The 119,107-nt window shown below is 38.2% G+C and overlaps 3 protein-coding genes across 3 annotated transcripts in view; all 3 read right to left on the bottom strand.

Annotated features, from left to right (window-relative positions):
* Nucleotides 1-22,015: 22,015 nt before the first annotated feature.
* Nucleotides 22,016-48,809, bottom strand: LOC148113684 (vomeronasal type-2 receptor 26-like). The gene is made up of 6 exons (XM_087893272.1): nucleotides 48,730-48,809; nucleotides 45,808-45,907; nucleotides 44,535-45,398; nucleotides 25,254-25,393; nucleotides 23,089-23,279; nucleotides 22,016-22,978 (listed from the first exon to the last, which is right to left on the bottom strand). Exons 1-6 carry the CDS (start codon nucleotides 48,807-48,809, stop codon nucleotides 22,080-22,082), a joined length of 2,274 nt encoding a protein of 757 aa, XP_087749398.1. The 3' UTR covers nucleotides 22,016-22,079.
* Nucleotides 48,810-56,277: 7,468 nt separating this feature from the next.
* On the bottom strand, nucleotides 56,278-97,293 carry LOC117657204 (vomeronasal type-2 receptor 26-like). Its single transcript, XM_087893271.1, has 3 exons — nucleotides 97,111-97,293; nucleotides 57,312-57,438; nucleotides 56,278-57,176 (listed from the first exon to the last, which is right to left on the bottom strand). The coding sequence occupies exons 1-3, from the start codon at nucleotides 97,291-97,293 to the stop codon at nucleotides 56,278-56,280; spliced, it is 1,209 nt and encodes a 402-aa protein (XP_087749397.1).
* Nucleotides 97,294-111,713: 14,420 nt separating this feature from the next.
* The window catches only part of LOC148113683 (vomeronasal type-2 receptor 26-like), a 9,045-nt gene continuing 1,651 nt past the window's right edge, over nucleotides 111,714-119,107 (bottom strand). The window contains exons 2-5 of the mRNA XM_087893270.1: nucleotides 118,364-118,479; nucleotides 117,310-117,400; nucleotides 112,749-112,875; nucleotides 111,714-112,612 (exon numbers count right to left, since the gene is read on the bottom strand). Of these exons, the coding sequence (XP_087749396.1) occupies nucleotides 111,714-112,612; nucleotides 112,749-112,875; nucleotides 117,310-117,400; nucleotides 118,364-118,479 (1,233 nt within the window). The remainder of the gene's footprint in view (nucleotides 112,613-112,748; nucleotides 112,876-117,309; nucleotides 117,401-118,363; nucleotides 118,480-119,107) is intronic.

Below are 119,107 nucleotides of genomic sequence, written 5' to 3'. Positions count from 1 at the left end.
CTTGAAATCCAGATAATATAAAATCAATCTGTGCAGTCATGATCCACACCTTTCTAAACAATGCAGTTTCCTTGCTTTCAGGATCTACCATAAATGTGACAGCTCTTAGGCCTGTAATTGCCCAGGATTCTCCATAGACGAGAAATGCACTGACTTTGCTATTCATCATATTAATGTAAATAACTGAAATTGTTTGATAAAGTCCTGAGATGTCTTCCATGTGTATTAGTTGTGGAAGCATTTGTATGAACGCTGAGCAGATTCCATTCTCTGAAAGTAAGGGCTGCATTTTCCGTAAGAAATTTTCTCCATTGTTGTTATCAACAGCAAAAATCCCAATCCATGTCCACTTGAAATGGTGAAGAAGTTTGATAATCCCAATGTACTGATGGTCCTCTTTTGGGACCATGGAATAAAGTGAAGAGAGCTTACTGGTCTCAAATGCATCTTGGGTTAATGAGCCATATGTCAGCTATAAGACATAAGTGGAATAGTATTCTGTTGAGATATTAAATCAAATCTATTTCGTTCTTATCTAGTTTTCTTATGAAATACATCCAAGGAACATTGTCTCTAGAATTCTTCTAAATATTACTGTAGAAAGGAATTTCTTGGAATTACTTCAAAGACATATCAGAGAACAATTGCTTTAATAGGAGCAAACTGCAAAGAGTGCTACAATCCATTCTTCCCTTAGGTATGGAATGTCTTTGGATACTCACAGTATTTGGTATTATTGTTTCAGAAAAGTAGAACTAATTAGTAGACCTTTAGCCATGCAGAACATTTTAACACAAACCTAAGCCTAATCTTTGATGCTCATGAAATATTCCATAACAACATTAACAACAACAGCATATAGAATTTCCCTCCTCAATCTCATCACAGCTTACTTGTGGCATCTTGAAGAAACCTGTAAGTTCACCTATATAAGACGATGTTTCAAAATCCAATCCTCCAATGATAGCCATGAGATTCTTTTGGCTATCACATTTGTAGTTAGGGACAAATTCCTGGGATTTGAAAAGGAGGTCCAGAGTGGTGCGATAGGTCATCCTTGCAGTCAGGTAACTGTCATAGATGTGGAACCCAAGAGTGATATTAGGTAAGATCTGGGTGTCTTCATTGATTTCCTTCACAGCAAAGGCCAAGGCAAGGGCATGTTGATGAAATTTGGTGGTTACACTGCAAATGTTTTAAATACCTCAGTTGAAAAAGTAAATTGACAATTCTCATCATTTCTTTGTGTATAACAAACAATTCTTTCTCTGACAGAAGTAAAAAGATCATCACCTTTTCTCTAATTCTTAATAATTTCTACAGAGGGTGCTCGCTGAGCTTGGTGGTTTTCTTGCAAACATTTCATTATCCAAAGTATGTAACATCATCACTGGATACCACTGATAGTTTGGATGATGAAATCTCAACAAGAAAAGAACCGATCTCAGAGAGCACGAAAGACTCCTCATTTCAACCCTGAGCTACAAATATTCTCCTTTATTGGTAATTTCTACAGAGTTCAAATTTACTTTTTACATATTATTTCCATGACTTGCAACAAATATTTTAAAATTACCTTAACCTCAGTAGATGTTCAACAACATGTGTGAATGTTTTAAAAAAAATGCAAAGAAAATTATTTCTTCTGCCAGAACCAGATACATTTGAAAGAGACAGAAAGCATAAATTACATAGAGAGAGGAAAAAAAAAAGATTTGCATACAAACAGCTTTTACTAATACAAGGGGATTTTGGAGATTGACTAAAATTTGATAGCAAAAAATATTCTTACATTGGTGACCCGTAAGGTATTCTAGCAGGATGTTCTCTAAAGTTCATTTCATAAAAGTGGTAACCAATGTGAGACACCATCCCACCAATGATGAAATCTCCAGGCTGGTACCACTCATGTGGAACAAGGAAAGCATCACTTGCAGGGCAGCTCAAAGTAACTACTCTGTGCACCAAAAACATCAGAAGAAACATCTTCATGCTTTTGTTATTGTGGGGATGCTTTCTCTTCTATTCTACCCATAGGAAAGTATATATATTCCAATAGTTCATCTAAGGATTAATCCAAAGATTACTTTTGAGAAAGCATCTAATGAAAAAAATCTTTCATTTTCTGCTTGAAGATCCATCTGAGTACAAATTTGTACCTTGAATACCACAAGGATTTGAATAGATACTTTGGCAGGAGAGAACAGAGCACAGAAACTTGAAGCAATGAATCTGACAGAGCTCTTAGTACCCCTAGTGCCAATCTCCCAGTGGTTCAAGACTTACTTTAGAGCCAAACAAAGGCCTTGATTCTTGTTGAATTTTAATACCCTTTTGTGCAGCCTTTGATGCACAGCCATATGAAGAAAATAAGGTGATTCCTCTAGGAGATAATTATTTTGTTTTGATCAGATAGTAAGTGGCTGATGCTGCAGCTATTTTTTTTATTTATTTATTTTAAATGAGCAAAGACCAATGGAAGTAGCATCAGGAAGATTTGCAATAGAATATATATCTAATTGTATCATATTTAATACAATTGAAGAAATAAAAATTATAATTGTAGAAATAAAAATAGGACTGTTTTTCAATATACCACATTTATTTTCTACCAATTTTTTTCACAAAATAGAATATGAACAGATCCAGCAGATATCAGTCATTTATTGTATATATTTATTGTGAGAATTAACAATGCAGAACCATTTAAATGAATTACCTTAAATTCACTAAAAAAATCTTCAAAGAAGGGAACAGGGAAACATTTACCATATACTTTGGGCATGAAAACCTGAGCTCCAGCTTTGCTTCTTCTGTAACCATTTGACTTTAGTAAAGTATCTCTTTGGCTAGCCATGGGCCTAAGAGTCAGTTAGGCACCCCCTTGGGGAAGCGGGGCTGCACTGCGCTGGGCTGGGCTGTGGGATCCCGATTCCCTGGAAGCTGGGTGCTTGCCCTCTACTGCTTAGGTCTCTGGACAGCCTGCAGCACCATGCCCACCTTTTGACCACTCCAAGGTCAAAACCAACCCTAATGTGACCGTCAATGAAACCCTGTTTGAAACCATTGTCTTATAGTTTGATTTAAATTGCAATTCATAAAAGTGATAAGCTATGCAGGACACCATGCCACTAATTCATAAATCACCAGTTGACCTGGAACTCTACATGGGACTGTAGTTGGAAAGTATCCAGAACTCCAATTGGTTCAAAATGCAGCCATTTTTTCAAGGTGCTAGTTGTCACCTTTAAACCCTACATGGCTTGGGACCAGGTTATTTGAAGAAACATCTCTTCCTGATCCCATCCATGTCATCTGGTAGAACAGAGAGGTAGGGAATGTTGTGTGTCCTGTCTCTTAATTAAGGACATCTGGTGGGACCCAGAAGAAATGTCTTTTTTGTGATGGCTTCTTCTCTCTCAAACATCATCTGGATGGAGGAAATATTTGCTCCTACTTTGACACTCTTTTGTAAAGCCCCAGGCATCCAGTTTTGCCAATAGATCTGTGGAACCAAGAGTGGGTTGGAGCCCATCAAGTAGCTCAACTGACTGATTGCTATCTCTAGAGGTGTATTTTTAGTGTTTGTATATTGGGTTTTTGTTTTTATTTTTTTTAAGCAACTGAGAGACACTGAGAGTGAATTGGTGGCCATATAAATTCTCTTAAATAAACAAACTCCTTACAATGGTATGTCATAAGTTTTTATTCAAGAATGTTCTTTGAATTTTAGTTTATAAAACTGGTAAACTGTGTGGGACATTATGTCACCAATGATGAGAGCAAAGAAAGTATCACTTGCAGAGAAGCTCAGAGTAACTAGTTTCTAACTGAATTAGGGTTGCACTTTTATTATTACTTGGGTGACATGCCTTGTCTCTATCATCTATCTATCTATCTATCTATCTATCTATCTAGCTAGCTAGCTAGCTAGCTAGCTTTTGTCTACCTACCTTTCTATCATCTCCTACCTATCTACCTACCTTTCTATCATCTATCTATCTATCTACTTACTATCGAGAGTCAAGCCATCTCGATATAGCATGGGGAGGGGAATCACGACAGATCCGTCGCTGATATGGGGGATTCCTACCAAACGAAGAAGTCCCTCGCTGACTGCTGCGGCACTTTCTGGTGGTGGGGGTTGCTACTGCTGACATTAGCCGTGCACTGTGGTGGAGGGAAGGTGGTAGTCCCGTGTCCGGAGGCAGCCGGTCAGCCCACGGCTGGAGCAGAGTAGGGAGGCATCCTCTACTGCTGTAACAGGAGAGAGCGGCACCCAGAAGCAACGCCGATTGGCTATTAATGCTGCCGGCTTATTTTGAGTTTGTTTAAAGGGCGCTGGGAGGCAGCCGTTCCCAACGCCGACTTTATGTTTACCATTAACGTTCATGTGTGACTACTCCAAGAAATGAAAAGTAAACCCGTTTACAACCTCGTTCTTTGCCTGCGAGTTGTGTTTTCAATGGTGCGATTTAACTTGGTGAGCAGAATACGACACCTACCTACCTACCTACCTATCAAGTATCTATCTATCTATCTATCTATCTATCTATCTATCTATCTATCTATCATATATCTATCTATCTATCTATCTATCTATCTATCTATCTATCTACCTACCTACCTACCAACCTACCTACCTCCTACCTACCCACCCACCCACTCACCCACCCACATACATACAAACATACATACATACATACATACATACATACATAATGTATATATATATTGCTGATAAAGAAATAAAGGGAGACTAGTATAGAACTTTCCCTGGCTTAAGCTGATGAAGGGAGGAGAACTTGTCGCTCAGAAGGTTAATTCAGCTGCCTAACATGCAGGAAGCCCAAGTTTGAATCCAAGTAAGGGTATGGCTAGCTGATGAAAGCTAAAAAGCTTGAAATAGATCTATACTAGTCTCCCTTTATTTCTTTATCAGCAAAATATAAATTTGGTATAAAATGGTTTGTCATGAATGTGACTGCTTGAGGGCTCCTGGATTGGAGCTGAAAGGTGAAAGGGAGCAGAATGCCCCCTCCCACATCTTGGGGTAGACCAGGTGTCTCAGTAAACACTATTGCTCAAAAAAATAAAGGGAACACAAGCAGAAGATATCCGAGATCTGAATGAATGAAATAGCCTTATTAAATACTTTGTTCTTTACATACAGTAGTTTATACACTGCTCAAACACCTATATATATATATATAGGCTATATCATATATATATATATGATGATGGCAGATGGGATTCTGCCGAAACGTCGCTTCTACCCTTTTAGGGATATATCCACAATTACACGGGAAGAAACCCGAAATATTAACTATACACACATACATACCCGTGAAAACTTACATAAACATATATATATATATATATATATATATATATATATATATATATATATATATATATATATATATATATTTCTTTTTTTTTCATAGGTCTATATGTGCATTACTGTTCTAGCCAGGGTTTTTCCTATGTAAATCAAGATGTTTGTATAGCCATAGTTAAGTGACATCCCAAATCACTATTTTCTAGGCTTTATCAAACATTTAAGCAGCATTATGCTGATCTATCTTAGTCTCACTTAAGACTTGCAGCAGACAGCATAATGCATAATATCATCTATCTATCTATCCATCTACCTACATAGCTCTATGGCTAACTATCCTCTCCATCTTGTGAACACTCAAAATGTTCATCAAAGTTTCTTCATCTTTGTAGTACTGTTCTCTATCAGAGAGTGGTGTACACTTTTTCTAGGATTTGAGGGGAATTTCAGCTGACTTTCTTGAAAAATGCCAGACTTTTTATTGTAAACTAATTCAAATCACTCTTTCTAATGATCAGCATACACTTTGAGTAAAAAGCATGAAACAGAAGGAAGAATACATTTCATTTCACTAAATTTCCCCTATTATTAATATCTGATAACAGGTTGCTCAGGACATAGATTTATAGATAGAGAGTGAATGGTTATGATCCAATATGAAACCCTTTTTCTAAATACATGTCAATGTACAGGATTAACAAACTCAATAAATTTGACTTTTCAAAGGACCCTAACAAGTCCATATTCTATTGTGTTTAATACCTATTCATAAAATGATAATGAGCTTTTCATTAATTTTATGTAGTGTTTTATGAATTGGAAATAGAGAAGCCATAAAAATGTCTCAGCAGACATTGGACATCTCACTCCCTCACCTCCTCCATCTCTCCATAACTTCTTACTTGGGTGTCAAACTCAAGTCTGCAGGCCAGATCCGGAACACAGGGTGCTTAGATTTGGCCCAAGGGGTCGCCCTGGGAACAGGAAAGAACTGTTGTTTTTGAACATCTACTGAGGTTAAGGTCATTTCCTGCAGCCCTCTGCCAGAAAAAAACGTGCTCCTGACATGAGTGATGTCAAGCTGACCACGTCCACCAGGCCCTCCAAGGTCAAACACAACCTTGATGTGGCCCTTAATGAAATCAAGTTTGACACCCCTGATCTAGGGGAATACTCACATTTTTTTCCCTCAGATATTTTCATTTTTGTAATCACTCCCTCTATCAGAGACAAGTGTACATTTTTTTCTAGGATTTGCCCTGGATTTCACCTTTGCTTTTATTGAAAAATGCCTTCTAATTCCATACTGATTGAAATCACTCTTTATTATGGTCTTTGTTCAGTACAACTTTGAATAAAGAATCAAACAGAGGAAAAATACATTTAATTCCATTTCACCAAATTTCCCGTATTATTGAAATCTGGTAACAGGTTGCAATGAAAATAGATTTATGGATAGAGTGAATGGTTATGACCCAGCATATCACTCTGCTAAAAAACTAATTCCCACAACACTGTCAAACTCTTTACTAAGATTGTATTAGTGTTATTCTTCTCATCCTTCCTATTATGTACCTCCTCCCACTTATGACTATAACCATGTTGCTTCTATCTTTACAATTTATATTGTTTTATTTCTTTCCTAGTATGATTTGATTGCTTATTAGTAACCTACGACTATCACTAAGTGCTGTATCTTATGATTCTTGATGAATGTATTTTTTAAATGTATTTTTTTCTTTTTATGTACACTGGGAGCATATACACCAAAGACAAATTCGTCCAATCACACTTGGCCAATAAATAATTCTACTCTATTCTGTTCTGTTCTGTTCTGTTCCGTTCCGTTCCCTTCCCTTCCCTTCCCTTCCCTTCCCTTCCCTTCCATTCCATTCCATTCCATTCCATTCTATCACATGAAGTGTTAATACCCTGGTAGCGCAGCAGACTAAAGCACTGTTATTAACATCAGCTGCCTGCAATTACTGCAAGTTCAAATCTCACCAGGCTCAAGGTTGACTCAGCCTTCCATCCTTTCTAAGGTAGGTAAAATGAAGACCCAGATTGTGAGGGCAATAAGATGACTTTGTATAAAATATACAAAAGTATGAAGGCTATTGCTTAATGCATTGTAAGCCGCCCTGAGCCTTCGGAGAAGGGCGGCATATAAATCAAATAAAAAAAATAAAAATAAAAAAAATACCACTTTATAATGCCTTGGTAAGGCCACACTTGGAATATTGCATTCAGAAATCTACAATGGAACTCCTACAGTTGAAATAATAATAATTTAAATGCTGGCACAGGAATAGAAGAAGGATTAAGCGCAGTCTCAAAAGAAAAAGATTTGATATATCATATCCGGAATAAAAATAAGAAAAAAGAATTAACTTGATTTCTGGAAAACAAAATTAAAAACTTGGAAAATGGAAGGAAATATATGTTTGCAGGCGAGGAAATGAAGATGATGTGATTAAAAATAAAATAAAGTAAAGATGGACTGTAATTATGAAAGGGAGGTTTTCATAGAAATCAAGAATGTTAAAAGAAATTAATTAATACATGTAAAGATATGCTTGATGCAAGAACTATGTTTTAATGTCAAAATGTTAAGGAAAAGAATAAGGATAAATATGATTAATTGAAAATGTTAAAAGGAATCTATAAATACAATTAAAGATATGTTTTAAGCTAGAACCATGTCTCAATGTTGAAGTATTATGAATGTCATGAAAAAGGATACAACACTGGAAATTTTTAAGATGTTTGATAACTGTTTGTTTGAAGTGGTGTAGGGTTTCCTGCCTGGGCAGGGGTTTGGACTCCAAGGTCCCTTCCAACTCTGTTATTCTATTCTATTCCTTTCCATTCCATTCTAAATGTATGGGATTTACAAACTCAATAAATTTTCATTTCAAAGAAGCCTAAAAAATCCAAAACTGATGTCCTATAATACTATGTTAAATATATATTCATAAAATGGTAATTAGCTTTTTACTATATTTATATAGTGCTTTAGGAATTGAAAGTATAAAAGCCATGAGAATGTAACTGCAAACATTGAACATTGTTTGAATCAATATCTGAAATATCTTAACAGGAACCAAAAAACCTAGATTATCGAAGTCAAGTTCAATAGGAGTGTTGAAATGGGAAAGGATTAGGTTAAAGAATCTTGGAAAATGATGGAAATTTATTTTATTTTATTTATTATTCATTTGTCAAACATGTACAAGATAACAGGTATATCTATAACCATGGATAGGATAGGAAATGAGTACAAATAAATGGGGACAGTACGACATGGACGAGTATTATTGAGGTTGAAATGTAGCAACATGAGAACTTATTTTGGAAAGGCCAACCATAATAAAACTTAATAATCACAAATATCCTATATAAATCATGATTTAATAGAAATAAAAATGTCTATGTTTCTAATCTTGTATATAATTTTCCTGTAGGCAGCAGTCTTTCTATTCCTTTTTTGAAAAGTTCTGCTAAGTCAGAAAGATCACAGGATGTACTAATTTCTCTTTGTGAGTTGTTCCCTGTGGTTGAGGTCAGGACGCAAAACAATGATGTAACATTTTGGCAAGAATATGCATCCCAGTAGTGCAGCACTGGAGGCCAAGATGGAGAAGACCTCCACAGCTACCATGGCTTTTCCTTTTGTGCTCAGATAGGCTGGAAAGAAGGAGATCCAAACACTGCAAAAGGCCAACATGCTGAAGGTGATGAACTTGGCTTCGTTAAAGCTGTTGGGTAATTTACGGGCAAGAAAAGCCACAATAAAGCTGGCAATGGCCAAGATACCCATGTAGCCCAAGACACAGTAGAAGAAGAAAGCTGACCCCTCATTGCATTGTAAAATCATTTCTTGGAGCTCTGAGTGCATGTCCAACTCAGGGAATGGGGGAAATGTTGACAACCAAAGAATACAAATAAATACTTGTAAGAGAGAGCATGAGAGGACAATAGAAAAAGCCAATCTTTTCCCCACCCATCTCCTCATCTGAGATCCTGGTTTAGTGGCCATGAAAGCCACAACTACGATGATGGTTTTGGCCAGTACACTAGAAATGGCCACAGAGAAAGTGACACCAAACATTGATTGTCGGAGAAGGCAGGTCATTTTGCCAGGTTGGCTGAGGAAGAAGAAAGAGGAGAGAAAACAGAGCAGAAGAGAGACAAGCAGGGTGTAGGTGAGGAACCTGTTGTTGGCTTTGACAATAGGAGTATCCCGATACTTAATAAAAGTTCCAAGTATCCAAGATGTCAGGATGAAGAAACCAAGAGCTGCTGAAGCTAAACCAATTCCTAAGGTTTCTTCAAAGGTTAGAAACACCACCGGTTTCAGGATACAGCCTTTATTTTCTTTATTTGGATAATGATCTTCTCGACATTCAAAACAGTCATCCATTTCTGGAAGCAAAATCAAGGAATTTGTCATCTAGGCATTCCAAATTATTAAAAAGGTAAAGGTAAAGGTTCCCTTCGCACATATGTCTAGTCATTCCCAACTCTAGGGGGCGGTGCTCATCTCCGTTTCAAAGCCAAAGAGGCAGCACTGTCTGAAGATGTCTCCATGGTCATGTGGCTGGCATGATTAAATGCCAAAGGCACACGGAATGCTGATACCTTCCATACTTTTCTACTTGCATTATTTACATGCTTTCGAACTGCTAGATTGGCAGAAGCTGGGACAAGTAATGGGAGCTCACCCTGTTATGTGGCACTAGCGAGTCAAACCGCTGAACTGCCGACCTTTCAATCGAGAAGCTCAGCATCTTAACCACTGAGCCACCACATCCCCTCACTGAGCCACCGCGTCCCTTCCAAATTATTAAAAGCACTTTATTAATTTTTTGAATCCCAAACTAGTAAAGTGTAATGAAAAATGGTAGAATTCCTAACCTACCATTCTGATCTGAAATCTTCCCTTCTGGGCATGGAACAGAGTCATAGCAGCAGAACTGTTCCCCTTCAATCCCTTTCTTCCAGGATCCAGAGAAACAAGGGTCATTGCATCGAGAAAGTGGAAGGACCTGGTTTTGTAATTGGAGATATTGAAAACAGTTTGTAATTGTTTTCAACTTCCCAAAAAGATATTGAATTTTTCAACTTCATCGACTTAAAAAGATGTGGAAATTGCAATGATGTAGGAAAGATCATGTTTGAAGGGCTGGGCGTGTAAATAATTGCACATAATAAATAATAATAAACTTTTTGTCATTGTATGTGTATACACAGTATACACATACAATGAAATTTACTTGACACCTAAAGACCAGGTCCCACACAAATAATCCCCAAACACACTCCCACCCACCATAATGACAATCTCATGGAAAAGTGGCAATTCTCGTGATTTTAGATTCAAATCCAAAACAAAAATGCAAACGTGCCTTTTACATTGTAATATCATATTGTCAATTTCAGGAATGCCTGATCATCACAAGGTTTGAAAAGAATATGCCATTGTTTATTTTAAAAAAGACAGAAATCAGATTTGTAAACAGACTGCATTCAATATGGGATCATAATGGATTAATTATAGGCAATTCAGTAGTTCAATACCTGGTTAAAAGCTGGGTTCCAGACAATCACATCTTCATCAATGAATAATTCTTTTCCTTTTGGAGCCTGGAGATCCATCTTTCCAATTCTAAGTCTCCGAAAGGATCTGTTTGGAAAAGTGATCAAGTTGGTAATGTCAAATCCACCTGTTGCTTCCCCTTTCTCATTCAGGAACACTTTTTCCCCAGCTGAATTGTTAAAAGAAATGCCATGAAGAAATGAATGGAGCTACTTGAAAAAGAATGAAAGTGTAAGGGAGTTGAATACAATGTCGTAGAGAGGAGAACACCATATTCAAGTTTAATTGACTTGTTCTTCCCAGTCCTATAACAATTATTAAATGTGTGCAGTTGCAAATTTAAGAATTGATATTTCATAGAAATATACATTACATAGCTACTCTATTATTAATTTGATATTATTTTAAGGAAAAAGAAGAATGAACTAAAGCAGAATGAAAAAAGGTTATTGGGATTACTCAAATTTCTTCAATTATGATTCAGGTTCATTTCTTAAATAATAATGAAACCAGGACCATAGCTAATCTTCCCTCAATGGCATAATGATATTTGATAGTCTGAAATACGACAAATTTCCTTTAGCCAGATTGGAAAATTTGAGACTTATTTGAGACTTCCATAGTTATATGGAATTATGGAGTTATTGGAGGGCAGGGCTGAGGATTTTGTGCAGTATCTGCATGACAAAATCGCTCAAATTCGGGAAGGCTTGTACTCTGACTGGGTCGGGGTGATGGAGGCAGGTCTTGAGAGTGTTATCTGGGAGGAGTTTGACCCAGTGACCCCCCCAAGACGTGGACAGGATTCTGGGTAGACTTAGCACAGCCACATGTTTATTGGACCCATGTCCCTCCTGGCTAGTGCTGGCTTCCCGGGAGGTAACATGAGGCTAGCTCCAGAGGATTGTCAACGCTTCTTTGAGAGAGGATTACTTTCCTGCTGCCTTGAACGAGGCGGTGGTGAAGCCCCTCCTCAAGAAGCCCTCCTTGGACCGAGCTGTTTTAGCAAATTACCATCCAGTCTCCAACCTCCGCTTTGTGGCGAAGGTTGTTGAGAGTGTGGTGGTGCGACAGTTTCCCCAGTACCTGGATGAAGCTGTCTATCTCGATCCATTCCAGTTGGGCTTCAGACCTAGGTACAGCACAGAAATGGCATTGGTCGCATTGGTCGATGATCTCGGGAGGGCTCGGGACAGGGGTTGCTCCTCGGTCCTGGTCCTATTAGATCTCTCAGCGGCTTTTGATACCATTGACCATGGTATCATGCTGCGCCGGTTGGAGGGTATTAGGGGTGGGGAGGACCATGTTGCAGTGGTTCTCCTCCTTCCTCTCTGACCGGTCACAGTTTGTGTTGACAGGGGGCCAGAGGTCGACCCCGAGGCGCCTTGTATGTGGGGTGCCACAGGGGTCAGTCCTTTCGCCCCTTCTGTTCAACATTTATGTGAAGCCACTGGGTGAGATCATCCGTGGTTTCGGGGTGAAGTTCCATCAGTACGCTGATGACACTCAGCTGTACATCTCCACCCTGGACCATCCAATGATGCCCTTGATGTGATGTCCCAGTTTCTGGAGGCCGTGAGGATCTGGATGGGGAGAAACAGGCTCAACTCAACCCATCCAAGATCGAGTGGCTGTGGCTCCCGGTGCCCCGAAATAGTCAGTTGGTGCCATCTCTGATTATTGGGGGCGAGTCGTTGGCCCCCATGGAGAGGGCTCACAACTTGGGTATCCTCCTGGAATCACGGCTGTCCTTAGAAGAACATGTGACGGCTGTGGCCACGGGGGCTTTCTATCGGCCTGATTCATCAGTTGCCTCCCTTTCTGAATCGGGACTCCTTGCTCATGGTCACTCATGCCCTTGTCACCTCCCGCCTGGACTACTGTAACGCTCTCTACATGGGGCTCCCCTTGAAGAGCACCCGGAGGCTCCAACTGGTCCAGAATGCATCCACGTGGGTGATTATGGGAGCGTCATGGTGCTCCCATGTAACACCTCTCCTGTGCGAGCTGCACTGGCTCCCGGGGGTCCTCTGGGTGCGATTCAAGGTGTTGGTGACCACCTTTAGAGTGCTCCATGGTTTAGGACCTGGATATTTATGAGACCACCTTCTGCCATTGATAGCCTCCCATCGGCCAGTATGCTCCCACAGAGAGGGGCTCCTCAGGGTGCCGTCAGCGGCGGCACCCAGGGGGAGAGCTTTTTCTGTGGGAGCACCTGCCCTCTCCCCCCAGAGATACGGACGATTCCGGATTTACTTACTTTCCGCCGGGCCCTCAAAACTTTTTTATTTCAACAAGGTGTGCTGGCCTAACTCTCCAATTGTTTAATATTAATTTGAATTTTAAATGGGGTATTTTAATTGTTGGGCCAAATTGTTTAATATATTTTTAAATTGTTTTTAAACTTTGTATTCTATGTTTTTTACTTTTGGCTGTTCACCACCCTAAGTCCTTTGGGAGAAGGGCGGTATATAAATTTAAATAAATAAATAAATAAATAAATAAATAAATAAATAAATAAAATGTGAGATAGAGATAGTTGCAAACATAAAGTTGTTCCAAAGCATGGATGCCACTTCTGAAAACAACCGTCTTTTAATTCATTCCCCTTGAATTCTGATAAGGACAGAAAGCTCACCTTCTCAATCTGAAAAATTCATCAGCCAGGAAGAAGTATTTGGAGAATTGATTGTTTTTGAAGGAAACAATGAAAAGTAACCTCAGTTATCATTTTAAATATCTCGCTATAATGATTTCCTACATAATTCCTATTGATACCTGATAAAAGGTAGAGACAGGAAGTAGAGGGTCAGCCATGCTGGATTTATTGTAATTCTCACTAACAAAGATAAAATGAAAGAAGGTATTGAAGTTACAGGAATGTTCAGTGTGAGAGACCATGCAATAACTGGAATTTAATATTACTCAAGCAGAAGCAACAGAAAATAATCTGATTGGAGTCTTGGACTTCAAGAGGGCTCATTTCAATATAATTAGAGAGAGATTATGAAGGATTCTCTAATCCATGGAATCCTTGGAAAAGAACCGAAGAAACTTGGGGAAATTTGAAAGGTGAGATTATAAAAGCCCAGTCTAGCTTTATTGGAATTGATCTTCCAATGAAGAAGAAAAACAAGAGATCTCAAGCATAGCTGAAGAAAGAACTCTCTAATAAACTGAAAGACACAAATTACAAGTATAAGAGGGGCAAATAACTAAGGCAGAATATCAGCAAATAGCTTGAACCTGCAAAAATGAAGTCAAAAAGCTAAGGTTCAAAATATAGTAAGGCTTGTGACTAAAGTAAAAAAAAAAACAATTAAAAAGCATCTTTCAACATGTAAAAATCAAGAAAAGGGTCAAGGAAACAATTGGTTCATTAATGGGAGAAAACTGGGTTTTTTACATCTGTCTTTACATAAAACAGTCCAACCTATCTACACACACACACAAACACAAACACGTAAAATTCAGATGAGGAATGCAAGTCAAAATAAGCAAGGAAAAAATGGTAGGAGAACACCTATGTGCTCTAGACAAGTTCAAATTACCAGGACTAGATGGATTACACCCAAAGGTTCAGAAGGAAGTGGAAGATATGATTTCACAGCCACTGAACTATATCAAAGAATGGTTGTAGGAATGTCTAGTTTAATGAAAAGAAGGACTAGAGGTGACATGACAACAGTCTTCAAATACCTAAGGAAGTGCCACAAAGAAAAGAGGGTCAACATGTTCTCCAAAGAACCTGAAGGCAGGACAAGAAGAAATTGATGGAAACTAATGAAGAAGAGAACCAAGCTACAACTAAGGAGAAATTTCCTGACGGAACAATTAATGAGTGGTTTACCTCAAGAAGTTGTGGATGCTCAACTCAACATTAAGAAAAATAAGGTCATGGCATCTGGCCCTCTCAATTCCTGGCAAATAGATGGGGAAGAAATTGAAATAGTGACAGATTTTATTCTCCCGGGCTCCCAGGTCTCCGCAGATGGGGACTACAGCTAAGAAATTAAAAGACGCTTGCTCCTGGGGAGGAAAGCTATGGCAAATCTAGACAGCATACTAAAAAGCAGAAACATCACCCTGCCAACAAAAGTTTGTATAGTCAATCCTATGTTTTTCCCACTTGCAATATATGGCTGTGAAAGTTGGACCATAAGGAAGATTGCAAGGCCAACAAACCAGTCAGTCCTAGAGGAGATCAACTTTGACTGCTCTTTAGAAAGCTAGATCCTGAAGATGAAACTCAAATACTTTGGCCAGGAAGGAAGGACTCACTGGAGAAGAACCTAATGCTGGGAACGATTGAGGGCAAAAGAAGAAGGGGACTCAATGATCAGAATATGGACAATGGAATATGGAAAAAAGAAACTAGTTTTTCTGAATCTATTTCATACAGTAGAAGAAAAACATAGTTGGAAGGGTCCTTGGGAGTCTTCAAGTCCAATACATTGCTCAAGGAGGAGACTTGAAACCATTTCAGACAAATCACAGCCTAATCATTTCCTAATTGTCAGGAAATTATTCCTTATTTATAGGTTGTTTCTCATACTTAACATGTAGAAAATATTAAGACTTTCCACAGTGGGTTCAAAAGATAATTCTACATCAAACTGCTCATTGAAATAAAAGAAGTGTCCAATTCAGAGAGAATACCTGACAAGCCTGGAGATCTAGATGGCCGATTTGTTTACCCATTATAGCTTTTTTTCTATTGAAACGTAATGTGTACAGAGCCTGCAAAGCATGAGCCACAGTATAAACAGCATTGTAGACACTGTAGCTTTGACCAGTCGTTTCTATTTCAAACAAAGGGGCAGGAAGATCTTCCAGCTTCTTCTGCCCAGTGCACGGATTACTAGGCATTTCTTCTAATTCTGGTTTTAGAAATGAACAATCAAATGATTGTTCCCAAACGTCCTGCAGAAACCCATCTCTGTAGACTGAAACAGGATTGATGGTCTGAAGAAATTCCTTGAAACCTGCAACATCTGTTGAATGAACATTAAAGGAAATAGCCCCATGGAACATCTGGAGATCCCAACTGACTTGAAATCCAGATAATATGAAATCAATCTGTGCAGTCATGATCCACACCTTTCTAAACAGTGCAGTTTCCTTGCTTCCAGGATCTACCATAAATATGACAGCTCTTAGCCCTGTAATTGCCCAGGATTCTCCATAGACGAGAAATGCATTGGCTTTGCTATTCATCATATTAATGTAGATAGCTGAGACCATTTGATAAAGTCCTGAGAGTTGTTCCACATGGACTAGTTGTTGAAGCATTTGTATGAACGCTGAGCAGATTCCATTCTCTGAAAGTAAGGGCTGCATTTTCTGTAAGAAATTTGCTCCATTGTTGTTATCAACAGCAAAAATCCCAATCCATATCCACTTGAAATGGTGAAGCAGTTGAATAATCCCAATGTACTGATGGTCCTCTTTTGGGACCATGAAATAAAGTGAAGAGAGCTTACTGGTCTCAAATGTATCTTGGGCTAATGAGCCATATGTCAGCTATAAGACATAAGTGGAATAGTATTCTGTTGAAATATTCAATCAAATCTATTTTGCTCTTATCTAGTTTTCTTATGAGAAACATCAAAGGAACATTGTCCCTAGAATTCTTCTAAACATTACTGTACAAAGGAATTTTTTGGAATTACTTCAAAGACATATCAGAGAACAATTATTTTAATAGGTGTAAACTGCAAATAATTCTACAATCCCATCCTTCCCTTAGGTATGGAATGTCTTTGGCTACTCACTTCCTGTATTTGGTATTATTGTTTTTATTGTTTCAGAAAAGTAGAACTAATTAGTAGACCTTTAGTCATGCAGAACATTTTAACACAAACCTAAGCCTAATCTTTGATACTCAGGAAATATTCCATAACAACCACATTAACAACAGCAACATGTAGAATTTCCCTCCTCAACCTCATCACAGCTTACTTGTGGCATCTTGAAGAAACCTGTAAGTTCAGCTATATAAGATGATGTTTCAAAATCCAATCCTCCAATGATAGCTATGAGATTCTTCTGGTTGTCACATTTGTAGTTAGGGACAAATTCCTGGGATTTGAAAAGGAGATCCAGAGTGGTGCGATAGGTCATCCTCGCATTCAGGTAACTGTCATAGATGTGGAACCCGAGAGTGATGTTAGGTAAGGTCTGGGAGTCCTCATTGATCTCCTTCACAGCAAAGGCCAAGGCTAGGACGTATTGATGAAATTTGGTGATTACACTGCAAATGTTTTAAATACCCCAGTTGAAAAATTTCTGTATGAATAACGAACAATTCTTTCTCTGACAGTAATAAAGAGATCATCACTTTTTCTCTAATTCTTAATAATTTCTACAGAGGGATCCTTGGTTTTCTCTGAGCTGGGTGGCTTTCTTGCAAACATTTCATTATCCAAAGTATGTAACATCATCACTGACTACCACTGATAGTTTGGATAATGAAATGTCTGCAAGAAAAGAACCAATCTCAGAGAGCACCATTTCAATGCTGAGCTACAAATATTCTCCTTTACTGGTAATTTCTACAGAGTTCAAATGTACTTCTTACATAATATTTCCATGACTTGCAACAAATATTTTAAAATTACCTTAACCTCTGTAGATGTTCAACAACATGTGAACGTTTTAAAAAAAATGCAAAGAAAATTATTTCTTCTGCCAGAACCAGATACATTTGAAAGAGACAGAAAGTATCGATTACATAGAGGAAAAAAAAAAGATTTGCGTAGCAACAGCTTTTACAAATATAAGGGGATTTTGGAGATTGACTAAGATTTGATAGCAAAAAGTATTCTTACATTGGTGGCTCGTAAGGTGTTCTAGCAGGATGTTCCCTAAATTTCATCTTATAAAAGTGATAAATGATGTGAGACACCATCCCACCAATGATGAAATCTCCAGGCTGGTACCACTCATGTGGAACAAGGAAAGCATCACTTGCAGGGCAGCTCAGAGAAACTACTCTGTGCAGCAAAAACATCAGAAGAAACATCTTCGTGCTTTTGTTATTGTGGGGATGCTTTCTCTTCTATTCTACCCATAGGAAAGTATATATATTCCAATAGTTCATCTAAGGATTAATCCAAGGATGCATTCTCAATAATTTGAGAATGCATCTCAAATTATTCTCAATAATTTGAGAATGCATCTAATGAGAAAATCTATCATTTTCTGCTTAAAGATCCATCTGAGTACAAATTTGTATCTCGAATACCACAAGGATTTGAATAGACATTTTGGCAGGAGAGAACAGAGCATAGAAACTTGAAGCAATGAATCTGACAGAGCTCTTAGTACCCCTTGTGCCAAGACTTACTTTATAGCCAAACAAACACCTTGATTGTTGTTGAATTTTAATACCCTTCTGTGCAGCCTTTGATGCTTAGGCCATATGAAGAAAATATGGTGATTCCTCTAGGAGATAATTATTTTGTTTTGATCAGGTAGTAAGTGGCTGATGCTTTGGCTATTTTTTAAAATTTATTTCTTTATTTTAAATGAGCAAAGACCAATGAAAGTAGCATCAGGAAGATTTGTAATAGAATATATTTTTAATTATTGAAATTGTAGAAATAAAAATAGTGCTGTTTTTCAAGATTACACATTTATTTTCTACCAATATTTTCACAACATAGAATATGAACCGATCCAGCAGATATCAGTTATTTATTGTCTATATTTTTTGTGAGGAGTTACAATGCAGAACCTTTTAAAAGAATTACCTTAAGTTCACTTATAAATCTTCAAAAGATTTCTTGCACCAAAGTTTCATACATTCTATTGAATGCTCCAACACTGGAAACTTTTAAGAAGATGTTAGATAACAATTTGTCTTAAGTGGTGTAGGGTTTCCTGCCTGGGCAGAGGGTTGGACTAGAAGACCTCCAAGGTCCCTTCCAATTCTATTATTCTATTCTATTCTATTCTATTCTGTTCTGTTCTGTTCTGTTCCGTTCCGTTCCGTTCCGTTCCGTTCCATTCCATTCCATTCCACGAAACTCAACTTCATACCATCCTGTGGAAATTGCTGGCCATTCCAAGATCAAGCAAAGGAATGCAGCCAGCTGAGTAGACAGTGACTGTTACCCAAACAATTTGTTAGCACGTAGTTGGGCACTTCTTCATAATCAGGGGGTGGAAGGGAACAGGGAAAGGTTTACCATATACTTTGGACATGAAAACCTCAGATCCAGCTTTGCTTCTTCTGTAACCATTTGCCTTTAGTAAAGTATACCTTTGGCTAACAATGGGCCTAAGAGTCTTTCTTTTCTGACTGACCAGGTTGGGACAGCTGACATTTATTTCTTCTTCCAAAACTATAAACATTTGAAAGACAGAGAAAGCCTAGATCAGCAGCAGAAATAGCGATAGCAATGCCACTTACTTATTGTGCTTTGCAGCCCTCTCTACAAGGATGTTCTTTAAATTTCAATTCACAAAAGTGATCAACTATGTGGGACACCATGCACATAGTTGCATGCTTTTATACATGTTGAAAGAAGATTTTCTTTTGGCTATTATTTTTGACTTTTGTTGCAAACCTTAGTTCATTTTGAGCCTTAGATTTTCAGATTTCATTTTTGACCATAGAAGTTAGCCTGCAAAGTGCAATATTCTCACCACTGCATCACTGCATCAACTCTGCAATGAGAGTTGCACTTTCTTTATAATTTGGGCCTTTTAACCTGCCCATAGAATATCTCCCCCCCCTCTTATCTATCTATCTATCTATCTATCTATCTATCTATCTATCTATCTATCTATCTATCTATCTATCTATTTGTCTATCACCTATCATCTACCGTATCTATCTATCTATCTATCTATCTATCTATCTATCTATCTATCTATCTATCTATCTATCTAAGGATAAGTACAAAACACTTGTGGACAGAGAAGAAAGGGATAAATTTTCAAGGCAGGGAGTAGCCAGCATGTGTTTGTTAAAAACAGTTCATGCCAAACCAATCTTATTTCATTCTTTGACAAAATGACTAAACTAGTAGATTAGTGAAATGCTGTGAACATAGTATACTTAACTTTGCAAGGCATTTGACAAAGTAGATCACAATCTACTTCTTGATAAACTAGAAAAATAGACAGCATCACCACCAGATGAATTTGTAACTGGCTGACAAGCTGTACTCAATTAGTAGTCCTTAATGGTACTACTTCTACATCAAGGGAAGTAAGCAGTGGGGTACCACAAGGTTCTGTCTTAGGCCCAGTACTCTTCAATATCTTGCTAAATGCCTTAGATGAGGAAATAGAAGGGGATCTCATCAAATTTGCAGATAATACTAAACTGGCAGGAATAGCCAACACCCCAGAAGACAAAATCAAGACCCAAAGTGGACAATCACTTAAACCTGAGCAGCAATGTGCACCAAAAACCTAGTACAATCCTTGGTTGTATAAACAGAGTGAAAATCATGTGAAGTATTAGTACTGGGTTTATAAATCCTTAGTAAGACCACCCCCGGAATACTGCATCCAATTTTTGGTCACCGCATTACAAAAAAGATGTTGGACTTTGGAAAAAGTACAAAGAAGAACAACTAAGATGATTAAGGGCCTAAAGACCAAAACATGAAGAACGAATGCTGGAATTAGGTATGGCCAGTCTAGAAAAAAGGACTAGGGGTGACATGAGAGCAGTATTTGAGGGGCTGACATAAAGAAGAAGGGATCAACTTATTTTCCAAAGCACAAGAAGGCAAGAGAAGAAATAGTGGATGGAAACTAATCAGGGAGAGAAGCAACCTGGAATTAAGGAGAAACTTCCTAACACTGAAGACAATAAACCAGTGGAACGGCTTGCCTTCAGAAGTTGTGGGTGCTTCATCCTTGGAGGTTTTTAAGAAAAGATTGGACAAGCAACTATCTGAAATTGTATAGGATCTTCTACTTGAGCAGTGGATTGGACTAGAAGACCTCTAAAGTCCCTTCCAGCTCTATTCTGATTGATTAAAATATTGCAAAAGTTCTATCATGTCACCTTCTCTTCATTAGACTAGACATACCCTATTCCTGTAATTGTTATGAGCCTCAGTGGTGCGGCAGTTAGAGTGCCAAACTGCAGCTTACTTCAGCTGCCTGCTGGCTGCCTGCAATTTGCAGTTCAAATCGCACCAGGCTCAAGGTTGACTCAGCCTTCCACCCTTCTGAAGTGGGTAAAATGAGGACCCAAACTGTTGGGGGCCATAGGCTGACTCTGTAAACTGCTTAGAGAGGGCTGTAAAGCACTATAAAGTTGTATATATGTCTAAGTTCTATTACTATTAATATGTTTTAGCCTTCAGCCACATAATCACTCTTTCTACACTCTTTCCAGAATTTCAATATGTTTGTTCTTGGGGTGACTGGATGAAGGTTTCTGAGTGTTGTTTTACTAAGGCTTTGTAAAGTGGTAGTAGAATGTCAAGTGATCTTGCTTCTATCTCTTTATTAATGCAGCCTAGGAATGCATTGGCTTATTTGGTTGCTACCAAAATTTCACTTTGGTTCAATGAATTTCCCATATTATTAATACCTGATAACAGTTTATAGATTTATATGTAGAGAGTGAATGGTTATGACCCAGTATGAAAGCCTTTTTTCTTAAATGCAATTAAATATACAGGATATTTTAAATTTCAAAGAACCCTAACAAATCCAAACAAATATCTTATAATGCTGTGTTAAATATATATTCATACAATGGTAATCATCTTTTTACTATATATATATAGTGCTTTGTGAGTTGAAAGTATAAAAACCATGAAAATGTCTCTGCAAACATTCAATGTTGGTTGAGTTAATATCTGAAATATCCTAATAGAAACCAAGACAGCTAGATCAAAGTCAATTTCAACAGGAGCGCTGAAATCGGGAAAGGATTAGGTTAAAGAATCTTGGAAAACAATGGAAATGCAGCAACATGAGAACTTACTTTGGAATGGCCAACCATAATAAAACTTAATAATCACAAATATCTTATATAAATAATTATTTAACAGAAATAAAAATGTCTATGTTTCTAAACTTGTATGTAACTTTCCTGTAGGCAGCAGTCTTTCTATTCCTTTTTTGAAAAGTTTTGCTAAGTCAGAAAGATCACATGGGGTATTAGTTCCTCTTTATGAGTTGCTCCCTGTGGTTTAGCTCAGGCCGTACAACAATGATGTAGCATTTTGGGAGGAATATACATCCCAGTAATGCAGCGCTGGAGGACAAGATGGAGAAGACCTCCACAGCTACCATGGCTTTGCCTTTTGTGCTCAGATAGGATGGAAAAAAGGAGATCCACACACTGCAAAAGGCCAACATGCTGAAGGTGATGAATTTGGCTTCATTAAAGCTGTCGGGTAATTTACGGGCAAGAAAAGCCACAATAAAGCTGGCAATGGCCAAGATACCCATGTAGCCCAAGACACAGTAGAAGAAGAAAGCTGACCCCTCATTGCATTGTAAAATCATTTCTTGGAGCTCTGAGTGCATGTTCAACTCAGGGAACGGGGGAAATGTTGACAACCAAAGAATACAAATACATACTTGTAAGAGAGAGCATGAAAGGACAATAGAAAAGGCCAATCTTTTCCCCACCCATTTCCTCATCTGAGATCCAGGTTTAGTGGCCATGAAAGCTACAACCACCGTGATGGTTTTGGCCAGGACACTAGAAATGGCCACTGAGAATGTGATGCCAAAAGTTGGTTGTCGGAGAAGGCAGGTTACTTTGCCAGGTTGGCTGAGGAAGAAGAAAGAGGAGAGAAAACAGAGCAGAAGAGAGACAAGGAGGGTGTAGGTTAAGGATCGGTTGTTGGCTTTGACAATAGGAGTATCCTTGTGCTTAATAAAAGTTCCAAGTACCCAAGAGGTCAAGAAGAAGAAACAAAGAGCTGCTGAGGCTAAACAAATTCCTAAAGTTTCTTCAAAGATTAGAAACACAACCGGTTTCAGGATACATCCTTTCTTTTCTTCATTTGGATAATGATCTTCTGGACATTCAAAACAGTCATCCATATCTGGAAGAAAAGTCAAGGAATTTGTCATCTAGGCATTCCATATTATTGAAACCCACTTTATTAATCTAATGCATCCAAAAGTAGTATATTAAAGTTTGCTAAAATCTTACCATTTTGATTTGAAATCTTCCCTTCTGGGCATGGAACACAGTCATAGCAGCAGAACTGATCCCCCTCGATCCCTTTCTTCCAGGATCCAGGGAAACAAGGGTCGTTGCACCGAGACAATGGAAGATCCTGGTGATAAGCAGAAAAGGTTTTGAAAAGGAGGGTTTTAAAAACAGTTTCTGATTTTTCTCCTTAATGGAGTGAAATTATTATTACCTTTCAAAATGGATGTTGAATTAACTGGGATTTATAATGTACATTAAAAAGATGTAACAATTAAAATAATACCCAAAAGGTCCTGTATGAAGGGCAAGGTGAGTAAATCATTGAATGTGTTGACAATGTGGTGGAAGAATTGCCATTCTTGTGATTTCTAATGGAAATGCAACCGAAGTTTGCAAATGTGGTTTTTACACAATAATGTAATTTTGTCAATCTGATGAATGCTTGACCACTAACAGCACTGGTTAAAAAAAATATGCCATTTTTATATTAAAAATAGAAATTAGATTTGTAAAGTGACTATGCTCAATATGAGTTCATAGTTGCTTAAAGTATGGTTGATTAATGTCATCTCTTTTCAATTGTTGTCTAATTAAATACAACAGATTCAGTCTCCAGAATAAGTCTATCTTCCCATCAAAGTCCAGATAGAACTGGTTTCTGGTTAGGTATAATAAATCCATCCATCTCCCACAATCTTCATAGGAAGAGAGAATTTCTCACTTCCCCATTCAAACAGAATCCTAATAGTGTAGGGTTCTTGTTGTTAGTTGTGAGGTTGTGTCTGACCCACCACAACCTCATGGACAATGTTCATTTAACCTCATGCCTCCTGCTTCAGTGACTCCATCCAGCCACCTCACTCTCTGTTGTCGCCTCCTTCTTTTGCCCTCAATCTTTCCCAGAATTAGGCTCTTCTCCAGTGAGTCCTTTCTTCTCATTAGGTGGCCAAAGTATTTGAATTTCATTTTCAGGATCTGGCCTTCTAAAGAGCAGTCAGGGTTGATCTCCTCTAGGACTGACCGGTTTGATCGCCTTGCAGTCCAAGGGACTCACAGGAGTCTTCTCCAGCACCATAGTTTAAAGGCCTCAATTCTTTGGCGCTCAGCTTTCTTATGGTCCAACTTTCAGAACCATACATTGCAACTGGGAACACCATAGCCTTGACTATACACACTTTTCTTGGCAGGGTGATGTCTCTGCTTTTTAGTATGCTGTCTAGATTTGCCATAGCTTTCCTCCCCAGGAGCAAGCATCTTTTAATTTCTTGGCTGCAGTACCTATCTGCAGTGATCTTGGAGCCCAGGAAAATAAAATCTGTCACTACGTCCATTTCTTCCCCATCTATTTGCCAGGAATTGAGGGGGCTGAATGTCATGATCTTAGTTTTCTTAATGTTGAGTTTCAAGCCAACTTTTGCACTTTCCTTCTTCACCCACATCAAGAGGCTCTTTAGTTCCTTTTCACTTTCTGTGTAGGGTTATTCACTCTTAAACCTCAGAGAAACAGATTAAATCAACTCAGTTATTTGTCCAGCTGTGAGAATATCTTTTTGGTCTGGAACTGGATTGAAGTTGTATATTTTTATCGTATCTTTTTGCACAATCATTATCATTTCATCAAACTTTTTAGAGAGACTTTCAGCTAGAAGCTGCATACTACTCGAACATATTTTCTGAAGTTTCGGCCATTCTTTAGTCTGTTAAACTTTATGAGGGAGCAAAGAACGCAGAAGCAGAAGGAAACCAAAGGGAGGATTTCTAAATGTTTCTGTATATTTCAATCCAAGATAAAAAGAAAAAGATTTTAAAAAATGAATTTGCAAATATTTTGAAAATTCCAAAAATACAGAAATCCTAGGGTGAAATTCTAATATTAAAACAAGTCAAGTGAAAATTCTTCACCATGCAAAGGCATGCTGTGCTTGCTTACAGTGGGAGTTAACCAAAACAACATATATCAAAAGGAGAAAAAAAAAAGAGAGAAAAAAACAGGGTCCAGCAAGGGATTGAAATAAATCAGCATTCAACCACTGATCAACTTTTAAACCAAAATAATAATAATAAATAAATAAATTGAAAAGTGAAAGTTAAGATCCCAGGCATGCTTAAGAAAATGAAACTGCCGACAGGAAGATGTATATGCCGAGTGATTTTTTTATTACTTCCTGATTTCTTCAAGACTCAACTTCCCAACTGGGTCCATGGTTGTCCAAAAGTCCTCTTGGGTCATTCCTAAGTACTCCCGTTCACATCCAGGGAGCAGCATTGCCAGAAAACCAGATTTGGCAGTAAAATAAGCAAACTGTTGGTAAGAGGAAAAGAAAGCTCTTACTATGCAGCAGCCATTTTGGGGAGGAGTCTCCCATCAAATGTGGATATTTGATCCAGGACAAACTATTTCTAATTTTTGGGATGATTTGGGATAGATGTGATGCTGTGGCAAACTTTCTACAATAACAGTTTGTTAAAAGAGACTTTTGAAACGTTAATTTTGTTTTGTTTTAGTATTGTTATTCTTACTATTAACTATTTTGTCACTAAAATAGTTCTTCTATATAATATATAGAAGAAAGGTCAATAACTTGTAAATAGATGTATCAGTTTAAAAATTGTGGGGCGGGGGCTGTTTCTCAAAGGGTGGGAATCAATGATGTAGTAATGTATTAATCAGGGGGGAATTATATGTGTATATGTGTTGGGCTTTTTGGATGCACCTTTTTCTTTTTTAATGTTTTGGTTGTTTTGTGTTGTTTTTTTCTTGTTGAATGGTTTTTTTTATTTTTCTGAGTTTCATATTTTAAGTTTGCCTTGAATAAAATAAACAGATGCAAAAAAAAAAAAAGCATGGTTGATTAAATGCCTCCATACCTGGTTAAAAGTTGGGTGCCAGACAATCCCATCTTCATCAATGAATAATTCCTTCCCTTTTGTAGCACTGGGATCCAACTTTCCCACTCTAATTCTCTGAAAGGATCTGTTTGGAAAAGTGATCAAGTTGATGATGTCGAATCCACCTGTTGCTTCCCCTTTCTCATTCAGGGACACTCTCTCCCCAGCTGAATTATTGAAAGAAATGCCTTGAAGAAATGAATGGAGCTACTTGAAAAAAAATGAAAGACAGAAGGAGTCGAAAGCATGATGATAGAGAGGAGTTTCATTCACTCATTTTTTCCATTCCTATATTAATTACTAAATATGTACCCTTATAAATTTGATGCTTGATATTGCATTCAGATGTAAATATGAACTCTATTATTCATTTGGCATTGTTAAGGAAAGATTAAAAGAACAACAATGAACCAAACCAAAATGAATATTGAAATTATACCAATTCCTATGATTTAGGTCCTAAATCATATTAATTAAATAAGTTGGACCATAGAGTTGGACCATAAGGAAGGCTGAGCAACTTTTGAGAGTGTGGTGGTGCGGCAGCTTCCACAGTACCTGGATGAATCTGTCTATCTAGATCTGCTTCAGGCCTGGCACAGCACAGAAACGGCATTGGTCGCGTTGGGGGATGATCTCTGGAGGGCTCGGGATAGGGGTTGTTCCTCTATCCTGGTCCTGTTAGATCTCTCAGCGGCTTTTGATACCATCGACCATGGTATCATGTTGCACTGGTTGGAGGGGGTGGGGGTGGGGGGCACCATTTTGCAGTGGTTCTCCTTCTATCTCTCTGACCGGTCGCAATCTGTGTTGGCAGGGGGGCAGCGGTTGACCCCGAGGTGCCTTGTTTGTGGGGTGCCGCAAGGGTCGGTCCTTTCACCCCTTCTGTTCAACATTTATGTAAAGCCGCTGGGTGAGATCATCCGTGGCTTTGGGATGGAGTTCCATCAGTACGCTGATGACACTCAGCTGTACATCTCCACCCCAGGCCACCCCAATGATGCCCTTGAAGTGATGTCCTGGTGCCTGGAGGCCGTGCGGGCCTGGATGGGGAGAAACAAGCTCCGACTCAACCCTTCCAAGACCAAGTGGCTGTTGCTTCCAGTGTCCCGATATAGCCAGCTGGTGCCATCGCTGGTTATTGGGGGCGAATCACTGGCCCCCACAGAGAGGGCTCGCAACTTGGGCAACCTCCTGGATGCACGGCTGTCTTAGAAGAGCATATGACGGCCGTGGTCAGGGGGGCTTTTTATCAGGTCCGCCTGATATGCCAGTTGCGTCCCTTTCTGGATCGGGACTCCCTACGCACGGTCACTCAGGCATTCGTCACTTCCTGCCTGGACTACTGCAATGATCTCTACATGGGGCTCCCCTTGGGGTGCACCCGGAGGCTCCAGTTGGTCCAGAATGCGGCCGTGTGGGGGATTATGGGAGCGATGGGGCCGTGTGACACCTCTCCTGGGTGAGCTGCACTGGCTTCCGGTGGTCTTCCGGGTGCGCTTCAAGGTGTTGGTGACCACCTTTAAAGCACTCCATGGCTTAGGGCCGGGGTATCTACAAGACCGCCTTCTGCCGCCAATAGCCTCCCACCAGCCAGTTTGCTCACACAGAGAGGGCCTCCTCAGGATGCCGTCGGCCAGACAATGTTGGCTGGTGACCCCCAAGGGGAGAGCCTTCTCTGTGGCGGCACCTGCCCTCTGGAATGACCTACCCCCAGAGATATGCATGATACCAGACCTCCGGACTTTTCGTTGGGCCCTGAAAACTCATTTATTTCATCTAGCTGGGCTGGCTTGATCCCATCCTTTTCAGTTTTAATTTGAATTGGTTTTAACTGGGTTGTTTTAAATTGAGGGCCGAAATTATTTAATGTCTTTTAAACTGTTTTTTAAATTTTATATGTTATGTTTTATCTCGGCTGTTCACCGCCCTGAGTCCTGTTGGAGAAGGGTGGTATAAAAATAAAATAAAATAAATAAATAAATAAAATAAAAACTGAGGCCTTTGAGCTATGGTGCTGGAGAAGACTCCTTTGAGTCCTTTGGACTGCAAGGTGATCAAACCAGTCAGTCCTGGTTTGAGGAATCAACCCTGACTGCTTTTTAGAAGGCCAGATCCTGAAGGTGAAACTCAAATACTTTGGCCAATTAATGAGAAGGAAGGACTCACTGGAGACGAGCCTAATGCTAGGAACAATTGAGGGTAAAAGGGCACAACAGAGAATGAGGTGGCTGGATGGAGTCACTGAAGCAGTCGGCATAAGCTTAAATGGACTCTGGGGATGGTTGAGGACAGGAAGGCCTGGAGGAACATTGTCCATGGGGTCACGATGGGTCGGACACAACTTTGTGACTAACAACAACAACAATTAAATAAGTAATTATATCTAGAGCATATTTAACCCTTCCTCATTTGAACGAAGCTATTTGATAGTGTGAAATCCCTTAGTCAGAACTTTAAAATCTGAGATTCAAGAACTCTTCAATAGATATATGAGAGATAGTGATCATTGAAAACATTGTTTCATACTATTTATGCCACCTATAAGAAAGACCACCACTTCATTCTTCTAAATATCTGATAGAGACAGAAGACTCACTTTGGAACATATTAAAAGTTCATGAGCCACACAGAAGTATCTTGAAAAATAGATTATTTTTGAACCAGACAATGAAAAGTAAATTAAATTATCATTCTTATTGGGTAAACTAAGATGATTTCCTAAATAATTCCTACAGAGACCTAAACCATGATTTATATAGTACCTCCTCAATGATCAAAATAACAGAAACCTGTTTTCTGTATCTGTACTATAAGAAAAGAATAACAGAGTTGGAAAGGACTTTGGAGGTCTTCTAGTTCAACTTCCTACTTAAGGATGAGACCCTATACCATTTCTGTTTTAGCATACATGGTGGTTGTGCCCTGAAATGAAAAAATACTGGAAGAAAATACACAGGTGGTTACAGGAATTAACAGGACTTCAGATAGAATATACCCCGGAACTATTTTTCCTAGTACTAGTTAAAGGGAAATATGACAAAAGAATAATATATCTCATTTTACATATAATAACCGCAGCAAGGATAGCTTTCGCGCAATGTTGGAGAAATACAACCATACCTTCCGAAGGCTTAGTAATTTAAAAAAATATTTGTTTGTGCAGAAATGGATAGATTGACAATTGAACTGAAAGGACAATTAGATTCAGAATACTACGCAATATGGGAGAAGTGGTATGACTAGATTGAGGACAGAAAAATGGAAAAGAAATAGACAAAATAGAAGTAGAATTAAAATGTATAGTAAAAATGTATAGAATGTATTTGAATTGGAAAGCTATAATATATAAATGGTCGCAGTTATGCATAAGATGTGAGTAAGATTTGTTTAATTGTAAAAATGCAAAAAATAAAATTATAGAGGCCATCTCCCCAAAAGAAACCTGTTTTTCTGTATGTATTCTATAAGAAAAGAATAACAGAGTTGGAAGGAACTTTGGAGGTCTTCTAATTCAATTCCCTGCTTAAAGATGAGACCCTATACCATTTCTGACAAATGGTTGTGCAAGCACTTCATAAAAATATTCAGTGATGAAATACCCAGAACTTCTGAATGCAAGCTGTTCAACAAATTAATTTTTTCTCACTGACAGGAAATCCCTCCTTATTTCGAGATTCTTTTTCATACTTAACTTGATTCCACATGCAGAAAATATTAAGACTTTCCACAATCATTTCAAAACACATTTCCACACAAAGCTACTCATTGAAATAAAAGAAGTGGCCAATGCAGAGAGAATACCTGCCAAGCCTGGAAATCTAGATGGTCGGTTTTTTTACTCATCATCTTTTTTTTAATACCGTATCTCAGCATGAGTACTGCTCGCAAAGCATGAGCCACAGCATAAACAGCATTGTAGATACTGTAGCTTTGACCGGTCATTTCTGTTTCAAACACAGGCCCAGGAAGATCCTCTAGCTTCATCTCCCCAGTGCATTTCCTACTGTGCATTTCTTTTAACTCTGATTTTGGAAATGAACACTCAAAAGATTGTTCCCAAACATCCTGCAAAAAACCATCTCTGGAAATTGAAAGAGGATTTATGATCTGAAGAAATTTCTTGAAACCTGCAACATCTGTTGAATGGACATTGAAGGAAATAGCCCCATGGAACATCTGGAGATCCCAACGGATTTGAAATCCTGATAGTACAAAATCAATCTGCGCAGTCATGATCCACACCTTTCCAAATAATGCAGTTTCCTTGCTTTCAGGATCTACTATAAAAATGGCAATCCTTAGCCACATTATTGTCAATGATTCTCCATAGACAAGAAATACATTTGCTTTGCTGTTCATCATATTGACGGCAATAATTTGAATTGTTTGAAAAGATTCTTGACAATATTCCAAGTGGACTAGTTGGGAAAGCCTTTGTACGAATGATGAACATATTCCATTCTCTGAAAACAAGGGCTGAATTTTCTGTAAGAAATTTTCTCCACTGTTGTTATCAACAGCAAAAATCCCAATCCATGTCCACTTGAAATGATGAAGCAGTTGGATAATCCCAATGTACTGATGGTCCTCTTTGGGGACCATGAAATAAAGTGAAGAGAGTCTACTGGTCTGGAATTCCTCTTGAGCCAATGAGCCATATGTCAGCTAAAAGAAAATGCAGTAGGATTCTGTTCAATTATTAAATCAAATATAATTTTTAGTGTAGTTTTTTTAATGAAATATATCCAAGGAACTTTTTCCCCCTAGGAATCTTATAAATATAGAAAGGAATTTTTGGCATTCCCTCCAAACACATAGAAGAGATAGTTTTTTTTAATAATGGCAAAGAGTACTACATTCAAATCTTCCCTCAGGTATGGAATGTCTCTGAATACTCACTTCCAGTAATTTGTATTGTAGTTTCAAGGAAGAGTGCTAAGTAATAGATTTTAAGCCATGCAAAACATATTCACACAAACCTAGGCCTAATCTCTAAGCTCATTAATTATTCCATCACAACCACAACAATATATAGAATTTTTCTTCTTAACCCCATCACAGCTTATTTGTGGAATCTTGAAGAATTCTATAAGTTCAGCTACATAAAATGATGTATCAAAATCCAGTCCTCCAATGATAGTCAGGAGATTCTTCTGGCGATCGCATTTGTAGTTAGAGACAAATTCCTGGGATTTGAAAAGCAGGTCCAAAGAGTATACTACATTCAAATCTTCACTCAAGTATGGAATGATTCTGGATACTTATTTCCTGTATTTTGCATTTTAGTTTCAGAAAAGAATAATAATTTCTACAACCCCATCACAGCTTACTTGTGGAATCTTGAAGAATCCTGTAATTTCAGCTACGTAAAATGATGTGTCAAAATCCAATCCTCCAATGATAGCCATGAGATTCTTCTGGCTATCACATCTGTAGTTAGGGACAAATTCCTGGGATTTGAAAAGCAGGTCCAAAGTGGTGCGATAGGTCATCCTTGGATTGTAGTAACTGTCATAGATGTGGAACCCAAGAGTGACATTAGGTAAGATATGGGAGTCCTCATTGATCTCCTTCACAGCAAAGGCCAAGGCAAGGATGTGCTGGTAGAACTTCATTATTACACTGCAAATGATTTAATTACTCCACTTGAAAAAGGAAATTGACCATTCTCATAAGGTGGCATCGTTTCTGTACGAATAACAAACATTTCTTTCTCTGATAGTAATAAAAAGATAATTGTCTTTCTACAATTCTTAATAATTTCTACAGGGGCGTCCTTGGTGGTCTCTGAACTTGGCTGTTTTTTTGCAGATGTTTCATTATCCAAAGTAGGTAACATCATCAATGGGTAGCACTGATTATGTTATATAGTTTGGATAATGAAAGGTCTGCAGGAAAAGAACCAATCTCAGAGAGCACAAAGGACCCCCTCATTTCAACCCTGAGCTACAAATATTCTCTTTTATTGGTAATTTCTACAGAGTTCAAATTTACTTTTTACACAGTATTTCCATGACCTTCAACTAATATATATTGCAACCAATATAAGCAGTGACTTTTTCAAAGTACTATATTTATTGTCTATGAGATTTTCAGAAAACGTTTAAAATTGTGTAAAGAGGATTATTTTTTTTCTGCTAGAACCAGATGCCATTGAAAGACACAGAAAGCATTAAAAGATTACATTAAAAGCATGCTACATTTATGCACAAACAGCTTTTACTCATATAAGGGGTTTTTGGAGTTATGGCTAAGATTAGATAGCAAAGAAAATTCTTACATTGGCATGTCATAAGGTATTATAGCAGAGTTTTCATAAAATTTACTTTCAAGAAAGTGGTAAACGAGATGAGACATCATCCCACCAATGATGAAGTCTCCAGGCTGGTACCATTCATGTGGAACAAGGAAAGCATCACTTGCAGGGCAGCTCAGAGTAACTACTCTGTGCATCAAAAGCATCAGAAGGAACATCTTGATGCTTTTGTTATTCTGAAAATGTTTTGTCTTTCATCCTACCCATAGGGAAGCATATATAATCCAAGACTTCATCTAAAGATTGATCTAAGGATTATATTTGAGGATGCTTCTAACGAGAAGATCAATCATTTTCTTTTTAAAGGTCCATGAGAGTACACATTTTTATCTTGAATATCACAAGGATTTGAATAGTCTGGCAGAAGAGAACAGAAGCAATAAATATGACAGAGAGATTATTACTCCTTGTACCAAACTCCTTGTGATTCAAGAGTTACTTTACAGACAAACAGATACCTTACATTATTGTTGAATTTAAATGTCCTTTTGTGCAGCCTTTGATGTTTTGGTCTAGCTGAGAAAACACAATGATTCCTCTAGAAGATAATTATTTTGTTTTGATGAGATGATAATTGGCTAATGGTTCAACTATTTGTTAAAATGAACAAATGCCCACAGAAATTGCATAAGGCAGATTTGCAATATAATGTCTATTTAATTTCAATTGGAGAAATAAAAATAGTGCTTTTTTTCAAGGTACCATACGTCAATTTCTACCAATTTTTCACAAAGTAGAATATGAACATATTCCATAACAACAACATCAGAATATCATTTTTTTCCCTCTTTAACCCTTTTACACATTATTTATGGAATCTTGAAGAAACCTACAATTTCAGCAATACAAGAATGATGTAACAAAACCAGTCAGAAATGGGATTCTACTAGTTCGGACCAGGTTGGGCAAACCGGTTGTTAAATTTTTGTGGAGTTTGGAGAACTGGCTAATTGCACCACTAGCTGGCCCTGCCCACCCTACAAGCCCCGCCCCTCCCAGTAACTTCTTATCACATCTTGCCCACCTTGGCTGCACTATAGAAGCTGCTGCTCTCTGTCTCACTTGCCTCAACCACATGGCCCCCACGGCCCAGCCCACTTCCTGTCTTCACCCCCACCTCCCACGAACCAAGGCAGCAGAGGCTGTAGGCCATTCACACCAGTAAAGAGGTAGCGGCGGTGGCCGGCCAATGTCTCAGGGTGGAGTAGTGCTTCAAGAAAGGCCAGAAGTAGTATGCCATGTTTGACATCAAGATGGCCATGCCCACTCAGTCACATAACACCTGCCCAGCCATGCCCACCAAGTCATTAGGAACAACCGGTTGTTAAATTAGTTGAATCCCAGCACTGAAACCAAGGATTTGGAAGGATTTGATAAAATTATGGAATAAATGGAAATACTGGCTAATGCCAGGATTTTCTCTTTTAACTCCGGTGGTGGAAATGGAGAAATTCCCTAAGATTGAAATTGAAAGAATGGATTAGTAAACTAAAAGAAAATCAGATATGTAAATGGGAAGACTGGAAGAACAAGATAAAGATTATAACACAACTAAAGAATGTTTTATCAGATATTAAATTAAATTGGATGAATTTAATACAGTTAGAGAAATGGATAAAAATGGAAGAAAGATTCGAGGAGAAAGATAGTTAACAAAATTTGAAATGATTATAAAAGAATGTGAGGTGAATGAAGAATATATAGGTAAAGGAAGAATTGGGAAAATATATAGAATATTAACTGAATTAGAAGACCAGGCATAAGGTTTAAAATTAATTTGGGAATCAGATTTAGGAGAAATAAATGATAATGATAGGAAAAATATTTGGAATAGAAGAGTATATAAGAATATGTCAGTTAGAGTTAAGGAAAATGGATATAAAGTAATATGGAGGTGGTACCTAAAACCACGTAAATTAAATCCAATAGATGTTAAATTTACAAATATTTATTGGAGGCATGAGAAAGAGGTTGGAATATATCAATATATGTGGTGGGATTGTGATAATGCACAAAAAATATGGGACATGGTGTTTAGACCCTGTTGTTCCGCCAGGCCGGGCTATCAATGTAATGATTTTTAAATTGGGTGTTTTAAATTTTTGGGGTTTTAAATTTGAGCCAAAATTATTTAATAATTTTAATTATTTTTAACTGATGTCTGTCTTTGTGCTTTTAATAGGCCTTACACCACCCTGAGTCCTTCGGGAGAAGGGCGGCATAGAAATTTATTTATTTATTTATTTATTTATTTATTTATTTATTTATTTATTTATTTATTTATTCATTCATTCATTCATTCATTCATTTATTTATTTATTTATTTATATTAGAGCACTTTTGAATGTAAATTTAGATATGTCAACAAGGATTGCATAACTGTTGCTGGTGGAAAAACAGGACATAAATGAAACAAAAAAGGAACTGATTGTAAATTTGATAATGGCAGCTAGATTAGTGATGACTAAATACTGGGGATGAAATTGGGATAGTCAAAGAAATGAGTGGTATAATGAAATTTGGAGTATGGCAACAAATGATAAATTAACAACAGAAATTAAATTTTAAAAAAAGAGATGATTAAAGTAAACAATTATAATGAAATATGGGGGGATTTTATAAAAACAGTGTTGGTGGAAGGCAAAGGGAATAAACCTACTCAAGAATATATGTTGTTTTGGAGGGGATAAGGGCACAATTGGGATATATTGTATATCTTTTAATTGTTACAGAAGGAGAAATATAAGTAATAAAAATGGTCTCCAGGGTGTGTGTGCACGGTAAGATTTGTATTTTTTCCTGTTTTATTTTATTTTTATTTTTTTTGGTATTTATTTATTTATTTATTTATTTATTTATTTATTTATTTATTTATTATTTATTTATTTATTAGTTCAATTTATATGCCGCCCTTCTCCGGAGACTCAGGGCGGCTTACAATGCGTTAACCAATAGCCTTCATACTTTTGTATATACCTGCTTAGTAGGGCTTTCGGGCCCCCTCAAGCAGTGTTCCTTTTTATACAAAGTCATCTTATTGCCCCCACAATCCGGCTCCTCATTTTACCTACCTCAAAAGGATGGAAAGCTGAGTCAACCTTGAGCCTGGTGAGATTCGAACTTGCAGTAATTGCACGCAGTTGGTGCTAGTTAACAGCACTTTAGTCTGCTGCTCCACCAAGATTTATATGTATTATGTTTGTATTATTTGTATTCTAAATAAAAAATATTTTTAAAAATCCCATATGGGTGACTGAATTTTGAACCAATTAGAGCTTTTGGATATTTTTCAAGGGAAGCCCCATGGAGAGCCCCATGTAAACTGTGATCTCTTAATTGATGGCATGGTTTATTACATTTGAATTGAAATTAAGGAACATCCTATGTAGACACACACACACACACACACACGTTTCAGCATGAGTATAGGCCCGTGATGGTGAACCTGTGGCCCGTGATGGTGAACCTGTGGCACGTGTGCCAGAGGTGGCACACAGCGCCCTCTCTAGTCACCCTAGTTCAACTCCACCACACATGTGTGTGTGCCTCCCGCCAGCCAGCTGGTTTTCAGGTCTCTGGCGCACATGCACAGTGGCAGGGTGCATGTGGGGGCCTGCAAGCATGTGGGGGTGGGGGACGCATGCATGTGTGGGGTGGGTGCATGCGGGGGCCCCCGCTGATGCACAGAGGAGCAGGGTGCATACAGGGGGGCATGCACATATGCTCAGGGGGCAGGGCACTGCAGGGGAAATGTGTGCATGCACGGGGGTGGGGCACCTGCGGGAGGCCACATGTACATTGCATTTTGGGGTTTGGGGCACTCGGCCCGGAAAAGGTTAGCTATCACTGGTATAGGTTTTATATCTATATTCTTTATATCTAATATAAGTCACTCTTTCTTTCAAATGTTTCTAATTCAGGGAGGAGAAATCATAGCCTTTAGTGTGTGTTAAACTATTAGCAGTAGAATATTAGAGACTTTGATGCAAGAAATCTTTTGAAGATTTTAAGTGAGATTCAGGTAATTGTTTTAAAAGGTTCTGCATTGTCACTCCTCACAAAACATACATACATTAAATGATTGACACCTGCTGGATACGATCATATTCTATTTGTGAAAAATTGGTAGAAAATAAAGGTGGTAGCTTCAAAAAACACTTTCAACAATTTTAATACTAAGCATATATTTTCAAAGAACCCTCATTGATCTCCTTCACAGCAAAAGCCAAGGCAAGGATGTGCTGGTAGAACTTAGTTATTACACTGCAAATGATTTAAATACCCCAGTTAAAAAAGGAAATTGACCAATCTCATAAGGTGGCATCCTTTCTATATGAATAACAAACATTTCTTTTTTAAATGAAGGAAGCAAGAAAATAAGTCTTCTAAAATGCTGAATAATTTGTACTAATATGTTTTCTAAAATGCTGAATAATTTGAACAAAGTTCAGATTTGCTTTTTCTACAATATTTGCATGATTTGCAACAAATACCTGCTACAAGAAATAAACTAGTGCTTTTTTCATGGAACCCCATTTATTTACTAACGTTTTTTCCACAAAATGGAATGTGAACAATTGCAGCATGTATCAGTCATTTATTGTATGTATGTTTTGTTAAGATTGACTATACTGAATTTTTTTAAAAAAAATCCAGCTTAAGTTACTTTAAGCTTATTAATTGTTCTTCAAAAGATGTTTTGCCCAAAGTTTCATACATTATACGATGAACACTTTACCATAAAGTAAAGAAAATTGTTTATTCTGCCACAGCTAGAAACAATTGAAAGACTGAGACACTTAGATTAGATATAAAGTCTACATTTATATTGAAAACCTTTTACTCTCATAAGCAATTTTGGGGAAACTGATTAAGATGAGGGGGAAAATAATCTTACTTTGGTATGTCATAAGACGTTATATAAGGATGCTCCTTAAAATTAATTTCATGAAGGTTGTAATAGATGAGGGACACTATCCCACCAACGACGAGGTCACCACGTTGGTACCACTCATGTGGAACAAGGAAAGCATCACTTGCTGGGCAGCTTAGAGTCACTATTTTCTTCACCAAGAACACTAGAAGGAGCAACATCTTCAATATTGAAAATGTCTCCATCTTTCATCCTATCCTACAATAAAGGTTGTATTATTCCATTAGTTAAACCAGTGATTAATTCAAGGTTTATATTTGAGAGTACACCTAATCAGAAAATCCATCATTGGGTATTTGGAGATCTATGAGTTACGACTCCACCCCAGCGGCGCTGTTGTCGACCGACGCGGATTGGTTAAAACGTGAGCAGCTAAATTCGCGGGAGATCCCTGCTCGCGCATTGGTTCCCCCGTCTGACAGCTTCCTATTTAAGGAGCTGTCAGACGGCAACCAGGGTTGTTGTTGCTTTCTTGTTCGCTACGCGAACTTATTCTGTTAACATTACAATAAAGTTGGTATTGAATAGCCAAGGCTCAGATTCTCCCTGCCGCATTCTACAAATAGAACAATGAGAATGCAACTTTATGTTTTGAGTATCATCAGGGTTTGAACAGATATTCTGGCAGAGGAGAATAGAGGGAGGAAACTTGTAGCAATGATTCTGACACACAGCCATTATTATCCTTGTACCAATCCCTTTGGGTTCAAGATACGCTGATTGTTGTTGAATTGAAATAGACTTCTGTGAAGTTTTGATGTTTTTACCTAGTTGAGAAAATATGGTGATTTCTGTAGAGGATGATTACTTTGTTTTTGATGAGAGAATAAGTGTCTGATGTTTAAATGCTTTTTGAAATGCACAATTGATTATAAAATGTAGAGGGGAATTTGGTGTACAAACTACACTTGATTTTTAAAATTTGCTTTACTTGTTTGACAATGAATGATAAATGCAGTTCACTTTCATTTGCATAGCATTAAGATGCATAGATATTTTGGCATTCCCTCATTTTAAGAAGTTTTGTATGATTTCTGTCCATATCCCTCTAGAAGGGAGGGGGTCACCTCTATTGTTTCCACAATGTATAGGTTGGGTGACATTTTTACTTAACTTAGGTATGAGCTGGAAATAGATTTTTAATTCTATTTGGAAATGTCTTCAGCCTTAGATCTTCCTGTGGGTTTCAAATGAATGAAATGAATGAATTTCAAATGAATGACTAAATAATGAAAGATTAAATTCAACAAAAATATGTGTACTATTACCAGAATTATATAAGCTTGTCAAACGTAGTAAATATGATGAATATTATTTTATTTGAACTAAAATGTAAGACATTCAGGTGCCACATGTTCATGCATTGATATGTATATAAAAAAATAAAAGAAAAAAGAAAAAACTTGGGGGGAAAAAAACAGACTTCTAATTCCAAACCAATTCAAATCATTCTTTATTATGGTCTTTGGTCACCAGAACTTTGAAGAAAGGATGAAGCAGAAGGAAAAATACATTTCATTTCATTTCATAAGTTTTGCATATTATTGAAATCTGAAAACAGGTTGCAATGGATAGATTTATGGATAGAGAGCAAATGGTTATCACCCAGCATGAAAGTCTATTGTAAAATGCAGTTAAATGTATGGGATTCACAAACTCAATAGGGTTTCATTTTACAGAAGCCTAACAAATCCAAAACTGATATCCTATAATACTGTGTTTAAGTAGTGCTTTATGAAAGATGTAAAAATGTAGCAACTTAGACTTGGAATATCTTTATTGTCATTTTAAATGTACACTAATCATTATACATCATACAAGGAGCTGCAGTGACACAGTGGTTAGAGTGCAGTCCTGCAGGCTACTTCTACTGACAGCCAGCTTTCTGCAATTTGGCAGTTCAAATCTCACTGGCTCAAGGTTGACTCAGCCTTCCATCCTTCTGAGGTGGGTTAAATGAGGATGAAAACTGTTGGGGGCGATAGGCTGACACTGTAAACTGCTTAGAGAGGGCTATAAAGCACTGTAAAGCAGTATATTAGTCTAAGTGCTATTGCTATTGCTACATTAACATGAAATTTTGCTGCATACAGCTCTCAAAGGGCCACCACCTCCAATATACACTACATAAACATGACAAAAATAAATGAATGAACGAATGAACAAACAAATGAATAAATAAATAAATAAATAAATAAATAAATAATGAATGAATAAATTAAATGAATAAATAAATAAATAAATAAATAAATAAATACAAAATAATCTGATACTCCCATAATCACATATATATTAAAGGAAACAGAGAAGCAACACAGTGCAATTTGGATGTATACATATACACTTGGGGTACTAATTCCTCTTTATGAGTTGCTCTCTGTGATTTAGGTCAGGTCTGAAAACAATGATATAGCATTTTGGCAGAAATATGCATCCCAGTAATGCAGCACTGGAGGACAGGATGGAGAAGACCTCCACAGCTACCATGGCCTTTCCTTTTGTGCTCAGATAGGCTGGAAAGAAAGAGATCCACACACTGCAAAAGGCCAACATGCTGAAGGTGATGAACTTGGCTTCATTAAAGGTGTCAGGTAATTTACGGGCAAGGAAAGCCACAATAAAGCTGGCAATGGCCAAGATTCCCATGTAACCCAAGAGACAATAGAAGAAGAGAGTTGAGCCCTCATTGCATTGTAAAATCATTTCTTGGAGCTCTGAGTGCATGTCCAACTCAGGGAATGGGGGAGAGGTTGACAACCAAAGAATGGAAATACATACTTGGAATAGACAACAGGAAAGAATAGTCCAAAAAGCCAATCTTTTCCCCACCCATTTTCTCATCTGAGATCCTGGTTTTGTGGCCATGAAAGCCAAAACCACTGTGATGGTCTTGGCCAGTACACTAGAAATGGCCACTGAGAAGGTGATGCCAAACATTGATTGTCGGAGAAGACAGGTTATTTTGCCAGGTTGGCTGAGGAAGAACAAAGAGGAGAGAAAACAGAGCTGAAGAGAGACAAGGAGGGTGTAGGTGAGGGACCGGTTGTTGGCTTTGACAATGGGAGTATCCCTGTGCTTAATAAAAGTTCCAAGTACCCAAGATGTCAAGAAGAAGAAACAAAGAGCTGCTGAGGATAAACCAGTACCTAAAGTTTCTTCAAAGGTTAGAAAGACCAGTAGTTTCAGGATACATCCTTTCTTTTCTTTATTTGGATAACGATCTTCTGAACATTCAAAACAGTCATCCATATCTGGAAGGAAAATCAAGGAATTTGTCACCTAGACATTCCAAATTATTGAAAATCACCTTACTATTTGTATGCATCAAAGTAGTTTATTAAAGTTCGCTTAAGTCTAATGAAAATTGGTAGGTGAGGTAGAATGCCTAGCCTACCATTTTGATTTGAAATCTTCCCTTCTGGGCATGGAACACAGTCATAGCAGCAAAACTGATCCCCCTCAATCCCTTTCTTCCAGGATCCAGGGAAACAAGGGTCATTACATCGAGAAAGTGGAGGAACCTGATGAGAAGCATAAAAGGATTTTAAATTGGAGATACTTAAAACAGTTTGTAATTTTTTTTTTACCAACAACATAGGACATTAGGAGAACATAACTCAAGAATTGCAGAAATAGATACATGAGATGAGCCGTAGGATTGTATAAATAAATGGTTAATATGATTGTAGAAAGATACTGCTGAACTTCAATGAATGTATTAAGGTATAAGCAAGTAAATTTGTACATAGTATGATTAAGGAAAATTGGTTAAATGGACATTAATCACCGATGCGAAGGTTTTCTAGAAGTTAGTCGATTGACTCTTTGTTAATGTATAAGTGTTTACATGTATTTGTGTTTTACGTTTGTTTATGTTAATAAAATTTAATTAAAAAAAAACAGTTTGTAATTTTTGACCAACGTTTGATCATCAACATTTGAAAAGAATATTCCATTGTTTGTTTAAAAACAAACAAACCAGAAATCAGATTTGTAAACAGACTGCATTCAATATGGTATCATAATGGATTAATCATAGTCAATTCAGTAATTTGATACCTGGTTAAAAACTTGGTTCCAAGCAATTACATCTTCATCAATGTATAATTCTTTCCCCTTTGGAGCCTGGAGATCCATCTTTCCAACTCTAACTCTCTGAAAGGATCTATTAGGAAAAGTGATCAAGTTGGTGATGTCGAATCCACCTGTTGCTTCCCCTTTCTCATTCAGGAACACTCTCTCCCCAGCTGAATTGTTGAAAGAAATGCCTTGAAGAAATAAATGGAGCTACTCAAAACAGAATGAAAGAGAAAGGGAGTTGAATTCAATGTAATAGAAAGGAGAACATGGTATTCAAGTTTCATTGATGCATTCCTTCCATTCCTATAACAATTATTGAATATGTACACTTAGAAATTTGATAATTGATATTTCATAGAAATGTACATGGCTACTCTATCATTAAATTGATATTATTTGAAGGAACGATAAGAATGAACCAAAGCGAAATGAAAATAGGTAAATAATTGGATTAATCAAATTCCTTCAATTATTTAAACAACTATGAAACCTAGAACATAGTTAATCTTTCCTCAGTGGTATAAATATATTAGAAATATATTTCTATATATGGTGAATCTCCTTTAGCCAGATTTGAAAATTTGAGACTAATTCTTCACTAGATAGATATGAGATGGAGATTATTGCAAAGTTAGGATTATTGTTAGTTAGCTAACTAGCTAGTTAAATGATGATAGATAGATAGATAGATAGATAGATAGATAGATAGATAGATAGATGATATTATTGTTCCAAAGCACAGATGCCACTTCTGAAAGGAAACATCTTCTAATTCATGTGATGAGAACATGATGCCATGAGTCTGACACCCCTGCTGTAGATATAATTTACTTGAACTTCAGTAAGGCATTTAATAAAGTAGACCATAACCTACTATTCAATAAAGTAGGAATATGTGGGTTATACTCAGGGGTGGGCTTCAAAAATTTGAGCAAGGGGTTCTCTGCCGGGTGCTGGGTGGGCATGGCCATGGTGGGTGTGGCCTAGGCAGCCTTCTGCACCATGGTTATAGAAGGTGTTTTTGCCCTCCCTGGGCTCCGGAGGCTTTCCTCGCACCTCTGGGAGGGTGAAAACAGCCTCCACAGGCTCCGGAGGCCCTCCCAGTAGGCTCATTTTTTATCCTCCCCAAGCCTCCGCATGAGCTCTGCACTTACTGCATCCAAAACGGGCCATGCTAGAATGAGAGGGGGTTTTGGCCTACTTAATTATCAAGTGACAAGTTTGATGTGGATTAAAGAATGGATAACATTAAGAAATACTAGAATATTGAACTTAGAAGGTCATGATTTGCTGATGGGGTGGCATGCTTTTTTATGGTATAAGGGAACAAAAATACAGGGGTATTTTAGAAGACACCGTATATGTGAGGCTTTGTTATTAAATTGGGAGAGGATTAAAAAACAACACTATTTGAAAATCCCAGTCTGGGTATCAACAATTGAAGCATTTTCCTATTCAATAATATTTAGAAGAGAACAAACTGTTAGATATAGTGAATTAATGGATGGAAAGGGTGAACTTAAATCGAAGCAAGAACTGGAAGAACAAGGTTTTAAGATGGATTGGTTTTCTTATTTGAAAATATGTTCTAGATATGAAAAAGATTCTAAACAAGAAGGTTTTTATAATGTCTTGACTAATTTAGATAAGATTTTAATGGGGTCTGATGATTATATAATTAAAAAATTGTATGGTTATTTATTAGAGGTAAAATTGGAAGAGGAACAAGTTAAAGAAACAATGATAGCATGGGGGAAAAATTTTGGTCATGGGATTGATCTAGAGAAATGGCAAAAATTGTGGTTGCAAAATTATAAAATGACAATGTCTACAGCATATAAGGAGAATTTGTATAAGATGTTTTACAGGTGGCATTTACCCCCGACGAGAATAGCCAGAATGTTCAAGAACAAATCAGAGAAATGTTGGAAATGTCATCAGACTCCAGGATCATATTACCATATGTGGTGGACATGTGCAGAAGCTAAAAGATATTGGACTAAAATCCACACATGGTTGGAAAAAATAACAAAGAAACACATAGACTTTAAACCAGAGATATTTTTATTAGGGATTTTACCAGAAATGTATAACAAAGAACTGAGATATTTAATTGTGAATGTTTTAACAGTGGCTAGAATTGTTTTTGCTAAAAATTGGAAAGGCGAGAATATACCTACTGATGATGAAGTTATCAAGAAAATTATGGATTGTGCTGAAATGAGTAAACTGACATTTGAAATTAGAGAACAGGAAGATAAACAATATTATTTGATTTGGGATTTGTTTTACCAATGGCTAGACAATAAAGCATGGAGATGAAATATGAAATATGAAATTAATGTAATGATAAAATATATGAAGTGTTTTCTTATGTTAAATAAGGGTTAAATGAGTATAACAATATAAAGGGATATATAAAACTGTTAAATAAGAGAAATTAAATAATTGGTAATTTTGGATATGGGATTGTGCACAAAAGAATTTTAACTGATCGACACACTGTCTGTGATTGTATTTGAATGATGGTGGTTTTATATTTTGTTTTTGTTTTAAATAAAAAAAAATCAAAAAAAAAATCTTGCTTTGTAAGAGTTAGTTTATATCTCACTGGCCTCATGCAAATCACATCATGAAATGTTCCCCTTTAAAAACAGGCTCCTAATTTTGGATCTTTACATTTTCTTCAAATTTCTTCAACAAAACAATGTGAATTTCTTGGTGTTTTTTTCTTTTCTCTGATAGCCATACCAAGGTGCGAGTACACAATTTTAGACAAATGATTATGAGACATTTTTTTCTGATGTATGTGAATCCTGATTCTCTTTTTTTGTTTCCCTCCGGGAAAGCTAAGGCTCAAAATAAACTGCTTTTTCTGCCTCTATTTCATACAGAACAGAATAACAGAGATGAAAGGGATTTTGGAAGTGGTCTAGCTCAATACGCTGCTCTAGGAGAAGACCTTATACCATTCTAAACAAATCACTATCCAATCACTTTGTAAAAATCTCCAGCATTGGAGCATCCATAACTTCTGAAGGCAAGCTTTTCCACTGATTGATTCTTCTCACTGTCAGGAAATTTCTCCTCATTTCTTATGCTTAACTAACTTCTTATGCTCCACACTTAGAAAATATTAAGACTTTCTACAGTGGGTTCAAAAGAGAATTCTACATAAACTGCTCATTGAAATAAAAGAAGTATCTGATGCAAAGGGAATACCTGCCAAGCCTGCAGAGATGGATAGTCAGTTTTTTTACCAATCATAGTTTTTTTTCTATTGAAATATAATGTGTAGAGAGCTTGCAAAGCATAAGCCACAGAATAAGCAGCATTGTAGACACTGTAACTGTGGCCAGTCATTTCTATTTCAAACAAAGGGGAAGGAAGATCTTCTCGCTTCTCCTGTCCAGTGCATGGCTTACTAGGCATTTCTTGTAATTCTGGTTTTGGAAATGAACAATCAAACAATTGTTCCCAAAGATCCTGCAGAAATCCATCTCTGTAGTCTGAAAGAGGATTGACAGTCTGAAGAAATTCCTTGAAACCTTCAACTGCTGTTGAGTAAATGGTGAAGGAAAGAGCCCCATGGAACATCTGGAGATCCCAACTGACTTGAAATCCTGATAATATGAAATCAATCTGTGCAGTCATGATCCACACCCTTCTAAATAATGCAATTTCCTTGCTTTCAGGATCTACTAGAAATGGAACCAATCTTAGCCATATAATTGCCCAGGATTCTCCATAGACAAGAAATGCATTGGCTTTGCTATTCATCATATTAATGGAAATCATCGAAATTATTTGATAAACTTCTGGGAATCCTTCCAAGTGGACTAGTTGTGGAAGCCTGTCTATGAACGCTGAGCAGATTCCGTTCTGTGAAAGTAAGGGTTGCATTTTCTGTAAGAAATTTTCTCCATTGTGGTTATCAACAGAAAAAATCCCAATCCATGTCCAGCTGAAATGATGAAGCAGCTGGATAATCCCAATATACTGATGGTCCTCTTTTGGGACCATGAAATAAAGTGAAGAGAACTTATTGGTCTGAAATTCCGTTTGGGTTAATGAGCTGTATGTCAGCTATAAGAAAGTGGAGTAGCATTCTGTTCAAATGTTAAATCAAAACTATTTTTTTCTTATCTAGATTTCTTATAAAATACAATCAAGGAACATTTTTCTTAGAATTCTTCTAAATATTAATAGAGAAAGGAATTACATGGAATTACTACAAAGACAGATAATAGATCCATTGTTTTAATACATCTAAAGAGTATACTACATTCAAATCTTCACTCAAGTATGGAATGATTCTGGATACTTATTTCCTGTATTTTGCATTTTAGTTTCAGAAAAGAATAATAAGTAATAGACTTGAAGCTATACACAGCACCGTAACACAAACCTAACCCTAATCTTGGATGCTCATTAAATATTTCACAATAACAAAATATATATACAGTATTTTTTCCACAACCCCATCACAGCTTACTTGTGGAATCTTGAAGAATCCTGTAATTTCAGCTACGTAAAATGATGTGTCAAAATCCAATCCTCCAATGATAGCCATGAGATTCTTCTGGCTGTCACATCTGTAGTTAGGGACAAATTCCTGGGATTTGAAAAGCAGGTCCAGAGTGGTGCGATAGGTCATCCTTGGATTGAGGTAACTGTCATAGATGTGGAACCCAAGAGTGATGTTAGGTAAAATCTGGGAGTCCTCATTGATCTCCTTCACAGCAAAGGCCAAGGCAAGGACATGTTGATGAAATTTGGTGAATACACTGCAAATAATTTAATTATTCTGATTGAAAATATAAGTTGACAATTCTTATAAGGAGGTATCTTTTCTGTATAAATAACAAACTAAAAAAAAAAAACCAGCATGGCTGCATAAAGAACTCTGACAAGTTGAATGACAGGAAGAACAAGTATAAAAAGTGGAAATAGGGGCACATAACTAAAGCAGAATATTGGCAAATAGCCCGAGCCTATAAAGATGAAGTGAGGAAAGCTAAGGCTCACAATGAACAAAGGCTTGTGACTAAAGTAAAAAATAACAAAAAAAGTTTCTTCCAACATATTAAAAACAAGAAAAAAGTCAAGGAAACAATTGGCCCATTGCTGGGAGAAAGTGGCAAGAAGGTGACAATCAACATGGAGAAAGCAGAACTACTTAACTCATTTTTTGCATCTGTCTTTACACAAAAGGAAAAAACAGTCCAACCTCTCAAAAACAGCACCACAAAAAACAGATTAGGAACACAAGTTAAAATAGGAAAGAAAATGGTAAGTGAACACCTGTCTACCCTGGACGAGTTCAAATCACCAGGACCAGATGGATTACACCCCAAGGTTCTGAAGGAACTGGCCGACGAAATCTCAGAACCACTGAACTATATCTTTCAGAGATCCTGGAGCACAGGGGAACTGCCAGAGGACTGGAAAAGAGCTGATGTAGTTCCCATCTTCAAAAAAGGAAAGAAAAAAAAATAGATCCAGGAAACTACAGACCTGTCAGCCTGGCCTCAATACCAGGGAAGATTCTGGAAAATATAATCAAACAACGAATCACCAAACACCTAGAAGCAAACCAAGTAATAACCAAAAGCCAACATGGGTTTGTCAAAAACAGATCATGCCAGACTAATCTTATTGCATTCTTTGACAAAGTGACAAAATTAGTGGACCAGAGGAATGCTGTTGATATAATTTACTTGGACTTCAGTAAAGCATTTGATAAAGTAGACCATAACTCACTACTAGATAAAGTAGAAAAATGTTGGTTAGACAGCATCACCACCAGATGGATTCGTAACTGGCTGACCAACTGGACTCAACGTGTAGTCCTCAATGGAACTGCATCTACATGGATGGAAGTATGCAGTGGAGTACCTCAGGGCTCTGTTTTAGCTCCAGTGCTCTTCAACATCTTCATCAATGACTTGGATGAGGGGATAGATGGGGAACTCATCAAATGTGCAGATGACACCAAGCTGGCAGGAATAGCCAACACTCCAGAAGATAGGCTCAAGATACAGAAGGATCTTGACAGACTTGAATATTGGGCACTAGCTAACAAAATGAAATTCAACAGTGAAAAAAGCAAAGTTCTACATTTAGGGAAGAAAAACAAAATGCACAGGTACCATATATGTGGTACCTTACTCAATAGTAGTTGATCTTGGAGTCCTAGTGGACAACCGTTTAGATATGAGCCAGCAGTGTGCAGCAGCTGCTAAAAAAGCCAACACAATTCTGGGCTGCATAAACAGAGAGAGAGAATCAAGATCATGTGAAGTGTTAATACCACTTTATAAGGCCTTGGTAAGGCTACACTTGGAATATTGCATTCAGTTTTGGTCGCCATGATGTAAAAAAGATGTTGAGACTCTAGAAAGAGTGCAGAGAAGAGCAACAAAGATGATTAGGGGACTGGAGGCTAAAACATATGAAGAACGGTTGCAGGAACTGGGTATGTCTAGTTTAATGAAAAGGACTAGGGGAGACATGATAGCAGTGTTCCAATATTTCAGGGGTTGCCACAAAGAAGAGGGAATCAAACTATTCTTCAAAGCACCTGAAGGCAGGACAAGAAGCAATGGGTGGAAACTAATCAAGGAAAGAAGCAATTTAGAATAACTCTGTTATTCTATTCTATTCTATTCTATTCTATTCTATTCTATTCTATTCTATTCTATTCTATTCTATTCTATTCTATTCTATTCTATTCTATTCTATTCTATTATTTCTTTCTCTGATGGTAATAGAAAGGTAACAACCTTTCTAAAATTCTTAATAATTTCTATAGAGGTGTCCTTGATATTCTCTGAGCTTGGTTTTTTTCTTGCAGACATTTCATTACCCAAAGTGGATAACATCATCACAACTTAGCACTGAGGATGGTATCTAGTTTGGATAATGAAATATTGTTCTTTATTGGTAATTGGTATAGAGTTCAAATCTACTTTTTACCCAATATTTGTGTAAACAAAGATATACTGCAATAAATACAAGTAGTGACTTTTTTCAAAATACTATCTTTATTTTGTATGTGATTTTTCACAAAATTTTATATAAATACTTTCAGAATGTATATTGACTATATGTATGTTTTGTGAAGACAGATAATGCCAAACCTTTTTAAAAATTATCTTATCCTTGGTATATGTTCAAAAAGAGACTTCTTGTTCTGAAATTTTGTACATTTCATGCGAAAGCCTTTAAAATAACGTAAAGAAGATTATTTCTTCTGCCAGAACCAGATGCATTTGAAAGACACAGAAATCACAGATTACATTAACATTATATTGATGCACAAATACTGTAGCTTTTACCCCTATAAGGCTTTTTTTTTTTTTTTTTTTTTTTTGGGAAATCTGGTTAGCTTTAGACAGCAAAGAAAAATTCTTACATTGGTACTTCATAAGGTGTTCTAGCAGGATGTTCACTAAATTTTATTTCATAAAAGTGATAAACGATTTGAGTTGCCATCCCACCAATGATGAAGTCTCCAGGCTGGTACCACTCATGTGGAACAAGGAAAGCATCACTTGCAGGGCAGCTCAGAGTAACTACTTTGTGCACCAAAAACATCAGAAGAAACATCTTGATGCTTTTGTTATTGTGCAGATGTTTGTTGTCTTCCATCCTACCCATTGGAAAGTATAGATAATCCAATACTTCATCTAAGGATTATATTTGACAATGCAGTTAATTACAAAATCTATCATGTTCTATTTGAAAATCCACCTGAGCACAAATTTGTATCTTGTATACTGCCAGGATTTGAACAGATATTCTGGCAGAAGAGAACAGAAGGTAGAAACTTGAAGCAATGAGTCTGACAAAGCTCTAATTACCCCTTGTGCCAATCTCCCAGTGGTTCAAGACTAACGTTATCACCAAACAAATAGCTAGATGGTTGTTGAATTTAAATACCCTTCTGTACAGCCTTCTATTTATATTTAAGCTTAGCTAAGAAAATATGGTGATTCCTCTAGGAGTTAATTTTTTTGTGTGTGGTTGTTTTAATCAGACAATAAGTGATGGATGGTTCAGCTATTTTTTTTTTTAAATGAGCAATGCCAATGAAAGTAGCCAAGGGAACACTTGCAATAGAACACTCATTTAATTGTTCAAATTGTAGAAATAAAAAAAATAATGCTTTTTTCAAGGTACCACATTTATTTCCTACCAATTTTTTTTTACAAAGTAAAATATGAATAGATCCAGCAGTTATCGGTCATTTATTGTAGGTATTTTTTTCAAGAAGTAAAAATGCAGAACTTTAAAAAAAAACTTAAACTCACTAAAAATCTTCAAAGGATTCCTTGTACTGAAGTTTTTGTATGGTACAGTATATACAAAAACTTGTCTTCTATTGCAAACACTTTAACATAAGCGAAAGCAGGGGTCCCCAACTAGGCTGCACAAAGAAGCCAAGACCCATCCATAGGATGCAGGCAGCATGTGAGACAACGCCCCTCTGGTCTGCAGACAAAACCTTCCCTCCCTCCCCCCTCCCACCAGGTATTTTCATGTTTGTGATCTCTCCCTCTATCAGATTTGATTTTCTTGAAAAATGCTGGACTTGCAATTGCAAGCCAAATCAAGTTACTCTTTATTATGTTGATTAGTCAGCATACATTTTGAAGAAAGGATGAGACAGAAGGGAGAATAAAAAGAACATAAAATAACTTGGAGGTCTTCTGGTCCACACACCCCCTCCCACTGAGGAGGAGATACTATACCATTTCAAACAATTGGTTGTCCAGTCTCTTTTTCAAAGCTTCCAGTGATGAAGCACCTCCCAACTTCTGAAGGCAAGCTATTCCATTAATTGATTGCACTCATCGATAGGAAATTTCTCCTTAGTTCTAGGTTGCTTCCCTCCTTGCTAATTTCCATTCATTGTTTTTTGTCTTGCCTTTTGGTGTTCTTAAAAATAGTTTGACCCCCCCTTGTTTTTGTAGGAGTACCTCAAATGTTGGAAAAGTGCTATCATGTCATCCCGCTTCTTTTCTCTAGACTAGTCATAGCCAGTTCTTCTAAGTGTTGTTCATATGTTTTAGCCTCCAGCTCCTAATCGTTCTGGATACAATTTTCCGAGTGTGGTTTTACACAGCAGGAGATCCTATACCCGTGATGGCAAACCTATGGCACACGTGCCACAGGTGGCACGTGGAGCCATATTGGTGGGCACACGAGCGTTGCCCTAGCTCAGCTCCAGCACTCATGCATGCGCTTGCCAGCTGATTTTTGGCCCTTCTGGGCCCAACGGAAGTCAGCAAATGGCCCATTTCCGGGCTCTGGAGGGCCTCTGGGGAGGTGGGGAAGGCTGTTTTTGCCCTCCCCAGGCTCCTACAAAGCCTCTGGAGCCTGGGGAGGGCAAAAAACAGACCTATCAGGCCCACCAGGCCATCACATGCCAAAAGCAGGGGGAGCATGGGGGGTCACACACACATGCATGTGGGGGGCAGGATGCATAGAATTATGGGTGTGGGCATGCACATGTGCAACCCACAGGGCACAGGATGAGGGATTGGGAATATCATCAGCATGGTGGATGGGAGGGGCAGATATGGCGGGAGCAGAGGACCTTATCTTGTGCCGGGGGTGCGCACTCGCTACTTGAGAGCGATTGCGCGCCCCGGTCCTCAAGGCGCCCCTCGGATACTAGGTGGCTCAGATACTCAGGACCTGGGCCTCTGGCTGATGCTGTGCAATGCCAGGTCCGTGGTAAATAAGGCCCCCCTCATTTGCGATCTTATCCAAGAGGGGGGAGCGGACCTGGCGGGTATTACGGAGACCTGGTTGGGCCCGGAGGGAGGGGTTCCTCTGGTTGAGATGTGCCCACCAGGCTTCAGAGCATTCCATCAGCCAAGGGCCCAGGGGAGGGGCGGGGGGTGGCGGTTATTATTAACGAAGGTCTTGGTCCGAGGGAGACCACTGTGCCACAGATTGCCGGATGTGAGTCCCTCTTTGTGAGATGGGGTCATGGGGTTCAGATGGGCTTGCTGCTTACGTACTTGGCTCCCTGCCGCGTGGCAACGGCCCTGCCCGAGCTACTCAACGTGATAGCCATGGTGGCAGTTGATACACCCAGGCTTATGGTCATGGGTGATTTCAACCTGCCGTCCATTGGTGAAGCATCGGAGATGGCTCGGGAGTTCATGGCTTCCATGACGGCCATGGACCTGACCCAGTTAGTTCATGGCCCCACTCACAGAGGAGGACACACACTGGACCTGATTTTTGTCTCTGGCCAATGGTTGAGTGGTCTTATTATAGGGGATATAGACATGAAACCCTTGTCATGGTCAGATCACTCACTCCTTCGTCTGGACCTTCGAACCGCTACATCCCGCCGCAGGGAGGCGGACCCAATTAGATGGATCCGCCCCAGGCGCCTGATGAATCCTGATAGGTTCCAGACGGAGCTTGGGCCAATTCCTGAAGATCTGGCACACGACTCGGCCGAGGACCTGGAAGCTGCCTGGGATCGGGCGGCTGGTGGGGCCTTGGATCGAGTCATGCCTTTGCGGCCTCTGACCCAGTGTCGATCCCTCGCGGCTCCTTGGTTCACCGAGGAGCTGAGGGAGATGAAACGCCGGAAAAGACGCCTAGAGAGCGGTTGGTGGGCCAGTCTCGCTGAATCTGACCGAACACTGGTAAGGTCGCATATTAAGACCTACCTAGTGGTGATAAAGACGGCAAAGTTTAATTACTTTTCCGCCTCTATTGCGTCATCAGGAAATCATCCGGCCTCCCTGTTCAGGGTAACCCGCTCCCTGCTCCATCCGGGAGCGCGGGAGAATCCCTTGGAAGGCAGGGCGGAGGATTTCGGACAATACCTGTATGACAAAATCGCTCAGATCCGGGGGGATTTGGACTCTGACTGGGTAGATCAGGGCAGGGTGACGAGGAATAGTCTTGAGAATGTTACCTGGGAGGAGTTTGATGCTGTGACTCCCGATGATGTGGACAGGATTTTGGGGAGACTTAGTGCGGCCATATGACCCGTTTACTGGACCCGTGTCCCTCCTGGTTGGTACTGGCCTCCCGGGAGGTTACACGAGGCTGGATCCAGGGTGTTATCAACGCTTCGTTGAGTGAGGGTCACTTCCCCGCCGCCTTGAAAGAGGCGGTGGTGAGGCCTCTCCTCAAGAAGCCGTCCCTGGATCCAGCAATATTGGCCAACTATCGTCCTGTCTCCAACCTTCGCTTCCTGGCGAAGGTTGTTGAGAGTGTGGTTGCGCGACAGTTTCCGCAATTACTGGAGGAAACATCCTATTTAGATCCATTCCAGTCGGGTTTCAGGCCTGGGCACAGCACGGAAACGGCATTGGTCGCGTTGGTTCATGATCTCTGGAGGGCTCGGAACAGGGGTTGCTCCTCTGTTCTGGTCCTGTTAGACCTCTCAGCGGCTTTTGATACCATCGACCATGGTATCATGCTGCACCAGTTGGAAGAGTTGGGGATGGGGGGCACCGTATTACGGTGGTTCTCCTCCTTTCTCTCCGACTGGTCGCAGTTTGTGTTGGCAGGGGGGCAGAGGTCGACCTCAAGGCCTCTTATATGTGGAGTGCCTCAGGGGTCAGTCCTCTCGCCCCTCCTGTTCAACATTTATGTGAAGCCGCTGGGCGAGATCATCTGTGGCTTTGGGGTGAGATACCACCAGTACGCTGATGACATCCAGCTGTACATCTCCACCCCAGGCCACCCCAACGATGCCCTTGAAGTGATGTCCCAGTGCCTGGAGGCTGTGTGGATCTGGATGGGGAGGAACAAGCTCAGGCTCAACCCTTCCAAGACTGAGTGGCTGTGGTTCCCGGCATCCCCATATAGTCAGTTGACTCCATCACTGACTATTGGGGGCGAGTCGTTGGCCCCCACTGAGAGGGCTTGCAATCTGGGAGTCCTCCTGGATACGCAGCTGTCCTTGGAGGAACATCTGACGGCTGTAACCAGGGGGACCTTTTGTCAGGTTCGCCTGATTCGCCAGTTGCAGCCCTTTCTTGATCGGGATTCCCTGTGCACAGTCACTCATGCCCTCGTCACCTCTCGCCTTGACTACTGCAACGCTCTCTACATGGGGCTCCCCTTGAAGAGCACCCGGAGGCTCCAACTGGTCCAGAACGCAGCAGCGCGGGTAGTGATGGGAGCAGCATGGCGCTCCCATGTAACACCGCTCCTGCGCGAGCTGCACTGGCTCCCAGTTGTCTTCCGGGTGCGCTTCAAGGTGTTGGTTATCACCTTTAAAGCGCTCCATGGCATAGGGCCTAGCTATCTTCGAGACTGCCTGCTGCCACCGACGACCTCCCATCGACCCGTGCACTCCCACAGAGAGGGCCTCCTCGGGGTGCCATCAGCCAAACGGTGTAGGCTGGTGACCCCCAGGGAGAGGGCCTTCTCTGTGGGGGCACCTACCCTCTGGAATCAACTGCCTCCAGAGATAAGGAGAATCCAAGACCTCAGTGCCTTCCGCCATGCCCTTAAAACCTTCCTTTTCCAGCAAGCCGGGCTGGCCTAATATTTTAAGTGTTTTTAAGTGTTTTGTTTATTGTTTTTAATTAACGGGGCCAAATTTATATATGTATATTTTTAACTGTATTTTAATATTTGTATTTGATGTTTTTATTTGGCTGTTCACCGCCCTGAGTCCTCAGGGAGAAGGGCGGTATACAAATTCAAAATAAAATAAAAAATAAAATAAAACCACCCCACACTCCTCCAGCTTTTGGCACACGATGGCAAAAAGGTTAGCCATCACTGTCCTATACCATTTCAAACAAATACCGGTAGTTGTCCTGGCTCCTTTTCAAAGCTTCCAGTGATGAAGCACCCCCAACTTCTGAAGGCCAGCTATTCCATTAGATGATTGCTCTCACCATTAGGAAATTTCTCCTTAGTTCTAGGTTGCTTCTCTCCTTGATTAGTTTTCATCCATTGATTTTTGTCTTGTGTTGTCTTCTGGTGCTTTTGAGAATAGATTGGATCCCTATTCTTTGTGGCAGCCCCCCAAATATTGGAACATTGTTGACATGTCATCCCAGTCCTTCTTTTTACTAGACTAGGCATACCTAATTCCTGCAACTGTTGTTCATATGTGTTAGCCTCCAGGCCCCAATCATCTTTCTTGTTTTTCTTTGCACTCTTTCTAGAGTCTCAACATCTTTTTTATAGTGTGGTGACCAGAACTGGATACCATTTTCCGAGTGTGGTTTTACTAAGGCTTTGTAAAGTGATACTAGAACTTCATGTGATCTTGATTCTATCCCTCCATTAATGCAGCCTAGGATTATATTGTTCTTTTTTGTTTCTTTCATTTCATTTCAATAAATTTACCATATTATTATCTAATAACAGTTTACAATGGAAATGGATTTATTGGGTAGGAAGTGAACGTTTGGGAGCCAGTATGAAAGCATTTTTTAAAAATACAGTTAAGTATACAGGGTTCACAAGCTCAGTGTATATTACATTGCAAAGCACCCTAACAAATCCAAACTAATATCCTATAACACTGTATTAAAGATATATTCATAAAATGGTAATCAGCTTTTTACTATGTTTGTATAGTGATTTAGGAACTAAATGTATGAAAACTTGGTAGTACAGTGGTCCAGGGCACCTTGTTATTAAGCTGTTATTAAGCTGGTTATTAAGACCAGATGCCTGCAATTACTGCAGGTTCGAATCTTGCCAAGGTTCAAAGTTGACTCAGCCTTCCATCCTTTCTAAGGTAGGTAAATTGAGGACCCAGTTGTGGGGGCAATAAGCTGACTTTGTATAAATATACAAAAGAATGAAGGCTATTGCTTAGCGCATTGTAAGCTGCCCTGAGTCTCCGGAGAAGGGCGGCATATTAATCAAATTAAAAAAACAAAACATGAAACTGTCTCTGCAAACACCAGACATCATTTGAGTCAATAACTAATAGCGACTAAAAAAACTAGATCAAAGTCAAGTTCAACAAGAGTGTTGAAAAGAAGAATGGATTAGGTTAAAGAGTCTTGGAAAATGATGGAAATGCAGCCACATGAACAATTACTTTGGAATAGGCTTAAATATGAATGAATCTTAAATACCATACATAAATTCTTTCTTGACAGAAATAAAAGCTTGTATTTTCCTATAGGTTTTATATAGACAGCAAACAGTTTTTCTATTCTTTTTTTCAGCAATTTTACCTAGAAAGAAACATCACATGATTTACTCATTTCTTTTTGTGAGACGTTCCCTGTGGTTGAGGTCAAACCTCAAAACAATGATGTAACATTTCAGCAAACATATGAATCACTGGAAGACAAAGATGGAGAAGACCTCCACAGCCACCATGGCTTTTCCTTTTATGCTCAGATAGGCTGGAAAGAAGGAGATCCACACACTGCAGAAGGCCAACATGCTGAAGGTGATGAACTTGGCTTCATTAAAGCTGTCAGGTAATTTACGGGCACCCTGAACTAAAATATTCTGCTTTATTGATAATTACTACAGAGTCCCACTTTACTTTTTATACAGTATTCCACGATGTGCAACCAATATATACTGCAGTAAATATAAATACTGACTTTTTTCAAAGTGTTATATTTATTCTGAGATTTTCCAAAAATGATTCCGCAGGTATTACTTATTTACTGTATGTATGTTTTGTGAGGAGAGACAGTGCCAAACCTTTCTAAAAATTATCTTTCCCTCAGAAAATGTTCAAATAGAACTTCTTGATTTTAAATTGTGTACATTTCATGTGAAAGATTTTAAAATAATGTAAAGAGGGTAATTCCTTCTTTCATAACCAGATACAATTGAAAGAAAGAGAAGGCATAGATGATATTAAAACTATTACATTTATGCACAAATAACTTGTAGTCATATAAAGGATTTTTTGAAAATCTGGGTAAAATTAGATATAGAAAACAATTCTTGGCCTGGTATTCCATAAGGAGTTATAGAAGGACTAATTCTTCTTTATGAGTTTCTCCCTCTGGTTGAGGTCAGGTCTGAAAACAATGATGTAGCATTTTGGCAAAAATATGCATCCTACTAATGCAGCATTAGAGGCCAAGATGGAGAAGACCTCCACAGCTACCATGGCTTTGCCTTTTGTGCTCAGATAGGCTGGAAAGAAGGAGATCCAAACACTGCAAAAGGCTAACATGCTGAAGGTAATGAATTGGGCTTCATTAAAGCTGTCAGGTAATTTACGGGCAAAAAAAGCCACAATAAAGCTGGCGATGGCCAACATTCCCATGTAACCCAAGACACAGTAGAAGAAGAAAGCTGACCCCTCATTGCACTGTAAAATCATTTCTTGGTATTCTGAGTGCATGTCCAACTCAGGGAATGGGGGATAGGTTGACACCCAAAGAATACAAATACATACTTGTAAGAGAGAGCATGAGAGGACAATAAAAAAGGCCAATCTTTTCCCCACCCATCTCCTCATCTGAGATCCTGGTTTAGTGGCCATGAAAGCTACAACCACAGTGATGGTTTTGGCCAATACACTAGAAATGGCCACTGAGAAAGTGATGCCAAACATTGATTGTCGGAGAAGGCAGGTCACTTTGCCAGGTTGGCTGAGAAAGAAGAAGGAGGAGAGAAAACATAGCAGAAGAGAGACAAGCAGGGTGTAGGTGAGGGACCGGTTGTTGGCTTTGACAATGGGAGTATCCCTGTGCTTAATAAAAGTTCCAAGTACCCAAGATGTCAAGAAGAAGAAACAAAGAGCTGCTGAGGCTAAACCAATTCCTAGAGTTTCTTCCAAAGTTAGAAACACCACTGGTTTCAGAATACATCCATTCTTTTCTTTATTTGGATAATGATCTTCTAAGCATTCAAAACAGTCATCCATATCTGAAAGGAAAATCAAGGAATTTATCATCTAGAATTTCCAAATTATTGAAAAATCACTACTGATTTTAGACATCTTAAAGTAGCGTATTAAAGTTCCCTTAATTCTACTGAATTTGGGTAGAATTTCTATCCTACCATTTTGGTTTGAAATCTTCCCTTCTGGGCATGAAACACAGTCATAGCAGCAGAACTGACTTCCCTCAATTCCTTTCTTCCAATATCCAGGGAAACAAGGATCATTGCATTGAGAAAATGGAAGGTTCTGGTGATGAGCATAAAAAAATGTTTTGAAAAGTTTGATTTTTAAAACAATTTCCAATTGTTCTGTTTTATGGAGTGAAACTATTTTCAGATGCCCAAATGACTTCTCGATTTATGAACTTTGGATGTATAATATAAATTAAAAAGAAGTAGAAATTACAATGATATACAAAAGATCCTGTTTAAAGTGCAGGGTGAGTAAACAATTGCACGTGGTGAAAATTTATGGGAAAATGGACACTCTTGTGATTTCAAATGGAAATGCAGGCCAAATATGGCAACATGGCTTTTTTGTTTGTTTGTTATAATATCATTTTGTCCATTTGATCAATGCTTGATGATTAACATCATTTGGAAAAGAATATGTCGTGTCTTATTTTAAGAAACAGAAATTAGATTGCTAAAGTGACAATGCTCAATATGGGATCCTAATGGATCCAGGCATGGTTGCCTCAATGACTCCATTTATACCTGGTTAAAAGCTGGGTGCCAGACAATTAAATCTTCATCCATGAATAATTCTTTCCCTTTTGGAGCCTGGAGAACCATCTTTCCAACTCTAACTCTCTGAAGGGATCTGTTTGGAAAAGTGATCAAGTTGATGATATCAAATCCTCCAGTTGCTTCCCCTTTCTCATTCAGGAACACTCTCTCATCAGCTGAATTGTTAAAGGAAATGCCTTGAAGAAATGGATGGAGCTATTTTAAAATAGAATGAAAGAGACAGGGAATACATTTCCACCCTGTTTTTAATTTGGTATTATTTTAAGGAAAAATAGAGAATATCAAAGAAAGCAGAATGAAAATATCCAAATGTCTTCTATTATAAAATAGGCCCACTACAATTGACTTAAACCAGATCATATTTAATCATTCCTGATTGTTACAAAGCTATAAGACAGTCTGATGTCTGACTAATTTCCTTTAGCCAGATTTTAGAAGACTAAAATCTGCATTCTTCCATAGATAGAGGAGAGTTGGAAATTATTGGAAACATAGGTGTCAGGCTTCCGACCAGTGCCCTAACACAATTAAGAGTCTCAAGCTATATGGCAATAAAAAACCCATTATTAGGAGCACCATGTCAGCATTACCTAGGTGAAGCCAACTCTGACTTCACCCTCTTTGCGCCTTGCCTCTGACCCTGTTTCTCCCTCCCCCTGCAAAGTGTGCCACCCATCACATTCCCCAACGAGGTAATTTCATGAGTTGTGGAAGTCACTCCCTCCCATCATTGCTGATATCCACGGAGATGGCCTTGACTTGCTCGACCAGACTGCATCTTGTTATGACTGAGGAGTGGATTTTTGGTGCAGCAATGAGGCGTGATTTCCAATTCCCCTGCCTATGGCAACTCAGGAGCATGTCAGGGAAGCTTCATGAGTTGACGATAGGATATGTTTCATACTATGGATGCCACATTTAAAAAGGGCCACCTTTTATCTCATTCCTCTAAAACTCTGACAGAGACAGAAAAGTTCATGAGCCACACAAAGTATCTTGGAAGATTTGATTATTTTTGTAGGGGACAAAATGGATAGTAATCTAAATGACCATTTTAATCATCTCTTATTAGGCAACCAATAGTGATTTCCTACATAACCCCTACTGACATCTTTTTTTCCCCCATTTAGTGGCTTCTCACTGATCACATTTAACTTGATTGCACATAGAGAAAATATTAAGACTTTCCAGAATGGTTCCAAAAAGTAATTTTGTTCATTGAAATAAAAGAGATGTCAAATGCAAAGGGAATACCTGCCAAGCCTTCAAATGTGGAAGGTCTGGTTCTTTATCCATTTTAGTTTTCTTCTTATTGGAGATATATAGAGCTTGCAAAGCATGAGCTACAGCATAAACAGCATTGTAGATGCTGTAGCTGTGGCCAGTCATTTCCATTTCAAAGACAGGTGCAGGAAGATCCTCCAGCTTCATCTTCCCAGTGCACTGCCTACTCTGCATTTTTTGTAATTCTGGTTTTGGAAATGAACAATCAAATGACTGTTCCCAAACATCATGCAGAAACCCATCTCTACTGTCTGAAAGAGAATTTACAGTCTGAAGAAATTCCTTGAAACCTGCAACTGCTGTTGAATGAACGGTGAAGGAAATAGCCCCATGAAACATCTGGAGATCCCATGAGATTTGAATGCCTGACAGTACAAAATCAATCTGTGCAGTCATGATCCACACCTTTCTTAATAGTGCAGTTTCCTTGCTTTCAGGATCTACCAGAAACATGACAACTCTCAGCCACATCATTGCCAATGATTCTCCATAGACAAGAAATGCATTGGCTTTGCTGCTCATCAAATGAATGGAAATATGTGAGAGTGTGTGATCAAGTTCTATGTAGTCTTCCAAGTATATTTGTTCTGAAAGCCTTTCTATGAACGACGAGCAGATTCCATTCTCTGAAAGTAAGGGCTGCACTTTTTGTAAGAAATTTTCTCCATTGTTGTTATCAACAACAAAAATCCCAATCCAAGTCCATCTGAAATGACGAAGCAATTGGATAATCCCAATGTACTGATGGTCCTCTTTTGGGGCCATGAAATAAAGTGAAGAGAGCTTACTGGTCTGAAATTCCTCTTGGGGTAATGAGCCATATGTCAGCTGCAAAAAAGTGGAATAGGATTCTCTTGAGTTGTTAGATCAAATCTGATTGTCCTGTCTAGTTTTCAAATAGAATAGAATAGAATAGAATAGAATAGAATAGAATAGAATAGAATAGAATAGAATAGAATAGAATAGAATAGAATAGAATAGAATAGAATAGAATAGAATTTTTTGTTGGCCAAGTGTGATTGGACACACAAGGAATTTTTCTTGGTGCATATGCATTTGTCAAGAATCACAAGGTACAACACTTAATGATAGTCATAGGGTACAAATAAGCAATCAGGAAACAATATCAATATAAATCGTAAGGATACAAGCAACAAAATTATAGTCATACAGTCATAAGTGGAAGGAGATGGGTGGTGGGAATGATGAGAAGATTAATAGTAGTGCAGACTTAGTAAATAGTTTGACAGGGTTGATGGAATTATTTGTTTAACAGAGTAATGGCATTCGGAAAAAAAACTGTTCTTGTGTCTAATTGTTCTGTTGTGCAGTGCTTTATAGTGGGTAGACATTGAAACAATTTTTGTCCAGGATGCGATGGGGTCTGTAAATATTTTCACAGCCCTCTTTTTGACTCGTGCACTATACAGGTCCTCAATGGAAGGCAGATTGGTAGCAATTGTTTTTTCTGCAGTTCTAATTATCCTCTGAAGTCTGTGTCTTTCTTGTTGGGTTGCAGAGCCAATCCAGACAGCTATAGAGGTGCAGATAACAGATTCAATAATTCCTCTGTAGAACTGGATCAGCAGTTCCTTGGGCAGTTTGAGCTTTCTGAGTTGGTGCAGAAAGAACATTCTTTGTTGTGCTTTTTTGATGACTTTTTAATGTTAGCTGTCCATTTTAGATTTTGCAATATGGTAGAACCTAGAAATTTGAAGGTTTCTATTGTTGATACTGTGTTGTCTATATTGTGAGAGGTGGAAGTATGGAACGGTTTCTCCTAAAGTCTACCATCATTTCTATGGTTTTGAGTGTGTTCAGTTCCAGGTTGTTCCAATCACATCACAAGGAATGTGGTATATATACACACCATGAAGAATATATCCAAGGAATGTTTTTTTCCTGGATTTCTTATGTGTGTTGCACCTGGTCTTTGGGTGTTAAGTGAATTTTATTGTATGGGTATACTGTGTATATACGTACAATGACAATAAAGTTATTATTATTATTATTCAAATTATTAATATAGAAAAGAATTTCTTGGAATTACTTCAAATACATATTATAGATCGATTGTTTCAATAAACAATTATATGTATCTGAAGTAATTCCAAGAAATATGGAGTACCCATTCAAATCTTCCCTCAGCTATGGAATGTCCTGTGACGCTCACTTCATGTAATTGGCATTGTAGTTGCAGAAAAGACAGCTAAGTATTAGACCTGAAGCCATGCTGAATATATCAACACAAACCTAAACATAATTTTTGATGCATATTAATTATTCCATAGCAACAATAAGATTAAGAATTGTCTTTTCAACCCCTTCAGAACTTACTTGTGGAATATTGAAGAAACCTGCAATTTCAGCTACATAAAATGATGTATCAAAACCCAATCCTCCAATGATAGCCATGAGATTCTTCTGGCTATCACATTTGTAGTTAGGGACAAATTCCTGGGATTTGAAAAGCAGGTCCAGAGTGGTGCGATAGGTCATCCTTGAATTGTAGTAACTGTCATAGATGTGGAACCCTAGAGTGATGTTAGATAAGATCTGGGAGTCCTCATTGATCTCCTTCACAGCAAAGGCCAAGGCAAGGACGTGTTGATGAAATTTGGTGATTATACTGCAAATGTTTTAAATATACAAGTTAAGAAAGGAAATTGAGAGTTCTCATAAAGTGGCATTATATCTATGAGAATTTTTTTTTTCTCTGATGGAAGTAGGAAGATAGTAGGCTTTCTAAAATGCTCAATAATTTGTGCAAAGATGAATTATACATTATTTCCATGCTTTGCCACAAATACCTGCCACTAGAAACAAAAATAGTGCTTTTTTTCATGGTGTACATTTATTTCTAACTTTTTCACAAAATAGAATTCAGCAGGATCAGTTGTTTATTATATGCATGTTTGGTTACAAGGGAAAATACAGATTTTCATCCCTAACTAGAACTAGACAGAGATAATTGGATTACCAATAGCAATAGCATGTACAGTAGTGGCCAAAATTATTGAAACCTTTTGGGAAAAGTGTATTTTCTAAAACTAGCTAATAACACCACTTTGTTTTGGAGTAGTACCATAAAATTATATATCAATGGAAAAATCATTTAATCAAGAATGTAATGCAATAACTTTTATGGACGATTTGTTATTAGAATAGGGGTTACAGTATAAAGAAGAAAACTGAAACACATAGAAAAAAATGAGATGTACAAAAATTATCACCATAGAAAAAACAAGATATACAAAAATTATCACCATGTCAGCTAATACTTAGTTGGGTAACCTTTAACATGAATTACGGCCTTACAATGTCTTCCCATTGAGTGAGCCAAGTCTTTTAGTTCTGCAGCTGTTATCATGTGAAACCAAGATTGAATGATTGCTTCTATTAACTGGGTTTTATTGCTGAGTCGCTTCTGACTAACAAGTTTCTTTAGTTGGCTCCATGGATTTTCAATTGGGTTAAGGTCTGGACTATTCTCAGGCCATTCCAGCAGTGGAATATGATTATCTTGAAACTCCCCCCCCCAAAAAAAAGTGGTGTTACTAGCCATCAAACCTCAAAAATACACTTTTTCCAAAAGGTTTCCGCAATTTTGGCCACTACTGTATACTGTTTCACAGTGCCTTCTCTAAGAGTCCACTTAGACTACTTAGGTACAGAGTCCACTTAGGTAAAATAAGGAAACACAATCTGGCTCCTCATTTTACCGATCTTGGAAGGATCAAAGGCTGAGTCAACCTTGAGCCCTTCAGGATTGAACTCCTGGAGAAAGCATTCACTCATAGTCTTCATTCTAACTGCTGCCCCACCACAATTCCTTACATCAATTACATATAAAAAAATACATTTATGCTGAAAACTGTTTACTCATATAAACAATTTTGGAGCAACTTATTAAGATTACAAAAAAAAAAATCCTTACTTTGGTAAATCATAAGGTCTTATACAAGGATTTTCCTTAAAATTTATTTCATAAAAGTGGTAAACGATGTGAGACACCATCCCACCAATGATGAGGTCACCAGGCTGGTACCACTCATGAGGAATAAGGAAAGCATCACTTGCAGGGCAGCTCAGAGTCACTATTTTCTTCATCAGTAACATCAAGAGGAGCAACATCTTGATTGTTGTCTTAAAAATGTATCTCTTCCATCTTCCCCTGTCCTACATCCGAGGGAAGTTTGAATTATTACAATGGTGAATCCTGAGATTAATGGAAGGTTTTTAATCTAAGAGTGCACTTAATCAAAAAACCCACCATTGTCTATTTGGAGATCCATGAGCATGAAAATTGGTGTCTTGAATATCATCAGGGTTTGAACAGATGTAGCAATGGCTCTGACACAATCATTGTTACCCTTGTGCCAATCTCCCTGGGGTTCATATAACCATACAGACACAGTGTGTTGATTGTTGTTGAATTGGAATAGCCTTCTGTGCAAAATTTGATGTTTTGACTAGTTAATAAATATGGCGAATCTTATAGGAGATAATTATTTTGGTTAAAGAATAAGTGGCTGATGGTTAAACTGTTGTTGTTTTTTAATGCATACCTGCTAATAAAATGTACAGAGGGGAATTTGCAATACAAAATACACTTGATTTTTTGAAACTTATTTTATTTTGTACAATGAATGATAAGTGTAGTCCACCGTTCTTTGCATAGCATTAAGATGCATAGATATTATATTATGTCATTGACTTACTTTAAGAGGTAACAGTAACAGTGTCAGAAGGGACCTTGGAGGTCATCTAGTCCACCCCCTGCTCATGCAGGAGACCTATACTATTTGTGACAAATGACCTTCCAGTCTCTTCTTAAAAGCCTTAAAAGGAAGTTGGGGCGCACACAATTTCCAAATGCAATTTGTTCCACTGATCGATTGTTCTCATGGTTAGGAATTTTCTCTCCTAAATTAATTTCTGTCCGTTGCTTATTGTCTTACCTTCAGGTGCTTTGGTAAATAAGTTGGCCCCCTCTTCCTTTTGGACCCCCTTAGAAGGGAGGGGATATCTCTGTTGATGATGTAAACCCTCAGAGTCACCTGAACCATGGGTAGCAAATAAATATGATAAACAAATTAATAAATAAACAAATAAAATTTGATAGTTTTTCCTCCTTTGTGTATCAGTTGGGTGACCCTTCTGCTTATATTAGCTATGAGAAGGCAGTAAGTTGTTTTATTCTATTTGGAAATGGACAGTAAACTGTAGCTTTAGGTCTAACTATGGTCTTCTCCTCCTCCTCCTCCTTCTCCTTCTCCTCCCCCTCCTTCTTCTTTTCCCCCTCCTCCTCCCCTCCTCCTCCTCCTCCTCCTCCTCCTCCTTCTCCTCCCCCTCCTTCTTCTTTTCCCCCTCCTCCTCCCCTCCTCCTCCCCCTCCCCCTCCTCCTCCTCTTCTTCTTCTTCCTCTTCTCCTCCTCCTCCTTCTTCTCCCTCCTCCTCCTCCTCTTCTTCTTCCTCTCCTCCTCCTCCTTCCTCTCCCATTCCTTTCTCATTTCATTTTACTTTCATTGCTGAACAGAAGAGTACAGAAAATCTCACAAACTAAAATGCGCCAAGTGTGAATTCACAGTAGATATCTACAGTATGTGATAGAGCATATAAAGGGGAAAAGAGGCACTGTAGCCTAACATTTATTTGTAATGTCTCTCTTCAGATCATCAGCTCAATAGTAGAAGCCAGAGATCTGTTTTACTGTATTAGAAATGCAAGGAGTCTGAAATTCTAATGGAGAGCAAAGAGCTACAATGACACTGAAAAAGGTAATTTATGACCATTTGTCACACTGTAAAGTCTAAAGAAGAGAAAGACTAGGGGTGACATGGTAGCAGTGTTCCAATATTTGCAAGAAGTAATGGATGGAAACTTATCAACAAGAGACCCAACTTAGAACTAAGGAGAAATTTTCTGACAGTGAAAATAAGTAAACATTGGAAATGCTTGCCTTAAGGAGTTTTGAGCTCTATCATTGGTGGCTTATAAGAAGAGATTGGACAGGCAATTGTCTGGAATGGCATAGGCTCTCCTGCTATGGCAAGGGGTAGGACTAGGAGACCTCCACGATCCTTTCCAACTCTGTTATTCTGTTAAATATTGAGATCTAGACTATTCTTTGCTGTACTTTGAGTTCATATTTCTAATGTTAACCATAACTGCAATGAGGATTGCATTTTCATATTAATTTAGTCCATTTGTCCTGTCCATAGATACTCTGCCTCTCTGCCTCTCCATCTCTCTTTCTCTTTATCTCTCCATTCCTACCTACATATCTATATCAATCATGTCCATATAGCGCAGGGTGTCAAACTCAAGGCCTGCGGCTTGTATCTGGCCCATGGGGCTGTCCTGGTCTACCTGGTGTGAAAAGGAAAGATCAGGCCAATGTGGCTTCAGCTCAGTCTACCCAATGTGAAGAGGAAACATTGGGGCCAATGTGGCTTTGGGCCGGTCTACCCAGTGCAAAGAGGAAACATTTGGGCCAGCTTGCCTTTGGCCCAGTCTACCCAATGCAAAGAGGAAAGATCAGGCCAGTGTGGCTTCAGCCCAGTCTACCCAATGTGAAGAGGAAACATTGGGGCCAGCGTGGCTTCAGCCTGGTGTACATTGGTCTACACTGGAATTCACCTTTGCTTTTATTGAAAAAAATGCTAGACTTCTAATTCCAAACCAATTCAAATCACTCTTTATTATGGTCTTTGGTCACCACAACTTTGACTAAAAGATGAAGCAGAAGGAAGGATGCATTTAATTTCATTTAATCAAATATTCCATATTACTGAAATCTGAAAACAGGTTGCAATGAAGATAGATTTATGGACAGAGAGCAAATGGTTATGACCCAGTATGAAAGTGTTTTGTAAAATGCAGTTATGGGATTCACAAGCTCAATAGGTTTTCATTTTGAAGAAGCCTAACAAATCCGAAACTGATATCCTATAATAGTGTGTTAAATATATATTCATAAAATGGTAATTAGCCTTTTACTATATTTAAGTAGTGCTTTATAAAAGAATCTTTGAAAATGTTAAAAATATGGCAACTTAGACTTAGAATAATTTTATTGTCAATTTAAATGTACACTAATTAGCGTACATTAAAAGAAAATTTCATTGCATACAACTCTCATAGGGCAACCACCTCCAATATACACTACATAAACATGACAAAATAAATAAATACAAAATTATGCATATACCCTCATAACCACATATATTATATGACACAGAGAAAAAACACAGTCTAATTGGGATGTATATATATATATATATACAGGAACTAATTCCTCTTTGTGAGTTGCTCTCTGTGATTTAGTTCAGGTCTGAAAACAATGATGTAGCATTTGGGCAGGAATATGCATCCCAACAATGCAGCGCTGGAGGACAAGATGGAGAAGACCTCCACAGCTACCATGGCTTTGCCTTTTGTGCTCAGATAGGCTGGAAAGAAGGAGATCCACACACTGCAGAAGGCCAACATGCTGAAGGTGATGAACTTGGCTTCATTAAAGGTGTCAGGTAATTTCCGGGCAAGGAAAGCAACAATAAAGCTGGCAATGGCCAAGATACCCATGTAGCCCAAGACACAGTAGAAGAATGAAGCTGACCCCTCATTGCACTGTAAAATCATTTCTTGGAGCGCTGAATGCATGTCCAACTCAGGGAATGGGGGAGATGTTGACAACCAAAGGATACAAATACCTACCTGGAAGAGAGAGCAGGAAAGGACAGTAGAAAGAGCCAATCTTTTCCCCACCCATTTCCTCATCTGAGATCCTGGTTTTGTGGCCATGAAAGCCACAACCACAGTGATCGTTTTAGCCAGAACACTAGAAATGGCCATGGAGAAAGTGATGCCAAACATTGATTGTCGGAGAACACAGGTTACTTTGCCAGGTTGGCTGAGGAAGAGTAAAGAGGAGAGAAAACAGAGTTGAAGAGAGACAAGCAAGGTGTAGGTGAGGGACCTGGCTTTGACAATGGGAGTATCCCTGTACTTAATAAAAGTTCCAAGTACCCAAGATGTCAAGAAGAAGAAACCAAGAGCTACTGAGGCCAAACCAATTCCTAAGGTTTCTTCAAAGGTTAGAAACACCACCAGTTTCAGGATACAGCCTATATTTTCTTTATTTGGATAATGATCTTCTGAACATTCAAAGCAGTCATCCATATCTGTAAGGGAAATCAAGGAATATGTTACATAGACATCCCAAATTATTGAAAAGCACCTTATTATTTGTATTCATCAAAGTAGTTTATTAAAGTTTGCTTAAGTCTAATGAAAATTAGTAGAATTTCTACCCTACCGTTTTGATCTGAAATCTTCCCTTCTGGGCATCGAACACAGTTATAGCAGCAGAACTGATCCCCTTCAATCCCTTTCTTCCAGGATCCAGAGAAACAAGGGTCATTGCATCTAGAAAGTGGATGAACCTGGTGATAGTCATGAAAGATTTTGAAATTGAAGATACTTCAAACAGTATGTAATTTTTGTCCTTTATAGAGGGAAAATATTTTTGACTTCCCCCCAAAATACTGAATTCATCAACTTTATCAACAATTTAAAAAGATGTAGAAATTACAGTGATGTAGAAAAAGTCCTGTTCGAAGGGCAAGTATTTAAATAATTTAACAGGGTAATAATGTTATGGAAACATGGCCACTCTTGTAATCTATAAATGGAAATGCAAATGAAATATGCAAGCATGCTTTTGTATTGTAATGTCATGTTGTCAATTTGACAAATGTTTGATCATCAATAACATTTGAAAATAATATGATATTTAGGCTTCCGGTTGATGTCACACTGATACAGACACAGGTAACGGGTCTCTCTGTTCCCTGTGCCGACTTCTCCAAGGGGGCTCCAAGGGGAGCCAAAGCTGCCCTGTGGGGTGGTAAAGCAAAGAGGGGCATCCTGAGAGATCGAGGAGAGTCACAGCTCTCCAATCTGACCCAGGGTTCTTTTTTCCCTCTCAGCCACAGCAAGAAGAAGAGGCAGGCTAAAGATGGCTGTCACAAAGCTGGGACAACCGATGAACATCTAAGATTGGTGCTGGAGCGAAGAATTGGACTGGCTCCCTATTGGTCTCCGGTCACAATTCAAGGTGTTGGTTATTATTTAAAGCCCTACAGGGTATCTTCGAGACCGCCTTCTGCCTCATAGCTCCCATTGACCGGTAAGATCCCACAGAGTTTGTCTCCTCCGGATCCCATCAGCTAAACAAAGCCAGCTGGCAGGCCCACGGGAGGAGGGTCTTCTCTGTGGCAGCCCCAGCTCTCTGGAACCAGTTACCTCCTGAGGTCTGGACCATCCCCACCCTATTGCCCTTCCAAAAAGTGGTGAAGACATCGCTTTTCCGGCAGGCCTGGGGCCGTTGATCTCGCTCTTGTGATCTGGCGAGATCTGGCCATGAATGGCATGAATGAGTTTTTAATGTTTTTAATGTTTTTAATTTTTCAATGTTTTTTTTATAATTATTTTTTAAAATGTATTGTGAGCCGCCCTGAGTCTTCAGAGAGGGGTGGCATATAAATTTAATTAATAAAATTAATTAAATTAAATTAATTAAATGACACTCAGGTGCCATAATGTTCACGCATTGATTTGATATGTTTGTAAAAAAATAAAAAATAAAAAACTTTTTTAAAAAGAAAAAAAAGAAAATAATATGTCCTCTATTTAAAACAAAAGAGAAATCAGATTTGTAAACAGATTGCATTCAATATGGGATCATAATGGATTAATCATAGCCAATTCAGTAATTCAATACCTGGTTAAAAGCTGGGTGCCATACAATCAAATCTTCATCCATGAATAATTCTTTCCCCTTTGGAGCCTGGAGATCCATCTTTCCAACTCTAACTCTCTGAAAGGATCTGTTTGGAAAAGTGATCAAATTGGTGATATCGAATCCACCTGTTGCTTCCCCTTTCTCATTTAGGAATACTCTCTCCCCAGCTGAATTGTTAAAGGAAATGCCTTTCAAAAATGGATGGAGCTACTTGAAAGAGAATGAAAGAGAAAGGGAGTTGAATACAATGTAGTAGAGAGGAGGACACTGTATCATTGATGCATTCTTCCCATTCCTATAACAATGATTAAACATGTACATTTAGAAATTTGATAATTGATATTTCATAAAAATATACATGGCTACTCTATCATTAAATTGATATTATTTTAAGGAACGATAAGAATGAACCAAAGCAGAATGAAAGTAGGTTATTGGGATTAATCAAATTCCTTCAATTATTTAAACAATAATGAAACTGTGGTATAGATATATTTAATCTGAAATATGACAAATTTCCTTTAGCCAGATTTGAAAATTTGAGACTCATTATTCAATAGGTAGATGTGAGATGGATATTATTGCAAAGAATGGATTATAGATAGATAGATAGATAGATAGATAGATAGATAGATAGATAGATAGATGATAGATTGATGATAAATCATATAGATGATAGCTAGATAGCTAGATAGCAGGATTAGATAGATAGATAGATAGATAGATAGATAGATAGATAGATGATAGATAGATATTGTTCCAAAGCACAGATGCCACTTCTGAAAAGAAACATCTTCTAATTCATTCCCCTTGAATTCTGATAAAGACAGAAAGCTCAGCTTCTCAATCCTGACAAATTCATGAGCCTGAAAGAAGTATTTGAAGAACTGATTATTTTTGGAGAAGACAATGAAAAGTAACCTAAATTATTGTTTTAAAAATCTTTTATTGTACAAGTTATGATGATTTCCTAGATAGCTGTATATTGTTAGTTGCGAAGTCATGTCTGACCCATTGCAACCCAATGGACAACGTTCCTCCAGGCCTTCCTGTCCTCTACCATCATCTGGAGTCCATTTAAGCCCACATCTATTGCTTCAGTGACTCCATCCAGCCACCTTGTTCTCTGTCATCCCCTTGTTCTTTTCCCCTCAATCTTTCCCAGCATTAGGCTCTTCTCCAGTGAGTCCTTCCTTCTCATTAGGTGGCCAAGGTATTTGAATTAGATAGCTCTTACTGATACCTAAACATGATAAAAGGTAGTGAAGGGAACTAGAGAGTCAGCCACACTGGACTTAATTCTCATTAAGAAAGATGAAATGAAAGAAGGTGTTGAAGTTACAGGAATGTTATGTGGGAGTGATCATGCAATACTGGAATTTAATGTTCTGCAAGCAGAAGCAATAGAACACAGTCAAGCTAGAGCCTTGGACTTCACGACAGCTAATTTCAACATACTTAGAGAGAGCTTGTAAGAGATTCCATCAATTAGAATTCTCAAGGTGAAAACAACCCACGAAGCTTGCGAAACTTTGAGAAGTGACATTATAAAAGCCCAGTCTAGCACAATTCCAACGAACAAGAAAAATAAGAAATCTCAAAAGAAATCAGTATGTCCGCATAAAATACTCTCTGAAAAACTGAATGAAAAAAAGAACAAGTATAAAAAGTGGAAGGGGGAAAAACATCAGGCAGAACATCAGCAAATAGTTCAAACTTGCAAAAATGAAGCAAGAAAGCTACTTTTTCTTTGTCTATTTCATACAGAACAGAATAACAGAGATGAAAGGGACCTTGGAGGTCTTCTAGTCCAATACAACTGCTCAAGGAGGAGACCTTATACCATTCTAAACAAATCACTATCCAATCATTTTGTAAAAATCTCCAGCATTGGAGCATCCATAACTTCTGAACGCAAGCTTTTCCACTAATTAATTATTCTCCCTATCAGGAAATTCCTCCTTATTCCTACGTTGCTTTCTCATATTTCATTCCACACTTAGAAAATATTAAGACTTTCTACAGTGGGTTCAAAAGAGAATTCTACACCAAACTGCTCACTAAAATGAAAGAAGTATCCGATGCAAAGGGAATACCTGCCAAGCCTGCAGAGATGGATAGTCAGTTTTTTTACCAATCATAGTTTTTTTTCTATTGAAATATAATATGTAGAGAGCTTGCAAAGCATAAGCCACAGAATAAACAGCATTGTAGACACTGTAGCTGTGGCCAGTCATTTCTATTTCAAACAAAGGTGAAGGAAGATCTTCTAACTTCTTCTGCCCAGTGCACGGATTATTAGGCATTTCTTGTAATTCTGGAAATGCACAATTGAACGCTTGTTCCCAAACTTCCTGCAGAAGCCCATCTCTGGAGACTGAAAGAGGATTGACAGTCTGAAGAAATTCCTTGAAACCTTCAACTGCTGTTGAATGAATGGAGAAGGAAAGAGCCCCATGGAACATCTGGAGATCCCACATGATTTGAAATCCTGATAATATGAACTCAATCTGTGCAGTCATGATCCACACCTTTCTGAACAATGCAATTTCCTTGCTTTCAGGATCTACCATAAATGGAATAAATCTTAGCCACGTAATTGCCCAGGATTCTCCATAGACAAGAAATACATTGGCTTTGCTATTCATCATATTAATGGAAAGCACCGAGATTGTTTGATAAACTTCTGGCAAGTCTTCCACCCGGGTTTGTTGTGATAGCCTTTCTATGAACTCTGAGCAGATTCCGTTCTCTGAAAGTAAGGGCTGCATTTTCTGTAAGAAATTTTCTCCATTGTAGTTATCAACAGAAAAAATCCCAATCCATGTCCAGCTGAAATGATGAAGCAGCTGGATAATCCCAATGTACTGATGGTCCTCTTTGGGGACCATGGAATAAAGTGAAGAGAGTTTACTGGTCTGAAATTCCTTTTGGCCTAATGAGCCGTATGTCAGCTATAAGAAAGTGGAATTGGATTCTGTTGAAATATTAAGTCAAAACTATTGCTTCTTATCTAGATTTCTTATGAAATACATTCAAGGAACATTTTCCCCTAGAATTCTTCTAAATATTAATATAAAAAGGAATTACTTGGAATTACTTCAAAGACATATAAGAGATCAATACATTGAAAGAGTATACTACATGCAAATATTCACTCAATGACTCTGGATATTTACTCCCTATATTTGGCAATGTAGTTTCAGAAAAAAAACATGCTAAGTAATAGATCCGATAACAATTTAACACAAACCCAAGCCTAATCTTTGATGCTCATTAAATATTTCTTAATATATTTATATATTTTCCACAACCCCTTCACAGCTTACTTGTGGAATCTTGAAGAATCCTATAATTTCAGCAATGAAAGATGATGTGTCAAAATCCAATCCTCCAATGATAGCCATGAGAGTCTTCTGGCTTTCACATTTGTAGTTAGGGAGAAATTCCTGGGACTTGAAAAGCAGGTCCAGAGTGGTGCGATAGGTCATCCTTGCATTCAGGTAACTGTCATAGATGTGGAACCCAAGAGTGACGTTAGGTAAGATCTGGGAGTCCTCATTGATCTCCTTCACAGCAAAGGCCAAGGCAAGGATGTGTTGATGAAATTTGGTGGTTACACTGCAAATAATTTAATTATTCTACTTAAAAATATAAATTGACAATTCTTACAAGGAGGCATCTTTTCTGTATAAATAACAAACATTTCTTTCTCTAATGGTAATAGAAAGGTAACAGCCTTTCTAAAATTCTTAATAATTTCTATAGAGGTCTCCTTGATGTTCTCTGAGCTTGGTTTGTTTCTTGCATATATTTCATTACCCAAAGTAGGTAACATCATAACAATTTAGCATTGGGATCTATGTTGGATACTGAAATGTCTGCAAGAAAATAACCAATCTCACCAAAGACCCCTCATTTCAACCCTGAACTAAAATATTATCCTTTATTGGTAATTTGTATACAGTTCAAATTTACTTTTAACACACTATTTTCATGATGTGCAACAAATACAAGTAGTACTACATTTATTTTCTATGAGATTTTCACAAAATTTTGTATGAATACTTTCAGCATGTGTACTACTCAGTTACTCTATGTATGTTTTGTGAAGACAGATAATGCCAAACCTTTTTAAAAATTATCTTAACCTCAGTATATGTTCAATAAGAGACTTCTTGATTTGAAATTTTGTACGTTTCACGTGAAAGTCTTTAAAATAATGTAAAGAAGATTATTTCATCTGCCAGAACCAGATGCATTTGAAAGACACAGAAAGCATAGATTACATTAAAAGAATTATATACAGTATTTATGCACAAACTGCTTTTACTTATAATAAGGGGTTTCTGGCTAAGATTAGATAGCAAAAAAAATCCTTACATTGGTATGCCATAAGGTGTTATGGCAGGGTTTTCTTTAAATTTACTTTCAATAGAGTGATAAAGGAAATGAGATGCCATCCCACCAATGATGAAGTCTCCAGGCTGGTACCACTCGTGTGGAACAAGGAAAGCATCACTTTCAGGGCAGCTCAAAGTACCTACTTTCTGTACCAAAAACATCAGAAGAAACATCTTGATGCTTTTGTTATTGTGCAGGTGTTTTGTCTTCCATCCTACCCATTGGAAAGTATAGATAATCCAATACTTCATCAAAGGATTATGTTTGAGAATGCAATTAATGAGAAAAATCTATCATGTTCTATTTGAAGATCTACCTGAGCGCAAATTTGTATCTTGTATACTGCCAGGATTTGAACAGATAAATGGCAGAAGGGAAGGGAGCATAGAATCTTGAAGCAATTAATGTGACAAAGCTCTTATTCCCCCTTGTGCCAAACTCCCAGTGGTTCAAGACTTGCTTTATAGCCAGACAAATACCTAGATGGTTGTTGAATTTAAATACCCTTCTGTGCAGCCTTCTATTTATATTTAGCTGAGAAAATATGGTGATTCCTCTAGGAGATTTTTGTTTTGTTTTGATCAGACAATAAGTGGCTGATCGATCAGCATTTTGAGCAAAGGCCAATGAAAGCCTATGGAACACTTGCAATAGAATATATATTTATTTATAAATATTATATTATATTATATTATATTATATTATATTATATTATATTATATTATATTATATTATATTATATTATATTATATTATATTATATTATATTATATTATTATATTATATTATATTATATTATATTATATTTATTTTTAAATATATTTATATATTTAATTGTTGAAAATGTAAAACTAAAAATAATGCTTTTTTCAAGGTACCATGTTTATTTTCTAGCAATTTTTCATGAAATAAAATATGAACAGATCTGTCATGCTCCCATCAGAGCCTGAATCTGCAGAGGAAGATGGCCAGAACTGAAGCCAACCGAGATCAAGGGGGCACCTTTGTTGGCTTCAGAGGTAAATGGGGAGCGGCAGGCCAAGTCAGGCCAAGTCAGGCCAGGGCCTTTCAGGATTGGGATGGCTTGTAGGCAAGGATGAAAAGGGGCAGGATGACCAAGAGAGGCTAAGCAGTGAACATGAGAGACAGAGCTCAGGTGATGAGCTAGGACCACCCCCTCCTGATCCTCAAGCATGGAGAGTGGAGAGAAGGCAAGAACAGCACAGACTGCCCTGACTACTTAGGTATAGCGCCCCATCCCTCTTCACAAGGCACTGCTGGGGATTTGGACGTAAGGAGTTGCTGTGGGGAGGGGTATTTGTCGTGAACAAATGCTGAATTTCTGATATGTTGAGGGCTGTTGCCAAAGTTTGAAGTTTCCTGGATTTCCTGCTTTCTTGCTGGCTTCCTGAATTAATTACCCTTGCTCCTTTGCTTCCTGGACTCATTGACTTGCTGGATTTCTTGCTTTGCAGCCATTGTGCTCACAGCTTTGAGTTGGACTACTTGCAGCCAGAGGTTGCTGGAGGAGTGCGTGTTTGTGTGTGTGTGTGTGTGTGTGTGTGTGTGTGTGTGTGTGTGTTTGTTTGTGTGTGGTCACTTTGCTCTGGGACTTGCCAGAAACAAGGGAGTGTTTGGGGAGATTTGGACCAATAAAGGGGTGGTTTGAACTGCCAGCTGCCTGTGTTACCTCTGGCTGAGCCCCGGGTCATCACAAGACCCAGTAGGTATCAGTCATTTATTGTATGTATTTTTTTCAAGAACTAAAAATGTAGAACTTAAAAAATTATCTTAAATCTGGCCCACAATGCTGGCCTGGAAACAGTGAAGGACCAGCCCGCGGTACCTTTGCTAGCAAAAACAGCTGCATGTGGCCCTCCCAAGCTCCATTTTCATCGGCAGAGGGTTGCAGGAGGCCGTCACAGCCGGAAACACAGCTCGGGAGCCCATTTTCACTGGCAAAGCACTTGAGCCACCACAGGCACCCTGACATATGTCAACATTGATCTGGCCACACCCACACTGGCCACATCAACCCCAACCCCCCAAGGTCAAACACAACCCTGATGTGGCCGTCAATGAAATCAACTTTGACACCACAGATTTGATTTTCTTGAAAAATGCCAGACTTCTAATTGCAAGCCAAAGCAAGTCACTCTTTATTATGGTCATTAGTCAGCATTCATTTTGAATAAAGGATGAGACAGAAGGAAGAATACAAAGACCATGAAATAATAGGTGGCACACGGAGCCACACGGAGCCATATCTGTGGGCATGCGAGCATTGCCCAGCTCAGCTCCAGTGCCTATGAGTGCACCAGCCAGCTGGTTTTTAGGCCTTCTGGGCCCATTGGAAGTCAGGAAACAGATGTTTCCAGCTTCTGGCGGGCCTCCTGGGAAGGGAAGGATTTTTTGCCTTCCCCAGGCTACAGGAAAGCCTCTGGAACCTGGGGAGAGTGAAAAACAGGCCTACTGGGCCAACCTGTAACCTTTTCACCATCATGTGCCAAAAGTTGGGGAGCATGGGGGTTGTGTGTGCATGCGCGGGTGGGGGGGCATTGAATTATGGGTGTGGGCACATGTGCATGTGACCCCCCGCAACCTCCCCAATTTTGGCACGCGACAGCAAAAAGGTTAGTCATCACTGTCCTATGCCATTTCAAACAAATGGTTGTCCAATATGACTGGATCTTAAATACCCTACATAAAACCTTCCTTGACAGAAAAAAAAAAAAAAACCTATGTTGCTATATTTTTTATAAATATTTCCTTCGAGAGCAAGCAGTTTTTCTATTCCTTTTTTCAGCATTCTTTTACACAAATCTTTCTTTGACAAAATAAATAAATAAATAATTTTTCCTACAATTTTATATGTTTCTTACAGACTGCATTCTTTCTATTTCTTTTTTCAGCAATTTCTCTGAGCCAGAAATATGACATCATATACTAATTTCTCTTTGTGAGTTGTTCTCTGTGGTTGAGGTCAGGTCGGAAAACAATGATGTAGCATTTGGGCAGGAATATGCAGCCCAACAATGCAGCGCTGGAGGACAAGATGGAGAAGACCTCCACAGCTACCATGGCTTTGCCTTTTGTGCTCAGAGAGGCTGGAAAGAAGGAGATCCACACACTGCAAAAGGCCAACATGCTGAAGGTGATGAACTTGGCTTCATTAAAGCTGTCAGGTAATTTACGGGCAAGGAAAGCCACAATAAAGCTGGCGATGGCCAAGATACCCATGTAGCCTAAGACACAGTAGAAGAATGAAGCTGACCCCTCATTGCACTGTAAAATCATTTCTTGGAGTGCTGAGTGCATGTCCAACTCAGGGAATGGAGGTGATGTTGACAACCAAAGAATACAAATACATACTTGGAAGACGGAGCAGGAAAGGACAATAGAAAGAGCCAATCTTTTCCCCACCCATTTCCTCATTTGAGATCCTGGTTTAGTGGCCATGAAAGCCACAACCACAGTGATGGTTTTTGCCAGTACACTAGAAATGGCCACAGAGAAAGTGAGGCCAAACATTGATTGTCGGAGAAGGCAGGTCACTTTGCCAGGTTGGCTGAGGAATAGCAAAGAGGAGAGAAAACATAGCAGAAGAGAGACAAGGAGGGTGTAGGTGAGGGACCGGTTGTTGGCTTTGACAATGGGGGTATCCCTGTGTTTAATAAATGTACCAAGTATCCAAGATGTCAAGAAGAAGAAACAAAGAGCTGCTGAGGATAAACCAATTCCTATGGTTTCTTCAAAGGTTAGAAACACCACCAGTTTCATGATGCAGCTTTTCTTTCCTTTATTTGGATAATGATCTTCTGAACATTCTAAGCAATCTTCCATATCTGGGAGGAAAGTCAAGAAATTTGTCATCTAGGAATTCCAAATTATTGAAATTCATTTTATTAATTTTATGCATCCTAAAGTTGCATAAAATATGCTTAAATATGCTTATATTTAAGTTTGCTTAAGTCTAAGGAAAAATGGTAGAATTCCTACCCTACCATTTTGATTTGAAATCTTCCCTTCCATGCATGGAACGCAGTCATAGCAGCAGAACTGATTTCCCTCAATCCCCTTCTTCCAGGATCCAGGAAAACAAGGGTCATTGCATCGAGAAAATGGACGAACCTGATGAAAAACATGAAAATGTTCTGAAAAGGAGGGTTTTTACAACAGTTTCTGAATGGAGTGACATGATTATTGACTTCATTGTTTTTTCTGCAGTTCTCATTATCCGTTGAAGTCTGTATCTGTCTTGTTCAGTTGCAGATCAAAACCAAACAGTTATAGAGGTGCAGAAAACAAACTAAATAATTCCTCTATGGAACAGAATCAGCATCTCTTTGGGCAGTTGGAATTTTCTGAGTTAGCACAGAAAGAACATTCTTTGTTGTGCTTTTTTGATTACATTTTTGATATTAGGTGTCCATTTTAAATCTTGAGATATGATAGAACCTAGAAACTAGAAGGCCTCTACTGTTGATACTGTGTTTTCTAGTATTGTAACAGGTGGTAGTATAGGAGGGTTTCTCCTAAAATCTACCATCATTTCTATGGTTCTAAATTCTAAATTACATTCTAAATGCCCACCAAACACATAAACATGTTTTTTTATTGCAATATCATTTTTGTCAATTTGAGGAATGCATGATTATAAACATTTCAAAGAATATGCCATTGTTTATTTTTTAAAAAACAGAAATTAGATTTCTAAAGAGTCTATGTTGAATATGGGATCATAATGGATTAAGGCATGGTGGATTCACTAATTCGATACCTGGTTAAAAGCTGGACTCCAGACAATCACATCATCATCAATCCATAGTTCCTTCCCCTTTGGAGCCTGTAGATCCATTTTTCCAATTCTAACTCTCTGAAACGATCTGTTTGGAAAAGTGATCAAGTTGGTGATGTCGAATCCACCTGTTGCTTCCCCTTTCTCATTCAGGAACACTCTCTCCCCAGCTGAATTGTTGAAAGAAATGCCTTGAAGAAATGAATGGAGCTACTTGAAAAGGAATGAAACAGAGAGGGAATTAAAAGCAATATAATAGGGAAGAGAAACTCATATTCAAGTTTCACTCATTCACTCATTCTTCCTATAACTATTATTAAGTATGAAAACTTAGGGCCTCAAGTTTGACACTCCTGATTTAGATTCACTACATAAAAAACTAATTCAACCTAGATCATATCTGATCTTTCCTCATTGTCCTTTACTCAAATTTTAGAATCTGAGATTCAAGCATTCTTCCATAGAGAGATGCAAGATAGAGATTATTGCAAACATGTTTCATGTTTCATATTATGGATGCCACATCCAAAAAGGGCCCCTTTTATTTCATTACTCTAAGATTCTGATAGACACAGAAAGCTCAACTTGTTACCCATGAAAAGTTCATGAGCCACATGGAAAATATTTGGAGAATTGCTTATTTTCGGAAGAGGCCATGAAAAGTAATTTAAATTATCATTTAAATTATCTCTTATTGTATATGCCTGGTGATTTACTAAATAACTGCCAGTGACATATAAACCAAAATTCATACAGTAGCTTCTCAATGATCAGAATAACAACAGAAACCATTTTTTTCTCTATCTATTTAAGATATTAGAGTCAGAAGAGACTTGGAGGCCTTCTAATCCAACACCCTACTCAAGGAGGAGACCCTATGATATTTCAGATAAGTAGCTGTCCTTCTCTTCAGAAAAATCTCCAATTTTGGAGCATCCAAAACTTCTGAAGGCAAGCTGTTCCACTAATTAATTGTTCATTGTTCTCGCCATTTGGAAATTCCTCCTTATTTCTAGGTTGCTTTCTCATGCTTGATTCCACATGCAGAAAATATTAAGACTTTCCACAATGGGATCAAAATATAATTTTACATCAAACTGCATATTGAAATAAAAGAAGTGTCCAAGGCAAAGGGAATACCTGCCAAGCCTGGAGATGTGGAAGGTCAAGATTTTTACAGATGATAGTTTTTTTTCTATTGAAATGCAATGTGTATAGAGCTTGCAAAGCATGAGCCACAGCATAAACAGCATTGTAGATACTGTAGCTTTGGCCGGTCATCTCCATTTCAAAGGCAGGTCCAGGAAGATCCTCCAGCTTCATCTCCCCAGTGCATTTTCTATTCTGCATTTCTTGTAACTCTGGTTTTGGAAATGAACAATCAAATGCTTGTTCCCAAACTTCCTGCAGAAACCCATCTCTGTAGTCTGAAAGTGGATTTACAGTCTGGAGAAACTCCTTGAAACCTGCAACTGCTCTTGAATGAACAGTGAAGGAAAGGGCCCCATGGAACATATGAAGATCCAATTTGATTTGAAATCCTGATAATATGAAATCAATCTGTGCAGTCATGATCCACACCCTTCTAAATAATGCAATTTCCTTACTTTCAGGATCTATTATAAGTGTGACAAATCTTAGCCACATAATTGTCAATGATTCTCCATAGACAAGAAATGCATTGGCTTCGCTATTTATCCAATTCATGGAAATAATTAAGATTCTTTGAATTACTTCTGGGTAGTTTTCCAAGTGGACTAGTTGTGAAAGCCTTTCTATGAACGCTGAGCAGATTCCATTCTCTGAAAGTAAGGGCTGCATTTTCTGTAAGAAATTTTCACCATCGTTGTTATCAATGGCAAATATCCCAATCCATGTCCACTTGAAATGATGAAGCAGTTGGATAATCCCAATGTACTGATGGTCCTCTTTTGGGACCATGAAATAAAGTGAAGAGACTTTACTGGCCTCAAATTCTTCTTGGGGTAATGAGCCATATGTCAGCTGCAAGAAAGTGAAGTAGTATTCTCTTGAGTTGTAAGATCAAATGCAATTGTCCAGATCTAGTTTTCATACAAAATATATGCAAGGAAGGAAATGTTTTCCTGAAATTCTTCTAGGTATTAATATGGAAATGAATTTATTGGAATTATTTCAAACACATATGATTGATCAATTATTTTGATAGAAGCAAGGAACACTATGTTCAAATCTTTCCTCAAGTATATAGATACTCACTTCTTGTAGTTTCAAAATTATGCTAACTAATATCTTAATACAAAGCTAATGCTAATGTTTATTGCTCCTTGATTAATCCATAACAACATCAAGAACAGAATAATGAATTGTTCTCTTTAGCCCTTTCACAACTTACTTGTGGGATTTTGAAGGATCCTGTAATTTCAGCAATATGAGATGATGTGACAAAATCCAGTCCCCCAATGATAGCTATGAGATTCTTCTGTCTATCACATTTGTAGTTAGGGAGAAATTCCTGGGATTTGAAAAGCAGGTCCAGGGTGGTGCGGTAGGTCATGCTTGCATGGAAGTAACTGTCATAGATGTGGAACCCAAGAGTGACGTTAGGTAAGATCTGGGAGTCCTCATTGGTCTCCTTCACAGCAAAAGCCAAGGCAAGGACGTGTTGATGAAATTTGGTCATTATACTGCAAATAATTTCAATAGTTGAAAGTGTAAATTGACAATTCTCATAAGGTAGCATCATTTCTGTATAAATAACAAAGTCTTCTTTCTGTGATGGCAATAGAAAGAAAATAGCTTTTCTAAAACTATCAATAATTTCTACAGAGTGATCCTTCTTTTTCTCTGAGCTTAGTTCCTTTTTTGCAGACATTTCATTACCCAAAGTAGGTAACATCATCACAACCCAACACTGATGATCTTATCTGTAAGAAAACACTCAATATCAGAGGACTCCTCATTTTCATCGTGAACTAAAATATTCTCTTATACTGGTCATTTCTACAGAGCTCAAATTTCTTTTACAAAGCATTTTCCTGACTTCCAAGACATATGTACTGCAACAAATACAAGTGGTCAATTTTTTCAAGGTAAAAAATATATGAAAAATTTTTCATATATTTTCTATGACATTTTCAGAAAATAGTTTATAAACAGATTCAGGTGCAATCACTTATTTACTGTATGTATGTTTTGTAAGAAGAGATAATGCCAAATCTTTTTAAAAAATATCTTTATCCCAGTAAATCTTCATATAGAGACTTCTTGATATGAAGTTTGATATATTTCATGTCAAAGACTTTAAAATAATGTAAAGAATGTTATTTCTTCTCTCATAACCAGATACAATTGAAAGAAAGAGAAGGCCTAGATGATATTAAAAATTATATGTTTATGTGCAACTATCTTTTAATCAGATAAAGGATTTTTGAAAATCTGAGTAAGGTAAGAGAGAGAAAAAAATTCTTACGCTGGTATTTCATAAGGTTTCTTAGAAGGATTTTCACTAAATTTAATTTCATAAAGTTGGTAACCGAAGTGAGACACCATCCCACCAATGATGAAGTTGCCAGGCTTGTACCACTCATGTGGAATAAAGAAAGCATCACTTGCAGGGCATTTCAGAGTAACTACTTTATGCACCAAAAACATTACCAAAAACATCTTCATGCTTTTGTTATTGTGAAATGGTTTGCTTTCCAGCCTACCGATCACAAAATAAATACAATCCAATACTTCATCTTAAGATTGATCCAGGGTTTATATCTGAGAATGCACCTAAGGAAAAAATCTATTGTTTTCTATTTGAAGATCCATGTGAACACAAATTTGTATCTTGAATGCCACCAGAATTTGAACAGATATTCTGACAGAAAAGAACAGAGAGCGGATACTTGAAGGAACAAATCTGGCAGAGATGTTATTACTTCTTGTACTAAACTTCCTGTGGTTTGTTGTTGAATTTCAAAGCCTTCTGTGTAGCCTTTAATGTTTTGGCCTACAGTAATTCCTCTGGGATATAATTACTTTGTTTTGATGAGATAATATGTAACTGATGGTTCAGCTATTTGTTTTTTTTTTATTGAAACGTTTTCAAATACAAAATTTTCCCCCTTTTTTCTCCCCCCCCTCCTCCCTAACCCCCCCTCACCACCCATCCCCCCCTGTGACTTCTTCACAACAAAAGCCTAATTCATAACAGATTACATAATATTTTACCATCCCCTTACTCCCTCCTCTAAATACTGACCCTTACTTGCTAAAAATATTATTAATATTATTACTTCCCCCTTTTACCATATATTTAAAAAAAAAGCATTCTACTATAACATTGTATGATAACTTCTAATTTAGCATAATATTATTATAACTCCCAATTTAGCAATAATCTGCCCTTTTTCTCCTCCCCCAAACTTATATCTGTATATTATTACAACATTTCAAAACAACCTTCCACTTTAAAACTATATAATAAATCCTACTTTAACATTTAATCTTTTGTGTATATTAATATAACATTTCCAAGCAGCCTTCCCCATAAATCCTAATTTAACATTTATTCAACTCTATCCATTTCCTCCACTCCCCTAAATATATCACTTAAACATCTCTTTTCTTAAACTAATCAATCAGTAAACTAACCTATTTCCACCCACTTTCCTACAAAATTGCCATGCACAACAATTCTTAATATCTTTAATCCACTGCCCACTCTGCTAATATATATAGGTCTTTGGTTATTCGGGTCTTCTCCCACGTAAAATTGGAAGTGTCTCGGCGACGTTTCGACGAAGTCTCATTCGTCATCTTCAGGCTGGTGTTCTCGGCTTCGTGCTTCCAGGAGCAATGTGAGATCGCAGCTGTCTCTTCCTTTTAACTGCTAGTGGGGGTGTGAGCTGATTGGGTGGGAACTTGGCTGTGTTCTGATTGGGTGGAGGTGTGTTCTGATTGGTTAGGGGCTTGGCTGTGCTCTGATTGGATGGGGGGTTGGTTGTGCTCTGATTGGCTGGGGGTGTGTTCTGTTTGGGTGGGGGCTTGGTTGTGCTCAGCTTAGTCTGAGTTGCAGGGGGATTTGAGCTGGTGAGCTGCATTGTTGTTGTTTGGCTTCGTGTTCGTGGCCATGCTATCTCTTCATGGTGGGTGTCAGTCTGCTTCATGTATGGATTGGAGGGGTTTAAAGTGGCTAATGATGCAGCTGCGGTCTGGCTTCTGGTCCTTGGTCGTGGCTCATTATCAGTGTGGGTTTGAGTCTGTTTTCTGCGTGGATGTGTGGTGGTGACATCCTGTGTGGCTCTCGTGAGTGTGGGTCTGGTGTCATTCGTCGTGTTAGGGACTCGTTTGTCAATAAGGGCGGGTTTCCAAATGGCTGGTAGGCGGGAGGTATCGTCTCGTTTGTTCATGCTGTGTGGGCGTTTTTCTATCTCGATGGCTTCTCTGATTATTCTGTTGTTAAAGTGTTCAGTTTTGGTGATAGTTCTGGTCTTTTTAAAGTCAATATCATGTCCTGTGGCTTTAAGGTGTTGGACCAGGGAAGAAGTTGGTTCCTCTTTTCTGACTGAGTTCTTGTGTTCTTCTATGCGTGCACTTATTCGTCTGTTGGTTTGTCCGATGTATGTGGTGGGGCAGGCGGTGCATGGGATTTCATATACTCCTTGATTTTCTAACTCAATTTTGTCTTTGGGGTTCCTTAGGATGGTGGATATTTTTCGGTTTGTGCAGAATGCTGTCTTGATGTTATGTTTGTGGAGGATTTTGCTTATTCTGTCTGTGGTGCCTTTTATGTATGGGAGGAGGGCTTTGCCGTTTTCTTGTTCTCTGTCTTGGATTTTAGTGGGGGTTTCTTTTTGGATTAGGTTGGTGATCTTATTTCTTTGGAATCCATTGGATGTTAGTACGTTAGTGAGAGTGTGTAGTTCGGTTTTTAGGTGTTGTTCGTCAGCTAAGCGTTTTGTTCTGGAAATGAGTGTCTTGGCTACAGAGTTGATCTGGGCAGGGTGGTGGTGTGAGAGTGCGTGCAGATAGCGGTTTGTGTGTGTTTTCTTCTGGTAGATAGTGTGTCCTAGGGAGCCATTGGATTTTCTGTAGACTAAGACATCCAGGAAGGGAAGTTGGTTGTTCGCTTCTGTTTCCATGGTGAACTGTATTTTGGGGTGTAGGCTGTTGAGGTGTGTGAGGAAGTTGTCCAGTTTTTCTTTCCCATGTGGCCAGATTATGAAGGTGTCGTCCACATATCTGAGCCAGAGTTTAGGTTTGTGATCAGATTTTTCCAGAGCTTGGGTTTCAAAGTATTCCATATAGAGGTTGGCAATGACAGGTGAGAGGGGTGATCCCATGGGTGCTCCTTCTGTTTGTTTGTATTTCTGTCCATTATAGATGAAGTATGTGTTGGATAGGCAGTGGTTGGTCAGATCTAAGATGTGCTTGGGGGGGTTATATTTGTTTTGGATAACTGTCAAGGCTTCTTTGATACCAATCAGAACACACCTCCACCCAATCAGAACACAGCCAAGTTCCCACCCAATCAGCTCACACCCCCACTAGCAGTTAAAAGGAAGAGACACCTGCGATCTCACATTGCTCCTGGAAGCACGAAGCCGAGAACACCAGCCTGAAGATGACGAATGAGACTTCGTCGAAACGTCGCCAAGAAACCTCCAATTTTACGCGGGAGAAAACCCGAATAACCAAAGACCTACATACAAACACCCGCGAAAACCTCAGAAAACATATATATATATATATATATATATATATATATATATATATATATATATATATATATATATATATATTTCATTATAAAAAAAAAGACAATGACTTTAAATTTATAATCCATATAATATCTTCTTTAATGTCTTTCCACTGGATTGTTGAGTCCATCATCCATAGTAGGGTAACATAGCATCCTGGTGCAACAGTTTGTTCAAAATCTTCAGTCATCATCTGCCCCCATCAGTAATGAATATCCTCATATATATATAAAAGTAAAAACAACACCCTCGAGTGACATTATGATTATATTCCATACAGTTGTAATTGTGGCTTTCATCATTAATTCCCATCGTCCTGGTGGGTAACAACCAGATCTTCTGCATGCCCCAGCGTAACTCTCTTGCCTTGTAGCTCAGTATAATTATAATATATTTATCGATAAAAGAAAGAAATCCAAAGTAGATAATTCAAATCCAACAATTTAAGGCTCTTTTCACATCCCAAAATTACGGCATTGCAGAGGTCTGTCACTGTCCTTAGGATAATATTAACCAATACTTTGCCTCCACTATCTTTTCACATATTCATTCATTTTTTTAAAATCACTGGCTTTACTGTTGCTTAATTTAGAAATTTCTATTTTTATAAGACCTATTTCTTTTTTTCTTTTCTTTTTGTGGGTTTAATTTCCATCCTGGTTTCCTTTCTGCAAGTTGTATATCAACTGATCGGTTTTCATTCTGCTTTATAACTTGATCTTGTTGGTTTTGTTTTTGTATCTCATATTTCTTTTTTGCCAATTGTATATCAGCTAATTGGTTTCCATACTTGTCTTTGACTTGATGAATCATCACATTAGAGTCAGATGCCACTTCTCTCATATTTGTAGATAATCCAGCTGGGGTATCTAAAGAATCCAAAGGCAATTTGTCTACCGCAACCTCTGTAATTCGATGTTTTCCCTTTATTTCCAACTCCTTCTGCTTATCCTGTATTGTGCCTAAAGATGTTAAGTTCATTTTCAAAATTTTTTGATAAAATTCTTCCGCTTTTTCAACAGTATTTAGTTGGTATCTTTCTCCTTGATATCTCAATATTATACCAACTGGGGCATCCCACCTAAATGGAATATTTCTTTTTTTTAACTCAGTCACCAGAAAACCAAATTTCTTCCTTTCCGTTAACATCTTGGGGGGGAGCTCTTTGTAGATCCAAATCTTTCTTCCATACAATTGCAAGGTAGAATTGAAGGAATTTTGCACAATATTATTCCAGATTTCTTTATCTGTAAAGTAAATCACCACATCTCTAGGCAATTGCCTTTGCTTTGCAATCCAGGAGTTTATTCTATAAACTCTGTCGATCCTACAAAACACTTCCTCAGGTTGAACCTTTAAAATCCCAGCCAGAATTTCAGAAGATATTTTCCTTAAATCATCTCTGTTATTTTCCTGCAAACCTCTCAGTCTAATCGCATATTCAGTAAAATTATATTGCATCATTAAAACTTCTCTTTCAATCCGTTGTTGTATATTTTCTGCATTACAAGTCTTTTGTTCAGCCTCCATTTTAGGTTTTTCTTCTGGGCTATTGTCTTGAATGTTTGTCAAATCATTTTCAATTTTTTGTATTCTATTGTCCAAATTGTCCTCAATTTCTTCCACTTTAGACTCTAATAAGTTAGTATTTTCAGCCAACTTGATCATAAATTCTGCATAGCCATTAGCCATTTTTATAATCTTTCGATCCAGAGTATCAAACTTTAATTGCACTAATTCTTTAATTTCCTGCTTAAATTTTTCAAAGTTCTGATTCACAATCTCATCCCTTCTTACAATCTCCTCCAAAAGAAATTCAATTATATTAACATCAGTTTTCTGAGACTGGAGCTTTAAAACTTGTTCACGTAATTTGTTAATGGGGGAATCCCCCCCCACTGCTTGTTTGTCCAGCTTTGCAAGCTTTAATGCCATATTTCCACACAGACAAACTATTTTTAAAAAAAAGAAAAGAGAGGCAAAAGAGAAAAAAAAAACTTCTTTCCAACCAAGATCAATATCAGATCTCCAGGAAGAGAGAAACACAAAAATAGAGCTTTACTTTCAAGTGTAGCCAAAAGTATTTATTCCGCTACTTTGTATCTCAGTAGGAAACGGAAGGACTCTCCCTTTCAGCCCCTTCTCAAGCCTCGGCAGTCACCATTTTTAAAGATTCTTTTTTTCCTTTTCCTTTTCCTTCTTCAATAACTATTGTAAAATAAGTAAAATACTTGCGATTCAGGGTCACAGGTCCAGCTCATATCCTTTTTGATTGTTCTGTTAATTTTTGTAGGCTTGATCTTGTCGCCTAGCTCTGCATAAGCAGAGGTCTCCCAAAGCCCGGAGCAGCGGCAAGGGAAATAGGGAGTGTCATCTGCTTCGTCCCCAAAAGTAAAAAAAAAACTTTGGGGGCTATGCAGAGATCTCTACCTGCCCCCGCCGGCTCTATCTCCATTTCCACATGGAAATGGAGTTTTTTCGAGCCGCCTTTCAGATGTAAAGGCGGCTCTTTACAGGCAATGGGGCGGTGATCCCAAGGGATCGTCTAGCGGCGGCAAGAAGCAAACCGGAAGTCCAGCTATTTTTTTAAAAATGAGCAATGCCAATGAAAGTAACCAATGGAAGATTTGCAGTAGAATATATATTTAATTGTTAAAAATAATCCTTTTTCCTTTTAAAAATTTCTTTATTTATACATTTTTCTGTAACATACATTAGTGCTTAGTAAACAGTGTATTGTCTGGGTCAATTTATGTTATAAATAATAATGATGATGATAATAATAATGATAATAATAATGGTAATATTATTTGTTTGTACATATTAATCATTTTTCAACTTCCAATTTCCACCTGTATCATCGAACCATTGATAAAATAGATCCCATATTAAAAAATATTCTATATTTTCGTTGTTCTTCATCTTTAGTGTTAACCTATCCATTTCTGCACATCCTAGTATTTTTTTAAATTATATTTTCCTCTGTAAGAATTTCTTCAGTTTTCCAGTGCTGTGCAAATACAATTCTCACTGGTGTCAAAACATACAATATTAAATATACATTCCCTTTGCCATATGTTTCTGGTAATATACCTAAAAGAAATATTTCTGGCTTTATATCTATATGTTGCTTTAACATTTTCTCTAACCACATTTGTATCTTTATCCAAAGTTATTTTTTGCCTTTGGGCATGTCCACCACATATGATAATAAGTACCTGGTATCTGGTTGCATTTCCATAATTTAGTGGGCATGTTTTTAAACATCCTAGCTAACCTTGCCGGTGGCAAATGCCACCTATAAAACATTTTATATGGATTTTTCTTGTATGTGGTCAGCATTGTCAGTTGATAATTTCTATACCAGAGTTTTTGCCATTTATCCAGTTCTATAGTTTATCCAAAGTTTTTCACACATACTATCATTGTCTCTTTCACTTGTTCATCATCCATTTTGAAGCTTAGTAAACAGTTATGTATTTTCTTAATTAATTTTTTATCCATCCCTAATAATATTTGGTCCAATACTGTTGACTTTTTATAGAAACCATGTCTTTGCAGCTTTCTCATATCTTGAAGAGTGAGTGAAGCTATTCTCCAAAGCACCTGAGGCAGGACAAGAAGCAATGGGCGGAAACTAATCAAGGAGAGAAGCAACTTAGAAGTAAGGATAAATTTTCTGAGAGTTAGAGCAAATAATAGAATAGAATAGAATAGAATAGAATAGAATAGAATAGAAATTTCCTGAGGGTGAGAACAATTAATCAGTGTAACAACTTGCCTCCAGAAGTTGTAAATGCTCCAACAGTGGAAGTTTTGAAGAAGAGGTTGGATAACCATTTGTCTGAAGTGGTGTAGGGTTTCCTGCCTAGGCAGGGGGTTGGACTAGAAGACCTCCAAGGTCCCTTCCAAGTCTGTTATTCTATTGTTCTATTGTTCTTGATTGTATTTGCAGGTGTGGCCACCATGCCTACCTTGTTCCTGTAGTTCTTGTTTAGTTTTAAGTCCCCCTTCCTCATTCAAAATGTCTTTGTATGTTATAATTTTTTTCCAAGTTTACAACCTTTGGATGTATCCATGCTTCCATTGCTGAAAGCCAAATTGGTGTTTTTGTGTAATATTTTTGTCAGCCTCATGATGCTTGCTTGCTTGCTTTCGGCTGCCATTGTAATTCGTGGAGGGAGGTATTTGGGAGGGGTGGGGAAGTGAGCTGGTGGAGATGACTTGGAAAAGAGAGGGAAATTCTCACTGTCTTCTTAGCAGCTGCAGAGAGAGCTGATAGCCGTCAAGGTCAACTGTTCCGGCATACCAGATAGACGGGGCCATCTGAAGAAGTACCCCACATGACACCTTGGGGAGATGTGGATTGGACACTCAACCTGGGTCCTTGGGGGGGGGAGGGATTTGGGGATGCTTTCAATATGTAATTTTCACACCTATTGCCTCAGACTTTGCTTTTCTTGCGCTGCATTCAGTTCATGCTCAGTAAAAGTAACTTTCTCTACAAACATGGAGTTCGGGTTTTTCTTTCTTGGGTTTTGAACGGAGGCACACCTGACAATTTTGCTTTAACTTTTTCCAAACTAAAAGTAGAGCATTTCGTACATAATGTCTTTGAAAATATCTATGTACCGTATTTTCCGGCGTATTTTTAGCACATGAAAATCTTCTCAAAAGTCGGGGGTCGTCTTATATGCCGGGTGTCATTCTCCTGTAACCGGGCAGACCAGCCCAAAAGGCTCTGATAAGCCTTAAATGGCTCTGGCGATCCAAGCTCTGACGATCTGCTAATCAGGCAACTCCGCTGGGATCACCAGAGCCATGGAGAAGGAAAAAAACTTTTCTCCTTTCACATGGCTCTGACGATCCAAGCTCTGACGATCTGCTAATCAGGCAACTCCGCTGGGATCGCCAGAGCCATGGAGAAGGAAAAAACTTTTCTCCTTTCACATGGCTCTGACGATCCAAGCTCTGTCGATCTGCTAATCAGGCAACTCCGCTGGGATCGCCAGAGTCATGGAGAAGGAAAAAAAACTTTTCTCCTTTCACATGGCTCTGACGATCCAAGCTCTGACGAACTGCTAATCAGGCAACTCCGCTGGGATCGCCAGAGCCATGGAGAAGGAAAAAAAACTTTTCTCCTTTCACATGGCTCTGACGATCCAAGCTCTGACGATCTGCTAATCAGGCAACTCCGCTGGGATCGCCAGAGCCATGGAGAAGGAAAAACTTTTCTCCTTTCACATGGCTCTGATTATCCAAGCTCTGATGATCTGCTAATCAGGCAACTCCGCTGGGATCGCCAGAGCCATGGAGAAGGAAAAAAGTTTTCCCCCTCCAGCTTGCTTACCTTAGCGCTTGCCTTGCTTCACTTTGCCTTGCTTCGCTTGCCTGAATCCATTCCATCAGCAAGCAACTCCCTGCCTGCAATCAAGCAGGCAGGGAGTTGTGGACTTCAACTCCCAGAATTCCTCAGCCAGCAAAACAAAGCTGGCTGAGGAATTCTGGGAGTTGAAGTCTACAAGTCTTAAAGTTGCCAAGGTTGGAGACCCCTGTTCTATTGGATAAGTTTTTTTCCTCTTTGGGATCTTTAAAAAAAATAGTTAATTGGGGGTTTTTTTAGTTGTTCTTTTTTAGACCTAGCCATTTAAAGTTTAGGAAGTTTTAAATTTAGCTTTCATATAAAAATAAAAATAAAATAAAATAATATTTGTGCAGCTTTCTGAGATTTAGTGTGTTTTTGTAGTGTTTCACTCTAACTACACAAACACACAAAATCTCACAAAGCTGTATGTGGAATTTTGTGTGTGTAAAGTGTGAAAGTTGGGTTTTTGGGCGTTTTGTGGCTGTGTGAGGTTCCTGCTTGTTGCAGGGGCCATTTTGGGTCTAGCACAGCTGCTTTTACATTGTGGGTGAGCCAGTTGTGTTGTGTTGTGTTGTGTGTGTGTAAAGTGTGAAAGTTGTTTTGGGGGGCTTTTTGTGGCTGTGTGAGGTTCCTGATTGTTTCAGGGGCCATTTTGGGTCTAACACAGCTGCTTTTACATTGTGGGTGAGCCAGTTGATGTTTTTTAATTTTTATTTGGTGTGCATTGGAAGAGGGGTAGTCTTATATGGCGAGTATAGCCCAAACCCTACATTTTAACAGGAAAATTCGGGGGTCGTTTTATATGCTCAGTCGTCTTATATGCCGGAAAATATGGTATTTTATTCTTTTCATACCCTAGAAAGGCATGCCATCCCAACTGCCGTCCCTCCAACAATAATAATCTTCTATGTCTAAGGTTTATCCCTATTCTTTCACCCAAATGTAGAAGTTTGGTAAGAAAGTTCACAATCTGGCATCCCAAAACCTCCATTGTTTTTAGAATCTTGCAGCATTTTCAGTCTTTTTCTTGCTCTTTTCCCTTGCTAAAAATTATTTTCTTTAATTCATCAAAATATTTTTTCTCTAGTTTTATAGGAATAGTTTGAAATAGAAATAGTAACTTCAGCAAGATATTCATTTTTATAGTTGCTATTCTTCCTACCATTGAGAATTGCCAAATTTTTCCATTTCTCCAAGTCTGATTTAATTTGTTGCATTAACCTTGTATAATTATCTTCTTTAATTGTTTCACATCTTATTGTTAAGTAAACTCCTAAGTATTTTACTTTTTTCACTGCCTGAAAGCCTATATTCTTTGTCAATTCATTTTTTCTGTTTATCTGTAAAGTTCTTAAGTAGTAATTTGGTTTTTTCTTTATTTATTTTCAAGCCTGCAACTTCTCCGTATTCTTCTATTTTTCCTATTAGCTTGGGTCTAGTTTCCAATGGCTCTTCCAAAATAAGCACCAGTTCATCTGCACATGCTTATAGTTTGTATTTTTCTCTTTTATTTCCATGCCTTTTATTTCCTGATCTTGTCTAATACTTCAGCACTTCCAATGTTAATATAAATAGAAATAGGGATAGTGGACATCCTTGTCTTGGGCCTTTTTTTATATATATTTTTTTATTTGATTTATATGCCGCCCTTCTCCGGAGACTCAGGGCGGCTTACAGTGTGTTAAGCAATAGCCTTCATACTTTTGTATATTTATACAAAGTCAGCTTATTGCCCCCACAAACTGGGTCCTCATTTAACCTACCTTAGAAAGGATGGAAGGCTGAGTCAACCTTGAGCCTTGGAGAGATTCGAACCAGCAGTAAATTGCAGGCAGCTGTGTTAATAACAGGGTGCTTTAAACCACTGTAGTACCAAAGCTATTGAACTTCTCCATTGAGTCCCCATGCACAATCACTTTTGCTGTTTGTTTGGAATAAATTGTCTTAATCATATTTATAAACTTCTCGCCAAAATCCATACATTCTAAATGTTGAAACATAAATGGCCAGTTTACATTGTCAAGTGCTTTCTCTGTACCTAAAAAGATCAATGCCATTTGTTTTTCAGAGTGCACTTCATAATACTCCAACATATCTAAAATAAATTTTACATTATTTTTTATTGGTCTTTCAGGCAAGAATCCATTTTGGTCTGGATGTATAAATTCATTCAAGAATCTTTTTAATATTTCTGCTATTATTGATGTGAAAATTTTGTAGTCTGCATTTAATAATGATATATGCCTGTAATTCTTTATCTGTGTTAAATCTGAGTGTTCGTTTAGAACTAATGTAATATTTGCTTCTATCCAAGTATTTGGCATCTTAGCTTCTAAGAGTACTTCATTGTAAAGCTCTAACATTGATGAGCTTAATATGTCCTGTAGATGTTTATACACCTCTGCAGGGAGTCCGTCTGGCCAAAATAATGCTTTTTTTCAAGGTACCACATTTATTTTCTACCAATTTTTCACAAAATAAAATATGAACAGATCCAGTAGGTATCAGTCATTTATTATATGCATTTTTTTTCAAGGAGAAACAATGCAGAACTTTTTTAAAAAATACCTTAAGCTCACTAAAAATCTTCAAAAGATTTCTTGGACCCGGGTACCTTCGAGACCGTCTTCTGCCACCAATAGCCTCCCACCGACCAATCCGCTCCCACAGAGAGGGTCTCCTCAGGGTGCCATCAGCCAAGTTATGTCGGCTGGCGACACCCAGGGGGAGGGTCTTCTCTGTGGGAGCCCCAGCCCTGTGGAATGAACTGCCCCTGGAAATACGTAAGATCTCCGACCTCCGGGTGTTTTGCTGCGCATTGAAGACCCTGTTGTTCCGCCCGGCTGGCCTATCAACATAATAATTTTAAATTGGGGTATTTTAAATTTTTGGGGTTTTAAATTGGCCAAATCTATTTAATTATTTTAATTTTTAATCATTGTTGTGTCTTGTGTTTTTAAATTGGCTGTACACCACCCTGAGTCCTTTGGGAGAAGGGGGGTATAGAAATAAAATTATTATTATTATTATTATTATTATTATTATTATTATTATTATTATTATTGTTGTTGTTGTTGTTGTTGTTGTTGTTGTTGTTGTTGTTGTTGTACCAAAGTTTCATACATTTATTGCAAACACTTTAACATAACTTAAAGCAGAGGTCCCCAACCCCCTGGCCATGCCAGAAACCATGAAAAATGCCAGATTCTTTATTATGGCCATTGGTCAGTATACATTTTGAATAAAGAATGAGACAGAAGGAAGAATACAAAGACCATGAAATAATAGGTGGCACACAGAGCCATATCTGTGGGCACGTGAGCATTGCCCAGCTCAGCTCCAGTGCCCATGAGCGCACCAGCCAGCTGGTTTTTAGGCCTTCGGGGCCCATTGGAAGTCAGGAAACAGATGTTTCCAGCTTCTGGTGGGCCTCCTGGGAAGGGAAGGATTTTTTGCCCTCCCCAGGCTACAGGAAAGCCTCTGGAACCTGGAGAGAGTGAAAAACAGGCCTACTGGGCCAACCTGTAACCTTCTCACCATCATGTGCCAAAAGTTGGGGAGCATGGGGGTTGTGTGTGCATGCGCGGGTGGGGGGGCATTGAATTATGGGTGTAGGCACAACCTCCCCAATTTTGGCATGCGACAGCAAAAAGATTAGTCATCACTGTCCTATACCATTTCAAACAAATGGTTGTCCAATATGACTGGATCTTAAATACCTTACATAAAACCTTCCTTGACAGAAAAAAAACAACCCTATGTTGCTATATTTTTTATAAATATTTCCTTCGAGAGCAAGCAGTTTTTCTATTCCTTTTTTCAGCATTCTTTTACACAAATCTTTCTTTGACAAAAATAAAAATAAATAAATAATTTTTCCTACAATTTTATATGTTTCTTACAGACTGCATTCTTTCTATTTCTTTTTTCAGCAATTTCTCTGAGCCAGAAATATGACATCATATACTAATTTCTCTTTGTGAGTTGTTCTCTGTGGTTGAGGTCAGGTCGGAAAACAATGATGTAGCATTTGGGCAGGAATATGCATCCCAACAATGCAGCGCTGGAGGACAAGATGGAGAAGACCTCCACAGCTACCATGGCTTTTCCTTTTGTGCTCAGATAGGCTGGAAAGAAGGAGATCCACACACTGCAAAAGGCCAACATGCTGAAGGTGATGAACTTGGCTTCATTAAAGCTGTCGGGTAATTTACGGGCAAGGAAAGCCACAATAAAGCTGGCGATGGCCAAGATACCCATGTAGCCCAAGACACAGTAGAAGAAGAAAGCTGACCCCTCATTGCATTGTAAAATCATTTCTTGGAGTGCTGAGTGCATGTCCAACTCAGGGAATGGAGGTGATATTGACAACCAAAGAATACAAATACATACTTGGAAGACAGAGCAGGAAAGAACAATAGAAAGAGCCAATCTTTTCCCCACCCATTTCCTCATTTGAGATCCTGGTTTAGTGGCCATGAAAGCCACAACTACAGTGATGGTTTTTGCCAGTACACTAGAAATGGCCACAGAGAAAGTGAGGCCAAACATTGATTGTCGGAGAAGGCAGGTCACATTGCCAGGTTGGCTGAGGAAGAGCAAAGAGGAGAGAAAACAGAGCTGAAGAGAGACAAGCAGGGTGTAGGTGAGGGACCGGTTGTTGGCTTTGACAATGGGGGTATCCCTGTGTTTAATAAATGTACCAAGTATCCAAGATGTCAAGAAGGAGAAACAAAGAGCTGCTGAGGATAAACCAATTCCTATGGTTTCTTCAAAGGTTAGAAACACAACCAGTTTCAGGATGCAGCCTTTCTTTTCTTTATTTGGATAATGATCTTCTGAACATTCTAAGCAATCTTCCATATCTGGGAGGAAAGTCAAGAAATTTGTCATCTAGGAATTCCAAATTATTGAAATTCATTTTATCAATTTTATGCATCCTAAAGTTGTATATTTAAGTTTGCTTAAGTCTAAGGAAAAATGGTAGAATTCCTGCCCTACCATTTTGATTTGAAATCTTCCCCTCCATGCATGGAACGCAGTCATAGCAGCAGAACTGATTTCCCTCAATCCCTTTCTTCCAGGATCCAGGGAAACAAGGGTCATTGCATCGAGAAAATGGAAGAACCTGATGATAAACATGAAAATGTTCTGAAAAGAAGGGTTTTTAAAACAGTTTCTGAATGGAGTGATATGATTATTGACTTCATTGTTTTTTCTGCAGTTCTAATTATCCATTGAAGTCTGTATCTGTCTTGTTCAGTTGCAGATCAAAACCAAACAGTTATAGAGGTGCAGAAAACAAATTCAATAATTCCTCTATGGAACAGAATCAGCATCTCTTTGGGCAGTTTGAACTTTCTGAGTTGATGCAGAAAGAACATTCTTTTTTGGGCTTTTTTGATGACATTTATGATATTAGGTGTCCATTTTAAATCTTGAGATATGATAGAACCTAGAAACTAGAAGGACTCTACTGTTGATACTGTGTTTTCTAGTATTGTAACAGGTGGTAGTATAGGATGGTTTCTCCTAAAATCTACCATCATTTCTACGGTTCTAAATTCTAAATTACATTCTAAATGCCCACCAAATACATAAACATGTTTCTTTTATTGTAATATCGTTTTTGTCAATTTGAGGAATGCTTGACTATAATTATTTCAAAGAATTTGTTTATTTTTAAAAAAACAGAAATTAGATTTCTAAAGAGTCTATGTTGAAAATGGGATCATAATGGATTAAGGCATGGTGGATTCACTAATTCAATACCTGGTTAAAAGCTGGACTCCAGACAATCACATCATCATCAATTAACAGTTCCTTCCCCTTTGGAGCCTGGAGATCCATCTTTCCAACTCTAACTCTCTGAAATGATCTGTTTGGAAAAGTGATCAAGTTGGTGATGTCGAATCCACTTGTTGCTTCCCCTTTCTCATTCAGGAACACTCTCTCCCCAGCTGAATTGTTGAAAGAAATGCCTTGAAGAAATGAATGGAGCTACTTGAAAAGGAATGAAACAGAGAGGGAATTAAAAGCAATATAATAGGGAAGAGAAACTCATATTCAAGTTTCACTCATTCACTCATTCTTCCTATAACTATTATTAAGTTATTGCAAGATTATTGCAAACATGTTTCATTGTCCATACTATGGATTCCACATGTAAAAAGGGCCACTTTTACTTCATTACTCTAAAACACTGATAGAGATAGAAAACTCAGCTTGTTACCCATGAAAGGACCATGAGCCACATGGAAAATTCTTGGAGAATTGATTATGTTTGGAAGAGGCCATGAAAAGTAATTTAAATTATCATTTCAATTATCTCTTATTGTATAATGTCTGGTGATTTACTAAATAACTGCCAGTGATATATAAACCAGAATTCATACAGTAGCTTCTCAATGAACAGAATAACAACAGAAACCATTTTTTTCTCTATCTATTTAAGATATTAGAGACAGAAGGGACCTGGAGGTTTTCTAATCCAACACCCTACTCAAGGAGGAGACCCTATGATATTTCAGATAAGTGGCTGTCCTTCTCTTCAGAAAAATCTCCAATTTTGGAGCATCCAAAACTTCTGAAGGCAAGCTGTTCCACTAATTAATTGTTCATTGTTCTTGCCATTTGGAAATTTTTCCTTATTTCTAGGTTGCTTTCTCATGCTTGATTCTACATGCAGAAAAGATTAAGACTTTCCACAATGGGATCAAAACATAATTTTACATCAAACTGCATATTGAAATAAAAGAAGTGTCCAAGAAAAAGGGAATACCTGCCAAGCCTGGAGATGTGGAAGGTCAAGATTTTTACAGATGATAGTTTTTTTTCTATTGAAATGCAATGTGTATAGAGCTTGCAAAGCATGAGCCACAGCATAAACAGCATTGTAGATGCTGTAGCTTTGGCCGGTCATCTCCATTTCAAAGGCAGGTCCAGGAAGATCCTCCAGCTTCATCTCCCCAGTGCAGTTTCTACTCTGCATTTCTTGTAACTTTGATTTTGGAAATGAACAATCAAATGCTTGTTCCCAAACTTCCTGCAGAAACCCATCTCTGGAGTCTGAAAGAGGATTTACGGTCTGGAGAAACTCCTTGAAACCTGCAACTGCTCTTGAATGAACAGTGAAGGAAATAGCCCCATGGAACATATGAAGATCCCATTTGATTTGAAATCCTGATAATATGAAATCAATCTGTGCAGTCATGATCCATACCCTTCTAAATAATGCAATTTCCTTGCTTTCAGGATCTGTTATAAGTGTGACATATCTTAGCCATGTAATTGTCAATGATTCTCCATAGACAAGAAATGCATTGGCTTGGCTATTTACCCAACTCATGGAAATACTATAGATTCTTTGAATTACTTCTTGAAAATTTTCCAAGTGGACTAGTTGTGAAAGCCTTTCTATGAACGCTGAGCAGATTCCATTCTCTGAAAGTAAAGGCTGCATTTTCTGTAAGAAATTTTCTCCATCGTTGTTATCAACAGTAAATATTCCAATCCATGTCCATTTGAAATGATGAAGCAGTTGGATAATCCCAATGTACTGATGGTTTTCTTTGGGGACCATGAAATAAAGTGAAGAGACTTTACTGGCCTCAAATTCCTCTTGGGGTAATGAGCCATATGTCAGCTGCAAAAAAGTGAAGTAGTATTGTCTTGAGTTGTAAGATCAAATGCAATTGTCCAGATCTAGTTTTCATACAAAATATATGCAAGGAAGGAAATGTTTTCCTGAAATTCTTCTAGGTATTAATATGGAAATGAATTTATTGGAATTATTTCAAACACATATGATTGATCAATTATTTTAATAGAAGCAAAGGACACTATGTTCAAACCTTTCCTCAAGTATGGAATCTCTATAGATACTCACTTCTTGTAGTTTCAAAATTATGCTAACAGTCCTTAAACTGGGCACAACATCTTGATACAAAGATAACGCTAATGCTTATTGCTCCTTTATTAATCCATAACAACATCAAGAACAGAATAATGAATTGTTCTCTTTAGCCCTTTCACAACTTACTTGTGGAATTTTGAAAGATCCTGTAATTTCAGCAATGTGAGATGATGTGACAGAATCCAGTCCCCCAACGATAGCCCTGAGATTCTTCTGTCTATCACATTTGTAGTTAGGGACAAATTTCTGGGATTTGAAAAGCAGGTCCAGGGTGGTGCGATAGGTCATCCTTCCCTTGAGGTAACTGTCATAGATGTGGAACCCAAGAGTGATGTTAGGTAAGATCTGGGAGTCCTCATTGATCTCCTTCACAGCAAAAGCCAAGGCAAGGACGTGTTGATGAAATTTGGTCATTATACTGCAAATAATTTCAATAGTTGAAAGTGTAAATTGACAATTCTCATAAGGTAGCATCATTTTTGTATAAATAACAAAGTTTTCTTTCAGTGATCGCAATAGAAAGAAAATAGCTCTTCTAAAATTATCAATAATTTCTATAGAGGGGTTTTTGGTGATCTCTGATCTTGGTTGCTTTCTTGCAGACATTTCATTACCCAAAGTAGGTAACATCATCACAACCCAACACCAATGATCTTATCTGCAAGAAAGCACTCAATGTCAGGGACCCCTCATTTCAATCCTGAACTAAAATATTCTCTTATACTGGTAATTTCTACAGAGCTCAAATTTCTTTTACAAAGCATTTTCTTGACTTCCAAGACATATGTACTGCAACAAATACAAGTGGTCAATTTTTTCAAAGTACTATATTTTCTATGATGTTTTCAAAAAATGGTTTATGAACAGCTTCAGGTGGTATCACTTATTTACCATATGTATGTTTTGTGAGGAGAGATAATGCCAAATCTTTCTAAAAATTATCTGTATCTCAGTAAATCTTCAAATAGAGGTTTCTTGGTCTGAAGTTTGGTATATTTCATGTCAAAGACTTTAAAATAATATAAAGGTTATTTCTTCCCTCATAACCAGATACAACTGAAAGAAAGAAACAGCCTACATGATGTTAAAAATCATATGATTCTGCGCAAATCTCTTTTAATCATATAAAGGATTTTTGAAAATCTGAGTAAGTTAAGAGAGAGGAAATAATTCTTACCTTGGTATTTCATAAGGTTTCTTAGAAGGATTTTCACTAAATTTAATTTCATAAAGGTGGTAGGTGAAGTGAGATGCCATGCCTCCAATGATGAAGTCTCCAGGCTGGTACCACTCATGTGGAATAAAGAAAGCATCACTTGCAGGGCATTTCAGAGTAACTACTTTATGCACCAAAAACATTACCAAAAACATCTTCATGCTTTTGTTATTGTGAAAACGGTTTGCCTTCCAGCCAACCAATCACAAAGTATATACAATCCAATACTTCATTTTAAAATTGATCCAGGGTTACTCTATATCTGAGAATGCACCTAAGGAGAAAATCTATTGTTTTCTATTTGAAGATCCATGTGAACACAAATTTGTATCTTGAATGCCACCAGGATTTGAACAGATATTCTGGCAGAAAAGAACAGAGAGCGGATACTTGAAGGAACAAATCTGGCAGAGATTACTTCTTGTACCAAACTTCCTGTGGTTTGTTGTTGAATTTCAATAGCCTTCTATGTAGCCTTTAATGTTTTGGTCTATAGTAATTCCTCTGGGATATAATTATTTTGTTTTGATGAGATAATATGTAACTGATGGTACAGCTATTTTTTTAAAAATGAGCAATGCCAATGAAAGTAACCAATGGATGATTTGCAATAGAATATATATTTAATTGTTAAAAATAATCCTTTTTTCTTTTTATTTTTTTTTAATTTATATATTTTTCTGCAGCATACATTAGTGCTTAGTAAACAGTGCATTGTCTGGGTCAATTTATATTATAAATAATAATAATAATAATAATAATAATAATAATAATAATAATAATAATAATTTTTGTACATATTAATTATTTTTCAACTTCCAACCTCCGCCTGTATTATCTAACCATTGATAAAATAATCCCGTATTAAAAATATTCTGTATCTTCCTTGTTCTTCATCTTTAGTGTTAACCTGTCCATTTCTGCACATTCTAGTATTTTTTAAATTATATTTTCCTCTGTAGGAATTTCATCAGTTTTCCAGTGCTGTGCAAATACAATTCTCACTGGTGTCAAAACATACAATAATAAATATACATTCCCTTTGCCATATGTTTCTGGTAATATATCTAACAGAAATATTTCTGGCTTTATATCTATATGTTGCTTTAACATTTTCTCCAACCATGTTTGTAACTTTGTCCAAAGTTTTTTTGCCTTTGGGCATGTCCTCCACATATGATAATAAGTACCTGGTATCTGGTTGCATTTCCAGCTTGTAGCGGACATGTTTTTAAACATCCTTGCTAACCTTGCCAGTGGCAAATGCCACCTATAAAACATTTTATATAGATTTTTCTTGTATGTGGTCACCATTGTCAGTTGATAATTTCTATACCAGAGTTTTTGCCTTTTATCCAGTTCTATAGTTTATCCAAAGTTTTTCACCCATACTATCATTGTCTCTTTCACTTGTTCACCATCCATTTTGAAGCTTAGTAAACAGTTATGTATTTTCTTTATTAATTTTTCATCCATCCCTAATAATATCTGGTCCAATACTGTTGACTTTTTATAGAAACCATGTCTTTGCAGCTTTCTCATATCTTGAAGAGTGAGTCAAGCTATTCTCCAAAGCACTTGAGGGCAGGACAAGAAGCAATGGGTGGAAACTAATCAAGGAGAGAAGCAACTTAGAACTGAGAAGAAATTTCCTGAGAGTTTTTTATTTTTTTTATTTTATTTTATATCAAATTTATATACCGCCCTTCCCTCTGAGGATTCAGGGCAGTATACAGCCAAAGTAAAAACATAAACTACAAACATTAAAATACAATTAAAATATCTATCTATCTATCTATCTATCTATCTATCTATCTATCTATCTATCTATCTATCTATATTTGGCCCCATAATTAAAAGCAATGACAAAACAATTAAAAACATTTTTAAAAAGTGTTAGGCCAGCCCGGCTTGCTGAAAAAAGAAAGTTTTAAGAACACGGCGGAAGGCACCGAGGTCTTGGATTCTCCTTATCTCTGGGGGCAGCTGGTTCCAGAGGGTAGGTTCCCCCCACAAAGAAGGCCCTCCTCCTGGGGGTCACCAGCCCCTCCCCCTGGGGGTCACATTGTTTGGCTGATGGCACCCGAGGAGGTCCTCTCTGTGGGAGCGCACAGGTCGATGGGAGGCCGTCGGTAGCAGCAGGCGGTCTCAAAGATATCTAGGTCTTATGCCATGGAGTGCTTTAAAGGTAATAACCAACACCTTGAAGCGCACCCAGAAGAACACTGGGAGCCAGTGCAGCTCACGCAGGAGAGGTGTTGTATGGGAGCGCCATGCAGCTTCCGTAACTACCTGCACAGCTGCATTCTGGACCAGTTGGAGCCTCCGGGTGCCCTTCAAGGGGAGCCCCATGTGGAGAGCGTTGCAGTAGTCCAGGCGAGAGTTAGAAGAAATAGAATAGAATAGAATAGAATAGAATAGAATAGAATAGAATAGAATAGAATAGAATAGAATAGAATAGAATAGAATTTTCCTGAGAGGGAGAATAATTAATCAGTGGAACAACTTGCTTCCAGAAGTTTTAAATGCTTCAATACTGGAAGTTTTGAAGAAGAGGTTGGATAACTATTTGTCTGAAGTGGTGTATGGTTTCCTGCCTAAACAGGGGGTTGGATTAGAAGACCTCCAAGGTCCCTTCCAATTCTGTTATTCTGTTGTTCTATTGTTCTTGATTGTATTTGCAGATGTGGTCACCATGCTAGGTCTACACCTTGTTCTTGTAGTACTTTCTTTGTCAATTCATTTTTTCTGTTTATCTGTAAAGTTCTTAACTAATAATTTGGTTTTTTCTTTATTTATTTTTCAATTCTGCAACTTCTCCGTATTCTTCTATTTTTCCTTTTAGCTTGGGTCTAGTTTCCAATGGCTGTTCCAAAATAAACACCAGTTCATCTGCACATGTTTGTAGTTTGTATTTTTCTCTTTTATTTCCATACCTCTGTTCAACATTTATGTGAAGCCGCTGGGTGAGATCATCCGTGGTTTCGGGGTGAAGTACCACCAGTACGCTGATGACACTCAGCTGTACATCTCCACCCCGGGCCACCCCAATGATGCCCTTGAAGTGATGTCCCGGTGCCTGGAGGCCATGTGGATCTGGATGGGGAGAAACAAACTCAGGCTCAACCCTGTCCTCCTGGGTACACAGCTGTCTTTAGAAGAACATCTGACAGCTGTGGCCAGGAGGACTTTCTATCAGGTTTGCCTGATTCACCAGTTGCGTCCCTTTCTGGATCGGGACTCCTTATGCACGGTCACTTATGCTCTCGTCACTTCCCGCCTGGACTATTGTAATGCTCTCTACATGGAGCTCCCCTTGAGGAGCACCCAGAGGCTCCAACTGGTCCAGAATGCGGCCGCGAGGGTGGTTATGGGAGCAACATGGGGCTCCCATGTAACACCTCTCCTGCACAAGCTGCACTGGCTCCCAGTGGTCTTCTGGGCGCGCTTCAAGGTATTGGTTACCACCTTTAGAGCACTCCATGGCTCCATGGTACCTACGAGACCACCTTCTGCCACTGGTAGCCTCTCATTGGCCAGTACACTCCCACAGAGAGGGGCTCCTCAGCGTGCCATCAGTCAAACAGTGTCAACTGGCGGCCCTCAGGGGGAGAGCCTTCTCTATGGGGGCACCTGTGGGGCACCTGCCCTTTGGAACAAGCTCCCCCGGGAGATACGGAGGATCCCAGATTTACTCACTTTCCGCCGTACCCTCAAGACTTTTTTATTCCAACAAGCTGGGCTGGCCTAACTCTTTTTAATTGCTTAATTTTAATTTGCTTTTAAAAAGGGGGTGTTTTAATTATGGGCCAAATTTGTTTAATATGTTTTTAAATTGTTTTTAAATTTTATATTGTATGTGTTTTATCTTTGGCTGTTCACCGCCCTGAGTCCTTCGGGAGAAGGGCGGTATATAAATCCAAATAAACCTAAACCTAAACCTTTTATTTCCGGATCTTGTCTAATACTTCAGCACTTCCAATGTTAATATAAACAATAATAGGGATGGCAGACATCCTTATCTTGGGTCTTTTTTTATATTGAACTTCTCCATTGAGTCCCCATGCACAATCACTTTTGCTGTTTGTTTGGAATAAATTGTCTTAATCATATTTATAAACTTCTCGCCAAAATCCATACATTCTAAATGTTGAAACATAAATTGCCAGTTTACATTGTCAAGTGCTTTCTCTGCACCTAAAATGATCAATGCCATTTGTTTTTCAGAGTGCATTTCATAATACTCCAACATATCTAAAATAAATTTTACATTATTTTTTATTGGTCTTTCAGACAAGAATCCATTTTGGTCTGGATGTATAAATTCGTTCATGAATCTTTTTAATATTTCTGCTATTTTTTTTATTTTAAAAAGTTTTTTTTTATTTTATAAACAAACAAACAAACAATACATAATCAAGCATTCAGTGTATCTTCTAAATACATCTTTTGTGTGTTCTTTTTACTCCTCCAGTATTTATCATATCTTAATATTATCATTTCCTTTATTATGACATTTCCCCACATTTCTTACTTCTCTATTAATACATTTATCTATCTTTTAATTTTATCAAAAATTAGACAACAATTTTATCCCCACACAACTTTCAACCCCCCCTCCCCACGCCCCCCCCCCCGACTTCCCAGAGCAAAAACAGGGTATAACGTTAAACAAGCATAAGCTAAAATATGCTAACTTACTACAAGGTTCCCTCACACTCTTTAACTCCTCTTTTAAAAATTATTCATCAACCTCCCCTTTACAAATTCTCTGATCACATTTCACATTTTTTAGTAAAATCCTTTCCATACCTTCTTTTTCAGCAATTCTAAATTAAACATTTTAAAACTTTCTTTAAAGCATGTCATATATATATATATATATATGTTTTCTGAGGTTTTCGCGGGTGTTTGTATGTAGGTCTTTGGTTATTCGGGTTTTCTCCCGCGTAAAATTGGAGGTTTCTTGGCGACGTTTCGACGAAGTCTCATTCATTGCCAACCTCTATATGGAATACTTTGAAACCCAAGCTTTAGAAAAATCTGATCACAAACCCAAACTCTGGCTCAGATATGTAGATGACACCTTCATAATCTGGCCACATGGGAAAGAAAAACTGGACAACTTCCTCACACACCTCAACAGCCTACACCCCAAAATACAGTTCACCATGGAAACAGAAGCGAACAACCAACTTCCCTTCCTGGATGTCTTAGTCTACAGAAAATCCAATGGCTCCCTAGGACACACTATCTACCAGAAGAAAACACACACAAACCGCTATCTGCACGCAGTCTCACACCACCACCCTGCCCAGATCAACTCTGTAGCCAAGACACTCATTTCCAGAACAAAACGCTTAGCTGACGAACAACACTTAAAAACCGAACTACACACTCTCACCAATGTACTAACATCCAATGGATTCCAAAGAAATAAGATCACCAACCTAATCCAAAAAGAAACCCCCACTAAAATCCAAGACAGAGAACAAGAAAACGGCAAAGCCCTCCTCCCATACATAAAAGGCACCACAGACAGAATAAGCAAAATCCTCCACAAACATAACATCAAGACAGCATTCTGCACAAACCGAAAAATATCCACCATCCTAAGGAACCCCAAAGACAAAATTGAGTTAGAAAATCAAGGAGTATATGAAATCCCATGCACCGCCTGCCCCACCACATACATCGGACAAACCAACAGACGAATAAGTGCACGCATAGAAGAACACAAGAACTCAGTCAGAAAAGAGGAACCAACTTCTTCCCTGGTCCAACACCTTAAAGCCACAGGACATGATATTGACTTTAAAAAGACCAGAACTATCGCCAAAACTGAACACTTTAACAACAGAATAATCAGAGAAGCCATCGAGATAGAAAAACGCCCACACAGCATGAACAAACGAGACGATACCTCCCGCCTACCAGGCATTTGGAAACCCGCCCTTATTGACAAACGAGTCCCTAACATGATGAATGACACCAGACCCACACTCACGAGAGCCACACAGGATGTCACCACCACACATCCACGCAGAAAGCAGACTCAAACCCACACTGATAATGAGCCACGACCAAGGACCAGAAGCCAGACCGCAGCTGCATCATTATCCACTTTAAACCCCTCCAATCCATACATGAAGCAGACTGACACCCACCATGAAGAGCTCGCACGGCCACAAACACGAAGCCAAACAACAACAACGCAGCTCACCAGCTCAAATCCCCCTGCAACTCAGACTAAGCTGAGCACAACCAAGCCCCCACCCAAACAGAACACACCCCCAGCCAATCAGAGCACAACCAACCCCCCAGCCAATCAGAGCACAGCCAAGTCCCTAACCAATCAGAACACACCTCCACCCAATCAGAACACAGCCAAGTTCCCACCCAATCAGCTCACACCCCCACTAGCAGTTAAAAGGAAGAGACAGCTGCGATCTCACATTGCTCCTGGAAGCACGAAGCCGAGAACACCAGCCTGAAGATGACGAATGAGACTAGGTCTTTGGTTATTCGGGTCTTCTCCCACGTAAAATTGGAAGTGTCTTGGTGACGTTTCGACGAAGTCTCATTCGTCATCTTCAGGCTGGTGTTCTCGGCTTCGTGGAGAAGACCCGAATAACCAAAGACCTATATATATATATATCTTATATATATATATATCGTATTTTTAGAATAGTTTAGAATAGTTACCTTAAGCTCACTAAAAATCTTGAAAAGATTCCTGCTACCGAAGTTTCATATAACACTTTAATATAACTTAAAGCAGATGTCCCCAACCTTGGACGTCTTCTAGTGCAACTTCCTGCTTAAAGAGGAGACCCTTTACCGTTTCAGGTTGTCCAATCTCATCATAAAAATTTCCAATGATGGAACACTCACAATTTCTGAATACAAGCTGTCCAACAAATTAATTTTTCTCACAATTTTGAAGTTGTTTCTCATGCTTAACTTGATTCTACACATAGAAAATATTTTTTAAAAAATCCCACAATGCATTCAAAACACAATTCTACATCAAACTGCTCATTGCAATAAAACTGTCCAATGCAGAGAGAGTTTTACCTGCCAAGACTGGAAATCTGGATGGTCAATTTTTTTACTCATCATATTTTTTTCTTATTATAACTCAGCATGAATAATGCTTGAAAATTTCGACGAATGAGACTTCGTCGAAACGTCGCCAAGACACTTCCAATTTTACGTGGGAGAAGACCCGAATAACCAAAGACATACATATATATATAAGAAAATGGATACTGTGCCTTTACAGGGAGGATATGGGTGTGGCCTACTGATGACAGCTAACGAGCTAGAAATGGATCTATCAGTGAGAGCTTGCTAGGTGTTAGAAAAGAAAAAAGCCCAGAACCGAGTAGATGAGATTCTACTGAGCTGGAGCTACAAAAAAACCTTGGCTACGTAGGGAAAACCTGGCTAGAAGAAAAACACACATAAACCCTACGAAGAAGTAAGAAAACTGATACTGTGCCTTTACAGGGAGGATATGGGTGTGGCCTACTGATGACAGCTAACAAGCTAGAAATGGATCTATTTAGGTCTCCCACCTAGCAGTGAGAGCTTGCTAGGTGTTAGAAAAGAAAAAAGCCCAGAACCGAGTAGAGGAGATTCTACTGAGCTGGAGCTACAAAAAAACCTTGGCTACGTAGGGAAAACCTGGCTAGAAGAAAAAAACACACACACACACACACACACACACACACACACACACACACATATATATATATATATATATATATATATATATATATATATATATGTTTTCTCAGGTTTTCGCGGGTGTTTGTATGTAGGTCTTTGGTTATTCGGGTCTTCTCCCACGTAAAATTGGAAGTGTCTTGGCGATGTTTCGACGAAGTCTCATTCATATATATATATATATATATATATATATATATATATATATATATAATTTTAGGTTAAACATTTTAAAATCTCTTAATACCTCAATAAGACATTCTTCAAAATATAAGTTTCAAAACTTTTTAAAAAGGCTATCCATTCAATTTTAAATTAACCATTTTAATACTTCAGTAAGTTTTAAAAAGCTATCCAATTTTAATTAAACCTTTTTACTTCAATAAAACATTCGTCAGAATATAACCTTAAAGATACTGTTAATCCATTGGATTAAAGTATTTCTAATTCTTGAGTTCATTCTTCAAAATATAAATTTCAGAACTTTCAGGAAGCTATCCATTAACTTTAAAGTTAACCATTTTAATACCTCAATAACTTTTAAAAAGCTATCCATTTTTAGTTAAACATTTTTACTTAAACTTAAAAAATACTAATTTCAGTAAGCTTTTCAGATTTATTAGTAAGATCCTTCCCAAAAAAAAATTAATCTTCCATTCTTCCTTTCTTTCTATATTTTTCCAGTCCTTCTTCTTCAATAATACTTTCTTCTTCAGCATTGCTCCTCCCCCTGCTTTTATTTTCGAAATTTTTTGAATTTGGATTTGAGGCTGATGTATCTTTGGAATTCGTTCTCTTCTTAAAATTATTTCCTTTAATTTGGAACCTCCATTTCGACTCTTCCTGCTTGTATAATCAGTCACTTCATTCCTTAAAGATTGATTCTGTCTGTAAAGCCAAGGATTGTCACGGTAAAATTTGTCAGTCTGCAGGAAAGAGTCTATTTGCTGCTTTTCAGTTAATTGCATAGAAGCCTCTACCAAAACCTCTGTTTCCTGTATGCTAACTTCCATCTTAATACTGACAGCCTCTTTTTCCTCCTCCAAAGTCACATTAGCCTGGTTAATTTCTTCCTCTTTTCCAGCCAGTAGATCATTGTTATTCTCCAAATTTTGATTTTGAACAGTCTTTTTAATTGATTCTAATGTAACAGAAGCATGAAAATTTAAGAGTTCTTGTAAGACCTTTTCAGTCACCACTTGTGAGTTTTCTGGCTCATATAATAATGATCCTCCATCCTTAATGTCAGCCATATTTCAATTTTCACTTTAAATTTATTCAGCTATCAGGTCAATAAGTCCAATTATTTTCCACACAATTTAGAAGTATAAATTAGTTGAGGTCAATACCATAGTTTTTTCCATTCCACTACCACTTTAAATCTTTTTCTTGATGTGTAACCCAGTAACTTTAACAATGTTGCTAGCATTAACAATCACTTTCACTAATAAGTTTCATTTCCACACCCTCAGGCGCCATCTTTTTTTCCTTTTAAACGGAGTTAAAGTTCAGCACTTGCATTTTTTGTTCTCCTGGTTTGCTCTGCCAGCATCCAGAGTTGAAGTTTCTTATAATCCTTAAAATTGCATTGTTGGTGTGGTCGCGACCCCTTGTTCTGCATAAAGCAGACTTGTCCCGGATCCGGAGCACTGCAGGGCTTTCAGGGAGCTCTCACCCTGCAAACCCCAGGCTTAAAAAAAATCCTGGGGCGTCTAGGGGAGCCCTACCCAGACCCTTCTGCTCTTCTCTCCCCCTTTTTCCCTGGGGGAGAATTTCGAGACGCTAGACAGCTGATTTTCGCTGTTCTAGCGGCAAATGGAATCGCGGGGATGGAGCTCCTAAAGAAGCGTCCATTGGGGATCGTGGAGCCACCAAAAGTCCAATCTTTCTACTATTATTGATGTGAAAATTTTGTAGTCTGCATTTAATAATGATATATGCCTGTAATTCTTTATCTGTGTTAAATCTGAGTCTTCTTTTAGAACTAATGTAATATTTGCTTCTATCCAAGTATTTGGCATCTTAGCTTCTAAGAGTACTTCATTGTAAAGCTCTAACATTGATGAGCTTAATATGTCCTGTAGATGTTTATACACCTCTGCAGGGACTCCATCCGGTCAAAATAATGCTGTTTTTTCTAGGTACCACATTTATTTTCTACCAATTTTTCACAAAATAAAATATGAACAAATCCAGTAGGTATCAGTCACTTATTGTATGTATTTTTTCCCATGGAGTAAAAAGGCAGAACTTAAAAAAAAAATACCTTAAGCTCACTAAAAATCTTCAAAAATGTTCTTGTACCGAAGTTTCATACATTCTATTGCAAACACTTTAACATAACTTAAAGCAGAGGTCCCCAACCCCTTGTCCATGCCAGAAAACAAGCCATGAAAAATGCCAGATTTTTTATTATGGCCATTAGTCAGTATACATTTTGAATAAAGGGGGAGACAGAAGGAAGCATACAAAGAACATGAAATAATAGAGTTGGAAAGGACCTTGAAGGTCTTCTTGTCCATTCCTCCCCACTAAGCAGCTGATCCTATACTCATGATGGTAAACCTTTGACACGTGTGCCACAGGTGGCACATGGAGTCATATCTGTGGGCACATGAGCATGCCCACCTCAGCTCCAGTTCCCAGCTGGTTTTTAGCCTTCCAGGCCCTTTGGAAGTCAGGAAATGGACGTTTCCAGCTTCAGAGGGCCTCCAGGGAGAGGAAGGCTTTTTTGCCCTCCCCAGGCTACAAGAAAGCCTCTGGAACCTGGGGGGAGTGAAAAACGGGCCTACCTGGTCCACCTGAAACCCTTTTACCTTTATGTGCCAAAAGTGGGGGGGAACATAGAGGAGCTGTGCATGCATGCATAGGGGGGCATTGGAATATGGGTGTGGGGACATGTGCATGTGAGCCCCCCCATAACCTCTCTGCTTTTGGCACATGACGGCAAAAAGGTTAACCATCCCTGTCCTATACCATTTCAAACAAATGATTGTCCAGTCTGTTTGTCAAAACTTCCAGGGATGAAGCACCGCCAACTTCTTGAAGGGAAGCTATTCCATTAGATGATTGTACTCACCGTTAGGAAATTTCTCCTTAGTTCTAGATTGCTTTCCTCCTTGTTTAATTTCCATTCCTTGTTTCTTGTCTTGCCTTTTGGGCATTCTAAAAATAGTTAGACCCTCTTGTCCTTTTAGGATTCCCTCTACTATTCGGAAATGCTGTCATGTCATCCCACTTCTTCTTTTCTCTAGACTAGTCATACCCAGTTCCTCTAACTGTTATTCATATGTTTTAGCCTCTGGCCTCTGATCATTCTTATTGCTCCTCTTTACACTCTTTTCAGAGTCTCAACATCTTTTTCTATACTGGAAGCAGTTTTCCGAGTGTGGTTTTACTAAGGCTTTGTAAAGTGATACTAGAATTTCACGTGATCTTGATCCTATCCCTCTATTAATGATTTCTAGGATTGTATTGTGGGGGGTTTTTTTGCCTGGGAAAATTTCATTTAAAATAAATTTCCTGCATTATTAATACCTAATAACAGTTTACAGTGGAAATAGATTGATGAGTAGGAAGTGAATGGTTATGATCCAGTATGAAAACCGTTTTTTTTTCAACACAGTTAAATATTCAGGATTCACAAACTTAGTGTATATTACATTTTAAAGCACCCTAACAAATCCAAACTAATATCTTTATAACACTATATTAAATATATATTCATAAAATGGTAGTCAGCATTTTAGTATATTTGTATAGTGCTTTAGGAATAGAAAGTATAAAAACCATGAAAACATTGCTGCAAAAATTGGACATTATTTCAGTCAATATCTGAAATATCCTAACAGTGAGAAAAGAAAACTAGATGAAATTCAAATTCAACAGAATTGTTGAAAGGGAGAATGGATTAGGTTAAAGAATCTAGGAAAAGGATGGAAATGCAGGAACATAAGCGCTAACTTTGGAATGGGCTTCAATATTGGAATGGGCTTCAACAAAGAGCCCTGGTAGCACAGCAGACTAAAGCACTGTTATTAACATCAGCTGCCTGCAATTACTGCAAGTTCAACTCTCACCAGGCTCAAGGTTGAGTCAGCCTTCCATCCTTTCTATGGTAGGTAAAATGAGGACCCAGATTGTGGGGACAATAAGATGACTTTGTATAAAATATACAAAAGTATGAAGGCTATTGCTTAACGCATTGTAAGCCACCCTGAGTCTCCGGAGAAGGGCGGCTTATAAATCAAATCAATTTTTTTAAAAAAATGACTGGATCTTAAATAAATAAAACCTTCCTTGAAAGAAAGAAAAAAATCTATGTTGCTATAGGTTTTATAAATACTTCCTTCGAGAGCAAGCAGTTTTTCTATTCTTTTTTTAAGTATTTTTTTTACACAAATCGTTCTTTGACAAAAAATAAAAAAATAATTATTCCTACAATTTTATATGTTTCTTACAGACTGCATTCTTTCTATTTCTTTTTTCAGCAATTTCCCTGAGCTAGAAATATGACATTACACTAATTTCTCTTTGTGAGTTGTTCTCTGTGGTTGAGGTCAGGTCGGAAAACAATGATGTAGCATTTGGGCAGGAATATGCATGCCAGTAAAGCAGCACTAGAGGACAAGATGGAGAAGACCTCCACAGCTACCATGGCTTTTCCTTTTGTGCTCAGATATGCTGGAAAGAAGGAGATCCACACACTGCAAAAGGCCAACATGCTGAAGGTGATGAACTTGGCTTCATTAAAGCTGTCAGGTAATTTACGGGCAAGGAAAGCCACAATAAAGCTGGCGATGGCCAAGATACCCATGTAGCCCAAGACACAGTAGAAGAATGAAGCTGACCCCTCATTGCACTGTAAAATCATTTCTTGGAGCTCTGAGTGCATGTCCAACTCAGGGAATGGAGGTGATGTTGACAGCCAAAGGATACAAATGCATATTTGTAAGAGAGAGCATGAGAGGACAATGAAAAAGGCCAATCTTTTCCCCACCCATTTCCTCATCTGAGATCCTGGTTTAGTCGCCATGAAAGCCACAACCACAGTGATGGTTTTGGCCAGTACACTAGAAATGGCCACTGAGAAAGTAATGCCAAACATTGATTGTCGGAGAAGGCAGGTCACATTGCCAGGTTGGCTGAGGAACAGCAAAGAGGAGAGAAAACAGAGCAGAAGAGAGACAAGGAGGGTGTAGGTGAGGGACCGGTTGTTGGCTTTGACAATGGGAGTATCCCTGTGTTTAATAAATGTACCAAGTATCCAAGATGTCAAGAAGAAGAAACCAAGAGCTTCTGAGGATAAACCAATTCCTATGGTTTCTTCAAAGGTTAGAAACACAACCAGTTTCGGGATGCAGCCTTTCTTTTCTTTATTTGGATAATGATCTTCTGGACATTCTAAGCAATCTTCCATATCTGGGAGGAAAGTCAAGAAATTTGTCATCTAGGAATTCACAATTATTGAAATTCATTTTATCAATTTTATGCATCCTAAAGTTGTATATTTAAGTTTGCTTAAGTCTAAGGAAAAATGGTAGAATTCCTACCCTACCATTTTGATTTGAAATCTTCCCCTCCATGCATGGAACGCAGTCATAGCAGCAGAACTGATTTCCCTCAATCCCCTTTTTCCAGGATCCAGGGAAACAAGGGTCATTGCATCGAGAAAATGGAAGAACCTGATGATAAACATGAAAATGTTGTGAAAAGGAGGGTTTTTTAAAACAGTTTCTGAATGGAGTGACATGATTATTAACTTCACTGTTTTTTCTGCAGTTCTCATTATCCGTTGAAGTCTGTATCTGTCTTGTTCAGTTGCAGATCAAAACCAAACAGTTACAGAGGTGCAGAACACAAATTCAATAATTCCTCTATGGAACACAATCAGCACCTCTTTCAAACTCAGAAAGTTTGAACTTTCTGAGTTGGCGCAGAAAGAATGTTCTTTGTTGTGCTTTTCTGATGATATTTTTGATATTAGGTGTCCATTTTAAATCTTGAGATATGATTTATTTATTATTTATTTATTTATTATTAAATTTTATACTGCCCTTTATACTGCCCTATATAAAAGTTAAAACAATTTAAAATTATTAAATAGTTTGGCCAATAATCTAAAATAAAATAACCCATTAAAATAATATTTTAGGCCAGGCCTGCTTGATGGAATAATAATGTTTTAAGGGCGCGGCAAAAGGTACGAAGGTCGGGAATATGATGAATCTCTGGGGGCAGCTCGTTCCAAAGGGCAGGTGCCCCCACAGAGAAGGCTCTCCCCCTGGGGGCCACCAGTCGACACTGTCTAACCGATGGCACCCTGAGGAGACCCTCTCTGTGGGAGCATACTGGTCAATGGGAGGCTATAGGAGGCAGAAGGCGGTCCCATAAATACCCAGGTCCTATGCCATGGAGCACTTTAAAGGTGGCAATCAAAACCTTGAATTGCACCCGGAAGACCACCGGGAGCCAGTGCAGCTCGCTCAGGAACGGTGTTACATGGGAGCATCGAGTTGCCCCGTAATCACCCGCGCGGCTGCATTCTGGACCACTTGAGCCTCCAGGTGCTCTTCAAGGGGAGCCCCGTGTAGAAAGTGCTACAGTAGTCCAGATGGGAAGTGATGAGGACATGAGTGACCGTGCACAAGGCGTCCCGGTCCAGAAAAGGACGCAACTGGTTGTTCAGGCAAACCTGATAAAAAGCTCCCCTGGCCACAGCCATCAGATGGTCTTCTAAAGACAGCTGTGAGTCCAGGAGGACACCCAAGTTGCGAACCCTTTCTGAGGGGGCCAAGATCTCACCCTTTATAGAACCAACTGACTACGACGGGATGCCAGAAACCACAGCCACTCGGTCTTGGAGGGGTTGAGCCTAAGCTTGTTTCTCCCCATCCAGATCCATACAGCCTCCAGGCACCGGGTCATCACTTCAAGGGCATCATTGGGGTGGCCCGGGGTGGAAATGTACAGCTGAGTATCATCAGCGTACTGATGGAAATCCACCCCGAAGCCACAGATGATCTCGCCCAGCGGCTTCACATAAATGTTGAACAGGAGGGTCAAAGGAACGACCCCTGTGGCACCCCATATACAAGGTGTCTGGGGGTTGACCTCTGCCCCCTGCCAACACAGACTGCATACGGTCAGAAATAAGGAGGAGAACCACCGTAACACGGTGCCCCCCACCCCTAACCCCTCCAACCGGCACAGCATGATACCATGGTCGATGGTATCAAAAGCCACTGAGAAATCTAATAAGACCAGGACAGAGGAACAACCCCTGTCCCGAGCCCTCCAGAGATCATCAACCAATGCAACCAATGCCATTTCCATGCTATACTCAGGCCTGAAGCCTGACTGGAACGGATCCTAGATAGAACCTAGAAACTTGAAGGACTCTACTGTTGATACTGTGTTTTCTAGTATTGTAACAGGTAGTAGTATAGGAGGGTTTCTCCTAAAATCTACCATCATTTCTATGGTTCTAAATTCTGAATTACATTCTAAATGCCCACCAAATACGTAAACATGTTTTTTTTTATTGTAATATTGTTTTTGTCAATTTGAGGAATGCTTGACTATAAACATTTCAAAGAATATGCCATTGTTTATTTTTAAAAAAATATAAATTAGATTTCTAAAGAGTCTATGTTGAATATGGGATCATAATGGATTAAGGCATGGTGGATTCACTAATTCAATACCTGGTTAAAAGCTGGACTCCAGACAATCACATCATCATTAATCCACAACTCCTTCCCCTTTGGAGCCTGTAGATCCATCTTTCCAACTCTAACTCTCTGAAACGATCTGTTTGGAAAAGTGATCAAGTTGGTGATGTCGAATCCACCTGTTGCTTCCCCTTTCTCATTCAGGAACACTTTCTCCCCAGCTGAATTGTTAAAAGAAATGTCTTGAAGAAATGAATGGAGCTACTTGAAAAGGAATGAAAGAGAGAGGGAATTAAAAGCAATATAATAGGGAAGAGAAACTCATATTCAAGTTTCATTCACTCATTCTTCCTATAACTATTATTAAGTTTGAACACTTAGGGCCTCAAGTTTCACACTCCTGATTTAGATTCTCTACATAAAGAACTAATCCAACCTAGATCATATCTGATCTTTCCTCATTTTTAGAATCCTTTACTCAAATTTTAGAGTCTGACACTCAAGCATTCCTCCATAGAGAGATGCAAGATAGAGATTATTGCAAACATGTTTCATTGTTCATACTATGGATTCCACATCTAAGAAGGGCCACTTTTACTTCATTACTCTAAAACTCTGATAGAGATAGAAAACACAGCTTATTACCCATGAAAGGTCCATGAGCCACGTAGAAAATTCTTGGAGAATTGATTATTTTTGGAGGATGTCACGAAAAGTAATTTAAATCTTGCAATGTATGGTGATTTACTAAATAACCTCTACTGACATCTAAACCATAGTTTATTCAGTATTTTCTCGATGATCAGAATAACAACAGAAACTATTTTTTCTATATCTATTTCAGAAAGAACAGTAGGTTAGGGTCAAGAGGAGGCTGGAGATCTTCTAATCCAACACCCTACTCAAGGAGGAGATCCTATGATATTTCAGATAAGTGGCTGTCCTTCTCTTCAGAAATATCTCCAATTTTGAAGCATCCAAAACTTCTGAGGGCAAGCTGTTCCACTAATTAATTGTTCATTGTTCTCGCCATTTGGAAATTCCTCCTTATTTCTAGGTTGCTTTCTCATGCTTGATTCCACATGCAGAAAAGATTAAGACTTTCCACAATGGGATCAAAACATAATTTTACATCAAACTGCATATAGAAATAAAAGAAGTGTCCAAGGCAAAGGGAATACCTGCCCAGCCTGGAGATGTGGAAGCTCAGGATTTTTACACCTCATAGTTTTTTTTCTATTGAAATGCAATATGTATAGAGCTTGCAAAGCATGAGCCACAGCATAAACAGCATTGTAGATACTGTAGCTTTGGCCGGTCATCTCCATTTCAAAGGCAGGTCCAGGAAGATCCTCCAGCTTCATCTCCCCAGTGCATTTCCTACTATGCATTTCTTGTAACTCTGGTTTTGGAAATGAACAATCAAATGCTTGTTCCCAAACTTCCTGCAGAAACCTATCTCTGTAGTCTGAAAGAGGATTTACAGTCTGAAGAAATTCCTTGAAACCCGCAACTGCTCTTGAATGAACAGTGAAGGAAATAGCCCCATGGAACATATGAAGATCCCATTTGATTTGAAATCCTGATAATATGAAATCAATCTGTGCAGTCATGATCCACACCCTTCTAAATAATGCAATTTCCTTGCTTTCAGGATCTATTATAAATGTCACAAATCTTAGCCACATAATTGTTAATGATTCTCCATAGACAAGAAATGCATTGGCTTGGCTATTTACCCAATTCATGGAAATAATATAGATTCTTTGAATTATTTCTTGAAAATTTTCCCAGTGGACTAGTTGTGAAAGCCTTTGTATGAACGCTGAGCAGATTCCATTCTCTGAAAGTAAGGGCTGCATTTTCTGTAAGAAATTTTCTCCATCGTTGTTGTCAACAGCAAATATCCCGATCCATGTCCACTTGAAATGATGAAGCAGTTGGATAATCCCAATGTACTGATGGTTTTCTTTGGGGACCATGAAATAAAGTGAAGAGACTTTACTGGTCTCAAATTCCTCTTGGGGTAATGAGCCATATGTCAGCTGCAAGAAAATGAAGTAGTATTCTCTTTTGTTGTTAGATCACATGCAATTGTCCAGATCTAGATTTCATACAAAATATATGAAAGGAAGGAACTGTTTTCCTGAAATTCTTCTAGGTATTAATATGGAAATGAATTTATTGAAATTAGTTCAAACAGATATGATTGATCAATTATTTTGATAGAAGCAAAGGACACTATGTTCAAATCTTTCCTCAAATATGGAATCTCTCTAGATACTCACTTCTTGTAGTTTCAAAATTATGCTAACTAATAGTTCTTAAGCTAGGCAGAACATCTTAATACAAAGCTAACACTAATGTTTATTGCTCCTTGATTAATCCATAACAACATCAAGAACAGAATAATGAATTGTTCTCTTTAGCCCTTTCACAACTTACTTGTGGAATTTTGAAGTATCCTGTAATTTCAGCAATATGAGATGATGTGACAGAATCCAGTCCCCCAATGATAACCATGAGATTCTTCTGTCTATCACATTTGTAGTTAGGGACAAATTCCTGGAATTTGAAAAGCAGGTCCAGGGTGGTGCGATAGGTCATCCTTGCATTGAGGTAACTGTCATAGATGTGGAACCCAAGAGTGATGTTAGGCAAGATCTGGGAGTCTCCATTGATCTCCTTCACAGCGAAAGCCAAGGCAAGGACGTGTTGATGAAATTTGGTCATTATACTGCAAATAATTTCAGTAGTTGAAAGTATAAATTGACAATTCTCATAAGGCGGCATCATTTCTGTATAAATAACAGTTTCCTTTCTGTGATGGTAATAGAAAGGAAATAGCTTTTCTAAATTTATCAATGATTTCTACGGAGGAGTTCTTGGTGGTCTCTGAGCTTTCTTGCTTTCTTGCAGACATTTCATTACCTAAAGTAGGTAGCATCATCACAACCCAACACCGATGATCTTATCTGCAAGAAAACAATCAATGTCAGAGGACCCCTCATTTCCATCCTGAACTAAAATATTCTTCTTTATTGGTAATTTCTATAGAACTCAAATTGATTTTACAAAGCATTTCCATGACTTCTGAGAAATATGTACTTCAACAAATACAAGTAGTCACTTTTTTCAAAGTACTATATTTTCTATGATTTTTTCAAAAAATGGTTTATGAATGGATTCAGGAGGTAACACTCATTGACTGTATGTATGTTTTGTGAGAAGAGATAATGCCAAATCTTTCTAAAAGTTATCTTTATCCCAGTAAATCCTGAAATAGATGCTTCTTGCTCTGAAGTTTGGTACATTTCATGTCAAAGACTTTAAAAATAATGTAAAGAAGGTTATTTCTTCTTTCATAACCAAATTCAATTGATAGAAAGAGAAGGCATAGATGAGATTAAAAATCATATGTTTATGCACAACTATCTTTTAATCAAATAAAGGATTTTTGAAAATCTGAGTAAGATAAGAGAGAGAGAAAAATTCTTACGTTGGTATTTCATAAGGTTTCTTAGAAGGATTTTCACTAAATTTAATTTCATAAAGGTGGTAACCAAAGTGAGATGCCATCCCACCAATGATGAAGTCTCCAGGCTGGTACCACTCCTGTGGAATAAAGAAAGCATCACTTGCAGGGCATTTCAGAGTAACTACTTTATGCACCAGAAACATCACAAAAAACATCTTCATATTTTTGTTATCATGAAAATGTTTTGTCTTCCATCCTACCAAGTTGAAAGTACATATAATCCAATACTTCATCTAAAGATTGATCCAAGGTTTATATCTGAGAATGCACCTAATGAGGAAAATCTATTGATTTCTATTTGAAGATCGATATGAGTGCAAATTTGTATCTTGGATGCCACCACGATTTGAACAGATATTCTGGCAGAAAAGAACAGAGGGTAGGAACCTGAAACAATGAATCTGACAGAGCTGCTCCTACCCCTTGTGCCAATCTCCTTGTGGTTTGTTGTTGAATTTCAATAGCCTTCTATGCAGCCTTGAATGTTGTGGCCTATAGTAATTCCTCTGGGATATAATTATTTTGTTTTGATAAGATAATAAGTAGCTGATAATTCAGCTATTTTTTTTTAATATGAACAATGGCAATGAAAGTAGCCTATGGAAGATTTGCAATCGAATATATATTTATTTTTTTAAAAATAATGCTTTTTTCAAAATACCAAATTTATTTTCTACCCATCATTCACAAAATAAAATACGAAGA

Source organism: Pantherophis guttatus, chromosome 4 (genome assembly GCF_059756535.1).
Source record: "Pantherophis guttatus breed Tessera chromosome 4, ASM5975653v1, whole genome shotgun sequence".
Taxonomy (NCBI): Eukaryota; Metazoa; Chordata; class Lepidosauria; order Squamata; family Colubridae; genus Pantherophis; species Pantherophis guttatus.
This window is presented reverse-complemented; position numbering and strand designations above follow the sequence as displayed.

Excerpts from the sequence above, each read along its gene's own strand:
- LOC148113684 (XM_087893272.1), bottom strand. The coding sequence starts at position 48,809 with ATGGCAACTCAAATCGTTTATCACTTTTATGAAATAAAATTTAGTGAA. Across the intron at positions 45,908-48,729 it reads ACACCTTATGAAGTACCAAT|ATGTGACAGCCAGAAGAATC; the intron begins GTAAGAATTTTT and ends CCCTAACTACAG. Across the intron at positions 22,979-23,088 it reads GAAGATTTCAAATCAAAATG|ATATGGATGACTGTTTTGAA; the intron begins GTAAGATTTTAG and ends CTTTTCTTCCAG.
- LOC117657204 (XM_087893271.1), bottom strand. The coding sequence starts at position 97,293 with ATGAAGCTGGAGGATCTTCCTGGACCTGCCTTTGAAATGGAGATGACC. Across the intron at positions 57,439-97,110 it reads CACATCTCCAGGCTTGGCAG|AACCTTCCATTTTCTCAATG; the intron begins GTATTCCCTTTT and ends GCTCATCACCAG. Across the intron at positions 57,177-57,311 it reads GAAGATTTCAAACCAAAATG|ATATGGATGACTGTTTTGAA; the intron begins GTAGGATAGAAA and ends TTTTCCTTTCAG.